The following is a 137,282-nucleotide window of genomic DNA, read 5'->3' as shown; positions in this document are numbered from 1 at the left end:
TCGCAGAAGTGTTTGCGAAAATCGCAGAAGTTTTTGCGAAAATCGCAGAAGTTTTTGCGAAAATCGCAAAATTTTTGCGAAAATCGCAGAAGTTATTGCGAAAATCGCAGAAGTTTTTGCGAAAATCGTAGAAGGTTTTGCGAAAATCGCAGAAGTGTTTGCGAAAATCGCAGAAGTGTTTTGCGAAAAACGCAGAAGTGTTTGCGAAAATCGCAGAAGTTTTTGCGAAAAACGCAGAAGTGTTTGCGGAAATCGCAGAAGTGTTTGAGAAAATCGCAGAAGTGTTTGCGAAAATCGCAAAACTTTTTGCGAAAATCGCAGAAGTTTTTGCGAAAATCGCAGAAGTTTTTGCGAAAATCGCAGAAGTTTTTGCGAAAAACGCAGAAGTGTTTGCGAAAATCGCAGAAGTTTTTGCGAAAATCGTAGAAGGTTTTGCGAAAATCGCAGAGGTTTTTGCGAAAATCGCAGAAGTGTTTGCGAAAATCGCAGAAGTGTTTGCGAAAATCGCAGAAGCTTTTGCGAAAATCGCAGAAGTATTTGCGAAAATCGCAGAAGTGTTTGCGAAAATCGAAGAAGTGTTTACGAAAATCGCAGAAGTTATTGCGAAAATCGCAGAAGTTTTTGCGAAAATCGTAGAAGATTTTGCGAAAATCGCAGAAGTGTTTGCGAAAATCGCAGAAGTGTTTGCGAAAATCGAAGAAGTGTTTACGAAAATCGCAGAAGTTATTGCGAAAATCGCAGAAGTGTTTGCGAAAATCGTAGAAGATTTTGCGAAAATCGCAGAAGATTTTGCGAAACTCGCAGAAGTGTTTGCGAAAATCGCAGAAGTTTTTTGCGAAAATCGCAGAAGTTTTTGCGAAAGTCACAGAAGTTTTTACGAAAATCACAGAAGTTTTTTGCGAAAATCGCAGAAGTTTTTTCGAAAATCGCAGAAGTTTTTGCGAAAATCGCAGAAGTTAATGCGAAAATCGCAGAAATTTTTGCGAAAATTGCAGAAGTGTTTGCGACAATCGCAGAAGTTTTTGCGAAAATTGCAAAAGTTTTTGCGAAAATTGTAAATATTTTTGCGAAAATTGTAAATATTTTTGCGAAAATCACTTTAGTTTCGGCGAAAATCGCAGAAGTTTTTGCGAAAATCGCAAAAGTTTTTGCAAAAATCGCAATTTTTTTTGCGGAAATCGCAGAAGTTTTTGAAAATCGCAAAACTTTTTGCCATAATCTCAGAAGTTTTTACGACAATCGCAGGAGTTTTTGCGAAAATCGCAGAAGTTTTTGCGAAAATGGCGAAAATTGTTGCGTAAATAGCAGAAGTGTTTGCGAAAGTCGCAGAATTTTTTGCATAAATCGCAGAAGTTTTTGCGAAAATCGTAAAACTTGTGCAAAAATTGATGCGAAAATCGCAAAACTTTTTGAAGAAATCGCAAAAGATTTTGAAAAAATCACAGAAGTTTTTGCGAAACTCGCAAAACTTTTTGAAAAAATCGCAAAACTTTTTGCAAAAATCGTAAATATTTTCGCAAAAATCTCAGAAGTTTTTGAGAAAATTGCAAAATATTTTGCGAAAATCGAAGAAGTTTTTGCGAAACTTGCGTAAAATGTGGCGAAAATCGCAGAAGTTTTTGCGAAAATCGCAAATTATTTTGCGAAAATCGCATAGGCTATTGCCAAAAACGCAGAAGTTTTTTTCGAAAATTGCGAACATAGTTGCGAAAATTGCAATTGTTTTTTGCAAAAATCGCAAAAGATTTTGCGAAAATTGTTGTGAAAATCGAAGAAGTTTTTGCAAAAATCGCAAAAGTTTTTGCAAAAATCGCACAATGTTTTGCGAAAATTGCAAAAGTTCTTGCGAAAATCCCAAAGATTTTTGCAAAAATCGCGAAAACTTTTTGTGAAAATCGCGAAAACTTTTTGTGAAAATCGCAACAACTTTTTGCGAAAATCGCAGAAGTTTTTGCGAAAATCGCAGAAGTTTTTGCGAAAATCGCAAAACTCTTGCGAAAATCGCAGAAGTTTTTGTGAAAATCGTAAAACTTTTTGCGAAAATCGCAGAAGCTTTTGCGAAAATCGCACAAGTTTTTGCGAAAATCGCAGAGGTTTTTTGCGAAAATCGCACAAGTTTTTGCGAAAATCGCCAAAAATTTTGCGACAATCGCAGAAGTTTTTGCGAAAATCGCAGAGGTTTTTTGCGAAAATCGCAGAAGTGTTTGCGAAAATCGCAGAAGTTTTTGCGAAAATCGCAGAAGTTTTTGCGAAAATCGCAAAAGTTTTTGGCGAAAATCGCAGAACTTTTGCGAAAGTCGCAGAAGTGTTTGCGAAAATCGCAGAAGTGTTTGCGAAAATCGCAGAAGTTTTTGCGAAAATCGTAGAAGTTTTTGCGAGAATGGCAGAAGTTTTTTGCGAAAATCGCAGAAGTTTTTTGCGAAAATCTTAGAGGTTTTTGCGAAAATCGCAGAAGTTTTTGCGACAATCGCAAAATTATTTGCGAAAATCGCAAAATTTTTCGAAAATCGCAAAAGTTAGTGTGAAAATCGCAGAAGTTTTTGCGAAAACGCAGAATTTTTTCATCGCAAAATTATTTAAAAAATCGCAGAAAGTTTTGCGAAAGTCACAGAAGTTTTTGCGAAAATCGCAGAAGTTTTTGCGAAAATCGCACAAAGTTTTTGTGAAAATCGCAGAAGTTTTTGCGACAATCGCAGAAGTTAATGCGAAAACCGCAGAAGTTTTTGCGAAAATCGCAGATATTTTTGCGAAAATCGCAGAAGTTTTTGCGAAAATCGCAGAAGTTGTTGCGAAAATCGCCGAAGTTTCGACGAAAATCACAGAAGTTTTTGCGAAAATCGCAGCAGTTATTGCGACAATCGCAAAAGTTATTGCGACAATCACAGAAGTTTTTGCGAAAATCGCAGATGTTTTTGCGACAATCGCAGAAGTTTTTGCGAAAATCGCAGAAGTTTTTGCGAAAATCGCAGAGGTTTTTGCGACCATTGCAAAATTTTTTGGGAAACTCGCAGAAGTTTTTGCGAAAATCACAGAAGTTTTTTTAAAAATCTCAGAAGGTTTTGAGAAAATCGCAGAAATTTTTACGAAAGTCGCTGAAGTTTTTGCGAAAATCGCAGAAGTTTTTGTTAAAATCTCAGAAGTTTTTGCGAAAATCGCAGAAGCTTTTGCAAAAATCACAGAAGTTTTTGCGAAAATCACAGAAGTGTTTGCGAAAATCGCAGATTGTTTTGCGAAATTGCAAAAGTTTTTGCGAAAATCGTAAAATTTTTTGCGAAAATTGCAAAACTTTTTGCGAAAATCCCATAACTTAATGCAAAAATCGCAGAAGTTTTTGCGAAAATCCCAGAAGTTTTTGTGAATATCGCAGTAGGTTTTGCGAAAATCGCAGAAGTTTTTGCGAAAATCGCAGAGGTTTTTGCGAAAATCGCAGACGTTTTTGCGAAAATGGCAAAAGTTTTTGCGCAAATTGCAGAAGTTTTTGCGAAAATCGCAACACTGTTTGCAACAATCGCAGAAGTGTTTGCGAAAATCGCAGAGATTTGTGTGAAAATCGCAGAACTTTTTGCGAATATCGCAAAAGTTTTTGCGAAAATCGCAACAATTTTTTGCGAAAATCGCAGAAGTTTTTGCGAAAATCGCAGAAGTGTTTGCGAAAATCGCAGAGATTTGTGTGAAAATCGCAGAAATTTATTCGAAAATCGCAGAAGATTTTGAGATAATCGCAGATGTTTTTGCGACAATCGCATAAGTTTTTGCGAAAATCGCAAAAGTTTTTGCGAAAATCGCAAAACTTTTTGCGAAAATTGCAACAACTTTTTGCAAAAGTCGCAAAACTTTTTGCGAAAATCGCAGAAGTTGTTGCGAAAATCGCAGAAGTTTTTGCGAAAATCACAGAAGTTTTTGTGAATATTGCAGAAGTTTTTTCGACAATCGGAGTAATTTTTGCGACAATCGCAAAAGTTTTTAAGCGAAAATCACAGAAGTTGTTGCAAACATCGTAGAAGTGTATTGCGAAAATAGGAGAAGTTTTTGCAAAATTCGCAAAAAAATTTTGCGAAAATCGCAAAACTAATTGCAAAAATCGCAAAACTTATTGCAAAAATCGCAGAAGTTTATGCGATAATCGCAACACTTTTTGCGAAAATCGCAGAGGTTTTTGCGAAAATTGCAGAAGTTTTTAGCGAAAATCGCAGAAGTTATTGCAAAAATCGCAAAAGATTTTGCGCAAATCGCAGAAGTTTTTGCGAAAATCGCAAAAGTTTTTGCGAAAATCGCAGAAGTTTTTCCAAAAATCGCAATTTTTGTAAAAATCGCAAAACCAGAGCATATTTGCGAGCCAAATTGGACCCTGTTAAGTACAACCTCTCAGATTTCCGAAAATGTACTGGGGATCAAATTATGGTACAATGTCCACTAAATACCAACAAAGAAAAAATACGTAAAGACACTGAAACAGATCTCGGAGCGGAGTATTCAATATCTAATCCTTTGATTGGAATGAAAGTAATGGGCCTGACTGAAAATTACTCTGATGAAGAAATTATCAACTTTTAAAAAAAGCAGAATTCTATGATACCATGGGTACAAATCAAAATTGCTGGCAGGTACGAAAATAAAAATTTGAAGTATGAAAAGTTTCATGTTTTTATTAATGTAGATGAAAAATCATTCACTATATACCCCTATATAAATACCCTAAAAACTATACGTATTGGGTTTGCTGATTGTCGTCTGGTCCGTTCTATAAGAATATTACGGTGATTCAAATGCTCACAATATGGACATACCAAAACATTTAGCAAAAATGAAGAAACATGTTCAAAATGTGGTGAAAACCACCTAACCGCAATGTGCAAATCATTATGCTTCAGGTTATAAATTGTGAAAATGAAATTCTAAAAAATAATGCCAAGCTGGATACAAACCATGCAGCCAATAGTAAATGGTGTCCAATATATAAAAAAGAATTAGAAAAAATGTCCAAATTTGTACAATAGCAATCAAAGAATAACACCCCAAAAAATGGGGAACTAATTTACTTAAACGTCGCAGGTTTTTCTACACATTATATCCTACTAAGAAAAACTGTGGAAACTATTAAACCCTTATTAGTTTTCATTTCTGAAACTCACATCACAGAAAGTGAAGCATTTGAACAATATTATATTCCTGGGTATAGATGTTCCTTTTGTTTATCTCATTCAAGACATACAGGAGCTGTGGCGCTGTATATCAGAGATTCTATTATTTTTAAACAAATTCTAAGCGAATCAATTGATGGAAATTGGTTTTTGGGTGTCAGTATTTTGCGAGGCATGTCTCCAGCTTTATATGGTGTTATATATCATTCACCAATTTCTAATGAAACTAAATTTATTGAGCAAATAGAAATATGGATGGATAGCTTCATTGATTGGACTAAACAATGTATAATTGTAGGAGATTTTAACATAAATTGGCTGGATCAAGAAAAATCCAGAAATTTAAAAAATTTAATGTGTTCAGTAAATATGCATCAAAAAGTAAAAGAGCCAACTCGAATCACCAATCGCTCGAGAACTTTAGTTGATCACCTTTATAGTAACATTGATTCAATTGTCGTACAAACTGAACCATCTTTAAAAATCTCCGATCATGAAACAATTAGCACAAAAATAAATGAAAATTATAAAAAATATTGACAAAAAGTCAATTATTAGCTGGAAGAACTAATAACCGCAAAGGATTTGTTATTTAGTTTCAACAGCACTAGAACAATCGAATTATGTAGGGATGGAAGAAAGTGCTTGTGGATTACAAAACATAATGGAATTAGCGATTGATAAACTAACCGAAGAAACAATGTGTAATGTGATCGAACGTACGCGGGGCCGTCGTGCACCGTTTTTGCGGGGAGTCAGTCTTTACTGACATGAGCTGAGGTGGAACGAACTATTCGAAGCGGACTGATTTGATCGTCCAGGCGATCATGGAAACCCGAAAGGAGTTTCCCTTACTGGAAATGTTGGAGTTTAGAAGCCTTACCTTGGGACATAAGTAAACTCTTGAAATAAGTTGGTACACGAAGTTTTTAGGAAGCGTAACGTCCTATCTTGGCAGTCCGAACGAATCTGACTTGCCACGGTCGGAATTGGTTTTATTTATACTCAATAAGTTTCGTACATTTGGTTTTGGAATGTGTTTTTGTCCTAATTAAAGGTTATTGATATGAGGTGCAATTTATACATTATATTGGAGTGAGGTGTCTATGTTTTTACGAAGGTTCTGGAAAGTATAAACTGTTCTAGCTAAAGAACGGGTGCGTTCGTCGATCTTTGCCTACACTGCGCTTTTAGCAATAAGTTGCTATGCGTTCTCTGATTGTCCACTTTACCGCAGTAACGCTTGAATTGCTTATGTTGCCCGTTTCGGTTGTTTTTGATAAGTGTGTCACGTCTGTTATTTGTTTGAATGGACGGCCTGAACTCTTCCGGTTGCGGTGCTATGGTATGATCTGATTTGCTGAATGTGTTAAAATGAATGTGTTACAATGGTGTGGTTTGGCTTTCTAAAATGTGTTACAATGTGTCTATAGCTGATAGTGTGTATTATAATAAGTTCTGTATAGCAGATATGCTACAAATAATTAAGTCTACGAAAACAAATAGATGGTATTCGCCTGAACTTAAATCTCAAAAACAAAAACGAGAAAGGTTGTACAAAAAATTCATTACTACTAATTGTGAAATATGGTGGCATCGTTATGCATGTATAAGAAATGAATATGTCAAAAAACTAAATACAACTAGTCAGAATTATAATTATGAGAAAATCAACAAAAACAAGGGTTGTGGAAATTCTTAAAATCTTTGATAGAGCCTGAGAAAAAATCCACATCAGTAGCAAAGTTTGACGGTCTAATTGAAATAAATGAGTCTGCTATAGCAACAAAATTTAACGAATATTTCATTACCAGCATAAAAACAATTAATGAAAACATACAAATGGTTCCTAAGCCAAATCAACTAATACAGACTGAAGATTCGAGACATTTGTTCGACTTCAAAACAATATCTCTGAATGATTTAAAAACAATTTGTTTCAATCTAAAAAATACAGCGGCTATAGGGAAAATAAATTCAAGAGTGATTAAAGATAGTTTTGATACCAATGGAGGACAGCTTTTATCTATAATTAACGAATCTTTGGTAGCTGGTATTGTGGTGATTTCCGAAATATTTTTTTTATTAATAACAACTTTTTATTCCGTCCAATCGAATAGTCGCGTCCATCCTTGCTAAGATCCATCACAAGACTAACGATTCCTCTCCTCGAAAAGCCTCCTATTTTGACATTTCCATACGAACGGATGTATCGCCTCTCGCTATATCACTCTCTCTGCGATTAGCCTGATTTTTATTTTGAATGCGCCGATACTTTTCGTTCGAATGCGCCGATACTATTCTATCTTAACTGTTTTCATGTTTCTACTTAATAAACTTATATTTGTATGTTCTTATCTGATTATCTGATCATTATTAAATGATTGTTACTTGCCTTATTCGAATCAATGATATATATATTTATTTTCCTGGCTGCTCTCGATCCCTACAGGTATATTTCCAAAAGTGTGGAAGATGTCCACAATAATTCCTATCCCAAAAGTTCCTGGTATTATTAAGGCAGAAGAATTTTGACCGATTAATGTCTTGCATATATTTGAAAAAATATTAGAATTGGTAGTAAAAGAGCAGCTAATGAATCATCTTACCACTCATGGCTTATTGATACCAGAACAATCTGGATACAGAGAATGTCCTTCTCTGTGAAACTGCACTTAATCTTGTGTTGTCTAAATGGAGAGATTTTATAGAACAAAAATTTGAGGTGCTTGCAGTGTTTTTGGATCTCAAACGCGCGTTTGAAACTATAGCGAGACCTTTATTATTGGACACCCTGCAATCTTTTGGTATTCAAGGAGTTCCTCTAAAATGGTTTACAGATTATCTCGAAGGAAGAACGCAAATTACCTCTTTTTTAAATAGTTCTTCAGATCCACTAGAAAACATCCTGGGAGTTCCACAAGGAAGTGTTTTAGGGCCAATCTTGTTCATCATGTATATTAACGACATAAAGAAAATATTGCATTTTTGTGAGGTAAACCTGTTTGCCGATGATACAGTATTATTCATCGCAAAGCCTAATTTAAAACAAGCAGAGACTCTATTAAATCTAGAGCTAAATGTTTTAGATGGCTGGCTAAAATATAAAAAACAAGTTCTGGCTCTAAACATTAATAAAACAAAATACATGATCATATCAAACAAAAATAATCAAGAACAGCTGTGTATTTCAATAAATCAAGAACAAATAGATAATACTTCTGAACTAAAATATTTAGGGATAATAATTGACAATAAACTCACGTTTGGGCCCCACATAGATAATGTCATAGCGAAAGTAGCAAAAAAAAAGTGGGGTCATTAGCAGGCTTAGCAAAGATTTAAACTTTTTTGGTACACTGCAACTTTACAAGTCGCTTATTTCACCACATTTAGATTTTTGTGCTTCTATTATTTTTCTTGGCAATAAAACATAGATACAAAGATTACAACGTATCCAAAACAAAATTATGAGAGTGATTTTGGGTCTTGGTTCAAGAAATTTTTCTAACGATATGCTTGACATCCTGCAATGGATGTCAGTAAGACAAAGAATAATATATCAAACAATGATTTTCATACACAAAATATGGAATGGAATGGAATGGAATGGAATGTTACCAAGATATCTCGGGGAACAAATAGTTCTAGGGACGGATGTTCATCGTTACCCTATTCGTAGATCAAATGAACCGAGAACACCAATCTACATTTCATTAAGAGCTCAGAATTCCTTATACTATAAGGGAATTCGAATGTATAATTCGATGCCAAGAGAAGTTGTTAACGCCACAAGTCTGAGTAATTTCAACAAGGAATGTGCACTGTATGTGAAGCAGATTATTTAGTAACGTGGTCGTGAAGTGTTTTAGTATAGTAGTATACTGTAATGTAGAATGTATACTTCTAGAAGTGCTTGCTTGGATTCCGTGCGTGGCTGTCAAAGCGATAAGACGTGTTGATAGCGCTCAAAGTGTTTTTTTTTTTTTCAATAAGTGATGTCGGTATCTCGGAAAACATTCCGAGTAGATTTCTCACAGGTCCCGTCTAGACCAACACCAAGTGAAGCCATAAACTTCATTTGGTCTCGTTTAGGCACGGCCACGGAGAAAATTGTGCGAGTGCAGTGCAAAGGCGCTTTAGCCGCTGTCTTTATACAGATGGAGGATGAAGCTTCGGCATTGCGTATAGTGGAAGAAAACGATGGTAAGCACAGCGTCCAGTGCAAAGGAAAGGATTTTGTAATCCCTTTCAGTATGGACGACCAGTCAATTATCGTGAGAATTCACGATCTGTCCGCAGATGTGCCTGATAAGGCCATTCCCAATTTCTCGGTAAGTACGGGGAAGTGCGTGAGATTCGTGAAGGAACCTGGAGTCACATATACCCGTGCAAAGGCCTTCCCGATGGCAACCGATATGTGACGATGGTTTTAGAGAAACCTATACCATCGCACATAACTATACACGGAGAATATACGTACGTTACGTATCGAGGCCAAATCAGAACATGCCGAAGCTGCGGAAAGGCACAGCATCATGGGAAGACATGTTCTGATAACAGAAAAGAATTTAAGAAAACGGTAAGTAACGTTCAAGATCGACTTACAAATCACACCAGCGTGGCAGTGCAAAATAAGCCCGAAACTTCTGCGGCTCTTATAAAAAATCCGACAACCGTACCAACACCCACGACACCGGTGTCACTATCATCAACGTCGCTGTTGGCGCCAACGTTGTCACTCAGACCAACGTCGCCGTTAGTGTTATTACAAACACTGCCTAATACGACAGGGCCCATAGCAGCGCTAGCCAAACCTGTCGCTTCGACATCTGTTGTGGAATTTAAGGCTCCACACACACCGTCACCAAATCTCTTCCTCACCAATACCGCACTAACTAGTGCGGCTATTGTAAGTAAAAGAAGAACAGACGATGCATCCGACAGCGATGCTTCGACCTCTTCGCTAACAAGTGTACACAAACGCAAGCCTGGACGACCACCAAAACAAACAAAAACAGATGCGCGATTAGCGTATGAATTACCACGAAATAATAGTGAGTAATCAACTAAATGATAAAAATACTCCAGTGGAACTGCAGAAGTGTCCTGCATAAAAAAGATATGTTGAATGCAATGCTATCTGAGCAGGACATTGACGCTTTCGTTTTGTGTGAAACCTGGTTAGCCAAAACTGAGAACTTTTTTCTTTCTGGATTTAATATAACCAGATCAGGGCGAGATGATGGTATGGTCGGAGGCGTACTGGTGGGTGTTAAAAAAAACCATTCCTTTTATAAACTCTCAATTCCTGCAATGAATTTGATCGAAGCGACTGCGATTCAAGCCAAAATAAAAGGTGAAGATATTTGTTTGGTATCGATTTACATAAAACCATTAACCAAAGCAATTGAAAACAATTATATTAGAAATGAATTAGAACATCTTGCTACAATTTTACCAGCCCCTTTTGCAATTTTGGGTGACTTTAACGCACACGGTCTAGAGTGGGGCGGATTGCGCCCGTGGTGAAATAATCCGAAACTTCTGTGATGATTTTCAACTATCTATTTTGAATACTGGTGAAGCAACTCGAATCCCCAAACCCCCGCAAGGCCAAGCGGCTTAGATCTTTCCATAGTTTCCGCAACACTCGCTTTAGATTGCACCTGGGAGGTCATTCAAGACCCTCAAGGCTCCGATCACCTACCAACTTTGACAAAAATGTTTAGAGGTAATAGTACGGAAAATAATTTAGATTTGAAACACGACCTTACACGCAACATAGACTGGCACAAATATGGGGAGCTTATTAAAAAATCATTTGCCTCACACAATACAAATAACCCAATGGAAAAATATGAAAAAATTGCAGCTTCCATCCTCCAGTGCGCTTTAGAATCCCAAACAAAACCTAACACTAGCAAACATAAAAAAAAGCAAACCTCCTACGATATGGTGGGATACCGAGTGCAGCGAGATGCACAAGAAAAAATCCTTAGCTTTTAAAGAATATAGTCGGGTAGGTTCCACGTCACTGTACGAAAGATACCAAACTTTAGAAAAAGCTTGCAAAAACCTACTGAAAGCTAAGAAAAGAGGGTATTGGAGGAGATTTATTTACAGTCTCACCTCATCGACATCCATGCGTGAATTATGGACCACAGCCAAACGAATGAGAAACAGCACAATAACCAACGAGAGTGAAAAGTTTGACGGGTCTTGGCTAGGCCCATTCGCCCAAAAAATTTGTCCAGATTTTGCTCCACCCTCAGAGATTTCTCAAACCTCTCCTGGCTCACATCCTGAACTTGATACTTTATTCACAATGAATGAATTTAAATTAGCATTGAACAAAATACACAACACCTCACCTGGGTTGGATCACATAAAGGGAAAACTGCTTAAAAATTTACCAGACTTTGCCAAAGAACAGTTACTCGCACTATTTAACAAATTTTTAGAAAATAATATTGTTCCCCCTTGCTGGCGAGAAATAAAAGTAATAGCCATTCCAAAACAAAACAGCACGTCAACAGACTCACAAACTTACCGGCCCATCGCTATGTTATCCTGCTTAAGGAAAATGTTCGAAATAATGATATTGCCTAGGTTAGACAGCTGGCTGGAAAACAACCAGTTGCTATCCAAAACACAATATGGCTTCCGTAAAGGGAAGGGCTGCAATGACTGTCTTACATTACTTACAACAGACATTCAGTTAGCCTTCGGTCGTAAACATGATATGACATCCATATTCCTTGATGTTAAAGGAGCTTTTGACTCCGTATGTATAGAAATATTGTGTCAAGAATTAGAAAAAGCCGGTATTCCTCCCAAACTCAATAATATATTGTACACATTACTGTCTAAAAAAATAATGCACTTCAACAACAATTTTCTAAATTTTAACAGTACAAATTACTACGGGCTACCTCAAGGCTCTTGTCTTAGTCCTTTGCTTTATAACTTTTACGTGAGAGATATCGACTCGTGCCTTGTAAACGGTTGTACTCTTCGACAGTTGGCAGATGATGCTGTAGTGTCTTTCGCTAGCCCCGACAGTGCCAAAATGGAAGCTTCATTGCAAAAAACCATAAATAACTTAACAACCTGGTCAACAAACTTGGGGATTGAGTTTTCCACTGAAAAAACAAAACTTGTAGTCTTTTCAAGAAAACATCACCCTCCTGCTCCTAGGATATCATTAAAGGACAAGAGAATAGAAAATGTTAACACATTTAAATATCTTGGAGTTTGGTTCGATCGCAAATGCCTTTGGAGAAGACACATACAATACTTAGTAACAAAGTGTAGCAAAAGGATAAACTTCCTCAGAACGATTACGGGTACGTGGTGGGGAGCGCATCCCAGAGATTTACTGCAGCTTTACAAATCAACAATCCTATCTTCCCTCGAGTATGGCTGCATATGTTTTCACTGGGCAGCTAGTACACATGTTCAGCGGCTCAGACGAATTCAACACCGATGCTTGCGTATCTCGCTGGGATGCATGCTTTCTACACACACTATGTCCCTCGAGGTAATGGCTGGGATCATGCCACTGGACTTACGATTTGAACAGCTATCACTAAAAATCCTGATTAAGAACTCCGCCTGCACCTCAAATAGCCTGGTTATAAAAAACTTCATAGAACTGCAAGATTTGAACCATAATTCAAAAATACTACAAATATGGCACGATTACTTGACTTTGGGCATAAAACCGCTGCTAACTAACACCCCACCTCCGATCAGTCATCAGACAAATTTGCCAGACGAATTCCTATCAATTGACATCTCAATGACATATTCAAAGAATATATTCACCAAGGACACTCTACCGGAAATAGCTCCAAAACTATTCGGAGAGCGTTTTGGGAATGAAAACTTGAATAATGCATACTTCACGGATGGCTCCAAGATAAATGGCAAAACAGGCTGTGGAGTATTTTCACGTCATCGAAATATCTCCTTACAGCTAGAAGCACCATGCACTGTATTTGTTGCGGAACTTGCTGCTATCTCCTGTGCGCTAGAAGACATCGCTTCTAGACAAACAGATAGATACGCAATTTTCACAGATAGCCTCAGTGCCATCGAAACCATTAGGTCTCAATCAATTGAGGACTCAAACTATTTTCATCGGAAAATAAAAATATGTTTGCGTTCTCTCTCTGATAGAGGCTTCAAGATACACATAGCCTGGATTCCTGCTCACAGTGCAATAGCTGGCAACGAACAAGCTGATAGACTGGCGAAAGCGGGATCGAACTCGATCGAAATACTCAGTCGGCCTATATATCCGCAAGAAGTGCTTATGGTACCAAGGCATTACTGTATAGAAAAGTGACAACAATACTGGAGTGAAGATGATCTTGGTCGCCATTGTCATTCCATATTACCGAATGTTAGTATACACCCATGGTTTAGAGGCTTGAAGGTTGGACGTTCTTTTATCAGGGCTATGTCAAGACTGATTTCAAATCAGTATGGGTTAAACGCTTATCTCCAGCGCATAGGCTTGTCAAAGACAAAAGAGTGTCCGTGTGGTATAGGACACCATGACATTGACCACTTACTGTGGTCGTGTCAAACGTACGAAAGATGTAGGTATCAACTCCTTGCATCAGTGAAAACTATAAAAAAGACACCACTCATCCCAGTTCGAGACCTATTAGCTATGTTTGATATAGATTATCTTAAAATTATCCACACGTTTATGCAAAATAATAATCTATATATATATATAAAAATCTCGTGTCACGGTGTTTGTCGCGAGCAACCTCCGAAACGGCTGGATCATTTTCAACGAAACTTTGCACACACCTTATGGTGGTATGAGAATAGGTTTTAAGATATGAAAATCGTTCAAATATTACACTAAAATTAATTTAATAATGATTTTCTAACTCCCATCCAAAGAGCAGGATTGTTGTTGTGTTGTATGCAGCACTTTGACACTTGGTGTAAGGTGGCTGGCGGTTTACACTCGATGATCGGATCCTGAGGGGATACGGGCACGATACAAATATCCCGAGTAAAAAAGCAATAATGGAATATTTTAGTTTTTTCGGAACAACTTAGTTTGCCGGGTCAGCTAGTATTTCCATATAATCATTACATTTCACACACTTCCACACAATCAATACAGCTTACAATAGACAGGTTTTTTTCAAGTTTAACAACATACACTTCCTCGAAAGGGGTTAATACGGCCAGGCCGTAATAAAAAAAAAAAACAACCAACAAACAAACAAGTGCTTGCTTGTTTGTATTATGTAAAAGTATTTAATCATAACCGCATTTATCTACTTGATGATGATGGTGTATTTTTTAATTTGTTTTTGTTTAACAGCTTTTATGAAAAAAAATAAGATAATTTAAAATAAAATTTAAAAAATAATAAGAATCTTCAAAGATTCGAGACACGCGCGCGTATAGTGGACTTTGGGGTTTAGACCCACTGATTGTAAGATGATAGGACTTAGCGGCACCCTATCGGATTCATTAGTGGGTCGAAAACACTCAATCATCAACTCGAGTGTTATGTAGAAATTTTACTTTCATTTTTATAAAATAGGAACACAGCCTGCCCAAAATAGGAACAAACTGCCGAAAATAAAGCAAAATTAATGTTTGCATTTTCACGAATATTTATGAAAAAGGGCTTTGAACCAGCAAATACAAAATAGTGTAACATACTATGATAGTTTATCAACCAGAATAACATCACTTTCATGAAAAATAATAAAAAAATGTTTATTTGTGAGCAGTATTTGTGAAACTGCTGCACTAGCGTGCCGAAAGCTGGTACAGTTACCTTACTGGGGACTCTGTTATTAATATCGGGAAGGGCTGGAGCAAGGTTATTAGACTCTAGACTCTGCCCAGTTTGGACACTGTTGCTGCTGGACGGCATGAACTCTCGTCCACTGAAGCTAGGACAGCAATACCAAACCTGTAGAACAATTGAAACTGATGAGACAATCCGACGATATCCAGGGCATGTAAGCAAAATTGACTTAGCATTAACCAATCCAACATAGAAGTCATATTCTATAAATGATATAACTAGTTAGCATGAAGAATAATTGTAGCAGTAATTTCGTCTTCTGTAAACTTATTTATGTTGCTCGTGCCAAGCAACAGCTGGTCGGCATCTATTTTGACAGAAAAGTTGTAAACAAGGTATCCATAATGGTGACCCTCTCAAACGCTCTGTCGTAATCTGTATAGAGTCTAATAACCTTGGGCTGGAGGGAGGTATAGAAAATTGTATGCAATTTGACATAACAATACACAATGATGGCGCCCGGCAAACGCGCTAATAAGGCTGCGCTCTGGCACCAATCGAACACGACATCTGACTCGAACAAGCCCATATAATCATATGGAGGTGCACTGTCAGACACAAACAAACAAACAAGACAAACATGTATAACAATAGGTATAAGTATGGGTGAGGGTTGTAATAATAGATATAGGTATTGGTTAGGTTAGAGTTACGGTTAGGAATGTAAGTGTATGTGTAAGTGATTAAGGTGAATAAAGCAGTCGTTAATAAGCAGTCAACTCGAGGGGATCATTTGTTACACATGTATGGGATTAGACATTTTTCATGTTCGATGTCGTGTTCGATTGGTGCTTAATTCACCTCCTCAATAAATACACCTTGATCGTAACTCGGGGGACGCCTGTACACAGTAAATGTTCATTTTTGACAGTTAAATATTGTGGGTTCCAGCCGAAACTCGTAACCAAAGTGGGTATAGGGACTAGGTAGGTTTATAGGTTTGGCGGGAAGGCCATATTGGACGATCGAATGACAGGAGGGGATTCGATTGTGATACGTAGTTTTTCACCCACACTACGACACATCAACCAAAACAGCCATTGAAATTTACACGCATACATCAACAAATGATCGAATCCCCTCCTGTTATTTCGTTTTCATTTTTCTACAGCAGGTCTGTGAAATAGTTCGGGATAAGCCCATCTGTATAATAAACCCACTTTGCTCGTAACGTTGGATTTGGCTCAGTATTCCTTTAACCTTGTTCAGAACACTATAAAGCGTATGCCAATCTTGGCATAGGGTAACTGTACCAGTTTTCGGCAGTGTACCTATTTTCGGTAGGGTAGCTAAAAACGTGAAATTCTGCACAAATGTGGTAAAAAATTTCACAAAACACAATTTTGTAGTGAAAGTGTAATTATTTGATATTCACATACGAAGTTTCACACCATTTCATTACGTATTTTTCAAAATATCAAATAAATTGTGCTTTTTTTCGGCAGCTTTGCTGTCAGCCATTGGTTCGGCAGGTTTTGTGATTAAGAGAATCAGAACTGTAAAACAATGAAAAAGTGATGTATATTAAAGATTTTATGATTATTTAATTTATTCTAACTTGTTCGGAATTTTAAAATCACGATAAACAGGTTATTTTTCACTTTAAATGCTGCCGAAAATAGGTACACAGTAAATGTTCATTTTTGACAGCTCAATGTTGTGGGCTCCAGCCGAAACTCGGAACAATAACACACCTTGGATTTGGCTGAATATTTCTTTAAAAATTGATCAGAACACTACTATGCGTATATCGACATATAATATGACCTTTCTTGTACCAAATATCACCAATTTTACGACAAACAATGCACTAACTTAAGAGAAAAATAAATATTTGTAAGCCAATTCGCACCGTACGCTATGACCATCAAACTGTCAATGGCTGCTCTGTTTAAACGTCGCATCAAAATGGCTGTCAAAACGGGCCAAAATAAGCAACATAAAATTATTATTTAAAGTGCTTTTTAACATCAGTATTAGGAAAGTAAGAGTGTAAAATTGCTTTAAACATTTTTTTGTACATATTTACATAGAAAATAACATTTTCTGACCCGTATTCGCGCTGCCGAAAATAGGAACACAACCTGCCGAAAATAGGAACAAACTGCCGAAAATAGGAACAAAAGCAATGTTTGCATTTTTACGAATATTTATGAAAAAGGGCTTTGAACCGGCAAATAAAAAATAGTGTAACATATTATGATAGTTTATCAACCAGAATAACATCACTTTCATGAAAAATAAAAAAAATGTTTATTTGTGAGCAGTTTTTGTGAAACTGCTGCACTAGCGTGCCGAAAACTGGTACAGTTACCCTATATACCCTTCTAACTTTCCGAGCAAAATCTATACAGGCGGTCCCCGAGATACACGGTACCTCTTATATGCGGATTCGAAGATACGCGGTTTTCTAAATTTGACAATTATTTGAGCAAATTGTACTGTTTTGACACATCAATTGTAAATTGCCAAATAATTTCCGTTTTGATCGAATGTTAAAAACTATGTCAAAAGGTTTAAAACTCTTATATTAGTCAGAATCGTATCAAATAATTCATAAAGTGACTATATCCGCCCGCTTCTTGCAAAATTACAGGATATTTTTTGATATAACTTTTTGTCGTTCTTGTGTATATTTTTGGTACGGCCACGAGAAAAGCTCTTTTTAGCAGTTGACAAGCAATTTTGACAAAGTTGAAATTGTTTTCAACATTTTTTCACCTCCGTGGCCACGCGCTATATGCCTATAGCATGAGTCGTTTGCCGTCTGCCAAACGAAGTCTTCATATATTCCATTTAGGTTGAGAGCATGAGTCGTTTAGAGCCCTTTTAGTGGTCGTTTGGGTAATCACCCACAAAGTACGACATTGGAAAGATTTTTCGTTGAACAGCCCCAAATCAGCTATGGAATTCGAGCTGGCTCCCAAATAGCCAAATAATATTTTTCGCTTGTAAGTTTAAATTTATAGGCAAAATGCAGTTTATCCTGCTTTTATGTTTGAACTATTTGTGCCTTTATTACACATATTAAATGATACAAAACACAATATATTGATGTCTGGGGCCGCGCGCACGAGCCGCACCGTGAGCCCTACCGGGAGCCCTGCTCGACCGGTAGCCTGTTACACACTCCTCCGTTAGGTGCGCTCTGCACACACTTAGCGCGCATCGCTAAGTGCGGCGTATTAGTGTGCGTGAGCGCAGTGTCGATTCCTGGATGTCGACCAGCAGCAGCGCAACTGCTACGGCGAATCCAGGGCTCGGCACGTCTATCCACAACATCTCCCCCTTTTAATAACCGAAGGGTCGAACCGACGCGGGTGATATTCCACAACGGAATACCAGCGTGGTGACACCCTTCGACCGATGGTACGTAGTGGGGCCCGTGATGCTGCTGCGCTCATGTTCCCGGGCGGCGGCGATGATGCCGCGTTCGCGTTCCTCGGGTTGCGGCTGTTGTTTCTGGAGCGGCGGCGATGAAGCCGCGTTCGCTGTCCTCGGGTCGCGTCTGCGATGATGACCTGTTGTCCCGGGGCGGCGGCGATGATGCCGCGTTCGCTTTCCTCGGGAGCGTCTGCTATGGTGCACCGTTGTCCCGGGGCGGCGGCGATGATGCCGCGTTCGCGTCCTCGGGTTGTAGCGTCGCTGCTACGCCTGCCGGGAGGTGAGGGTGGTGCCGCGATGAAACCTTGCACCGGCAGGGCCATGACCGGCGACAGCAATGGCCGGCCACAGCGATGGCGTCTCTGGCTGGACGTGCTGGGTTTGCTGCAGGTGAGGCGGAATGTGTCGTCGCCTATGATGCGAGGCTGCTGCGTTGCAGCCGAGGCGACTTACGTGTCGCCGTTGGTGATGCGGGGCTCGAGCCGCGGCGGGAATGCGACCTCGCCGATGACGTGCTGCCGTGCTGCAGTCAAGGCAACCTGCGGGTTGCCGATGATGAGGCGGACTCGAGCCTTGGCGGGATTGCGACCTCGCCGATGATGTGCTGAGGTGCGGCAGCCGAAGCAACTTGCGCGTTGCTGTTGGTGATGCGGGGCTCGAGCTGCGGCGGGATTGCTGCTTCACCGATGACGTGCTGCAGGGCTCGAGCCGCGGCGGGAATGCGACCTCGCCGATGACGTGCTGCGGTGCTGCAGCCGAAGCAACTTGCGCGTTGCTGTTGGTGTTGCTGGGCTCGAGCTGCGGCGGGATAGCTGCTTCGCCGATGACGTGCTGCAGGGCTCGAGCCGGGGCGGAATGTGCCGTCGCCCTTGATATGCGGCTGCAGTGGGTGGTGTGTAGCCGGCTGCCCATTGCAGCGGTCGCCAGTGATGGGACAGCAGCCGGGGCCACGGTGTCTGCGGTGGCGGCGGCCCGATGTTCCGCGGTATCCAAAGGCACAGGGAACCGTGCCATCGCGATGGCCGCTGCACTGACGCTGCAGAAAGGCCAGACGAAACGCGATGGCTGCCGCGGGTTCTGTAGGATCCTCCTTGCGCAAGAGGATCCCATCCTCGTCGCCACTTTTATGTTTGAACTATTTGTGCCTTTATTACACATATTAAATGATACAAAACACAATATATTGATGTCTGGGGCCGCGCGCACGAGCCGCACCGTGAGCCCTACCGGGAGCCCTGCTCGACCGGTAGCCTGTTACACACTCCTGCGTTAGGTGCGCTCTGCACACACTTAGCGCGCATCGCTAAGTGCGGCGTATTAGTGTGCGTGAGCGCAGTGTCGATTCCTGGATGTCGACCAGCAGCAGCGCAACTGCTACGGCGAATCCAGGGCTCGGCACGTCTATCCACAACACCTGCAATGGGCAATTTTTGAAGCAAATTGTACTGGTTTGACATTTAATCTGAAAATTTAGACCAATTTAGAAAACCTCTTGTATCTCCTAAGGCGAAGGCGATCAGCAGTGCATTTAGCAGTAATAAAATGCCTTTGAAATATGTCAATGAAAAAGTTCTCTTTTAATTTGAAATTTGAAATTGCAACTGTCAAAAGAAAACCTTACAAGCGTCTTCACTGTTGTAGTGTTCCCAGATATGAGCAAGAAATTCAATAGCAAGATTTACGTGTTATGTTCTCTTGTGTTAAGCTCTGAGCTATTCCACTTTATTAAAGATGGTCTGCATTATTCGATTGTTAAAGACCACCCCGTTGAAAGGTGTTAATATATAAAACCCATTTCGATAACTCTAAAAAAAGGAGAAATGAGATACATCTTTCTCTCATCCTGATAATGAAGGGTGAACATAGTGTAATTATTATGTTTTTAAAAAGGTATTATTTTAATTTAGCTTCACATAAATTTTGTTTGTATTAATTATAGCAAGAAAATATTGATTTAAAAAGAAATAAACACAGAACAAAGAAAATAAAAATTAGGATTTGAACACACGCTTTCTCGGTTCGGAACCAAAAGCGTTGTCACTGCTCTATTTGGCAGTTATATTAGTGAGGGTGCAAAACCAGTATATATACAAGCTAAGATGGCGGCAAGCTATCTGTTCTCGTTGAATCAAAAAGTTGAAAAATTTCGAAGAGAACCCGTTACAGGCGTGAAAGTTTCGGTTGAAATCTTTATTCGCCTTCTAAGGCGACTAAGGCATTAAATGCCTTCTGAATGCCTTCAAAGCCGTTTAATGCTGGTAGGGTGTAATTTTAAATTAAATGTTGAGCGTTTTTTCGCTCATCGATAAGCAGTGGTGGATTTTTAGACAGTGATAATAATTATAGTGATTGTTTGATTAATTGACTTCGAAACATTACACAAATTACACGAATACATTGATATGTAACCGCAGATATCCAGATTCTTTTCTTAATTTTGATCTTTTTCTCGATAGCACAACAATTGGTGCTAGCACAATAATTGGTACACCTACCCTATGTCTATTTGAACGGTAATGTACGGGTAGCGCCAATCGGCTTGACGGCTAGCCACGACCGAAACACAACTGTCAAACACATCGCTTTCGCGCAAAACGTTACTGATATTGTTAGAAAACAATATTACGTTATAGTACTTCATCACACACATTTTCAAATAAAAATAAAATTAAATAAAACTTTTTTACACATTCCCTATTTAGCGTTTTGTTCAATTTTCTTTATTTTTACTTTTCCAAATCGGTCTGCTCTCAAAATGGGCGCCAAACAGAATGGTCGTTCACGCCACGGAATTCTGACAGCTCTTGATGACAGCTCGTACTCTGCGTACGAGCCACGCGAACTGCACAGTGGGCTGCTACAGTACTCCCCTTCCAGACTAGGATACGTACTGTTGAAGATGGGTAGGAAACACCACTCTTCGGCCTGAACGAGTGGTTCTAGTCGGTGGTAACTCAGAAGAACTGGTAGGTGGAGCAGGAACACTTGCAGAAGATTCTTGTAGGATGTGGGCTGGTTTGAGGCGGTCTATTGATATAGATACTGTACGACCTTTCACGTTGACCTTGAAGATTTTTTCTGTTCGATCCATAACCTCATAAGGCCCTTCGTACGGTGGTGAAAGTGTTGGTCGTATGGAATCATTGCGAATAAAGACGAATTTACATGATTTTAGTTCGGTGGGAATAAAAATATTCCGAGAACCATGCCATGAGGTTTGTCTGGGGCGTAATGATCGCATGGCATTTCGTAAATTAGCTACAAACTCAGCTTCATTTGTTGTTTCGCCAATATCGTTGAAAAATTCGGAGGGAATACGAAGTGTGGTACCATAAACCATCTCAGCTGGTGATGCTTTAATATCTTCTTTGTATGTTGTTCTTAAGCCAAGTAGTATCACTGCGAGATTTTCACACCAGTGTTCATTATCGTGGCAGAGAAGAGCTGCTTTAAATGTTCTATGGAATCTTTCGATGATTCCATTGCTTTGAGGATGGTATGCAGTTGTACGCAGGTGAGTTGAACCTAACAGGCGGTTTAATTCCAAGAAGAGTGATGACTCAAATTGTCTACCTTGATCAGAAGTAATATATTTCGGTACACCAAAACGCGCAATCCATCCCGAAACTAGAGCATCAGCTATTGTAGAAGCAGTCATGTCCGGAATAGGTAAAGCCTCTGGCCATCGAGTAAATCTATCGATTATAGTCAAGCAGTACCTATTTCCTCTGCTGATTGGAAAAGGACCAACTATGTCGATGTTAATATGGGAAAATCGATCGTCTGGAGAAGGGTATTGGGATAATGGTGATTGAGTATGCCTTGATATTTTTGAACGTTGGCATTGTATACAACTTCTCGCAAAGGCAATGCTATCTTTTCGAATATTTGGCCAAACGAATCTTTCGGTCATCAATTTGGCTGTGCTTCGTGTCCCAGGATGCGATAAATTATGTACCGCTCGCAGCGCAATATTTCGAAATGATGGTGTGACATACGGCCGAATACGATTAGTAGAGCAATCACAATATAATTGTGTGTTACTGCCTGGAATCTCAATTAATTTTAATTGCAGCGACGATTCAGTTGTACCTTGCAATATCTTGCGGAGTTCCTCGTCATTTTTTTGATCATTTGCCAGCGCAACAAAATCCATCGAAGGCAATGTGTGTATAGCTGATATGCGAGACAGCAGATCGGCGACGATATTTTCTGTACCATTTATGTGGCGTATGTCAGTAGTTATTTGGCCTATGAAATCTAGTTGACGGGCTTGCCGATCAGAAGCTTTGTCGAGTTTTTGGCGAAATGCATATATAATGGGTTTATGATCAGTGTAAATATGACAGCTGCGCCCTTCCAGCATATACTTAAAGTGACGCACTGCCAAATATATTGCTGATAATTCTCGATCGTAAGTACTATACCGCAGCTGCGCTTTATCAAATTTTTGGAAAAGAATCCCAGGGGTTGAACGTTTCCCTCCACAATTTGATGTAATACAGCACCAGCGGCAATGTCTGAGGCATCAACCCAAAGAGAAAGCTCAGCAGATTTAGCAGGATGAGATAATAAGGTGGCTTGTGCGAGTTGTTGTTTACATTGATCGAAAGCTGCAAGAGTGTTGTCAGTCCAGGACAAAGGAGAGCAGTCGTTTCGTTTATTTCCCGGGATCATGTTCAATAATGGAATTTGAGCTTCAATGGCATGAGGAATGAACCTTCGATAAAAATTGATTATTGCCAGGAATCGTTTAAGTTCCTTTACTGTCGACGGAAGGTTAAAGTTTTGGATGGCTAGTACACGATCAGGTAATGGGCGAATTCCTTCAGCAGATACAGCGTGACCCAAAAAATTGAGCTTATCGCGACCAAATTCACATTTAGCTACATTAATGGTCAGATTGTGATCATTTAGTCTCTCAAACAACTGTCTCAGATGTTGTTTATGTTCATCGAGAGAATTGGACGCTACAAAAAGGTCGTCGACATAAGGGAACACAAACTCTAAGCCACGCACAACTTCATGTATCAATCGCTGAAAGGTTTGAGCCGCGTTGCGCAAACCGAACGTCATGAATAAAAATTCGTACATTCCGAACGGCGTCGTAATAGCTGTTTTCGGAATATCATCCGGATGTATAGGAACTTGATGAAATGCTTTTTGTAGATCAATTTTAGAAAATATGCATTTACCTTGTAACATTGATGTAAAATCCTGGAGATACGGCAACGGATATCGGTCCGGAACAGTTTGAGCATTAAGAGCACGATAGTCTCCACATGGTCGCCATGTTCCATCTGCTTTCTTGACCATGTGGAGAGGGCTAGCCCAATTGCTGCTTGATGGACGACATATTCCCAATTTCATCAAAAGTTCGAATTCGTTACGGGCTGCTTCGAATTTTTCTGGTGAAAGTCTTCGAGGTCTAGCATATACAGGCTGGCCAGTCGTTTCAATTCTATGCATAACAGAAGACTTAGTTGTTGTACCCATAGGGGCGAGGTGTGTTATTTGTGGAAATTCAGTTAGTAAATCTACAAATGGCGACGCCGCGGAAAAAGTTTTCACCGAAATGTCAATATCTCTGGTAAGAAAACCACGTGACTCTAAATTGGTAGTGTTGTCTATGAGGCGGCCACGTTTTAAGTCAATAAGAAGATCAAACTTCCGTAAAAAATCTGCTCCGATGATACCCGTTGAGACATCAGCAATGAGAAACGACCACACAAATTCACGACGGAGGCCGAGGTTTACTTTCAGTAACACTTCACCGTATACTTCAATAGCAGTTCCATTAGCGGCGAACAATTGGATAGACGAAGGCTTTACTCTGGCTGATTTTAATCCTTTTGGAACGACGGAAACATCCGCTCCAGTATCGATAAGAAATTGCATATTAGTAGAACAATCTGCAATTTTCAGTCGACAGATTGTGGCTGCCGAGGAAAGTTCGCCATTTTCCTCCACAGCATCAGCAGAGTGGCGTCATTGCTGGCTGGAAGAAGGCCAATTACCTACAGAGCAAGGTGCGCGACATACTCTAGCATTACTTCCGTAAGTACGATGATACCAGCATGGCCCATTTGATGTGTCTCTAGCGCGATCAGCATCCGTACTACGTGCGCGAGAACGGGATCGACCTTGGGGGTTATTAGGATGGATCTTGTCAAATCGTTTCGATAATGCGTCGATTGCCAATTTAAGATCCTGAATCTGTTGATCACTCGATGTTACATTGAGAGCAGTTGTAGTTGTTTCCTGACCGATAGAGCTAATATTTCGTAAGCTCATAGATTCGACAATAGCATCAGCTATAGTCGTCTTGTCAGCGGCATCACCACGCGAAGCAATTACTGCTGCTTGGGCATGAGCAGGAAGTCGAGCTGCCCATAAGTCTAGCAGCAAGGTGTCCCCTAGAGAATCGCCGGCAACTCGCTTCATCTCGTTAAAAAGATGGCTAGGCTTTAAATCTCCAAGGGGCATTTCAGACAACACACGATGCAAACGCCGCTGCTGGCTGTCAGCGAAATGTTCCGTCAACTTTGATTTGATATATGGGTATTTTCCACTAGTTGGAGTATTCTCGACAATTGTGCGAAGTTCACCAAGTTTCTGCGGGGGAACCTGGGCCATGACGATATTGTACCGTTGAGAGTCATGTTGGGCGGTGATTCCAGATGCAGCAAACCAAAACTCGAGGGACATAAAATATGCGTCAATGTTGGTGTCGGCCATAACTGGTGGGTTAAGACGCGGGGTAGCAATTGCTGCAACAGCCGCGGATGATGATGATGATGATGCTACACTTTCACCAGCATAAACATGCTGAGCACACGGTACAGTTGCGTTCTCGTTCTCCATTGTTTGAATTCGTTCGTAATTGTGAAAAATATTGACGGATCACGTCGGGGTCACCACTTTAGCGTTTTGTTCAATTTTCTTTATTTTTACTTTTCCAAATCGGTCTGCTCTCAAAATGGGCGCCAAACAGAATGGTCGTTCACGCCACGGAATTCTGACAGCTCTTGATGACAGCTCGTACTCTGCGTACGAGCCACGCGAACTGCACAGTGGGCTGCTACACCTATATATTTGCCTATATAACTCACAACAAAGAGACTGCACTCAACACTTCAGCAAAAAGGATAGCAATAGGACAAGTACTCACCATTTATTTATCTATCTATTATAATTATTACATCTATTGCATTTATTATATTTATTACATTTATTCTATTTATTCTTTCTATTCTATTTATTATATTTATTACATTGTCTGTATAACGAAACGTTATCTCATGTTTTTTTTCCTATTTATTCAATTATTTAAAACTATTTATTCAATTATTTATCTGTACCTTATTTATTTATTTATTTATTTAATTATTTAATTATTTATTCATTGGTTTCTGGTATTACATATATATATATACATAAAACATCACCTAACTGAACACTCCAATTTCAAACATCACACCACAAAAATAACAAAAAAAAACCCGACTTCACACGCATCAGGGCCTCCTAAGGTTGGGTACTCCGTTTGTTCTGGCAAACACGAGAAATCCAAAGACATCCTTTTCTATCACTAGAGGATAGAAACAAGATGCCAAAAGGACCAACTGAAAGGGCCTTGTAACAAAACCAGCACACTCACAGAAAACCCTTTTCAAACTTCACAAAACAAGCCACCTCAAAAAAAAAAACCCTAACACAAGAACAAGAACCTGTACAAAAAAAAAAAATAATAATAATAATAATAAATAAAAAAAAAAACCTCATCCTCTCTCAAGAAAAAAAAAATACATATAAATACATATACATACAAACACCACAAAGAAAAAAAAAATTGAAACCCACTAAACCACAAGCAAACTTAAAGAATGGAACAACACTATCTTTTGAATACAAACTGAAAAGAACACACAAACTATCAAAAAGAAAAAAAAAACGATAGGTGATTTCACGAAAACCAACACACTGTGCATCAATCAGAAAGATCTCAACCACAACATATAAACATCAAAGAAACAGCAATATAAACATCAAAGGAGAATGGATGATTTCCCCTCCAAAAACTGGTAGTTAAACCTCTGATTATACCTTCAAAAAACGGATCGTATAGGAGGCCTCAACCTACCAACTCTATTAAGAAGAAGAAGAAGAAGTTACTTGGGCATTGAACCGACGTCAATTGACAACAATTCCATTTGCTAAATTCGCCACTCGTTACTTCTGTGATTCCTTTTTTCTTTCGCTCGCGTTCATTAAGGCTTCTATTGGTTTTCAAGTGAGAGTGCTCAACACAATGTTTGCCCGGTGCTCCTCATCCCTCGTGCGACCTTCGGCGCAGGTAAGCGGGCGTAGCGTTTACGAAAGGGGCGAAGGTGAATTTTGCATAACATTGCGCGATCAACATGTTCCGCGTCACCACACTTCCCCTCGCCCATCGACCGATGATAACGAGAGATAACGCACGGCTGTGCGGCTGCCGTCCTCCGGAACAAGACGGAGACGGACCGACTGGAAGTTTCCAACCTTTGTACTCTCTCTCTCAATTGAAGTTAATTATATAATTTGCACTATTCTGCGCGCATTGGCCAAAATCGTAAACGGTATCAATTGTTTTCGGCAGGGTTTTCGGCGCTTCCAGAGCACGCTGGTGCTGGCAGAACACAACAATGAGACGCTGAACCCGATCACGGCCAACGCGGTCACGGCGGCAAAGAAACTGGGCGGTGATGTGACCGTCCTCGTCGCTGGCACCAAGGTCGGCCCGGTTTCGGAAGCTGCCGCCAAGCTGGACGGCGTCAAGAAGGTGCTGGTGGCCGAGGGCGACGCGTACAAGGGTCTGCTGGCGGAGTCGCTCACCCCGCTCATCCTGGCCACGCAGGAGCAGCTCAAGTTTACGCACATCGTCGCCGGGGCAACGGCTTTCGGTAAGGCGGTGCTGCCCCGCATCGCCGCCAAGCTGGACGTGTCGCCCGTGTCGGACATTATCGGCGTCCAGTCGGCCGATACGTTCGTGCGCACTATCTACGCCGGCAACGCGATCCAGACGGTCAAGTCGAAGGATCCGGTGAAGGTGATCACGGTGCGCGGCACCAACTTTGAGCCGACCGGTGCTGCCGGCAGTGCGGCCGCCATCGAGAAAGCGCCCGAGGGCGATTTTGCGAGCAAAACGACCGAGTTCGTTAGCCAGGAGCTGACCAAGTCGGACCGACCGTCGCTCACGGCGGCGAAGATCATCGTGTCCGGCGGGCGGGGCATGAAGTCGGGCGACAACTTCAAAATGCTGTACGATCTGGCAGACAAGTGGGGTGCCGCGGTTGGCGCGTCCCGTGCCGCCGTCGACGCTGGCTACGTACCGAACGATCTGCAGATCGGCCAGACGGGCAAGATTGTGGCGCCCGAGGTGTACGTGGCCATCGGCATCTCCGGTGCGATCCAGCATCTGGCCGGCATGAAGGACTCGAAGACGATCGTGGCCATCAACAAGGATCCGGAAGCGCCAATCTTCCAGGTGGCTGACTACGGGCTCGTTGCCGACCTGTTCAAGGTGGTGCCAGAGATTAACGAAAAGTGCTAACGCACACACTAACCACACAAACACACGAATGCCTTGTTGAGGAAGACAAGGCAACATTCTCGTTGCGTTTTCAAACACCTCTCGAAGGGGGCTGTCGCTCTCGAATTGCTGACCCCCTGTACTAAGCAACAGTGTCCTGTTGAGTGGATTTTGTAAAGTGTGTTGTATTAGTTATAGGCGCAAAAATTTAGCTACAGTATATCAACATATGAAGGCTTAGAGGCAGAACTATCCGTTTTCATTGGTCGTGCACGGCGCGTGCAGCAAGTAATGGGGTTTCCGGGTTTTTACTTCTTCGGTGCAATAATTCCTTCCAGTTGGGCCTGCGGAGAAGAGATTGTGTTGTAAGAAACAAAACAAAAAAAGACAGGACAACCGATCGTCAATAAATGTATCCGTTTTCATAAAACAAACACGCAGTGAGGCAAATGTGTCGAGTCGCATACCTTAAGCTGTGCGTTGGTTTTCTTAAGGAAGGCAATCTCCTCCGAATGTTTCTTCTCCTCGGACGCACGCAGCTCCGCGTTCCTTCGCTCGGCCTGGTCCGCCTTGATCTTCATGTCGCTGATCGAGTTGAGCAGCATCTCCTTCTCGTGCTCCACCTGCTGTATCTGCTCCTGCAGCTTTTCCTTGCCCTCCTGGGCCTGCAGCGCCTTCCGAATGCCGAACGAAACCGAGCTACAGTATAGCGTCTCGTACGCCTCAAGCGACATTGCAATCTCGTCCCGCACGCGCAACAGCAGCAGGCCCCGCTCGGTACAGTTGATCGTGACCTGGCGGATCAGCTCGTCGAAGCACTGGGTGTAGAGCTCGCGCCTCACCGGACAGATGCCCGTCTCGCGGGCCTGCGTCTGCTGCAGGCGTGTGTCCAGCATCTCCTGCAGGTTGATCACGTCCTGGCGAGTTGCGGGCGTGCTCGACACGGTTTGCGTCCACAGCTGTCCATCCTCTTCCCACGTTTTCGGCGGCAGGATGCAGTTCAGAATCTCCTCCGTCTCCCGCGGACTGTCGACGACGACGGCACCACCTGACCCGGGACGGCCGGTCTGTTCCTTCGATGGGGCCACATCGCCCGCCGGTTCGCGCTTTTCCACATGTTTCACCACGAGTACCGGGTTGTTGTAGCGCACCAGTGTGGTTTGCAGCTCCAAATTGCGATCAGCCATGGTTGTGTTGGTAGTGGGGAGCGACAATTGAGACGGGTCCAGTCGATGTCCACCGTAAGGCACACACGCGTTGCGAAAGTTTTTTCACACAAATTAAGGGCAACTTTCGGATTCCTATGCCAGTGAAGGATTGTGCAGCGACCAAACAGTCCCATTCACAAACCATGGCAACCAGGCATGCAGTGGAAAACGGCGAGAAGCAGCAGGTTGCTAGGATTGCAACCAAAATCAACAACTTCAACAAGTAGTAGCAGATTCATGCTTGAACGTACACGCACACGGATGTTTCATTAAAATGCACCATTCGGACAGAACAGCACGTTTTAATGTCCGTTGCTTTAATGGTCATTGATGTGTTTCGAGAGCACATTTTCTAAAAATCATCCCCTATAAACGGCATTCTTTATTTTCATCCCCAATTTTGAACGACTTTTTTAACTTCGAATGTCGATACCATTCGTCCCGCCGTTTGTATTTTCGAACATGCTCAACAAACGTCAACCGTCCAGTAAACAATAACAAACCCGATGCAATAGAACAGCTGCACAGCTGCAGTTTACCGGCCGGCAACGAAGCTACCTCCCGACCATGGATGAAGATGACGAACTATTGGCCGCGCTGGACATACCGCCGCCCGCGAAACAAACGACCGTAAGCGAAACAAAAGCTCCCTCCAACACAACAACAGCGACGACAGCAGAAACACCGACCACCGCCCCAGCCGTGGTGGCGGCCAAGGTAAACAAAAGCCACTGCATCCTGGTAAACCCGAAGCAGCGCGGCAATCCGCTGCTGAAAGCCATCCAGACCATACCCTGGGAGTACGATGACGTCGTGCCGGACTACGTGGTCGGGGCGAGCGCCTGCATTCTCTTCCTGTCGCTGCGCTACCACAACCTCAACCCGGACTACATCCACGCCCGGCTGAAGCAGCTGGGCAAGATGTACGAGCTGCGCGTGCTGCTGGTACAGATCGACATTTCCGAGCCGCAGAATGCGCTCAAGCACCTGACGCGCATCTGTCTGCTGGCCGATCTGACGCTGATGCTGGCCTGGAACGCGGACGAGGCGGGCCGCATCGTGGAGAAGTACAAGCTGTTCGAGAACCGACCGCCGGACTGGATCATGGAGCGGGCGGAGAAGTATCCGCACGAGAAGCTGGTCCGCGCGCTCACCAGCATCAAGCCCGTCAACCAGACGGACGCGATGATACTGCTGCAGAACTTTGGCACGCTCGGCAAGCTGATCAACAGTAGCGAGGAGCGGCTCAGCATGTGCTCCGGGCTTGGGCCGAGAAAGGTGAAGAAGCTGCACAAAACGTTTAGTGAAAGCTTTCGTAAGTAGGGCCTGGGATGGAATGCCGGAACATGCTTCGGGCTATGGCAAAAGAGAAGAAAAGAATATGCTAAGAGTGAATAAATTTATGTGATTTAATATGAGCTGGAAAATCAGAAACTGTGCAAGTAATAAAAACCATTATTTAATTGTATTTTGGAGCTTAATTTATTTTTAAGATGAATTTAATAACTACAATGGGCAGTAGGACCTTCGTTTTTCCTGCTTTTTTTTCTTTTAATCCTCTGCTTCTTCCTTTTCCTCGACTTCCGGTTCATCGGCTTTTGGATCCTCCTCTGTCTTCTCCTCGGTCTTCTCCTGCTCGCCGTCCTTTTCACCTTCTTGGGTCGCCGGTGGCGGAACAACAGCTTCCTCGGCCGCTACCCGTTTCTTACCACGGCGTGGCCTTTCCGCAACATCCATCGGTTCTGCCAAATCGCCTATTTCGTTGCGTATCGGGGTCGGTGCAAAGTCCTTCTTAGCAGCCGCTTCCGCCTGGCGTTGCTTTTCCGCCTCCTCGGCCTCCGCATCAACGATCTTGATCTGTTCTTCCATCTTTTCCTGCTGCTGCTCCTGGCGCTGCTTCTCGAAAAGAGTTTTCATTTTTTCCTGCAGAATCAAAAGCAGATAGTAAGTAAAAAAAAAAAAACTAGAAGCCATAAGCTACAGCAACCCATACGCACCATTTCCTCGCGGATGACGTTCACCTGCTGCATGTACATCTGGTAGACAAATTGTGCCATCTGCGTCATGTCCTTCACCGTCCTGGTGGACAGTCCTTCTTCACCCGCACCACTTCCACCACCCTGCAGTTGACGTTCGCCTCCCCCGTACTTTTCCTCCGGATGAAGCTGCAGCTCGAGCGGACGGTTCATCAGCAGCCGGAAGGCTGGTCGCAACTCAACGCAATTCTTAAACAGCGCCACCCGGCCGAAAATGTACAGCCCCAGGCGGGCACGACTCATGGCCACCACCAGACGCCGCACGTCCCGAATGTGACCGATGGTTTTCGTGCGCACCAGCGACAGCAGTATGTAATCGTTCTGCTGGCCCTGGTACTTGTCCACCGTGGTCACTTTGTGCGGTTTGCCAAACATCGGGTTGTTGGCGCAGCGCGACTCAATCACGTCCCGTATCAAATGCTTCTGCCCGTTGTACGTGGTAAGGATGGAAATCTTCTCCGCCGGATAGCCGAGCAGCCGCATGTACATGAACACGGCCACCACGTACTCGGCTTCGGCCAGATTCTGGTAGAAGTACGGATTCGGTTCCGATTCGCCCACGCCGTTAAAGTCCTCCACGTTGATCAGCTGGTACTCGTGCGCAAAGCCGGCGTTCGCGCGACAGTACTCCGGCCACTTGTGCACGTGCTCCAGATCGCCCAGCCGGCTGTAGCGCCACTTGTACAGCTCGCAGATGCTGGACCGGGCACGTCCCTGTCCGTCCAGATCGATCGTCGGTACGCCCAGCCGCACCAGCCGCGTGAACAGCGACTGCTCCATGTTGGAGTACTTCTGGAACGCCATGTTCTTGATGACGGGCGGCAGCTGGTGGTGATCTCCGATCATGATCCAGCGCTTAAGCCGATTGTACCCGTCCATCGGGTTCTGCAGCAGCAGCGGGATGAACGTTTCGATCTCCAGTATCTGGGCGGCCTCCTCCATCAGGATGTTGTCGTACTTGAAGCCCATCGTGACCAGCTCCTTGCGCTTGAGCGCCGCGTGCGTACACGTCATCGCGATGATCTTGGCCTCCTTCACCAGCAGATACTTGGACCGATCCAGCCCACTGCGCAGCAGCTCGAACGCGCGGAACTCCTCCAGCTCAGCGAACATGTGCGACACGTACCGGAAGCAGCTGCGCGCAATGTCCATGTTCTCCGCGTACGTCGCCCCACCGAACAGCGGCTGCGGTGCGTCCCTAAAGAAGCGCGCGAAGGGAAACTGTGCCTCGAACTGTTCCCGCGCTGGATCATCACTGCTCGCTATCTGCCCCTCGCCGTCCCGCTCGAACTCGCTCTGGAACTTCTCCCAGCGGGCCACCACATGGTACAGGTAGAAATGGCCCGCCGTCTCGCACGTGTACGCCACGTCGCCACTAACGCCGAGCGATTCCTGCAACCGCTGCACCTGCCCGAGCAGGTCGATGCGCTTCGACAGCACGTAGTTCACCCGCCCATACCGGCTGTAGTCCTTCTCCGTCTCGAGCGACTCCTCGCCGTGGCCGAGACGCAGCAGATGGCGCTCGTCAATGTCCAGGGCCATGATTTTCTCGAACAGCTGGTTCAGCGCCTGATTCGAGTGGGTCACTATCAGCGTGCGCTGCTGCGGGTGGTTGTGGTACAGGTTGGAGATGATCTGCACCGCGACGTCCGTTTTGCCCGTGCCGGGCGGACCGACCACCAGCGTCAAGCCCGGCTGCATTCCCGCCCGGATCGCTTCGATCTGCGTCGGCGTGAAGCGGATCACGTTCTTCTTCGGCTCGTTGTACTTGTATGGACCGCGGCACGGTATGCGGTACGGTTCGACCAGGATGCGCTTCGGCAGCTCCTCCCGCTGTTCCGCGCACTCTTCCTCCGAGTCCGCCCCGTCGCCCTTCGGCACATTTTCGAACGTTAGCCGGAACGGTGGCAAAAGATTCAACCCGTTCGGACGCTCCGCTGCACTCACAATCTCGTACCCCGGGAAGCTGTTGCTCACGTGCTCAAAGTCCAAAAACGTGTCGTTGAAATCGAGCACGCGCGCCTGGTCCGGCATGCGGCTGTAGTGGGCCGCCCCGGGGTCACCGTACCCGAGCAGTATATCGTGCAGCCACGGCGGCACCACACATTCCGTGTTCATCAGATGGCGGATCGTTTCCAGCACTGCCTTGAAGTTGTTTTCCTTCGGCTTGCGGCGCATGATGATGTTGAAGCCCTCGTACACGTCCTCCCTGCCGTCGTCGTCGTCCCCGGGCGTCGCGTGTAGCGTCGCGTCCATGTCCAGCCGGTACTGGTTCGAGTCGAGCCAGACGCGGAACGTTCGCTGCTCGCCGGTCAGCTGCGGCCGCTGCTCGATGCCCTCCTCGATGACGCGCCCGTTCGCGTCCAGCATGCCCTCGATTTCGCAGCCCCGCACGTGCACCAGCCCGACCTGCGGCACAAAATGCTCGCGGTAGTCGTACTTGGTGCCGATCGGTTGCGTTGGGCGCACGGTCACGAGAAAGCACACGTCGTGTTTGCGCAGATTTTCCCACTCTTCCTGCACCTCCTTGCGCACGTTCAGCGTGACGCTGACGTCGGCCCGTACGCGCGATGGCTTCTTTTCGCCGATGTGTGGCTTGGACACTTCGACCACAGCAAACGACTGGATTGGCAGTGCCATACGGGCCCAGCCACCAAACACAACGTCCCCTTCCTCCGACTTCCAGGGCAACATTCGGCTGACGGCATCCTCGATGTCCTGACGAATTTCATCTATGGGGAAAGAGGAAGAAGAAAAACGCCGTGTTAAAAAATAGAAACAATTCTCCTCAGTCACACACAGCGCTTCTACCCACATGTAGACTCCAGCCGGAAGAGATTAAAGTTCCGCAACAGATAATCGTGCAGCGTCAGGAACTGCAGATTCAGCTTCGGCAATGCCAAGCATCCCTCCCCGGAGTAAAACTCCGTCGGCACGACATTCTCGTTCCAGATGATGTCCTCGGTCGGGTAGAGTGGCATCTCGTTCAGCGATTCTAGCTGTGACACGCGTCGCTCGTGCCGCGATATCAGCAGCTCCCGCAGGAACGTCTCGTCCGCCCGGTGCCACTCGAACGGTGGCTCCAGCTTTTCCGGGACCAGATTCAGATAGCAGGCAATTTCCCGCAGGCTGTCGCAGTCCAGCGCCCCGAAGTGCTTCTCGAGCGACTCGCGCGTATCCACATTCGCCACGTTGGACAGCGCGAACAGACGCAGGTTGGGGAATTTTGCAAACGCCGCCTTCTGCAGAGATTTAATCTTTGCATAGTGCAACTGCGTCATGTCGTGGTCGGTCAGGGGATCGCCGGTTTCGTCGTTTATCTCAAAGCGAGCGTAGAACTTGAGCATATCCAGCAGCTGGAAGGGAAGGAGAGAGAGACGTTGAGATTAGATTTTACATCGTAGCTCACACGAGCTGATACACCAGTGACGGCCGTCAGTGACGTCAAAAAGCAAATTCACAGGAATAGAAATTGTTGCTAAAAACAAAATAAAAATAACGGATTCTACTCGCAAAAAGCTACTGAGTTGGGGGTATTTTATATTCTTTCTCAGAAAACAGTGCTATTTCCGTAGGGCAATGCCGACCAAAGCAACTCACTCATTTCTCATCTTTATTTTTGTTCCCTTCAAAAACGCTGTTTCATTATCAGCAGTCGTTAATTTAAACCCTCATTAACATATGATCAAACAACCAGCGTATCAGTGACGTCACAACAGACGAAGAAGAAGTAAACAACGCTAGGAGCCATTTAATGTGAATGTTTTGAAAATATTAACACATAACGTATAATTTTGAACGGGCTGGGTGGCGTCGTTTGTACATCCTAATCATTGTAATGGTATTCACATTGGTACCACACCGATTACTGATTAGAAGTTCATCCAGCAGTCGGACCATTTTTGCTGAAAAGCATTGTGAAATATTCTACTTTTTTGACATTTTGGATGACCCAAGAACATGATTGCTGAAACTTACAAGTCTTATTTTTCAAACAGACTAGACAATAGACAGATTTCCTGCTTCAAAGTGGCTGATAATTCAAAGCCACTCTGCAGTGATCCTCCGAATCCATAATTAATTCCCGTAAGAAATGCACTTGAAACAGTTATCTAAACGGCATGCACCGTTCAAGATGTTGCATAACGTAAAATATCCGGCCATTCTCCCTACCATAAAAGCAATGTGATTCACAAACCCAATATAAGTGTATCTATTTTAAGTGCGGCATCATTCCACTCGTCCATCTTCGGTGACTTACAAAAAAAAACAGAACGCGTTTACAATCAAACGTCTCAAGAGGCCAGGGGCAGTAAATATTGATTACGAGTCGCATTGAACAGCATCCAATTTCACCGTTTCGTTCGAACGTCCATCAATTTAAAGGCTCATACCACATACCGTAGAGAGAGAGAGGGCGAGAGAGATACAGAGAGAAAGATTCCACCAAATGCCATACCAAATTCCATCTTCAGAACGCAATTAATTGTATGTCTGTAGAACCATTCCTTTGCTGCTGCGGTTGCTGCTTTGTATCCCCGTGCCTCTCGATTAGGCTGCAGACGACTTCCTTTGCGAGGGATAAGATTGCTTTCCTTCTCAAGAGTTATTGGCCATTGAAACCCGAAGTACACACAAAACAAACTCAAAGCAACGGAAAACTCTGTGCAAGTGAATTGTAAACTTTTAATTCATGCAAAACAGATTAATGTTCCCAACGCTCGGGAAGTTTCACAATGTGCTCCGGCTCCGGTAATCCCTAGCAAGTGCACTAACGGCCCGCGTCCCGCTTTTCGCATCCAATTCCAAATCTTTGCTCAAAGACCAACCAACAAGCACGACTCTCTCTGTGTACGCCACAATATCCATTAGGGTAAGCAATCACATAAGGATTTGTGATCTTATTCACCGCCGACGTTTGCAGGGCATCTAGACATGTCGGAAACTGCCGCAAATGGCAAAGCTCACTTCCGCTTGAAGTAGCTCGAAAGTTGCCCTCACGCGGTCTTGACCGTGATACGACCCCACAAGTGCTCTTTAACCAACTCGGAACACACAGACCTTGAGCAAAAAAAAAAACAACCAACTACTATCACCAGACATTGGCGGTGGCTTACATCTGTTCGTAAAACGGATAACAAGACAGAGAGAGAGAGAGAGGAAAGCGCTAAATCGTTTTTGTTCGGACTTTGTCTAGCCTAGATTTGGGAAGGTTGAAGCACATTGGAGTGTGGCTTTCAAACTTTTCTTCAAACTTTTTTTCAAAAATGACCCGCATTCATGAACTGCACCAAAAAGGATGGTTGATTCGCGATGCAGCAGTTTGACACTATTATTAAATCTTTTTCCCCAAAACGTATGCCAAGCGCTGCTTTGGACTGAACGATGGTACAAGCTGGCTATAGGATGACTATACATTCAAATAGTAGCTACTTGCTGCTTTAACACTTCCACCCCGAAAAAGGTAAAATGAACAACCATTTTACAACATAAATAAGGTCCAACCCATGAGATTAGAGCAAAGAATAAATCAACAGATTCTCATCAATCACCCGGCCGCTGACAGAAGAAAGGTTCACCGTACTACACCAGGGCAATGAGTGGGGGAGGATGGTGTGGGAGAATTCACATCGGTCTTTTGCTTGCCACTCGACGCACAACTCGGGACGGAGGATACAGCAGGGACGTCGCACGCACGGCAAGTGTATCCACAGTTGGTCGCAGCTGTGTGGGTAGAAACGTGCTAAAAGCATTCCAATCAAACAGATTTGTATTTTTATCTTGAAGTGGAACACAATCATCCGACCGTGAGGCGACCGTAGCGTAAGTTATGAATATCCAACAATTATCGTTTCGAAAAACAAATTAAACTTAATTGACTGATCGCCACAATGTGGTACTATTTACCGCACAAGAAGGTAAAAATAAACAAACACAGCCACAACGAAGCAACGCCACGTTTGCGATGATGAATGAGTGTGGTTGGAAAATTTGAATACTTTGTTGCATAATATATATACGAGCGAAAGCATAAAACTGCAATATAAATGTGCATCGGTTGATGTTGGAAGCAGGCAGTGTGCGAGGAGTGTTTGAAATCTTGTAACAGATTACATTTTTTACGGCCAAAACTCCAAACATAAACCAATGACAAACAAACACGATGCTATTAGGTTCGCTGTTGCTAATAGCATAAACGGTTCCAATATCGCTCACTGCACATGCAAGGGTTGAATTCGGTAGCCGATACATGCGCATGCCGTTGCCCAAAAATGCTGTTCGAAAGACATTCATCTTTTGAATTGCATCCCGTCAACTCCGGTAGTCACATGCTCCCAGAGACAACGATTTCAACTCTCACAGCAGGGAGAGAGTGGCCCCCGCTGCCACCAGGGAAGGAGGGACAGGAATGCGATAAACTATGCACTGGTGCAGCTGTTGCAGGGATGAATACGATCCTGCACACCATCAAGCACACTACACCAGAATGACGACGCACGCAACCGCCCCCAATATCTGCTCCGGCCGTTCGCCATGGCCTGTCTGTCACTATCAGCTGGTACGGCGCTGCCGGCTCAGCACGCGGGAGCAGACGCAAAGCATGGACCACGACGCAAGGGACACGCACAGCACGCGCAAAACCCATGTTGCCGTTCGCTACAGCGCGCGGCATCGCACGAACGAAGCGTGAATCCGAACGCAACCGAACCCGAAGCTCTCGGGGCCATTCCCGAGCGGAACCGGAGAGGATGGGGAAAAGCACGCGGTTCTTCCACTCGGTTCTCGGTTTTAGCTGTGGCTCGCGTAGTTTTGCTCTAGCCGTCGGACCGTATGGAAGTGAGCGGACGCGCTCCTGCTCAGTGTATGTGTGTACGCAAAACACGGAGATCAACACACGCAGCGTAGTGCACATTAGTATAGCGACTAATGCACGTTAGTATACCTACGTACGATTTTTCCCTTGATGGTGATTTGTGTGTGAAAACTAACACGGAAGAGTAAAATGTGGTGCACTTACTTATACGCAAGCAGTGTGTAGCGGTACAACGGAGCGCAAAACCACGACGGTGAAGCCTACCGCCGACTCGTTGTCATGGTGATGGTGGCAAAAATGGTTCCTTGCACACACTTTCGCTGGTCAATAACGGTCGCCTCCGTAATCATTACGTACCGCCATTTGTTGTCCAAAGTGCGAAAACAACAACACCAACCGTGAGGGCACATCTAGTACCCCGTCTGTCCGCATGAAAACCAAAGTAACAGTGCGCGCGTGTAATCAACTTGAGATTCTTATCGGCACACAGCAAGAGTACGCAATACGCAAGTGGCGAAGAAAGCCAAACACTGGCTGGATGTTTTATCTTGAGTTCCCCTCCCGATAAACTCGACTATCTATATGTTTTGTGTTTGGTTTGTTTTTTTTTATTATTTCACTGTTTGGCCATGGAACGTTCATGCACAAAACCGCGCGTCAGCCCCGGCGTAAGCGATTGTTGATGCAACACTGCTACCACAACCGTTCTACACATCGCCCTCAGCTCACGTGCGTGCATGTGTGTTCTTGTGTATGGTGTGATGCACCCTTCTGCATTGTGCGTCAAAACGTTGGATGCACACAGAACGAACGGCAGCGCGTCTCCGTGCAAGCGGATTGCGTTAAACTGGATTATCTACGCGCTCATAATCCACCCCCTCCTCGAGACACCCCCACACCACGAAAAGGGGGAGGGGTATAGAGATCTCTCGTCGTTTCCCTCTCGTCGACGGTGAAGCTGTTTTTGTTTGCTGAGAGCAAACACAAGCACGAGATATGATGCCGGCTGCTTACTTATATTGCTCTTCGTCGTCTAGTTTGCACGTGCACGTGCTTTTCTAGACCGTAACAGATTAGTAGCCCTCCCCTGCCCAAAAATAGTCGAACAGAACAGGCGTGTAAGCTTCGTGGAAAAAGTTAGGACAAAAGTTTCATTAAATGTACCCCGCCCCCGCGCACATACCAAGTACCAAAGAACCGACGAAAGAGGTTAACGGAATAGAAGACCCCTAAGTACCATTTCCTTTGTCAACCGGGCATTTCATTATGAGGATTAGGAAAGTTTAATCGGTTCACACCTTGAGCCAGCCCAGCCCCCTCCTAAGTACACCGAGAACCACTTGACTTTTGGAGAGCCACCGGACAGACAGCCAGCGTTGTTGAGAGGGTTTCGCCACGCCAACGGGGACGATTAAATGTCAAGATTGTGCTGGTGCTGGTCTGCAAGAAGAACTTACCGAACCCGAGTACCCTTGGGCCGACGAAAGGCAATGGAATCGATTTATGTAACCGCTTTACTTGCAGCAGGGACGGGAAAACAAAGCGCCAGAAAATGACTTGAAAGCGGATAAACACGTGGACCGAGACGCACGTGTTTTAAATATGGAAAGGGTATTTGGCAGGATAAATATTTCATCACCGAACGCAGCTTCGTTAGATCCTGCTCAAGGTCCAAGTACACATTCTGACCGCTTTTATCCTCACCTGGTCAGGGTTGGAAAGCATTGGGATAAATTATTCTTTTTGCAGAGAGGTCCTCTGCGCCATATGTGCACGGACATTCCTGGGACACGCCGTTGCACATAAAGATCAAAGTGAATCCTCGAGAAGAGACAACAACACTCTCCGAAAGCGATCCAACATTCATCGTGTGTGTGTGTGTGTGTATGTTCCCATGGAAAACGGAACACCACGTGTGGTTGATATACACGTAACGAGCACCGTACGCTCTTTCATTTCCATCCTTTCCATCCGGCGCACCACGGGGACATCAAATTGATTGTGACATATTTTAAATTGGACCTATCCATAAACAATTTGCTAAGGCCGGCTGGAAGTGGAAACATTTTTTCCTTTTATTCATTTTTTTGTTGTTGCGTGGGGGTTTCAAACAATTTCCCACACATACACACAGTCAATGAATAAATGGCCAGTTCTCTGCACGTGACAGCGAACGATTGAAGTCTAACCGACAGTGTCGAAATCAATACACTGCTGTCGTCCAATGGGGTACACTATTTTGAAGCTGCGTAATGACTCTTCTCGTTCAAATTGGTGTGGTAGATACCGTCAAACTGATGCAAAGGATTCAGAATCATTCTGGCACGTTATGGAACTGTCCGAAACACACCAGTGATAAGCAAAACGATGAGAGCTTGTGTGTGTGTGTGTGCATGAGTCTGGAAGGGGATGAGACAGTATAAATGCAAACCTGACCTAGAGTGCAAAAACGGATTACAGATTGACGATTGGGATTAGATGTGAGTGACGGCGATGATAAAGCGAAAAGCTTTAACTGTTTACCCTCGTCTTGATCGGTCCTTTGTGGGGGAAGCTTCTCCCCCCCCCCCCCGCACTTCGGTGATATTGGTTGAACACTTTGAAACAGAAATATTCATTCAACATTCAACGTTGGGTAAATAAACTGTGTAACAATTACAACTACAGGCAAAAGTGAATGCAAACAAAGTATTAAAAAAGGCACGATAAATGTATTAACTCTCGCAAGCGAACACAAATCCCCGTCTGGTGCATCCCTGAACCGGTTACATTATTAGTATTCAATATAAAAAAGTGACAACAAATGCACACACACACACACGATGGCTAACCCGTCTGGCAATTAACATTCCCACCGTACCCCGGAGTATCGCTAACTTCTTCAACCGCTTTGTGTCTGGGACAGTTCCACCAGTGCAACCGTCGCTGTCTCGCGCTATTGCGAAAAACGTTCCTAACTGTATGCACAGTTGTTGATTTTGTTCCTACCGTGTATGTTATTGTTTATTTTGTACAAAATAAGGGATGGACACATCAGGCGAAAATTCAATTATTACGCGCGTACTAATCGTGCCACTTTTTTCCGCGTCCTTTTTGGCATGAAGTATGTGTAATACCCATTTGCGTATATATTTTTGCTCTCTCTCGTTCCCTCACATTCAGCACGCGCACATGCAGCCGGGTAAAATCATTGCCGTGTTTGCCGAAAGCACACACAGACAAGCAATTAAAATCAATAATGGATGAAAAACTCGCAAAAAAGCCGCTGTCCCCGTTCAACCTACTTCAATCGGGAAATCAAAGCCCGGAAACAATTTCAGCCGGTGTGTGCAATAACATCGTCTGGATGGTAGAACAAAATTGCACCGTCACTGGACACATCTGTGCCGCCACAGTCTCTGCACATTTTAATCAAATTTTCGAGAGGTTATTTCCCTATCAGCGTACGCCAGAGTTTGCCCCAGTCCTGCCTGACGCTACCGTCAAGACTCCTGTCAGGACCATCGGGGCACTGTGCCAAGTAGATTATCCCAACGGATTTTCACGGTCACATGATGTGACCTCGTGTCTATGTGTATGTGGGTGGGAACGTAGAGCTTCGTTCCCATTTTTACGATTGAAAATATCAATACAGAAAGACAAAAAAAATCCCAACAACTCTTCTGTTTGGGAAAAGTTTCTCTCCCACTACAAATCGATGACTAAGTTCACGGACACGCTCGGGCAGTGGGATTTTGGAACTATGTTTTACGCAATTCTTTCTTTCATACCATTCGTACAGAAAATTCTAAACATACCGTCTAGCACGGCACGGTAGACACAAAGCATAGCAATATCTGTCCTATCACTAGCATATTTTCATCAAACTTTGATCCGTTTTGCAATACACAATAGGCAAAAAATAGACGAAATACCTTTCGGCAGCGCTAAGGTAGTTCAGCTGGAAAATATTGCGAGCATAAAGCAACACGATCCTGCCGCATGAGCGAAGCGTTACGGCAAGCATACACCCAAAAGATTACGACTTGGCTTGGGTGGTTATAGTTTCGTTGCCCTTTTGGAAGGAACTGTTCTTGAGAGGACGGCCAGCCATTAATGGTTATAATGCCAGCAAAAGATCTTTGATCTTCACACCGAAACCCTTCATCGCTCGTTCGTAACGAGGGCACGGGGTTATGCGATTTTCGGACCCTAGCCCTAGCTCATAAAATCGACATTAAACGCCCAGTCTTATCGTATGCATGGGACAACGCGCAAACAGCGTACAGTTTTCCAACGTGTGCCCAAGAATTTTTAAATGTTTTTAGTTCCTGCTTTTCGCGCAGCGAACTGCTTTAGGTGGAGCTAAGCGAACGGCGCGAAGCGAATGAGAAGGAAAAAGTTTCCTCATCAATTCGTACGCCTGCCGTACGTAATCCGTTTACGTTTGCCAAACACTAAGCCCTTATCCCAAGGAGCACTCACCTCTAAAGTACTCGTCTTTGGCCCTTCATTCATTCCAAACCAACCCGCCCCTCTGCGGTGGTATCGATGTTGCTTTTAGTCCGAAAATTCGCACACGCGTCGCGCTTGCCCAGCCTTTTCTGCCGGCTTCTGGGGGAGTACACACCGTTCCTACGGACGACCACGGTAATCGGGCTGCTGCTACTACTGCTGCTAGGCTCGGTGATGCTCCATTACGCCCAGGCGCCCCTGCCAGACCAGGGCTCACTGTCTAACCCAATATGCGGTGTCATTTATCAGCGTGCGCTGGAAATGGAACCGCCTAACACTCACCGTGGTCAATCGAACGGCAGAAGGGAGAGATGTGGGCATTGGGAGGACGGTTTTTTGTTTGTGCCAGCTAAGCATTCACCAAACATACACACAAAAAACTGCTGCTTCTTTCTGCTCGGTGGGGACTGTTGGGTAATAAGGAAATGCGGCAGTGGCTGATAATGTTACATACAGTGGGAGGAAAATTGAAGGGTGCTGCGCCAAAGTTTGGTCGAATTTATAAAGACATCTACCAAGCGGAATAATTCCCACACAGTGGTTCCGGTGACCCGACGATTAAGCGAATGATTCATAGAGCAACAAGCGATCTCGAGAAGGACAAAATGGTGCACACTATCCAAACAAAACCATGCGTGTTGTTTAATCCTCAAAAAACCACGCTTGTGTTATTGGGCTTTGGAAGGTTAGTGAGATGGAACCGAAGCGTACCATAACCACACTCGGCAAGCAATTAATGATGCCAATATATAGAATGCATCAGAGCCTTCGACTCGCGCGTAGCTACACGCTTCGATGCGGATGGTTGTTGGTCCAAGTCAAAACCCGTTCCGTTCCAATCGATTTACGACTCCCTTCTCCTCCAGACTTGCTCGGTACATCTCCCGGTTTGTGGCTGTAAACCAAGCCAAAGCCGGGCATCCGTACGGGCGTGAAGATAAATCACTTACCTCGCGACCTTGAACGATCGGCATCATTACGACACGCACGATGACGAACGGGGAAAAAATAACAAACAGACCCACCCTATTTGTTTGCCGGCAGTCCCAGTTTTAAATGTGCGTTTCGTGCCCTTTCCTCCACAGACGGTTGCTCGCAGCCGCTCAAGGCCACGCATCACACCGAAATAAGTCATCAAGCACGGGGAGCGAAACAATCCGTTTTCACAACCATGCAGAAGCAACGCGGGCGCAAGGAAATGGCATGCTCTTGCCCCACATTGCCAACGAGTCTGGAAGGTGAAGGATAAATTAAATTCATTATTTCACCCAGTGGCATGATCATCGCGTTCCACGCACTTCCCGCCGGAACGATGATACGTGATCTGGGGGGAGAGATCTTTTCTTCCAGTTTATGCAAAAACTGCGCCCCGTAAGTGACGGTGATGGCGGCAATCATTTCTCAAATCCACGTGCAGTCGACGACCTCTCTCTTGTCTTTTCCATACTTCACCTCCCCCAGTGTGCCTCGGGTCACTGAGTGGCCATTTTTCAAAGGCACCCAAGTTGAGTACAACCGAAGCCGGAAGTCTGAACAACATGCGATCTGAACAAGACAAGAAGAACCCACCCCGAATATGAACATCGGTTTGGTGCTGGTAAGAAAATCCCACTGCAAACTATCCAGTGACGTCGGCAGTTAGACCCCGGCAAAATCCCCAGGGCAATGGGGTTTTCCCCTGGTTCAAGGAAAATAAAAGGTGCTCCAAAAGTCTAGATTTGTGTGTGAATGAGTCTGTGTATGCGCTCGTTTGTGTGTTTACCTTGCCAAATGGAGCACCGGCCGGAAGCGATTGACATTCTTGCACGATTCGTTCGTGCCCTGATGAAAGAATAACACCAACGACCTACCGTTCTCCGGACGGAGCAGCGCGCGACATTTATTGCTGTAACTTGGATTTGGCAATTAAATCTTCGCTTCACTTCACTCGCAACAAGGTCTACTGTTTGCAGTATCACTCCCCCCTCGGCTAACGCAAAAGGATAAGCACGTTAGCCAACGCTAATTAGTGTTTCCGCAAGGGAAGATGTTTGCAGAGCAGAGTCTGTACGCTCTGTAAGTCATTTTCAGTGCCTCGAAATTAGTATTCATGTTGCGGGTGTGCTCATTAAAGACGCGGTGTGCCAGTTTTGAATCGGATCATATCTGCAAATGGGATGGAATGGTTTGCTTTAAAGCACACGAAACATCAATAAACTACGAATGACAGATAAATGGTGAAGTTTCTCAGCCCTTTTGTGCTAGCTAGAAGTTAGCTAGAGTCAGGAACATATACTCTGTGGCAGGTGGAGATGGTTTATTTCGCCCACAGGAGGTCCATACGTCAAAATGCCAAACTTCCCAATGGTACTCACAGGGACAGCACAGCTCCACCAAACCCTTTCTACCTTATTGATTGCACTTTTCGCATTTGCCGGAAAATTGAAGCCGTCTGCTGCTTTCCTAGCAGCTTCTCACTCTCTCTCTCTCTGCACTACATTTTCCACGATTCCACGCTCCCAACTTAAGTTTGATTTCAATAACAGATCGCGAGAGAAAAGTACGGGTACAAAAGATTCGCAACAACAACAAAAAAAAAACAACTTCTTAGCAATCTTGGTAACAAGGAGAGGATAACTTTCTTGTTATATCACGACCAAAAAGTTATCTACTTTTCGAGTTTCGACGCCGGACTGTTCCGTTGCAGGTGCCGGACTGTAATACATTTTTCTTTGCTGCTCCACATCTTGTCGTTTGAAAGAGTTTGGTGTGATTTGTTCGGTCCCATAAAATAGCTACCACTATGTGGAAGGCTAAGAAATTACCCAAGAAGTGCCCCATCACCTTGGAAAAGCTTTCCAAAAACAATTATCCGTAGCATCAGAGCGCACACCTAAACCGAGCGCATGAACAGTGTGAAATGTTCATTCCTAATTTAATTAAATTCGCGAGGAATTATTTACGCTTTACTTCTTAATCACAATGCCCTATCTACAGACCGAGATTAGATAATTTAAACGACATAAACGCGGTCAGCAGGCGCGATTGCACACACTAGTACACTGCGGTGAGTGATACGACGTGTAATCGCGTGTAACGTTGCATGTGTCTACGGAATGGAAGACCACTTTGCAACGCAAAACGTTTGATAAGAAGATTTCATTGTTTACAATCGAACCACCGAGTTAAATATTCCAAACCGAGCACTGCGGCACAGACACTTTGCATTTCAAGCTAGCTTTAGGTCACATGTTTTCACCAACTCCACACTTTTATGCAATTATAATTCCCTTCCAAGAAATTACAAACTTTTCCAGCCGCCCACTTCTCGCATCGTCATTGAATGAAATGAAGCTAAAGTTTTACTGAAGCGACAGCACACGAAGACGACGACCGTCATATGCCTTTGTGTCTAGCTATATCCGCTTCAACTTTTCCAGCGCCACGTGTACAGCGAGGTGCGCGAGAGCGAAATCGTGAAGGTGTTTTGCAAGCTACGCTACCTGCCATTAATTAAATTCCTTTTTTCGCGAACGAACGGAAGGAACGGTGGTTCTACTACCCAACCCGGGCCTAACCTATCCAGACCACTCTCCCACCGGCATCGCCTTTTCTGTTGCTTCAACATTGTATCTCGCCAACCGAAGAAGCATTCGCTACTCTTCGTCGTCTGGTCTATGCGCACCGCCATCATCATCCCTTGCACCACTGGCTGAGTTAATGAATTAACAATATTTTTGTGATACTGCTATTTTGTCCCTCACCGCCCCGGCTCTTTATTGCCCCGGAATTCCGGAAGATCCCGCGGTGCAAGAGCAATCGCCGGAAGGGCACACTGATAAGTAAGATGGGTGCGATTTAACCGTCTCGACATTCGTTTGCGCTCCCAGGCCGAGGCATCAGTTCTTTGGAGTTGTTTTTTTTTTTTGCTGGTTCCGGCACGCTGCACATTACCCACACCCACTACCACTTAAACGGTTCCACCGAACTGCGAACCATGCCGTGGAAATGGTCGGATAATAGGGGGAAGTGGGCAAATGAGCGTAAAGAGAACAGCAAATAATGTTCTTTTTCCAGTTTTTCCGAGTTGGCTCGAGGTTTTTTGTGTGTGATTTTGTGCCGATTTTGTTAGCTTACTTTAAAAAAAATAAAAAAAGGCAAAAACTGTACCATGTATTGCACGGCCCTGTTGCATACTGCATCGGAGAGCAAACGGAAGTGAAAGAAACAATACGATCGTTTTTTGTGCTGTGATTGCAACACGCTTCTGGTGCTGAAGGTTTATATTTCTATGCCCTTTCTTCCACAGAGAGAAAGAGAGAGAGAGAGAGAGAGAGAGAGAGAGAGAGAGAGAGAGAGAGAGAAAAAGAGAAACGATGGTCTCTCTTCTTGGCTGCTCGCACTTCTAGTTGGCTCTACTTGTGTGGATCTGATTTCAGCACTGCACCCTCCCCTACCCAACTAGAGTCCGCCCATCGAGCGAACCGAGAAGTGCATTGTGGTGCAAGATTTCACACACACACACCGACCGACACACAAACGGAAGTGGACAGTGCAAAATGACACCCATGTGATTAAATAGAGCAAACCAAGAACGTGCTGAAAACGAGCCCCGGAAGTGACGTGGAAGGAAGTTAAATAAAAAAAAAGGAGCGTAAGCCCTTTTGCGTGTTCGTGTGTGTTAGTAGCAAACGGTAGCAATAGTAAACGAGGCCCCGGTGCACGGGGTCGGTTCGTGACGAGGAAGAGTGAAATTAGTGCAACGGCGTTGAATTAGTTGGTGAAAATTGGCGAAACAAATAAGTGGAGAAAGTACATAAAAGAGCGTGCTCGCGTGTGTTTGTATGTATGCAGCTTTGAGTTTGTTTGTGTGTGTGTTAATGTGTGCTATTCCCTTGCGGTAGAAAGGGACTCCTCGGAAAAGTCCATTGGCTTTCAAGCAGTGCGGTAGTGAGCGATGGAAAGGACAATGGCACTGGTGACGCTGGTCGTCCTGACCGTAGTGCTAGCGATTGGTGGTGGCACGGTGGCCGGCGAGTTGGTGACAACCCACGACCAGAAGGCTACCCAGTGCTGCCAGGAGTCGTACATGGTGGACGGCAAGCAGCAGCGGTGTGTACGCACCGACGGTAATTACACGACGGAAATGCACCTCAACTGTACCCACAGCTACATGATCTTCCGCGAGATCGAGCAGGAAGTGTACGTGGACGAGACGGGCAGCTTGGTCGATGGCGAGTTCCGGATCCAGCGCAACGAGTAAGTGCTGACGGTGACGGGACAAACGGCAGGCTTAGGTCCATATCTGTCCGTGGTCCCCGTGGTCCCAAGTGGTTGGTCCTTTCGATCCTTTCCCGCCTTACGGTTCTTCTGCTCTCGTTTCTCTTCGCAGCTACTGTGTGGCCCACACGCACGACGGCGAGAGCACGCAACCGGTGTTTATCGTGTGCTTCAACATGGCCAACATGGACACGATTGCGACGATGCTCATCAGCAAGGGCATCATGATGCTGATCTCCGTGTTCTTCCTGCTCGTCACGCTCTACATCTACTACATCATACCGGACCTGCGCGAAACGCAGGACAAGGTGACGTCGGCAGCCGTCGGCAGCCTGGCCGTATTCATGTTCCTGCTCAGCCTGGTCCAGCTGTGGGTGTCACTAACGCACACGCCCTTCTGCACCGTCATCGGTAGGTCAACGCGCTTCACGGTCACTCTGCCGAGGCGCAATGAGGTGGAAAATGAACCACCACCAAGCCAGACAGTTCCGCCCGGTCAATACGCCCGGCAAGCGCAAGTGAAACAAGCGAGCCTGCGGGCGAAAGTTTTGCGCCTCTTCCCTATGCGCTCCATCAAGCAATCGATTAGGTTCGGTTAATTGAAAGCCCATTGGTGCTTGCAAAGTGCATCGTTTCGTGGCAGTCAGGCAACGTTTCGAAACCGTTTCCGTTGGTTTTTGCAGTTTTGTTTTCCTTCTCGCTGTAGTGCGATTTTCTATTTTTATTGCACAAACGTACTTCATTTCTACGTACTATTACCGGATCGATCGATTAGCACAGAGCGGCGTGGAATGGAATATTCCTCATAAATATCCCGTGATGGATGAATCCTGGTTAGATGAAGTAGCCTAACGACTGGTGGAACTCGGTAGGAACAAAAAAGGCTAGGGCAAAACGAAACCCCAGTCCCAAGCTGTCAATAATGCATGATCCCGGTTGGCAGCTGTCGGTGAAAGATTCGAATCGAAAGACTAATCGATTCGATTTTGGTTCCATCGCCACAAATCCAAACGTTGAATGCGAATGAATTGTCTGGAAAAACTAATACCAGCGCTCTTTACAGGCCCCGAGGCATTCGATTATTGCCCAAGCAGAACGTACATTTTTGTGGGAAGAATGAGGTTTGGAATTCATTTAAAAGTTTCATGTCCTTCCTTTTTTACTGCAAGCCTTCGAGAAAAGATTTCAAGTGGAACGTTATTTTTCCAACAAAATTTGCTGTCGTAGTAGCATTTTTTTTGGTTCGACCATACGTTTCTCATAACCGGTATTCCCGCATACTTTGCAAAGGGTTTCGTAGGCCTGTGCTATGCCGGTATCACAAACAGATAAGGAGACATCTGTTTCTGTTTGCCAAGCATTTGCCGAGCAAACAGCGAGCGATACATCAATTCCGTCGTGACCGACCTCAAAGGTTAAAGTACGGCCATCGGAAGAGACGGCACATCGGCCACATCTGCAGTCGGGAGGTGCCTTTGTCGATGGGGTAAATTAGATTGCAAAATAGAACGTAGAGCAGAAAGTGAAGCGCCAAAGACGGCGTCACGGCATACAAAAAAAAATGCAGTACCGAATGTAATTAGCATGCTAACGAGAGCGCAAAAGAACGCAAGCAACCGGCACAAGGGCACAAATGCGAAGCCGTCTGCCGGAGCAGAAGGTGACGAAAGCTTCCCTCCAAACGAAAGTGAAATTTGTTGTACGGGAACAAGCAAAAAAAACAGGTCGCTCCGAAGCCAAAATCGGCAAAGAAAACGGAAAGTATAACTACATTCAAAGTGTCGTGGCGAGATTAAAAAACTTTCTCAATGCCAAACCAACGCTACCGTTACGGTCGACCACCACCAAGATCCTTCAGCTCCTTGCAAAGGTTAATGCTCTCTCCACCGATTAAACGAAAGGACGATGTACTGCGGTACTTTTCGTCGAATGCTTTGCGATACGGAGATGCTGATGGATTTAGGACAAGACTAAATCAATAATAAGTATGTGATGCTGATGTGACCCGATCTGTAACAAAACCAGCTAGAGTTGGGGTGGGGGGGGGGATGCTCAGGAAGTAAAAACCGTTTCCTTCTGCGAGTAGAATAAGGCTCAACTCGGGCGGAACATACATCTCGATCCTGGTTGCCTTCCCTTTTTGACAGTGCTATTTCGATTTGGAGAGTAACAAAAGCTAGATAGTGAAAAGTTGCATTTAGGTCACTGGATCGTAAAACTCGACAGCGGTCATGAATGCGGATGATGAGAACCCGGACATGTTTTTGTTCCTCCAAAATGGACCCCATGCCACAAAACCGTTCGTACCGATCTGGGATAATGAGATAAGAACGATACGTTGTTATTTGCTGGCAGCAACGTTCATTCGCTACCATAAATGTGCTAGGAGGACGCTGCTTTTGTTGGAGAACTTTAGGACAATTATGTCCTCCGATGCCCCTGTACCTTCCACACGGTGCTCCTTCTCCTTATCTTCTTATCGTGCAAAACAAATGCGTTTCATGTTCCGGTATGCTCTCGTCGTTCCAGCGTTCTTGATGTACTTCTTCCTCATCAGCTACTTCGCATGGTTGAACATGGTGATGGCGAACGTATGGAAATTGACAGTGTAAGTATGACGGCCACCAAGGGTTCGCCACTACTTCCGCTCAAAAGCTTAATGGTGCGGCGAACGCTCTGCTCTCATTGATTAATCGGTTTTGTGCCATCCTGTCATCCCACGGTCCCGTGCGTGGGATTTCCAGTGCACGCCGGTGGAAGATCCGAGAGCGATCCTGGTATATCCTGAACCACATCTACGCCATCACCGTCGCAGTGACGTTAACGACCATGGTTTACATTTATCACAGCCGGTATCCGACGCTGGGTGAAATCTCCTGCTGGTTCCGAAGTGAGTTTTTGTCCTTCTAATAGAATTGAGTGTCGTTCGTTGCCTCCATTCAGAAGCTCTTCATATTGACTCACTCTCTGTCTTTTTCCTTTCCCTGTTTCCCTTCCAGCCGAGCGGGAACAGTCGTACTTCGTCTACCTCCCGCTGAGCGTGATGCTGAGCATAAACATTTTCCTGTTCGTCTGGACGAGCCTGCATCTGCATGCGAGCGGGGACGACCTTAGCCCGGATCGAAAAAAGTCACTCCGGTACAAGTGCATGCTCTATCTGAAGCTGTTCCTGCTGTCCGGGCTGATCTGGGTGTTCGAGATCCTGTCGTTCCACATGAGCGAAGGTCTGGTGCCCCAGTCCTGGTTTTGGATCATCGTCGACGCGGTCAACTGTCTGCACGGGGTGCTCATCTTCTTCGTGCTGATCGTCTGGCGGCAGCGCATCAAGCGCGAGCTGGCCAACCGCTGGGTGTTCTGCTTCCGGGCGCCAGCACGCTGGGCCGAGCTGAAGGACGACGAGCAGGAACACTTGCACGAAGAGGGTAAGTGGTTTGCGATCGATTGATTGCGGGAGGGGAAGAGTAGAAAGCGAAGTCACCTTCCCATAGCAGATAGCATCCACAACTCCCTTAACTGTATTTTATTATCATTTTCCACCATGCCAACATCACCTGCCACACACAGGTCGCGATACGGGGAAGTATGATCTTATCATCAAGTAAACACACACCGGAACCTTACGAAACACCAAACCCAACCCAGCGAGGATGGCTCATCGGAACGGCCACCTCATCTGATGACGGCAGGAGAATGTGTGGCACCTCACCACCGTCGATGGCCTCATTTGTGACGAGCTGTACAAGCAGCGTTAGATAGAAACGTTCCTGTGGGAACGCACATAGTCCATTAGGACCATTTTATACCCAAGCGGTTTCCCAACAACACCCGATCGAACAGGTGTGAGCATTATTTTTATAACATTCGATTTTGGTGGCAATCACAGCTATAGCAACAACAGCAACAGCAACAAAAGCTAGTTACACACAAACTTGTTAAGGCGTTAGGGTTACGTTAGCATTATGGGGAGGGTAATGTGTTGCAGAAGTTGATGAAGAATTTACACTATACATAGAGGCGCGCGTACAATGTTTAAACAGATCTAGCGTTGCGTCGATAAAGTTGCGTTATCTAATATGCTACACCCGCCTGCCTTTGCAACCCGCTGCTGCACCGTGTGCGGTGGCGTGATTGAGGTGATGCCTAAGTCTGTTAATGGAATTTACATACAAAGAACTACTACTATCGGTTAGGTGATGCGAAATGTTTGAACTACAATAAACTTTGAAGCAGCATAGCTTTACACTCGAGTTCCTGCACGTTTCACGATTTATATCACAAAATTAATTTCTACAGAACGACGACCCAAACTGCTCGTGAGACCTACACTGCTCACCTGAGGTTGGGTAAATAATTCCCGAATTAAGTGCTTGGAAATTCTCGCTCCGGATGGCTGCGGGATATTACTTCCGTTGAAAATGCAAACGATGGTATGAGGACATTTCGAACGTACGATTCCAGGACGAAAAAGCCATTAAAAGGTTTGCCATGCAGCAAACAGTACTCTTTGGCATCGGGGAAGATTACACCATCATTGCAATTAAAATGTTCGAAGCGATCTATACCGATGTCCCGTTTGTGCAATATGTAAACTCTACTAATTCTGATTTAAGCGTTTCACAGTAATAATTGCTCTTGGGCAGATTAAAACGGATCTCAAAACATCCTCACCCTGGCTGCGTACAGTTTTGTTTTTGTTTGTTTTTGGTTTTAACTACTAACTACCGGTATCAAATAGCATAAAGTTATGTTTATGGGTATTTCCTAGGTGTTTGGGGTGTATGGGTACCGATGAGCCTAGAAACAATGTAATGCAAACAAATAAATGTCAACAGGGGATTATTACGAACAAGATACAATTAAAAAATACAGAGAATCCTACTCTGTGCTGTTTTATTGAAAGCACATTTCCATCGCACCAGGCCATTTCTAGAAAGAGAAAGGCATTTTCTATTGACGTAAATTCCATGAAAATCTATAATTACTTCGGACTACTCATGAGCCCCACTCAAGGACGTTGATTCGCATTTCGGTTCGCTTGACACGAATACATTATTTCAAGAGCAGTTCGTATGATGTTATAATTATATCAATTATATCAATTGAACAAATAATCAACTAATGAACACTCCATGTACAATGAGGAACAAGTATCTAAATCGATTGTTGTTTTATGTTTACATGGTTGTTCTAGATTAACTGATCAGTGACTGGCTTAATTAACTCTGATTTCAAATTAGTTTGATGAAAAAGCATATGAAAAGATAGTTATCAATATTAATTCGACCGTCTGCTTCATAGGGTAACGACTAACGTAGTAATTATGGCGTAAAATTAGCTTAAAATTATTATCCATGCCAGGTGATAAAACAGGTGGAAATATAAGTTAAATGTATGGTTGAAAAATATAGTTTGCTTAAAATATCTTTACAAAATAGATTAAATCTTAAAGTTAATTGATAATTTTAATTACGGTTAAGCTAATCGTATACAGTATTTCCTCGAGTTATTCAAATACAGCCAGAATTCAATTGTTGAACGCTTTTTAGTTGAACGCTCAATAGTTTTTTTTTTTGGCTTAACAACCGTTGTCGGTCAAGACCTGCCTGTACCACTTATGGGGTCTGTTTTTAGTGACTTATTGACTCAGTGACTACCCCCCATAGCAGGATAGTCAGTCCTATGCATAGGCGCAAGGTCACAGGAGTGACAAAATACTGAAAAAAAATTCAAATCGTGTAACTTTTTTGAGCTTCTGTCAAAATTTCGTAACCTGGAGCAGCCTGGAAATAAAGTTGAGAAAAGTTGACAAAAAGTGACAAAATTTGACGTTTGCGAAAAGGCGTAAATAAACAACTAATTGGCCCAGTTACGACCCATTGCTTTGATAATAATGCTAAATCACAGGTTTCTATTCGATTTATGTACCTATTTAGTACTTCCCCAACAAAATATCGATGATATTCACATGTTTGAGCTTTTTGTCGTTCTTGTGTAAATTTTTGATGCAGTTACGAGTAACTGAGCTTGAACCCATGACGGACGTGTTGTTAAGTCGTACGAGTTGACGACTGTACCACGAGACCGGTTAATAGCTCGATAGTTTGCTGACAGTTAAATTAAAAAGCATGCGTTTGTATGAAAAAACCATTTTTTTTAAATGACAAGGTTCTTAAAAGGTTGGTCACCGCTTCACGGTGCGACGCTATTTGGAGGAATTTCTGGTTGCACGATGACGCACATTTTCGCTTAAGTCTGATATCACGTTGTTGATAAATGGCTATTTTTATAAAATTTAGTACTTTTATGCACTTACACTTATTTAATACATAGTGTATGCTAAACAACGTATATATTAAAAAAATTCGTATCTCGAGTGTCACACGTAACGCGGGAAAAACTGTAAATCCAAATAATTCAGAACCAGCCCGACCCAAAATGCCATAAACCGTTCATGAAGCTCAACCGCAATTTTAAATTGCTATAATTGTACCGAACCGCACCAGCCCTCATAAACACAACCAAACGTCATTGTGTTTATGCTACGCCGAGTAGAAAACTTGGACCATCGGGACGCTACCTGCGCAACACACTTACAGGGATCTTCAGCAGCTTTAAAATATCACCGTTCTTCGGGTTCTTCTATGTGTAACAAGCAAACAAGCATTATAACAATTTATTTGAATACACTTCCAATGTAACCACACACAAAACTATATTATGCCAATTGTAGGTTTAATTTGTATTAACTTTAGTGGCACCAGTTGCAATACCTCGCAGGTTAACACCCATTTCAGCACGTCCGAGTACCCCTGCCATCCGCGGACCAGCTCGTGCGTGTTTGCTGGTTTGTGCGTTGTTTGCTCGTTTGCCGGCATTGAGTGTGATTTTAGCCGTCCGTCGCTGCCCACATCCGGCCGTAGTCCGGCACAGTTTGCAGAACAAAACAAGTGAGTCAGCAACAGCAGCAGTTATTTAGAGCTTCTCAGTCACTTGCGTGCCCAGATTCCCGTGACCGGCGCTACTAAAACGCGTTAATATACATTCCATTTTTGGATTCATGTGTTAAAGAATTTGCCGAAAAAAGAGGAACCGCCGTTCACCGCAAACACAAGTCATGTGTGTGTGGGTCCCAGCAGAAGCTGGCTGGGCTGGTGTGCCACGAAGCCGCTTAGTTTACCGGCCGTACAAATAAGCGAGAAACAGACGTAAAAGCGAGTTTACGCAGCAGCACAAAAGAGAAAGAGCGTAATGACGACGACGACGCCGACTACGATGCTATCATAATGGGTTTTTGGTTGGGCTAGTCAGGTCCAGTTTTTTTTTCCTTTTTACGCTCCATAGTGTTGGCATTCATGCATACCCGCTGTGTGTATGTGTGCATCTGTGTGTGTGAGTGTGTGTTGTATGGTGTGGCATCTGGTTTTTGGAAAGGAAATTCATAATGAGGCACTGGCAGTGACTGCGCGTCCAGGTGAAACGCTCACGCTGGTTTCCTTCTTCGTGTATATGTGTTTATGTCTGTGTATGTGTGTGTGGGTAGGTCTAGTGTTGCGATCGGGAAAGCAAAGAAGGAAGTTTACCGGGATAAAAAAAGGTTTAGTGCAATCCCCTAACCCGAGGTGTATGTGTGTGTGTGGTGAATGTCACAAGAAAAATCAATTATGCTGAAGGAAAATGGGTTAAAGCGAAACGCCGGGCCTGTGGCTGGTGGTGGTAAACAACGTGCGAGCAAACCCATCAACCATCAGCGATCCGCGAAAGCTTCCGTCGTCCAACATCGAGGAAGAGGGAAAAGGAATAAAACAAAAACCAACCACAACGCCGGGCGTGTAGGTGTGCCCAGCCGTTTGGCCCAATGCATGGAACGGAAACGGAAAGTTATGTGTATTTGTTGCTACACGCGCGCACTGGTGGAATTGCACGGTTCGGTGCAAACAAACACACACACGCGCTCATGCCGAGCGCAATGCATCGCTGCTGTCCATGGTGACCGCGATCCGCGCAATTCAGTGTGTGTTTTTGCGCCCACAAGTCCGTGGCGAAGTTATGAATCGCCTGCTACGCACACCTGCTACACCTGGATCGTGGATTTAAGATTGCAAAGCAGCTTGAGCGAACGACCAGATGTTGGTATATATGTGTGTGTATGTGTGTATGTATGCGTTGTTTGTCATCGTCGATCGAAGAAACCTCCGCCTTCCCAACAGCAACCACAGCAGCAGCAGCTGCATGACGTCACAAGAGAAGGGGAAGATTAGTCACGGTCGTTTACTGTCGTGATTGCTCTTCCCAGAGGCCGCTCAATTACCAGTAACGATTGAGCGACTTGTGACAATTGCGACAAATCTAGGCAATACTATCGCTGTTGATCGATCTCGATCAAACTCTCCCGGCAATTGATTTGCGCCCACGGTTTTGTCAGTGGTAAACAATAAACTTCTTTAAGGCTTATGGCTTTGCCCAGTACCAACAATCGAAAGTGACTCATGACAAGAGATTGAACTTCAAAAAAAGCATTGCTTCCCTAGCCTCCGATAGCCCCCAATCTCTGGACTGGCGTGACATCACAACCACATGCGGTATGATGGTTCAAACAGCGCTTCACGCTGTGTGTTCCACTCGCTTCCGCTCAATGTTTGCGCTGTTTGTACGGGACTACATTACCATAACACATAACCGCATCCCAATGCGGGGCACGGCGTGCGCGTGTAACATAAACCCCTTGACGTTTATTAGATATACACAACTAAGAAGTTAAAAAAAACTCTACTTTAGGACCTAAGGGAAAGGAAACGTACGTGTGTGCAGCCGACCGGTGTGTGCGCTACAGCTCAGCGCCAAAACCCCCAAAGCATAATTTTGCAAATATGCGATATGTTGTGTGTGTGTGTGTTTGTGCACACAAAACCCATAAATTCAAACATATACCATTCTCGGCTCATACGAACTATCGAGCCCCACAGCACCATATGATGAAGGCAGTGAAAAAAGAACTTCCGGTTACGGCGTTTGACTGGTTTCACTTCCCTGCTTGACAGAACGCTCTTACTCTGTTGCCGGTTCGGTGGGAGTCTGTATCGAACAGCGTTAAAAGAACACGCTTGACGAGAGATGCACTTTTCAAGCTTTCAATGTGCACGGTGGTTCCTCCTACTGAGGAAAAAAACTCACAACATTTATGGATTTTCTTTCTTTCCTTAAACCGTAGAAAGGAAGAAGAAACGGCGGCTTATACCCGGCTTCTTTTATGTTGAATGGCTCTGGTTGGGGCGCGGTTGTGGGTTTGGCTGATCGTCTCTATTGAAGCGTCGCCGCGAAATGGCTTCTTCCGAGGAACCAACTGCTCGATCCAATAGGCGCCTCAAGTCTTGGCGTGTAAGGTTATACTTTATTCTTATTTTTAGATTCGACTTTTTGAAGGTTGCGCTGACGGTACTTTTTAACATCTGACAAACTTTTACAAATGTACAAAGAGGAGGCATAAACAAGAGAGAATGGGCGCTGCCCGACGGCAACAAGATGATTATCACCATTGGTACAGGTGTGAATGAATTGCGCACTCAACATAATTTTAGATGTACACGTTGCCATGGCCATATGTAAACCCCACAGGACACAATAAGGGCAGCAACAATGGCTGTAAGGAACAAAGAATATTGTTTGCGACAATATTAAACTTTCGGGAAATTCCTTTTGCCAACCTACAATCGGCAAGGAATATATATATTTTTTTCTTGATTCCGCATTCTTTCATCGTTGATATTGGTACACCAATTAGATTTCTTTTGCAAACCGTTTTTAAGCAGTAATCTATGTTGAAACGAACGAAAGTAAACCTTGCGACACGTACACCCACCCAGCATTAAATTGGCCTCAATTTTAAGTGCCTGTGTACCCACACCCTCTTAGGTGGAATAGAAATTGGGACCTAATTATTTAGCATTTTTTCGCCTACAAACGACGTCCTCGCATTGGGGTTTGTAAAAACATCTGGTTTATGTTTTTCTTCTCCCTCCTTTGTGGCTGTTTCCACACATTAGCATCTTTTGGCATTTGAAATTCACAAAACCCGGGCCGGTAGCCAAACGCACACATACTAATATCACACACTCTAGCACACAACAAGCAAACCCCGGCGGTCGAAAAAAAAAATGGAAAGCCACATCAAGGCAAACCGCCCAAAGGACAAAACGAATGTATTTAAATGGTTGCACGCAAACAGTCGTCATATGTTGGGTGAAAATAGACCCCAACCGGGCGGGGGTACTACATACAATCGTTATTTGCAGGGAAAAAATCGCCTGCCGAAAACCGCAAACTTCCTTTGCCGAAAAGAGAAAGGAGGGACAGTTTGTTTGCACTTTTGGCTGTTGTAAAAAGAGAAAAAGCAAAGCAACAAGTCAAACGAAGAGGAAAAAAGGAGAAAATAATTGACAAAAATGTTGGCTACCCTTCTCCAAAAAAAGAAAAAAAAAGCATCAAAAAGCCACCATCGGCGTTCGGTGAGCGTATGTGTACCAGTCGGGTGTGAATCCTGTCGAACTATTAGGTGAATCGGCTTCTGTAAAGTGATGTGGACTGCAAAGAAGATCGTAAACGAATTTTCTCTTATTTGCCTACGTGAGTGGGGTTGTTGTTATACCATCCTTCTGGAAAGCAACCGACCGTGGTACGTTTCGCAACTGTCACTAGTTCATCTCCACACAAACAACAGAAGGACAAAACTCCCGCAGAGAGACAATTTGGCATAAGATGTCCATATTTTTGCAACAAATTTGTCGCTTGCTTTTATAATACGTTTTAAATTTCAAATTTTGGAATCATAATTTGGCTTCATTTGAATCGCATTTACCCTCATAACCATATTTTATGTTTTGTTTTACATATAATCCTGGATGGCGTCCTTACAGGGTCTCATTCCGTCCACGTGGCACACTGCTTAATTTTATTCCCCAGCCGCTTGAAAACAATAGTAAAACTCTCATTTCTATTTCAAACAACAAACGCAGCTGCGAATAGAAAAAAATTGTACGAAAACTACTTTTGCGCAGCTGAGCGTAGACTTTAATCCACCTGTTCGTGCACTGCACCTTGCACAGCAATGGCACGGCACCGGGATGCGAATGTAATATAATCTGGCGGGATTTCCAAGTTCGTGACATAACCCTTAGCGAGATAAGGCAGCTTTCTCGGGCGCAATTTCCCGTGCCCCAGCAGCCGGCGGCCGGCGACAAACAACCAAGCTACCAATTTCCCGCCGTGCTGCTTCTCTTGCGTGCGGCGTTGAAATATGCGGAATGCAAATAAAAGTGCAAACAGCCCCAACAGCGAAGGGTAGCCCCGGACGAACCCATAATACCACCCTTGCCTCTAGTGCACGTGCAGCATAACTCCTCCGCGGGCGTTGGAATAAAATGGTCCAAGGAGAGAGTATGTATGTGTGTGTGTGTAAAACAAACGGGCGTCGGGCGTCGTAAAGCATAATAAATTGTACCGATGGCAGCTATTATGGTACGCCCCGCGTGTGTGTGCCCCGTCGTCGCCGTAACGTAACGACGAATGGTTGGGTGCTCCTGCTGCTGGGTCACCGTATTTTTGGTGTTTAAATGTGTTCTATTTTTTGCCATTTAAATGAAATATTTAACGGTATGTTACAATTTTAGCACTGCCAAAACGATCGACTGTGTGCTGCAGCACTCTAACAGGGCTGGGAAAAAAGTATGCTACCAACAGACGACCGGTACATTATGGCGCGGAAGAGTCGCTTCCACATTAACGACAAGTCGCCGCGTATCGATAGGGACAAAGTATGTTACTAACCTTCTCTCAGTCTCTCTATCACTCTCTCTCTACGCGTCCGGAAGAGACCGGAAAACACACAAAATCTAATTTCCACCATCCTTCCCGGTACGGATGGAGTGGATCCTTTGGAGAGGTAAATGTGAAATGTGAAGAAGACACCACCGCAAACAAAAACACGCGAGCGCACAGCCACAGTGGGTTTTCTTTTACAACAGGATCAAAGCAAAAAGCGCACCGTTTGTGGGGTCGGTGTCGCATTTTCGTGTCTGTGTGTGTGTGTGTCTGGGTCCTGTTAGTTTCTTTTTTTTTTTTTGGTGAGGCCGTTTTTGTCGTTCTGGTTCTTTGGTTCCTGCTAAGATTCTCTTCATACGCGCGCAAGATGACACGTGACATAGTTAAGGCGATTTTCGTAGGAGCTGCCAATGGAGAGTCGCGCGTTCATTCAACAAACCTATACAACACATGTCTTCGCGTCTGTTTTTCTTGCTTCAAAAACCAACCCAAACGGTCGGATTTTTTGGGGAGGGATCATCATATTCATAAAACCTAAACACGTTCCAATATCAGCATGAAATGGGCAACAAGATAAACAAATCAAAAGCGTTTGTTAACGTACCAAAAAAAAACAACCTTAAACCAACAAACTGTTCGTTTACACTTACGAAAACCGTGTCAAGTTAGACAAGCAAGCGAAAATGAAGCGATATACAAAGGCATCGTTTTAATAAAGCGATCCAAAAAGGTTCATATTGCTACAGGGCATTGGTGACTGCCGTTGCTCTCCTCTAAAGCACAACGCTCTCCTCTATCGCTCACGGTGCCACTTTACTGCCCTGGTATGCAAATGACTCAATCTTCTTTGCCCTTACTTCCGTGTCATTACGTTTTATGTAGCTATAATGTAGGTGTGCAGTTGATCTGGTAAATTTTGCACTTTATAGAAATCGAATAAAGCTATGGTATGTGGCACACTAGTAGTCACTCTTGGCTGGTGCTACATCTAGAAAATTCTCTATTTCGTTCGCTAGAAAGATGCAAACATATCCTGCAGCATGATGAACATAAACCATCAAATCCTCTGACAACGGTAATCATCCATCGGCCAGCCACAGAAGCCACCATGTATGAATGGTTGCTAATAATCACGGCACACTATCGCCGGAACAAAACGTTCCTAAACCACACATGGACACACACACAGACACCCGGGGATAATTAATCTTCATCAGGGGTACAAGGATCAGCTGAACCGGCACAGCACTACACAGCGTTCACCGGTTGGTTTAGTTGAGTATACCGGTAAGGACGGCAAAGAAAGAACGTGACCTGCCAACAGCGTCTTGCAGACCCTAAATGAGTCCTTCCTTTTATCGCGGCATAGAATTGCGGGAAAGCTGCTCGGGAAATCTCTTCCACACACAGACACACACACACAAACTTTGCGCTGACAGCAAGCCATCAAAAACATCGAACCTTTTGGTCGTCGTCGCCGTCATACTCTGGCACATTAAGAAGTTGCAAGATTATTGCTCGCTCCAGCCGCTGGTAAAAGAACAAGTAGGACCACATCCTCCCCACTATGTCCCCTGTAACCGTCAAAACCGGGTCAATGCAAGGGCGAAAAAGAAGCAGCAGCAGTAGAAAAAAAACGATTCTGGAATTTATGACCCACCAGAACGACGGCGACGTACGTTGCTCTGGTTTGCAGAATCAGATCGCCAGAGGGATCCCACGTTTGGGTGGCTAGCCCCTCAAGGTTTTTGATGTATGTATGTGTGCTTATGTATACACCGATGATGAGCAGCACATATTAAGTATTGCGAGATGAATATTAATGTTTTACTGCTGCTGCTGCTATTCAGTCGATGGTGGTGGTTTTGGTTGCCCTTTTAGCATTCATAGCCGCGCGCGCTTCAGCTTCATTTCATTCCGCACACATAGAATCAAAACAGCATTCCCGGGACCCCGTTTTGGGGACACTCTAATGGACCTGATTTGATACGACCGGTCGCCTGCGTACCTTCATCCATTTATGGTTGGAGACAATTATTGATTGATTTTTCTTAAAATATTTGTAGACAATGGCGCCCCGGCCAGTATGCCAAAATATACACTGCGTTACCCTCAAGTCAGTGCGCACTGGAGTACTTGAGTATATATATAAAGCACACGGGAGAGAGTATATGAAGGGGGCATTAAGGAAAAGTGTCCCATCCTTTGAGATAGCACGGAGAGTGTTCAATCGAAACAGAACCGTTATTGTTTTTATTATCTATACCGGCTCGTTCAGTTCAGTCCAACAGCCCATCAGCAGCCCGGTGGTACCACTTGTATTCTGTCTCTCGAACCTTATCGGGAAAGCACACCGTTCGGGTTTGTGGGACCCGCACTTAAAGCCCGCACGCTCCCGCAGACCTGCTGGGAATGTTCGATTAACGTTCTTCCATATCCTGTCCCCGCTCAAAACTGGCGTCCAAAGTTGGGACCCACACAAACAATTCCTTGTTGCCGATGTTGATGAGGTGTCTCCGTGTTGCAAAAACTCGGTAGACATTTTCTGTCCTTATACTATACTAACTCGGCCAAACGGGACCTGATGCTGGTCGCCGTCAACGCCGGCTGCGTTCTTATCATCACGTACGCATCGTTCGCATCGTCGTCCCGCACAGACCAATCAGTCCCCTGTAGAACTGGAAGGAGGGACGCGCACCAAGGCAAAGACTCATATCGAGAGAGTATCGTGTCCCCCAGTAGTTTGGAATTGGTAAGATAAAAGGAATGCGAAAATATCTTTAAGATGCTGTCGTCGTTGCTGCTGCAGCTGTTGAGGGGTGAGGGGGGATCGATGTGGCCGACCACATATACATAAAAAGTGTAAAATTAACAACCGGCCCCACCTCACACCGCATCGCACACAGAGAGGGATGAATGGAATCTTTAACACGCAGAGTTTTTGCTTGGCCAGAACAGTAATTTAAGTGGCTGGAAGTGGGACACTGATTCCAAAACTGATATAAATAACGGATCTTGGCTCAAATAATTCGAAAGTATATATTAGCGCAGTGTGGCACACTGAATTCTCGTTCATTTCGCCATTGCACGTGGTGCGGATTTTAAGCACGTATTTAATAAATCAATGGCGCTTTTCTGCTAACAAATCTATCAAACAAGATGGGAAGCATCGTCGAATTACAGCCATCCCTGGAACTGGGGGGGATGAAAACTGAAACGCATAATTAATAGTACACCACCACCAATCATGCTGTTCCGGGCAGATGATGATGCGAGCCGAGTGGCATTTGTGGCTGACTAAACGAGACACAGTGGAGAGCATAAATAAGTAATTCCTGCCCGTCAGATGCTAAGCTTCGCTGCTCCCTTTCCGCCATGCGAACGCACGCTTCAGGAAGCAGGAGGAAGCTTCCTTCAACTAGAGATGCCATCTACGCTAATGACAAACATCAAATCAAACACACGCTCAGAAACAGGACACACAAATGGCCATCCAGTCAAAGGGTTCTTCCACAATCCGTGCACAGAAGGGTGCTGCTCATCTATATACAACAAGGGCCCGGCTACCCAAGCTAAAGACCAACCGGTGGCTTCCAATCCGCCTCCTAACCTACCCATTGCTCCTTGGGTCGTCAATCACAACCCGTTGTGGTCGATTGGCTGAGTTTGCTTTAGCTATCTGGTCGGAAGTTTGGCTAAGAGAACTAACATTAACATAAGCTTATGTTCTCTTTACCATCCAGGCTAGGGGATGTGTTGAATTTGTCCTACAACTATTGAATTAGATTTTAAATTGCGAAAAAACACACAGTTTTCGCAATATAACGTTTTGCTGAGAAAGTACTAATGTATATTATTTTAAAACCACCTCAAAATGTCCTCCAATCACGTGGTATCGTCGTCATGGCTGCTTTTTCTGCACATCGGCCATCAAATTATAATGAGGGGAGATAATCCAGCTCCCTCCTTCCCCAGTACGATTTGTTCAATAATTAATCCTTCCATCGCTGAGCAACGTGAAGTTTCTCTCGCATATATTCTACACATACTCCGCTCATTAGCAAAACAACCTTTGTGCTTTGGTGCAACAATTTATGGTACGCAAAAATGGAGAGATTTCGTCGTCATTCTCACCTAACGTCCGCTAAAGCAATGTGAGAGTTGTTCCTCGAGGTGTTTTACCCATTAAACCGCATCTTATTTTGATGGCGATGATAATGTGAATCACTTACTCTATAATGATCTCAATTTGTTTCTCCTTCGGTGTGAGCGCCAGATACGGTAGCACACCGATAGCTACGACCCCAGCCCTTCGGCCCACGAACTTCACATGTCCCGCAACCCGAATATCGCGCGGTAGAATGGGTCGAAAGCGTCGTTCTCGCCGACGTTGTGTCGTAAAGGGTTCTGTGTGAAGTGTGGTTTTGATTCAGTGCAGCAAACCAGTGGCGCGCGGCATCGTCGTTGCCTTTTTGCAGTTTCACTGCCACGCTCTGTCTCACTGTCAGCATAAATAAATGAGAAATTTCAACGGTGAAACGGCAAAATAGAGCAGTCTCCTTTAAAAAAAAACAAAAAGGGGTGACGAGGGACCTTTCAGTGTATATGCTGGGAATGTTTGTGCTCTTGGGTATTTGGATTTAATGAGGTGTCTGTTTATGTTCACTGAAAAGATCCATACATAAACACACACGTGCGATTCACTCGCGCGTGTGTGTGTTTGTGCATTTAAAAGGTTACTGTTAGAATTAAAAGTGCACTAGCCACACGCAAGGGTCCCTCACGGGTGGTCTCCTTTCTGCTGTGGATCTGAATGCAAATTACAGAACAGCTCTCTTTTGAACATTTTACATTCATAATTTTGAAAACACCACGCCTTTTATTTATTTTTGTTCCCTCCCTGTTGCAGATCATCCTACGGCGATAGAACGATGACGATGCACTGCAGCTAAGAGTCAACTGGAACTACGGTTATGTCTTTGAATGTCCCTGCCCCGTCCAAACCATCTTTCACACAGCAGCGGAGGAGGGGAGCGCGGAACCGTTCATCATTCTCGTGACAAAACGAGAAAATACACAACAGCGAATCTCAACACCCGCTCAACATCAGCTAATCTCGCCAACTTTCCCCCACGATCCACCACCCAGTGCATTTAGTGTATTGCACGTTGTTGTGTTTCACTGCGCTGCGTGAGCGCGACCTATAGATACGCAAGATGCCAGCAACAGCAGCCACCATCCCAGTGACGGCCGTCATCGCCATTGCCGTTACATTCCTTGCCGTACTGGTTGGCCGGACCGATGCGACTACAACTTCGCCGGTGCGAGTAAACAAATGCTGCGAGAAGTTTGAGGTTGTGTACGACGGAAAGTGTACGGTCGCTTCCACCGTAAATGCTAGTAAGTAATAAGCCGAAAGTGTGTATCCCTTTCGTATCCACAAAACTCCTCCCCCGTCCCGGTTGGATTAAACCGCTGCTAATCGAATCAACGTTATGGAAAAGGGTTCAAGAACGAACACCGGCAATCCAAAAAGGTCGAGAGCTGCAATTGCGCAAGCTAATTAGTTTTTAAACCCGTTCTATACACGATTACAAACTGGTTGGGTAAACGGTACACACTTCGAAATGACATCGTTGGTTTCGATATATGAAAAAAGGACCCACGATACTTGGAATGATCAAATTGCGGTTATGATGAGAACGTCTTAAGAAGGGTAAAGCAATTCAAACGAGCTTAATGATTTATGTAAGAATTTAGAACATTCTTGCTGTTTTCACAGTCGTAGCAAAAGTCCCATCTTTTATGCAAATCAAATTTCTATAAAAATCAAAACTGACGGTACTTCACCGACGCGACGGCATCAATCATTATCGAATCTAACGCATTTCACTTTCTGCTCAAACAATAAATTCAATATTGCTCCACCACCAACCGTACTCGCTCGGTAAACGATTTGCCTTGCCCTCCAGAAATCATCCAAGAATAGGCCATTATCCTTGCCTTTCTTCACACGATCGGATTTCCTCTCCGCCATGGAACAATGCGGTAGGGCAAATAAACGAATCTACCTTTACCATGTCGGCGAGGGATGGCCAAGTAGATGAAAGAACTCTCGATTTTATTCAGTCTAGCCTAGGATAAATAGATATCTGCTTTAAGGGAGCTACTGTTGTCGCACGCCCACTTCACAGTGGATTGCTGTTGCTGTGTGGAACTGGATTCCATAATTCAAGAGCGAGTGAAATGTAGAGAACTTTCTTTTCTTTGCCTTCTTGTGTGCGTGTTCCGTTCCTCCCTCCATATTCTTATCGGAGTGTGGCAAATAAATCCATGTTGCGATATCGATTCAACTGTTGATTCTGCAATCAACATTCTCGATAGCTCAATTTATAAATATTGCTTTTTTGCCGAATTTTAATGATACTGCAAACAAAACGAATCGATGATTACGTGCTAAAGTATGTTAAGTGTAGTATGTGATTTCATTTACCGCATTTATATACTCATTGAAAAGGTTTTTTATGGTTGCCATTCGCTTGCAATGTGCCCTATTTTTGCTGAAACCATCAATAGAAACATAATCAAAAAAGCTTAAGAGCGCCCTTCCGATTTCTATAAAATTGAGCGGCAAAACGTCGTAGAAAGCTTTTAAAGCGTTCCACCAGCAAAAGGCGGAACTTAATCGAAATTCCATTACGTCCTCCTAACAACATGTGCCTGATTGCTTTCCGTTCTGTTAAATCGTTTCGTTTTCGAAAGTGTGTTTCCTATTTTCGTCCATGCACGCGCTGTCGTGCTGTTTCGTGTTGGAAAAGCTTGGTTCTTTCAGGAGACATTGCCCGAAACACAGGGCTAGCCAGAGAAAATTGGCGAACCACTTACAACAGAGAGAGCTCATTGTGGGGGCATAGGATTGGAAAAGTGATATCCAGGACGTGAGGATTGACAGTCTTAAAATAAAATAACAAAAAGGATAACATTCAATTGTGCACAGCGCTCAAGTGCAGCGCTGGCGGTACCACACCTGGCCTCACCGATCCCTCTTGCCGTACGTGACAGAAGGAACGTTGCAATAGAAGGGAGACACACACATTCCACCCATCCCCGAATGACCCTCCATATATGGCTCATTTTTCATCAAAAAATTCCCTCTTTTCCTAGCCGTATGGAAGCCGGAGTTCATTGGTCGAAAAGGCGAACGGAACGTGCAGGTCGACAACTATCGTTTCATCATTGGCCTGCCGGACTGTGGCACGAAACAAAAGTTCAACATCTACGAATATCACGACGTAAGCATCGAATGTTCCTGTTTTGCCCGAATCGGTATCCTTGTCTTGATTCCTTCCTTTTTTTTAACCTCGTTCCATTTTTCACCGGCATTTTAGAGCTACGACAAATTGATTCTCTTTCCGGACGGTCAGCTACGGCATCTGATCCTGCGCCATCACAGCTCGATGCAGGGCAGCGTCGGAAGCTATCTCGACGAGGATTACATCGATGCCGGTGACAGTAATGTGCCGCTGCTGCAGTACGACTACGAGCAGGGGCTGTACTGTATGGATCGCGCTATCGGAATCGCCGGCGAGGCCGGCGGCGAACTGATGGAGGGCTTGATAGCGAAGGTATGTTCACCGAAGGAGGAAACGCATTGGACCGACAGTGATGTGATGCTGCGGAAGATTATCAACCCGATCTGCCACGGGATCGCAATGATCATACTGCTCGTCGTGGCGATCATCTACTTCGTGCTGCCGACGCTGCGCGATCTCGTCGGCAATATGGTGACAACGATCACGATGTCCTTGATCGTGAGCCAGGCGGCCGATCTGGTGCGCATCTTCACCGAGTTCAGCAATCACGTGAGCTTCCTGATTGCGGACCTGTTCTTCTACGTCAGCCTGCTTGGCGCCTTCTTTTGGCTGAATGCGATGGGCTACTACATCTGGAAGATGTTTCGCACGCGCAACGTTTTTCTGCGGGTCAGCGACGGCCGGAAGTACTGCTGGTACTCGGGGTACGCCTGGGGCTGTACCGGCACGATGGCGGCCATTGCCGTGTTTGCTCACTACTTTCTCGACCTGCCCGGAAGCAATCGCAGCGTGGCTGGTGCGGACACCCACCAAAGCGCACGGGAAAGCTTTTTCGAGGGACAAGACAACATCAGCTGGCTGGGCATTGCCGTGTTCTTTACCCCGATCGCGTTCATCATCATCGTGAACATATTCTTCTTCGTCACAACGCTGCGCTTTATCAATCGGATGCACACGTACGGACGGATTCATCATAAGCTACGGTGCAGCTTCGTGATGTTCACGCTCATCTTCGCCACCATGAGCGTCTCCTGGTTGTTTCTCATACTTTCCTGGCTACACTTTGACGGGCTGCTGTACATGCACATAATCGCGAATGCGTTACAGGCGCCCTGCATCCTCTACATTTGCGTGCTGCGTCAAAAGCATGTCACATTCCTAGTGAAATCGTGCTTCCGCGACCAAGCACCTCAGACGACCGAGTGGGGCGACGAGATGACATACATGAACGGTGGTGATTACTAGCGTGGTGTGTGTCTTGGGGCGCATGATAAATGTAAATGCGTACATCGATACTAAGCGACCTTTCCATTAGCCGCGGTGTAACAGTTCGATTTCAATCACTCACTCCATCAATCGTTGATGTGAAGATAATTCTCAGTAAAATTGGAGTAGAATCCCCGTTTTGATATTTCATATGCACAAAAAAGACTATGAGTCTCAGTGAGGACAGCAAGAGGTGTACAAGTAGCGTAATAAGTCCATTATGACCGCACCATCTGCACCGACGGAACCGTCCACTGGCAAATTTTGATTTGGTACTAGTAGTGTAAAGTTGTAGGCGAGGTATATTATGTTTTTTTTACTATGCCAGACGAACAAGAAACATGCATCTCAGGCCGATTATATATGCTTCCAGGCTTCCAAATTGCAGTATCATAGTCATAGTTTTTACACGCATACGTTGCAACCGCTACCTAGCTTAGTCATAAAGTGTAACAAGATTAGAACAACGTCTCCTTGTGAATCGTAGACCGCAAGCATGTTTTGCTAGTATGTATAATTTTATCAATTACTCTTTTACTCTCTCTTAGCAATTAGCGTAACAGTAAGTAAGATAAAAAAGTAGAGCATATTTGTATAAAAAGTGGACGTATCGTAAGATAGTTTGATAAACATATTGGTGCAGTTGTACTTCTCGATACAACCAAACAGTGGCTTACCGCTATTTTGGCGTAAAAAATACTTATAAGCTTACACAAGAATCAATAACGCAAAATGATCCAATGCGTTTGTTCAGAAAATACAACAAAAAAAATATATATATATTAAATAAAAATAAAAAAAGAAAATATTCGAAAATAAACTTATTGTTGTATAACAAACGAAAACCTACATACGTGTTTAAATCTTTTAAAAAATCTGTTTACGCTGGGATCAAACACAAAATCATTTTTTTAACAATTCATAGGAAAAATTGTCCTACCTAACCCAATCCAGTTTATGAGCGGTTCAACAAAATATGCTGCATTGCATAAACTGCCTCCAAGAACGACGGCCAACATTGTTAACATAAACAATATTGTTTATCTTTTGGTATATTTTTTGCAAAAAAAAAAAAACACGCCAAACCGATCCCGAGGCATGTACATTTTTTACACCAACAAATCAAGGGGTTTGTTGTTTTGCTTTTTTTCTCCCATACATTAAAAATAACCAAAGGCGCAGAATCTCAAGAAAGGTCTATGATTCTTGCATACGAAAGTCCGGTTAGCTCAACATTCGATAAACAAATCATGCAATGTTATTGCTTATTTTCCAAACAAAACGAACCCTTCTTCGTCTCCAATGTTCTCTTCAGTTGCAAAGTACAATCAAGAAAAGTGACTCACCTGAGCAAACAGATTGCCTTCCTCACGGCGGACCAACGAGGACAGCGAACACCGCACGACGACGTGACAGTCGTCCATGACGGTGTTGAAAAATCGTCTCGTCGGCAGCAGCGCTTCCAGGTCGATCAAAAACTCTACAAACCTTTCACAGTAACGCACCGTTTCGTCACACACTGGCCCAGCTTCCGGAATGGTATCGAGAATGCGTATAAACTTGATCATGAGGTTTTGCAAAAAGTGCCGCTCCCAGCTGAGCTTCTCTTTCTGCTCCGAATCTTCGCGTTTCTGTAGCTTCTTCCAGAACTTGCGCCACTGCGGTATCTGGGTCAGTTCCTGTTCGCGCCTTTTCGGCTGCAGACAGGACCACATGGCGAGCGAAACGAGCCGCTTTGCCTGGTCGCGGCAGATTTCCACCTCCATGCTGTTGAAGCAATGGTTCAAAAACACAAGCAATGCCGTCTGCTCACGCATAACCGCCGGCGTCACGGGGCGGTCTTCGATGCACGCCTCCAGCACGCGCTGGAAGAATTTCGCAAACAGCTCACTGCTCGTTTCAAACACTTTCCACACTTCCACCTTTTCGCGAAACTTTTCATTCACCATCGCCACTATCGACATCAGATGAGCACGAGTCGCACGCTCACCGTCAAAGTTGGGCCACAGGTAGTTCTCCAGATACTGGCTAAACTCGAGCATCATGATCCGGCGCAGCGAATGACGCGAATCGCATATTTCCTTCCGGTAGATGTCTTCGATGATTTGCGAATTAAATGCTTCGTGAGCGTTTGCTGTATCAGGCGCCCAGAACCGATTGGCAAGCTAGAAACACATAAAAACAACGTGTCACAAAAATTGCAATACCAAAAACCGACCAAGATGTTGTTTACTTACGAAGGTTATTTCGTCCGCGTTTATTTGCGAAATGGTAATCGCACCCTTGAGAACAGGTTTTTCCTGAGTTTGATTGTCATCTTGCGGTGCCATCGTGACCAGTATGCGATGTAAAACTGTAGCAAAACCACACTAATTAATGTACCGGCCGGCTGAAATAGAAACGAAACACTGCACGCCGCGTCCTAAAACACTGTATCAAAACAAACTGCGCTCAGGACGGCTGTTCGCTGTTTGACAGCGGGTTAAAAAGTGTTCGCATTTTCCGCAAGGTGACGCTACTAAAAAGCAATTAAATACTTTCTCTGAAAGTAACGTGGATGACGTTGCTTCACAAGTTCAAATTTGAATACCGTTTTGATTTTACAATTCAACAATTATTTCCTTTGCGCAACAGAAAAATATTTTCCTCTATACGATGATCTTTTCTATTTATTGTATACGAAATAATACGTTAAATCTACACGGTTCAATAGCTTGGTAACACATTTTCATGCAATAAGTACGACCATAAAACATAGTTGAAGCATTTTGCTAAATTTAACCGGGGGTACGATGCGCGGCGAAACAATTTTGTTGCAGAAATAAATAAAAATCTTCCAATACTAAATTATTAATATTAACATACTTATGGTACAGATAGTTTCCCTCTTTACAGTACGTACGGCGTTGTACCAGTCTGCAGGCTAGGTATAGTCGTCGTTGAATAACGAGCCCACTCGTCTTAAGCGGTATAATCACAATATAAGTACATTTTTCCACGATACTCCATTTCCTGTCTTGGATAGGCAATCTAGGTCTTGACATACAATCGTACAGGATGGAATGTTGCCACTTAGAACATGCAGGGTGAACTGTGGAGGTCGTTAACTGCTACACTGCTGGCCACATATCCGATCGACCGACCGACGTGTCTTAGCTGTATGAATGCGAAAGAAAGGTGCGGTTATAGAATGACGAATTCTATTGCCTCATCCTCATCCTCTTCATCGTCCTCATCGTTGCCACCGGCTGCCTGTTGAGGTATCGCCGTCGGTGGTGATCGGTAAGCCGTCGGATGTGGGTATTGGTGTTGTTGCCCGGGCAAGTCGGCCCGTTGCTCGCTGCTCTTCCCACGGCAGAACACAAACATCGGATAGCTAACAGAACCGGTGGACGATCCGGACGATGGGTTTGCGTATCCGGCGTCTTGGTTGCCCGGCTGAACCGGTATTAAGAACTGAAGAAATGTTAATACGAGTCGATGTTAGAAACAATTCAATCATGTAAAAAGTTCTGTAAATTTTAAAAATGTTTAACGCACCGGTTTGACACTATCGATAAATTTGTAGAAATCCTTCTTGGTTTCGCAGTAAAACCCAATGCAACAGCTGGGATCCATTTTGCTGAGCTTCATCTTACGGGGCGATTTGCAGTGAAACGAAGCGACTGGAAAGTTGTCCTGGTTCACATCAACCATATCCTGGCAGTAGTGCGGATCGAGATGTATGAGTTTGTCCTCTGCAAAAGAAATACGCATATAAACCGAAATGCACATGTGTGCTCAACGGATAGAGTGGCCTTACCCTGATAGCCGACAAAGTAAAGTGAGTGCTTCGGCCTTCCGCCTATGATGCCGATGCAATAGTCCAAACTGAGCATCGCCTTAAGGCATTCGTTATAGATGGGATTCAGCTTGTCCGTCCCGAGACGCAGCGGTACTAGCAAGATCAGCGACTTCCAATGAGCAGATTGGACGTCCTCATCGCCTTCTGCGCATGAAGTTGCTCCTGTTTGTTCGGTGTGGGCTGTACTGGTGGAGCTGTTCGTGCCTCCGGGCGCACCTTTCCTCTGCCATGGTGCTCCTGCCGGTGTTGCCGGTACAGTGCACTCGTCAAGAATGTCTTGTATGTAAACTGGAACAGAAATTAAACACATCAACACAACCGAATACAGCACGCCGCCCGTTCCGCACCTACCAGCACAATCCTGGGCAACGTACACGTTGATCCCGTCCAGATCGGTTATTTCCTGTGCTGCCAGGCGTACCGCTTGCCGTAACAGGTGTGCCACTGCTCCAGGTCCGTACCAATCGCCGGGCTTTTTACCTGACTCCTTCCCCAGCGCCACCAACGTATGGATGGAGAACGGGCTCGTCTTTGAGGAGGTGTCACCGAACCAGCGGATCACTTTCCGATGTATGCTCTCCTCGTACGCGGTAAACATCGACACGTCCCAGCGCCAGCTGCGACCAAGAAAGTGTGCAACCAGGCCCTGGGCTAGCAGCATCTGTCCACTGCGTATCATGCAGCCCCAGCCGCAGTCGGAGGTGTAGTTCGAATCGTCCATCGTTTGAAACTCGCGCCGGTACGTCATCCAGATGCGCGAGATAAAGTCGCGCCGGAACGCATCGATTCCTTCCTCCTCGACGATCGCTTCCGGACTGCTGTCCTCGATTGCATCCGTACCCGTTTCCTCCGGCGGTGAGTTGGACGGTTCGGCGAAGTAAACGTTCTGCAGCACCATCAGCTGACCGTCGGGCCCCGATGTGCCGAGCTCTACCGAACTTTCCATCGACGTTACGGGAGTTACCTTCTGGTGGTAGCATCGGCCAAGCAGCCACAGCGGTTGCTCCTTGGAGAAGTTTGTCTTCATTTTATAGCTCCAGCCGAACTTCATGTTGTTCCACATCGTCAGCAGCTTCGACTCGACCTTACCCTTGAACTCCTCGCCCGGACCACCGGTGGCGGTGGAGTGGTTTGCCGCGGGTCCCCCTCGCATGGGACTGCACGAGGCGGACACCGATTCGTGGCGGTGTGCATGGGGTGGTAGCGATATCTTCCTACCAGGCGTTTTCGTCCCATCGCTGCCGCGATCCGCGCGTTCCTGCGGGCGATGGTCGCAGGAACGTGAGTCACCTTCGGAAACGCTGCGGAAGTGCTGCGGTGTTATGGACAGCTTGTTGAATCCGGTCCTGCTTAACAGCACGTCGTAATTCATCGCTTTTCTCGCTCGACCAGTCTCTATCGCGGGTACGTTGGGTGAGGATGGCAAATTCTGGCTGCTACTTCCGCAGACGCTTTAGCACACGCACACAAGGCACTTGGGGCAGTGTGCGAGAAGAAATCACCGTGGCGGGCGGGTTTTCACGCAACCTTGCTCCCCGTTGTCTCACAATTGCTGCTGCGCGAGAGTAAGATAGCGAACTCGTCAGCACGTTCCTTCCGCAGTTCGACACAATTGCTTTCTAATCAGGTGGCGGAATGCAAACAAATGACCATGAAATTACCATTGGCAAACTCCCCAACGTTGAACTGCTCCTGAAGCACCCACACGCCGCGCCCACCACTTCACAAAACGGGGAAATCAGATAGATTTGCGCCAAATGCCACTGTTCGGCCGATGGAACCGTTTTTCCTACATTTGCTGCACACTGTACGCACGAGCAACTACGCGTTACGCATACCCTTTTCGATTGCCTGGTTTGCTAGTGAACGATAAATAAAACAGAAAAGTACAAGAACGGAAAACAGTCTGTTGTTTTCACTTCTTTATTTGCACTGTTGACACTTACCACCAATTCACGCTGAACGTCATAGCAACACAGGGTGGTTCTGTAAATTTTTGATATTGTATCCAATAGGATTTGGCTTAGGTTGAATTATATTTTTCAAATCAGATGTTTTTTTTTTAATAATAAGCCGCAATTACAACAATTAATACCATTTTTCTTTTTTGATTCTAACTTTGACTCTAATATTTAAAAAAAATCAGTAAAAATTACCATATTGAACACACCTGCAAGCACGAGCTGTTTGCTTTTTTTATTAAAACAAACATTAGTCTATATTATCCCAAAACTAAGCGTTCCGATCGGTTTGTCCAGTCATTAGCTAGATTCATCCAACAAAACGCGCTCTATAAGTTTTACCACATCCGGTTTGCAACACACGTTTACCATTTTCCGCAATCTAGCTATTCGCTCCAGTTCATCAACAGTTAGTTCGTCGCTGATTTTATCCTTATAAGAAGGATCGTTTCGAGCGCGATTGCGGTTAATAAGGTTGTTGAAATCACATCGATCCAGCAGCTCAACCGGTTTGATAAATGGCTTGCATTCGTCAACCAATTGGCCAAAGGTTTCGATAGGTAGGTACTCGCAAGGATAACGCTTCAAATTTGGAGACTGGTGTTTGTTTTTTCTTCTTTGGTTTAGCAGATAGTTTAAGATTTGATACGATTCACTCACGCTTTCCTCTGTTGTTGGTAAATCCTAAAGGTAAGAGAGTAAAATAAGTCTCCTGTTGTGTTTCATAACTACACCTGCAATAACTGCACCTCATTGGGATTGATGAGACGGCTGGTCACCTTTTCCGGGACATCACTGCACAAATCCTGAAGCAACAGTTTCGTTATGCATTCCGAGATTAGAGAATCCACATCTGTCTCCTGCAAGTGGTAGGGAATTCAAATTAAACTGAATACTACGTACGTTTTCCCCCGACCCGACCCTTACCAAACCCAGCCAGGTGTTGAAGTTGAGGGCAGGTTCGAGCGTTTCCACATAGTTCCACCATTTCGGCGGCACAATCAGTGCCATTCCTGGCTCCAGCACCACATGGTACACCTTGTCCTCCACCGCAGTAAACGGGCCGTAAGAGGCCGGACTGTAGAAGTTTTCCTCACAGTACACGCTGGACTCCTCGAAGGGCACGCGCACCGGCGTTAACTTTGCGTCCGGTGGCAGCAGAATCCAGGACTTGCGGCCAAACACCTGCACCACTACGTTGCAGCCGTACGTATCGTAGTGGCAGGGCGTGTGGGCTTGTGCCGATCCAATCCAGAATGTAACATCCTGCTCAACCTCTGGAAAACCAAAACACGCAAAATTGATTCCTCTGCGGCACGGTTCTGGCAGCAGTGCGATGTTGCGATAGCTGAACGAATTCCAGCGCGTATCAGTGCGTGTGCAAATGTCGCGCATCTTCATCTTCACCTTCGTTCGCTCCCACTCCCACTGTGGGTGGTTACCGCCTTTCACTGGACATCCCTCGAACGGGACGGAATCTGGATGCGCCAGGTCGAATGCTTCACACCACTCGGCGAAGGATTGCCGAAAGCAGGCCCAATCGGGATCTATATTGCGCACCACATACGGGTGGCGTACATTCAGAATGATGTGTTTTAACTTTGCAGGATCCATACTGTGGTTGCTGTCGGTTCTGCACTCTTTGGGGACGAACAAATTAGGGAACGCACGAGCCGGAGTATGGACACATTGTTTACGTCGTGAAAATTGAGATAAACAAACATTCAGCTGTCGGCAAACGAAAGAAGAAGAAAAAGTGCATGACAGAACGAACCGTTTGCTGTCAGAAGGTTGGAGACCAAAATTTTCACTTTGACGACGCACTGCCGAAGAATTGTAGTAGCCTACTAGTGAAAAAATATGGAAAATATTGTCAAAACGTTCATAAACCGGACTAAAAACAAGGAAAAGCCCCCATCCAAAATGAAACACAAGTTTCGCGTTCGACAGTACTCTACCGTACAAACGGTAGTCGAGGTGGAATCAAATCTCGAAACCACCGGCATAACAACGGAGAGCGGCGTCGAGCCAGCCGAACAGCCATCAGCGACCGAGCCGCAGCCCAGCGTTGAAAGCACCGCGACGACACTGGCGGTTATCACCAACGCTCTCACCAGCCACTTGGAAAATGAACGTAAAAAATCGGCAGCAGAAGCCGAACGCTGCTTCCAGCAGTATCGGGACCAGCTGGACAAACTGGAGGAAGAAGTGTCTGCAAATCCAGCGAGCAAACAGTACCGTGAAGTGGAGCTTGCTATCCAGGCGCGTCGGAAAGAGATGGCCGAAATGATGCAGGCCACATTACAAACGCAGGAAAGATTGGTCAGCATGCAGCGGGAGTTTCTACGGGAGCTCGACGAATTGTAATAGGTGGTGGAACTGTTCGCCACAGTTGAACGAATAAAACGAAAACTATTTACCACTTGGAAAGTACACAATATTGCTTAAGTTGCGACAAATAAACCCAGTATTGACTATTTAGAATATGAGCTACTTTGCGTTTTAAATGACCCTCCTCGGCCCAGTTTTCTGACTACCCGGTTCAAATGTCTCCAGCCCTGCCGCAGGGTGTCTCCACAACGGTTGATCATTCTCACGTGCCGCTCGATGAAAAGACAAATCCCTGCAAGTTGCGCAAACCGGATCGCTCTTTAACAATAAAATCTTCAAACCGCCATGGTGAAAAACTTACCGCCCAACAGGTGGCCACAGGCCAGTACCAGAAATGCGCCCTGCAGCATGCGCAAATTCATTGGCTGCAGTTTATCGTTCGAGTCCGTCTTGCGCTTACCGCTTCCGGTACCGTCCGTGTCACATTCGGAGTTGGTAGATTTTACAGTGCGCACCGTCTCTTCCGCGTGCGATACGCCGCCTTTCTGGCGCCCGAACATCTGCTCATACTCGGCGATGGTGATTTTCTCCACGATTCCTGCCTCAAACAAGCGCATGATGCTGGAATATGTAAAGGTAGTTTAAAAAATTAAGACCTTTTTTAAGGGCCACCACCGGACACGTACACCTCGTTCAAACTGTCCAGAAAGGGGCATCCAATCTGGACGGCCACGGCCGAATACCGGGTGTACAGCTTCTCGCTCAGCTGAAACCGATTGGCCCCGTACCGTTTGGTGTTGAAGTAGAGCGTTTCGCGTCCACCGAACACGGCATACTTTGGATCGGCCTGCAGCGCCCGAATACCTTCCTCGACGGATTTGACCAGGAAGGAATCGTTGACCGATCGCTGCCGTGTTAGCCGATACAGCCGCTGCAGCACGCCGGTCGAGTTAACGAGCGCGGCATGGAATGCGCTCTGCCGCTCGACCAGCAGCTGATATCCTTCCCGATTCATGCGATTCTCCAGCCGGCCGAGCGTGTTTATTGGACTTTCGCGTGCCGGGCGAGCCAACTGGGAGGTCAACTGGGCAGAGTACACATCGCCAAGCACGTAGGTAGCGCACAGCCAAAGCAAGATGGAGAAAAACCGTGCCAGATGACCATCGAATGGGATATTTGCCGCTAAAGCAAGGTAAAGATTACAAGAATTGAGTTCCTCCGCCCAAACTGGCTCGTGGATGGCAGCAGTTCCTTACATTGTCTTAGATACACGTTGATCGTGTACCAAATGCATCGATCCAAACTGGGGTAGTCCTGCCCGCGAGATTGATGATGATGATGATGGTTGTTGATCAAGCTGGCCCGCTCCGCTCTGAAGCGTGTGTAGCTCATCTCTTCGATGTAGCGCAAATTGTAGAACGCTGGTTTGCGCTGGCGGCTTCTCGTAGGCCGCCAGCGAGCGTTCCGGTCGCGCACACGATGCGCAGACCTCCATCGGTAGGGCGTGGAAATGATTATGTACAGGATGGGGCCGGAAATCAGAATCGTTATGATGACCGGTGGCCAAACCGTAATCTGAAACGGGCGCACCAGGGCTAACGCTTCGTTCAGCTTGCGCGGTGCGTGTGTCACAAAGGCGGCCGAGTCGGCCAGCGTGAAGAAGGAAAATTCGACCGCTTTCATCCGTTCCCAGGTCACTGCCACGTCGCCAAGGTACAGCTCCACCTCGCGGCGCTGCAGCATGCCTAGCGCTCCCGAAAAGCTAGCGTTGTCCTCGGAACCGAGCGCTATGCCCTGAATCTTTTGCGGCGGCTCCACGTACTGGAAGGTAAAGTTCATCCGCTCGGCAATCAGCTGCATCAGATTGTGGTCCCGGCCACCTTTCACCGTGAAATAGGTATCGTCACTTTCCACCGTCACGTTCTTGTCCAGCTCCAGCTCGAAGCCCCCGGCTGCATCGCTGCTGGAGCTGTTCTGGTTGTCGCCCACGCTGGCACTGCCATTTCCGTAGACAATGAAATGCCACGGAGGTTTCTAAAAGCGTGTAATGAAATGAGATTCAGCACAACCTTACCCAGCTACCAGACCAAGATAGATACGCACATGTATCACCGGGATGGTAAATATGCGGCCTTGAAAGTTTTTGTACACTTCCGTCGGTGATGGAAGCAGCGGAACCCGCTTGAACGTCATATCATTGCCATCGAACCAGTTAACGCTCAGCATGTCCCCGCGATTATTCGGTTTGGCCTGGTTGTAGAATATCCGAAAGATGTTGCGGCGTGGATTGGTGATAATGGCCACCCGGAACGGTTCCATCAGCAGGTTAGGATTCAAGGTGGCTGGAAGCTGGGCGGCACCCCAATAAAAGATGAACAGGCTGAGTCGGTGGGCCAACCGCCTGTCGGTAATGTCCTGCAGCATGTCCTCCGGGTGGCAGAAGATGAGCGAAGTGATTTCGAGCGATTTTTTAAGATTTTCCTCAATCAAGCTGAAGTACGCTTCCAGATCGTAGTAGACACAGGTCGGGATGTTATGGTGGTGGATCATCACCGTCAGTTTATCCAGACGGTCGATTTTCGTCTCATTTTGCACCAGAATTACGAGCGATTTCGGTGCCAGCAGGTTCACCATTTCGGATATGCCTCTAATCATGCCGGACTGGTTAGACCGTTCGTACAAAGCGATGAGATTTCTTTGCGTTGGAAATGCTGTGAAGAATGCGATTACGAAATTTAAAAAGTAATGCTTTGGATGCCAGGTGAGTGCCGTATAACGATGCTTACCACCCCATACTAAAGCGACCCTCAGTAGCACCAGAGCTAGGGTATACTTGCTATTCTCGCCGACACCCATGTTGAAACGACTCTGCAAGCATGCCACTAGCCTGCATGAACTTTTATAATGCACATTAGCAGATGTGCGATGAAGGAATTCGTTTAAGAAGCATGAATTATTAACCACCGACGTGCCAAGAAAATAGCTTACAATATCCACATGTCCATCAATCAGTCGAGCGCGTGTGGTTTGCAATTATTATCACGCTTATGAAACGAATCATTTTCTATTCGTCCTACTTTTCTGTTCAGTCGCAAAGCTACGAAGAAAGGCGTTTTATGGAGCAAGGTATGTTGAACAGACATTCCTACGTGAAAGTTCCGATCCTGAACAATTCTTATTGGAATTACAAATTACGTAAAAGGGAGATAAAATCGGTAAGTAAAACAACATATTAGCTAAACAATTTTCTCATATCTTCTTCAGTAAAGATTTTTTTTAGTTAAACTAATCCGAACTCAGTTTTACACCGTACAGTAGGTATGATTGTAGTGTGTACAGCTTTATTTAATTATCTACAGTGCACGCGTGTGTATTCATAGTACTACGATTGAATATAGTCCGATGAAAGGGAATCGTAGTCATCTTTAAGTTGTTACGACGCCTTCCGGTCAGGACCGATACAAGTGTAAAACAAGCAGAAAGTTCCACCATACTTATTTGTTAAACTCACGTCCTACAACACATTATCTATATGATATACATATATCGCACACACACACAATCACACACACACGCACTCGCAAAAATATCCGGTTTTATAAAACAAACGGAAAAACAAACACATGAAAATTACGTGTTTTTCTTTGTTCGTTGAAAAATACGTGTTTTTCTTTGTTCATTAAAGTTCCCATGATCACAAAGAAAATGGAAAATACGCGTTTTTCTTTGTTCGTTAAAGATCCCCCCCCCTCCCCCCTCTCTAACAACTAGAATTGAAAACCTTGTGAACTTTACATAAATAAGGGAAAGCAGGTGCGTTATTCTCCAACTAAAAAAAACATCAATGTTGTACAAGAGTTGCTGGGATGCGGGGGTACAAAAAAAACATAAGGAATCATAATCGGTGAGGAGATCGAGAGCAGTATCCACCCTGGGTACACACGTACTCCATTACTTATGCGTACTCGATCGAGCGTAGCTCTTTGCTATTGCACGATTAGGTTAAGCGCCTATCAACCTTAATTAACCTGAATAACCTTAAGAGGCTATGTGTTGCACGTTTCGCGCACGGAGAAGGGATTTATCGCTTCACTATGTACGCTTTGGCATCCATCGGACAGAGGCTAATGTCATCCGATGGCACCAATTCCAGCGGCTTCAGCAGCGTCAACCGTGCCGAGTAAATATCATGTTCATCATCCAGATTAAGTAGTTTCTTAATGTTTAGCTGTTGAGAGAAAGAGAGAGAGAGAGAGAAGGAGAGAACAAAATTAAATACAATAAATTAAGGTATTGCGGCAGCAAGTGAAACGTGACTCTGTACCATTCCTTCCATGTTTGCTTCCGAGCCACAGTCTTCGAAATTGGTCCGATGTACAATCAATCCGACGGGCGATGCACCGGACGTCCGGCCAAAGTGTACGTGCGACAGCTGTCGGATGGCAACCACCTCCAACCCTTGTTCCAGTGGTTCGTGACGCGATCCAAAACCTTCCATTTGTACTCCCGTCCAATCGTTTTCGTTGTAGATTAGCTTGTCCAGTGGATGCAACAGGCTTTGCAGTTGTGCGTGGGCAGGAAGCGTCAGGAAACCGGTCGGATAGTCCGGGTCCGGTTTGGTGCAGGATTCGCGCGACTCTAGCACCAACCGAAACAGATGCAGCACTGGCAGGTTGTCCTGCACGCCCTGGCCCAGCCCACGATCATCATCACGCGTCAACCGACGATCTTGCATGATTTCCATCTCGCCCGAGCTCAGGGACGAACCGCCGAGCGGCTGACCGCCAAGCAGCGTGAGACGATAATTGTCATCTTCGATGAACATCGTGGACGGCACGGGGTAGTAGTTCGCCTGTATCGGTAGCTTCTGGAAGCGCTTGCGCTTAATGATTTGCATACCGTTCAGATCGGTGTAGAACGTGGCGCCGCTGTTAATGTTGGTTTGCAACCGCATCACTATTTCCGTATTATCCCGCTGTCCTATGTCGACCAGGTTTCGGATCTCAACGGTATCGTCGCGAAGAATCGTTTGATGCACGGCAAACGGCAAACCGGTGGTAATGCTCGTCTCGAGCGGTCCTTTCATGACCAGCACGATCGGCTGGTCGTACGTCATCAGCGTCGCATTACCGGCTGGGTGGAACAGGTACGCACCGCTCTTGCCCGAGCTGAGCTGCATACCGTAGCGATAGAACTCTAAATGTACCGGCACCGTCGCCTGATTGTTTTCGATCGTGAGCGATTTTAGCAAACCCTTCGAGGTAAAGGCGGCACTCGTTGAACCGCCCTCTTCAAAGCGCAGCGACATTTCTGTGGGAGATGCGTGATCGATATCTTCCGGGTAACCTGCCGCCAGATTGACAGTGAACGGGGATTTCGAGAGAATGATCACCTTCGTATACGTAACTCCGCTGGTAATAAATAAGAAAATAAAGACACGGATCAGCACAGCACGATCCACTACTACCTCACTAAGGGGTACTTACAGCGATTCTTCCGCACTGTTCTTGGAGTTGATCGTGTACACACTCAATCCCAAGGGTGGAACATTGGCTCGGAAGAGCAGCCTATACTTGGTGTTGGACGGCTGTGGTTGACTGATACTATCCGGGCGCGTATGCCACGACCAGACGGGTGCAATCTGGCTCGGCACCGTGCCGCCATTCCCGTCCAAAACTGTCACAAACGGGCTGGCTACGTAGAACTCCACCACCTCCGACCGCGTGTACGGCAGGGAGTTGTGCAACACCACCTGCTTGCTCGGCAGCTCCTCCCCAAGTATGATGGTGGGTCGCACATTGTCCGATCCGTTCACCGTACGGGAGTCATCGATCGACAGGTACATAAAGGCCGGATCCGGCTGATAGACGGAGGGCCTCGTTAGCAGCCGATACACGGACTGCTGCATAACAAACTTGCAGTCCTCGATCGCCCGGGACATGCGCTTCGCGTAGTCCTCCATCACGTGATCCTTCGCGGTGCCGGTTATTCCATCGTGATGCTGAAACAGCGACAGCTGTCGCCGTGCATACTCCAACCGTTCCGCAAGCGGCTTCCAATCGCTGTCCGGCTCCCAGACGTTCCAAGCGTGCAGCATCTCCGCGGACCGGATGTAGTGCAGCAAAATGCGATCCTGGCGCTTGTGATACGGGCGCGACGTAAAGTAACCGCTCCAGTAATCCTGATTCACGTCGGCGTACGTGAAGAAATCGCCCGTTAGCGAGGGGAATTGCTCCATTCCGCTCGCTCCGCTGGTAGATCGCACGGCATCGAAATAGTCCTGCAGTGTGGCAAACTTGGCCTCCACGTTCAGCGACGGTTCGTTGTTGATGTAGTCAAACAGCCGCTCGAAGTTCACGCGCTGCGCCTCCCATTCGCTGCTGGTGGTGTACCGGAAGTCATCGCCGAGCGGTATCAGCACGTTTCTCGTGCGATACAGTACCGACTTTTTACGCCACTGGTCGACTATCATTTCCGCCCGTTCGGCCACATTTTGATCGGTGATCGGCTTCGGCGGAACGTTCCACGGGCAACTAAGACCCATGCTTGGGAGCCGCTTGAAATCAAACTGGCAGCATATCTTCGGATCGGGACCGCACGTGTGCGGCACATCGTACGAATAGAACGGCATCATGTGCGTAAACAGATCGGTGTCGCCCCGCGTATCCCACAGCTGGCGCCAACGGAACTCGAGCTGCTTTTTGAGCGCTAAATTCTTCTTCACAATGTAGTGCGTGCGCTGGATGAGCAGATTCTCAAACCCGGACTGCTTCAGTATGTACGGCATGGTGGCGGACTGGCCGAATGGATCGATCGACCAGCTCGACACCGGCGTCACGTTCAGGCGCGTTTGCAGCCACGTCTGACCCTCGGTAAGCTGCAGCAGCATCGAGTACCAGTGGGAATTTGCCTCGTCCGGCATTACCCAGCCGCCGGTTACGAACTCCAGCTGGCGCTTCTTCACCAACCGCTTCACGATGTCCTTCTGCTCCGCTGCCAGCTTATCGTACCACTGCGCGAAGTAGCTTATTTCGGCCCAAATGAACCGCAGACCCGCATTCTCGTCCAGGTGCCGTAGCATGTTCGCGAAAATGTTTTTCGTCGAGCGCTCGTAATACTCGTCGAACGTTTGTATCCAGCCGGGATCATTGTGGCTATGCGGCACGACAAACACGTGCAGTTTGTGGTGGCTATTCCACTCGCTCGGGTGATACTTTATCGGCCATCCCTGCTTCCAAGCACCACCGTCAATGTTCTCGAACGACACCTGCTCGTACAGGTTCAGCATTTGCACGTCCGGCTGGGGAATGATGTCCGTACGCAGTGCGCACGATCCGGCACCACCACCGTTAGCGTTGATGACCGATTCCTTCATCATCTCCCGATCTCCGAGCAGTGGTGCTTTATCGAGGATTTTGCTGTCCGCATACGCATCGTCTCCGCCGTCCACTGCGCCACGGATCGTGTCAATTTGCTTCCTAATGTCGCCGAACTCTTGACGGTGTTTGCTCAACCCATTTTCTAACTGCTTTATTTTATTTTCCAGATACGTTATATCCTGCACACGCTGAAAGTAGAGGCAGAGTAGAGGGGAGTCGGTGTAGGAACATTTATACACATCTTTCACGAAGCTTATACTTACAGCCCGCTCGGGAACGGAATAATTAAGCACTACATAAAGGATCAGAAATACGAACAGCGTTACCCCGCATAAAATAAAAGCGAATTTCCGTCGTATCCGAACCATGCTGGCACGTCATCAACACTACCCCGTTGCCAGTCAGTCCACCGGTATCGGGTTCCTACGGAAATCAACAAGAACGACTAAGTAAAATTAGAAATGCGTCTTATCAGTGGACAGGTTGGAGCGTCAGGCGGCCGCGCACTCAGGAAGGAGCCCAATTTTCTAAACCCGTTTTTAAACAAACTGTTGGCGTGCTAGTGATAATGCTGGTGCCAGCACCGATAACAAAATGCATGTCGTTTCAATTGTTTGCAATGTTCTGCCCATCGCTATATTTGGCTGAACCGGCGACTTGTTTGTATCGCATTTGCACTGCCGTCTATATTCCCGTGCGTACAAGAGCAATCGTATTACCACAATACTTTAAATTATGATCACTAAATGTAAAAATACAACGGAGACGGAATGTAACACACCTTATATTCTGAAGAAAACAATTCGGCGAATTTGCAGGAATCTTTTTCTTCTTCTATTTGACGAGATGGGACGTATCCTCCTGTTGTTCATACGCTTGTTTGAAACAGCATATTCAGAGGCTGGCTCTCTCTTTTATGTTTTTATTTTTTGTTGTTTGTGGGTTGATAATTCTAATGACAGTCAGTGTGGCCAGATTATTTTGGCAGATTTCGGTAGGAGCACCAACACTTTATCTGTAGTTTTCGGTAGTTTTAAACTCGAAACTCAGTTAAAAAGAAGTGTTAAGGAGGGGGGAGTGTGGTAATGCGCCAAATGAAAGTTCCATCTCACGAGAATAAGATTTGGTTCAGCGGTTGGTGAAGGTCTTTCTGAAGTGTCGATCCGAAAATTGTACTAGGCATTCTAAGTCAAAGAAGGACTAAAATGTACGTTTTCTTCTCAGTGGTGACAAGTTCTTTTTCTCGGGGCTCCACGTGACCGCTTAAGACCGCTGAAATGCTCCATCGGATACGATTTTATCGTACGAGCTTTGTCATTTGATTTTCACTTTATTATTTAGATTGATTTAATTATTTGACTGAGTTTTATAGTTCAATGAGATTTTCCCTTCAAACTAGGCATGGGCAAAACGATTCTTTTCACCGAACGCGAACGAACTAGTTCGCTCACCAAAAAAAAACCGAACGCGAACGACGATTCTTTCGTTCTTTGTTTCATGAGGTTTTTATTCACAAAGAACGCTCGTTATCTTTTTCATTTACCCACCATAGACGCATACTGTAGCCAAAGAAGTACTCATTCTGCGGTTGAAACCAATCATTTAAAAACATTAAACACTCGGCTGTCTGGTCAACACAATGCATCGCAAAACCGACCAAAAACTAGCATGTAAAAAACTAATACGAGCAAAAATGTCTCCTGCATATATTGTACCCCATGCCTTATACACACTTAAGGATTCTATTAAAAAAAACTACTTAAATATGGATCAACATTTTTGTGTTTTGGTACTATATGCTTTTATTCGACAAAATAACTTTAGTAAACTAACACATTAAAAATTGTACACATATAAAAAGACGATACGCGGTAGAAAACACGTCCTGCTACGACGGCACCCGAAATGGAAGAGAGCCGATCTCTCTCGCTTTGCCGCCGCGCGAAGTACCGACGAACCCTTCGGCTACGTCGGATGCTGTCGGTTACCAGACAACACCGAGTACCTGTGGCTGCGTACTGCGCCCAGCGTAAGACCGCGCTTGCACAACATCTCTCCCTGTTAATTGAGCTGATAGGCTCCAAGCCGACGGGGGAGTCTTCTAACGCGAGAAGACCTACGTGGCACGCCTATCTGCTGCTGGTTCGTACCTTCTATAGGATGTTCGGTCTCCAGGGCCTGCTGCGGTTGTGGTGGTGTGGAGGCCGCAGTGTGTTGGGATGTCTCAAATGCAGACTGATCAGTAGAATGGGTTGCCGGTACATGATGTCCACTCTCGGGCTGACTGGATGCCTTCCATTCCGCCAACAGCACGTCAAGGGGTAGCTGAACTGCTGGTGATGAACCGTTACCAACTCGTCACCTCAGCTGATTTACGTGACGCCTTAACAACCGTCCATCTTCGGCAACGATCTCGAACATTACACGCCCGCAGCTGCGGACAATCTCCCCTGGGATCCACTTCCACGAGTTGTTGCTAAAATACTTTGCCCAAACTGTGTCGCTGCGATGAAATCTGCGAACTGATGAAATTGATGATGATGGGGATGATTCTTCACACGATGAAGGAGGTCGCAATAGCTCCAATGCAGTTCTTATCGGGCGACCGAACATTTCCTCCGCTGGACTTTTCTGCTGTTCGAGTTGAGCATTTGGTGTAGAACGATACGTCATCAGGAAAAGCTCCAAGTCCTCATCTAGCTTACTCTCCTCCGTTCTGATCTTCCTCAAAGAACGTTTAAGAGTATCGACGAATCGCTCCGCCTGTCCGTTCGACTGTGGGTGAAAGGGAGCCGTAGTAATATGCTCAATCCCGTTATGCTGACAAAACTCCTTGAACGGACCGCTAACGAACTGTGTGCCATTGTCGCTGACTAAGGTTGCAGGCATACCGAAACGAGCAAACAAGTTCCTTAGAATGGCAATCGTGGCTGTTGTGGTGGTGCTCGTAGTTTTGACGATCTCCGGCCATTTGGAATACGCGTCGACTACAACCAGGAAATAAACGCCCTCCCAAGGGCCTGCGTAATCGATGTGAACTCGGTTCCAAACTGCCGAAGGTTTTGGCCACGCCATTGATGTTGCCCTTGGTGGTGATTTTGCCGCTGCTGCACATGCCTCGCAGGAGGCCACATAGCGTGCTATGTCGTCATCCAACTTAGGCCAATATACGTAGCTACGTGCAACCGCTTTCATCCTCTGCATTCCCGGATGTCCTCGGTGTAGTTGATTTAAACAGCGATTGCGCAGCTTCTCCGGGATGACTACTCTCTCTCCAAAAAGAATGCAGCCATCCACGTTGGTCAGCGATTCCCTTCTATCGTAGAGCCGTGCAAGATCTGTTCCGTAAGCTACGTCGCGAGGCCAACCATCTCGCACGTACTTGTAAACCTTCTGGAGCGACGGATCTTGCTGAGTGTAGAGCTCAATGTCTCTGAAACGAATAGGGAATGTTAGTAAGGCATTTACGACAACTGACCTGAGATCCTGCTCTAATTCGATGCTTGCTACGATGTATTCCGACTCTGGTTTTGCATGGTTTTGTATGAGGCGAGAAAGAACGTCGGCGTTGCCAAAAGAACCAGTGGGGATGTATTCGATGGTCATGTCGTAAAGCTGAAGTGTTAATGCGAATCTCTGCAATCGATTAGCTGTATACGTTGGAATCCCCTTTTTGCTTCCAAAAATTCGCACTAATGGCCGGTGGTCGGTTTGCAACGTAAAATGTCGACCGTATAGCATCCGATGGAATTTCGTTACAGCAAATATGATGGCGAGACCTTCTCGATCGATTTGGCTGTAACCCTCTTCAGCCTTACTCAGCGCTCTAGATGCGTGTTGCACCACCTTAAGAGATCCATCAGCAAATTTGTGACTAAGCGTTGCCCCAAGTCCAATAGATGAAGCATCGGCCGAAACCACAATGTCAAGCTTCGGGTCATAATGTGTGAGCAGGAGGTCTGAAGAAAGAACGGTTTTGAAACGCTCGAACACTTTTTGGCATTCCGGTGTCCATTCAAATGTGTTACCATTTTGCAGCAATTTGTCCATTGGGTAACGCAGATCTCTAATACTTGGGATGAACTTTGCATAGTAGTTCACCGCACCGATGAACGATCGTACTCCTGAGATATCTTTCGGTGGAGGCAGTTTTTTAATGGCTTCGATCTTCAACGGGTCAGGTCTGAGGCCTTGGCTGTCTATAATATGCCCTAAATAGCGGATTTGTGGCTTATTGAACGCACACTTTTCTGATCGTATTGTAAAGCCGTAGTCTTGTATGCGTTTAATTGTTTCCTCCAGGGCGATGTCGTGCTCTTCTTGCGTTTTACCACCGATAATCACGTCATCCATATAGGCTGATACTCCGTTTATGCCGGCGAGCATCTTGTCCATGATCTGCTGGAATGCTCCCGGTGCTACTTTGATGCCTGGGGGGAGTCTATTGTAGTGGTAAAGGCCTCGGTGAGTGTTAATCGTGAGCAATGGCCGACATCCTGTCTCTATTTCCACCTGGAGAAACGCATCTGAAAGATCGAGTTGTGTAAATATTTTGCATCTAGCCAGTTTAGAAAAAATATCCTGTGGTAACGGAAGTGGATACTCATGCGGGTGTAAAGCTGCATTCAGGCCGGTCGAATAATCGCCGCATAGTCGTATCTGTCCGTTAGCCTTCCTGACCACAACGACTGGTGCTGCCCAATCCGAGTAATCGACAGGTGATATAATGCCCAAGCCTTCCAACCGATCGAGCTCCTTGTTGACAATCTCTTCCATTGCATACGCAACGGGGCGCTTGGGACGAAACACTGGACGGGTATCTTTTCGTAGCTGCAGATGTACGCTGGCTTTGGTACAAATCCCCGTGCCATGGAATACCGACGGAAATTTGTCCTCCCAGGACCGTGGATCTGCTTCTTTAATGTTGTTGCAAAAATTATCCATCGGGATCGTTCCTAGGGCGAAAAGATTAACCATGTCCGCTCCCAACAACGCCAACTCCATTTTGGACACTCTTATGTTTTATGTTTGAACTATTTACACCTTTATTACACATATTAAATGATACAAAACACAATACAATGATGTATGGGGCCGCGCGCACAAGCCGCACCGTGAGCCCTACCGGGAGCCCTGCTCGACCGGTAGCCTGTTACACACTCCTCCGTTAGGTGCGCTCTGCACACACTTAGCGCGCATCGCTAAGTGCGGCGTATTAGTGTGCGTGAGCGCAGTGTCGATTCCTGGATGTCGACCAGCAGCAGCGCAACTGCTACGGCGAATCCAGGGCTCGGCACGTCTATCCACAACATCTCCCCCTTTTAATAACCGAAGGGTCGAACCGACGCGGGTGATATTCCACAACGGAATACCAGCGTGGTGACACCCTTCGACCGATGGTACGTAGTGGGGCCCGTGATGCTGCTGCGCTCATGTTCCCGGGCGGCGGCGATGATGCCGCGTTCGCGTTCCTCGGGTTGCGGCTGTTGTTTCTGGAGCGGCGGCGATGAAGCCGCGTTCGCTGTCCTCGGGTCGCGTCTGCGATGATGACCTGTTGTCCCGGGGCGGCGGCGATGATGCCGCGTTCGCTTTCCTCGGGAGCGTCTGCTATGGTGCACCGTTGTCCCGGGGCGGCGGCGATGATGCCGCGTTCGCGTCCTCGGGTTGTAGCGTCGCTGCTACGCCTGCCGGGAGGTGAGGGTGGTGCCGCGATGAAACCTTGCACCGGCAGGGCCATGACCGGCGACAGCAATGGCCGGCCACAGCGATGGCGTCTCTGGCTGGACGTGCTGGGTTTGCTGCAGGTGAGGCGGAATGTGTCGTCGCCTATGATGCGAGGCTGCTGCGTTGCAGCCGAGGCGACTTACGTGTCGCCGTTGGTGATGCGGGGCTCGAGCCGCGGCGGGAATGCGACCTCGCCGATGACGTGCTGCCGTGCTGCAGTCAAGGCAACCTGCGGGTTGCCGATGATGAGGCGGACTCGAGCCTTGGCGGGATTGCGACCTCGCCGATGATGTGCTGAGGTGCGGCAGCCGAAGCAACTTGCGCGTTGCTGTTGGTGATGCGGGGCTCGAGCTGCGGCGGGATTGCTGCTTCACCGATGACGTGCTGCAGGGCTCGAGCCGCGGCGGGAATGCGACCTCGCCGATGACGTGCTGCGGTGCTGCAGCCGAAGCAACTTGCGCGTTGCTGTTGGTGTTGCTGGGCTCGAGCTGCGGCGGGATAGCTGCTTCGCCGATGACGTGCTGCAGGGCTCGAGCCGGGGCGGAATGTGCCGTCGCCCTTGATATGCGGCTGCAGTGGGTGGTGTGTAGCCGGCTGCCCATTGCAGTGGTCGCCAGTGATGGGACAGCAGCCGGGGCCACGGTGTCTGCGGTGGCGGCGGCCCGATGTTCCGCGGTATCCAAAGGCACAGGGAACCGTGCCATCACGATGGCCGCTGCACTGACGCTGCAGAAAGGCCAGACGAAACGCGATGGCTGCCGCGGGTTCTGTAGGATCCTCCTTGCGCAAGAGGATCCCATCCTCGTCGCCACTTTTATGTTTGAACTATTACACATTTATTAACCGAATTAAATAATACAAAACACAATACAATGATGTATGGGGCCGCGCGCACAAGCCGCACCGTGAGCCCTACCGGGAGCCCTGCTCGACCGGTAGCCTGTTACACACTGCTCCGTTAGGTGCGCTCTGCACACACTTAGCGCGCATCGCTAAGTGCGGCGTATTAGTGTGCGTGAGCGCAGTGTCGATTCCTGGATGTCGACCAGCAGCAGCGCAACTGCTACGGCGAATCCAGGGCTCGGCACGTCTATCCACAACATTATGGTAGCTCGCTTTGTACGGTTTTCAATGGACACGTTCGCTATGAACTCACCTTCCAGTCTGAGGACGTCACCGGATGCTGCTTTGGCTCTTACCGTTACTGGTGTCAGATATGGTTTACCCAACTGCTTCCACATGCGCTGGCTGATAACCGAGATATCCGAGCCGGTATCCAATTGTAACCTTGCTGATTTATTCCCGATCTGGATGGTCACAAATTTTCTGTGCTGCTGGACACTGCAAACGTTGACTCGTACCACTCTGGTTGCTACGGATGGTCGCTGGTAAAATTTCTTATGCCTCGTGCGGCGGTGTGAGGAAGCGCAATGTCCCTCTCGATGACCGATGCGACCGCAATCACGACACTTGTGCGCCTTGTACGTGCATTCCCTGGACCAATGCAATGCACCACAAAGCCAACACGGATTACGGGGTTTGGAACCAGTGCTTCTGTCAAACGGTTTGGAGTTTCGCTCGTCGTTCCTCTGGTACGGCTGCTTATCTCCACCCGCATGGACCGCGTGCACACGTTCGCTCGTATCGGTCGCGATCATAGCACTATCCGCTTTAACTCGTGCTAGCCGGTGGCAATCTTCTGCTAGCTGCGCAAGGGTTGCATCTGTGCGCTCTTCCATGCTAGCAAGCAGCCTGACACGAATATCACGATCACATTCATCCTTCAATCCGCATACCAGGACGAGACATTTGAATTGCTCTTCTGTCATAGATGCAAATTCAAAATCGACGCATGCGCGGTTTACTCGGCCGGTAAATGACAAAAGATCCTCGGAGCGCGATTTGGTGATGCTCAAACATTTATACCGCTTGCTTAGGGTCGACTCCATTTTGCCAAAAAGCACCGTGAGCTTTTCCACCATTTCTGAAAATGAAAGGTCACGGGGGGCACGCGGTAAAATGAAATTGGTGAAACGAGCATACTCGCCTGCTCCTAACTTTCGTCCAAGGAGTCGAACTTTTGCTGCGTCGTCCAAACGGGATGCATCTTGCGCGAACAGGTCATCGTATCGCGCGTACCATGACTCAAATGTGATGTTGGCTTCCGCATCATGATGAAACTCGGTAATATTGCCAGCAAGAGCTTCGAGGATGAGCTCCGGATTGCTGGGTTTCGCGGTAGGTTGAAGCTCACTATAATGGGTCACTGGTGTAGGTTGCTGCTGTTCCCGTTGCTGCATAAGCTGAGAAAATAGTTGCTGCTGCTGTGTCATTTGCTGCTGCTGTTGGGCCATTTGCTGCTGTAACAGGTGCAGCATTTGCTGTATCATTGTGATGTCCGATGTTGTTTGCAACGATGGCGCATTCTGCGATGGTGGTGGATGCTGTATGAATGCTGCGTTCAGGACACCATTCTGCGACAGCCGTCTCTGCTCCTCGGTGATCGGCGTCTCTTCGGGGCTTAACATTCTACGGCGTTTTCGCGGAATTGTTGCACTTAAAAAAAAGTTGACTGGGTTCACTTAACTCGTCGCCACTTTTGTGTTTTGGTACTATATGCTTTTATTCGACAAAATAACTTTAGTAAACTAACACATTAAAAATTGTACACATATAAAAAGACGATACGCGGTAGAAAACACGTCCTGCTACGACGGCACCCGAAATGGAAGAGAGCCGATCTCTCTCGCTTTGCCGCCGCGCGAAGTACCGACGAACCCTTCGGCTACGTCGGATGCTGTCGGTTACCAGACAACACCGAGTACCTGTGGCTGCGTACTGCGCCCAGCGTAAGACCGCGCTTGCACAACAAACATGATGAGCGCAATCAATTCAGTTCAGTTCATTCGCGAACAATGACTAATCCGTTTGAACGGGCTCGATCTATTGAATTGTATAGGTATAATGTCCATACCAACAGAACACAGATCGAACACAAATGAGCCAGTTCGAACGCGTTCGATGAATTCAGTTGTGTAGGTACGATTTATACACCAACAGAACACAGATCGAACACTAACGGATCAGATCGAACGCGTTCGATGAATTCAGTTGTGTAGGTACGATTTACACACCAACAGAACACAGATCGAACACTAACGGATCAGATCGAACGCGTTCGATGAATTCAGTTGTGTAGGTACGATGTACATACCAACAGAACACAGATCGAACACTAACGGATCAGATCGAACGCGTTCGATGAATTCAGTAGTGTAGGTACGATTTACACACCAACAGAACACAGATCGAACACCAGTTCGAACGCGTTCGATGAATTCAGTCGTATAGATACGATTTCCACACCAACAGCACACGTATCGAACACTGCTGGACAAATTCGACGGCGTTCGAGGAATTGAGTTGTATGGGTACGATTTCAACACCAACAGGGTACATTTTGATCTCTGACGACCCGTTCGCACGGTGCGAGAAAGAGCGAGAAAGCAATATGATTTTGCACGTTTTATTACCACATTTATGTGTGCCGTCGAACACTGAACGGAACGTTCGAACGCGTTCGGTGTAGTCAGTTTCTTCCAAAAGTCCTGGTCGTTCTTTTTGTTAAGAACCTCGTTCGTTCGTGCACTTTACCGAACTGTTCGAACGGTGCGATTCTCGTTCATTTTACACATGCTTAGGGTAACTGTACCAGTTTTCGGCAGTGTACCTATTTTCGGCAGGGTAGCTAAAAACGTGAAATTCTGCACAAATGTGGTAAAAAATTTCACAAAACACAATTTTGTAGTGAAAGTGTAATTATTTGATATTCACATACGAAGTTTCACACCATTTCATTACGTATTTTTCAAAATATCAAATAAATTGTGCTTTTTTTCGGCAGCTTTGCTGTCAGCCATCCCTACCCGCAAATTTCCGTTAAATGCCTTCTAATCGCCTTGTAATCGCCGGCGAATTGAAGGCGATCAGCAGTGCATTTAGCAGTAATTAAATGCCTTTGAAATATGTCAATGAAAAATTTCGCTTTTAATTTGAAATTTGAAATTGCAACTGTCAAAAGAAAACCTTACAAGCGTCTTCAGCACTGCACTGTTGTAGTGTTCCCAGATATGAGCGTGAGATTCGATAGCACGATTTACGTGTTATGTTCTCTTGCGTTAAGCTCTGAGCTATTTCACTTTATTAAAGATGGTCTACATTATTCGGTTGTTAAAGACCAACTCATTGAAAGGTGATAATATATCAAACTCATTTCGATAACTAAAATAAAAGGAAAAATGAGATACATATTTCTCCCATCCTGATAATGAACGGTGAACATAGTGTAATTATTTTTTTTTTAAAGGTATTATTTTAATTTCGCTTCACATAAATTTTGTTTAAAGTAATTATAGTAAGAAAAAATTAATTTAAAAAGAAATAAACGCAGAAAAAAGATCATAAAAATCTGGATTTGAACACACGCTTTCTCGATTCGGAACCAAAAGCGTTATTACTGCTCTATTTGGCAGTTACATTGGTACAGGTGCAAATTCAGTACATAAACAAGCTAAGATGGCGGCAAGCTATCTGTTCTCCTTGAATCAAAAAGTTGAAAGATTTCGAAGAGAACCCGTTACAGCCGTGAAAGTTTCGGTTGAAATCTTTATTCGCCTTCTAAGGCGACTAAGGCCTTAAATGCCTTCTGAATGCCTTCAAAGCCGTTTAATGCTGGTAGGGATTGGTTCGGCAGGTTTTGTGATTAAGAGAATCAGAACAGTAAAACAATGAAAAAGTGGTGTATATTAAAGATTTTATGATTATTTAATTTATTCTAACTTTTCGGAATTTTAAAATCACGATAAACAGGTTATTTTTCACTCTAAATGCTGCCGAAAATAGGTACACAGTAAATGTTCATTTTTGACAGCTCAATGTTGTGGGCTCCTGCCGAAACTCGGAACAATAACACACCTTGGATTTGGCTGAATATTTCTTTAAAAATTGATCAGAACACTAAAATGCGTATATCGACATATAATATGACCTTTCTTGTACCAAATATCACCAATTTTACGACAAACAATGCACTAACTTAAGAGAAAAATAAATATTTGTAAGCCAATTCGCACCGTACGCTATGACCATCAAACTGTCAATGGCTGCTCTGTTTAAACGTCGCATCAAAATGGCTGTCAAAACGGGCCAAAATAAGCAACATAAAATTATTATTTAAAGTGCTTTTTAACATCAGTATTAGGAAAGTAAGAGTGTAAAATTGCTTAAAACATTTTTTTGTACATATTTACATAGAAAATAACATTTTCTGACCCGTATTCGCGCTGCCGAAAATAGGAACACAACCTGCCGAAAATAGGAACAAACTGCCGAAAATAGGAACAAAAGCAATGTTTGCATTTTTACGAATATTTATGAAAAAGGGCTTTGAACCGGCAAATAAAAAATAGTGTAACATATTATGATAGTTTATCAACCAGAATAACATCACTTTCATGAAAAATAATAAAAAAATGTTTATTTGTGAGCAGTTTTTGTGAAACTGCTGCACTAGCGTGCCGAAAACTGGTACAGTTACCCTACTTCAAACCCTAGATATGTAGATCGGTATTTCTGGTCACTCTGCCCACAGCGCAAGGCGAGCTTTCTGACGGCCACCGTCCCAAAATCGTCGCAAAACGTCAAAAAAACCGTCACAAATACTTAAAACCGATGTCACCAGCGAGGGAAAATTGCACCTATTTGGAGGGTTTGGCGACGTCGTTTTTAAGTACTTGTGACGGTTTTTTACCTTTCGAGCAAGGGCTTTTGCGGGTGGCCGCCAAAAATGTCGCCTTGCCAAAATCTATAGTTGATTGTTTAAATAATTTCCCAAGTGCCACAAATCCACTAAACGACCACTAAACGGCTTCTAAACGACTCAAGTTCTCTACCTAAACGGAATATAGAAAGACTTCGTTTAGCAGACGCCAAACGACTCATTCATTCTAAAAATAGCAAAAAAGCTGGTGGCGCTATCTGTTGGTGGGATACCCCAACCAGTTGAGCTTCATCGCTTGGAGGAGAGCTTTCTCATTTCCTCTGTACTGTTGTATGGTTTCGCATTGAAGTTATGCATCGCTAGAACTAGAACGGCGATACGATTGTTTAAATACTAAACTCCAACGGAAACCACCAGCACTGAAGCAAGTGAGATTTGAGCAATGGTCATTGGTGTTGATACCCACGTATCTAACCACACGACCATTTATATAGATTTTTGCTCAGAAAGTTAGAAGGCTATATAGGTCATAATAAAATGCAACTTGTCGAAACACATTGCAAGAAAAGGATAGCAATATAATGATGAGTTGTAACACGCCATCTATTGATCAAACCAATGAAGCTGTGGAGCTTTCATTTTTTTTCTATGGATATTCAATTTTCCAGTCGTTTAAGCTTAATCTGTGGCGCTTGGGTTATAGCTATAAGCCTAGATTTACTGTCGTTCAACCCTGTAAAAAAATTACTATCTGTAATATAATTATCATAAGGAGTTTATCACTAGAAGCTCTGTAATGTTATATTATTCTACAGAAAACTGGATTTGATATCTTTGGTATGCGGTTCATATGATCACAATTCGATTTTTTCATTGTTTGAGTGGCTAATAAAGCTTCATTATACCTAATTATAATATTTAATAATTATCTTTCCACAAGAAACCCTTAGGTAATAATAAACTGTTGTGGATAGACGTGCCGAGCCCTGGATTCGCCGTAGCAGTTGCGCTGCTGCTGGTCGACATCCAGGAATCGACACTGCGCTCACGCACACTAATACGCCGCACTTAGCGATGCGCGCTAAGTGTGTGCAGAGCGCACCTAACGCAGGAGTGTGTAACAGGCTACCGGTCGAGCAAGGCTCCCGGTAGGGCTCACGGTGCGGCTTGTGCGCGCGGCCCCATACATCATTGTATTGTGTTTTGTATCATTTAATATGTGTAATAAAGGTGTAAATAGTTCAAACATAAAAGTGGCGACGAGGATGGGATCCTCTTGCGCAAGGAGGATCCTACAGAACCCGCGGCAGCCATCGCGTTTCGTCTGGCCTTTCTGCAGCGTCAGTGCAGCGGCCATCGCGATGGCACGGTTCCCTGTGCCTTTGGATACCGCGGAACATCGGGCCGCCGCCACCGCAGACACCGTGGCCCCGGCTGCTGTCCCATCACTGGCGACCACTGCAATGGGCAGCCGGCTACACACCACCCACTGCAGCCGCATATCAAGGGCGACGGCACATTCCGCCCCGGCTCGAGCCCTGCAGCACGTCATCGGCGAAGCAGCTATCCCGCCGCAGCTCGAGCCCAGCAACACCAACAGCAACGCGCAAGTTGCTTCGGCTGCAGCACCGCAGCACGTCATCGGCGAGGTCGCATTCCCGCCGCGGCTCGAGCCCTGCAGCACGTCATCGGTGAAGCAGCAATCCCGCCGCAGCTCGAGCCCCGCATCACCAACAGCAACGCGCAAGTTGCTTCGGCTGCCGCACCTCAGCACATCATCGGCGAGGTCGCAATCCCGCCAAGGCTCGAGTCCGCCTCATCATCGGCAACCCGCAGGTTGCCTTGACTGCAGCACGGCAGCACGTCATCGGCGAGGTCGCATTTCCCGCCGCGGCTCGAGCCCCGCATCACCAACGGCGACACGTAAGTCGCCTCGGCTGCAACGCAGCAGCCTCGCATCATAGGCGACGACACATTCCGCCTCACCTGCAGCAAACCCAGCACGTCCAGCCAGAGACGCCATCGCTGTGGCCGGCCATTGCTGTCGCCGGTCATGGCCCTGCCGGTGCAAGGTTTCATCGCGGCACCACCCTCACCTCCCGGCAGGCGTAGCAGCGACGCTACAATCCGAGGACGCGAACGCGGCATCATCGCCGCCGCCCGGGACAACGGTGCACCATAGCAGACGCTCCCGAGGAAAGCGAACGCGGCATCATCGCCGCCGCCCCGGGACAACAGGTCATCATCGCAGACGCGACCCGAGGACAGCGAACGCGGCTTCATCGCCGCCGCTCCAGAAACAACAGCCGCAACCCGAGGAACGCGAACGCGGCATCATCGCCGCCGCCCGGGAACATGAGCGCAGCAGCATCACGGGCCCCACTACGTACCATCGGTCGAAGGGTGTCACCACGCTGGTATTCCGTTGTGGAATATCACCCGCGTCGGTTCGACCCTTCGGTTATTAAAAGGGGGAGATGTTGTGGATAGACGTGCCGAGCCCTGGATTCGCCGTAGCAGTTGCGCTGCTGCTGGTCGACATCCAGGAATCGACACTGCGCTCACGCACACTAATACGCCGCACTTAGCGATGCGCGCTAAGTGTGTGCAGAGCGCACCTAACGCAGGAGTGTGTAACAGGCTACCGGTCGAGCAAGGCTCCCGGTAGGGCTCACGGTGCGGCTTGTGCGCGCGGTCCCATACATCATTGTATTGTGTTTTGTATCATTTAATATGTGTAATAAAGGTGTAAATAGTTCAAACATAAAATAAACATGTCTAAATAAGTACACATAACTAATGGGACAAAATTGTCCCATCTGGCGGTTCTAGTGAGGTTCAAAAGCCCGGCGGTTGTAGTGTTGAGCTATATGCTACATTTGATTGCTCATGTAGCTCTTTAGTATTCAAAACAGCATCTTTACTCAGGACTGCGCGTTGTGAGATGCTCCTTTTCTAACTTCCCGTCTCCCACACTTACAACGATTAATGTAATGTTCTGTATCAGATCTTAATAATATCTTAATTAATACGAAATCGACCATTTTGTTCAATATAAAACGTTAATTATTTATTCAATTTTATCGAAATCAAATGGACATAAATTACATAAAACGATATGCATAGATAATTGATAAGCTTATTGCACCGACAAACGTATTTCACTCTATAAAGGTTCTCAAGACAAACTAATCAGATATTTTACCATGTTTGACAGGTAGAGCACTTCCTGGGCCGTAAGCCACTTCTTTCTGCTGATTTTTACTTACATCAGGATACATTACGAATTCATCATGATTCGTCATTCGCTACGAATGTACGCCACGATTTTTGTACAGTATTAAACAATAAAACTAAAATAAAATAGAATCGGAAAAGGAGGATCTTTGCATTGCTTTGCTTTGCAGGAATTAAGCTAACCAATCATCCTCATCTTAGTATTTGCGCAATATATGTTCTCAAAACAGAAAAATTTATTAGAGACGGAAAAATTACAGAATTTTGCGGTTTATTTGGCATTTTATTTGTTTATTTTTATTTATTTTTTACTGCATCATCTTCTTCATATTTGGCAAATTCGCGACATGATAAGTGGAAAACATAGTTTTTTAATGATTCAATAAATTATGAGTAAACAGTAGCAGCGCATTTCTAAAAAATGTCCCACTCGAAATGTCGTTCAAGATCCGATAGTTGGGGAATCTCAATGACAACTTTAAACCGTCAAAATCAAATCGTTGTATCTGCGAATCGTCATAACTCGAGGGGGTCGTAACTCGGGGACGCCTATATTTTATTACAAATCTCACGAAAGCTCGGCTCGCTAATAATGCTTTTTTAAAAATCATATTTATCAATATCGAGGATTATATGACAATATTGTAAGAATAATAACTCTTCGTTTATTTGGTTCATATTTCACGCTTTACAAAGTTTTTGCTAAAACATTAAAACTCTCACTTAAGCAACTTCAATTAAAATAATACCACAACACCATTGTACTTTGCAAGGCACGTGTCGAATAAAAACAAAAGCTTCCAAAATCATTCAATCAATGCTACGGTACGGTAATGCTAGCAACGACACTCGCACCGGAAAATATGATAATATTCTTCATCCCCCCAGCCTCATATTGACTGCAGTACCGGGGTGTAGGGGTAATAGAAATTGACAATTAAAAACTCTCACGCCACAACGCACCCGCACAATATCGCTCTTAGTGGGTGGCAGCGGGTTAGGATGGACGGAAAACGCACGGATGAAAATACAGCTCATTAAAAACAAACCAACGTAAGTTCAACGAGAGAAAAACAACGCAAACAACGCCCAACACAAACCAACCCCCTCCGCACTGCGCGCACGTGTGTTGCCGATTTTCATTGCCGATCGAGTATCGCTGCGCGTCGTGGCATGGTGGGGATGAAAACAAAACAACACTAGCACTTGGGAAGTGTTTGAAACGAAGACGAAGATCAAAAAGCGAAAAACCATTTTCCGGGTGAGTGAGATGGGAAAGGAAAATCTGCTCGCATTTGATTCTGCATCGCGATCGTTATGATCGCGGTCGTCACTTTCACAGCCCTAGGAATAGGGGTATGGCCTGCTTTTTTGGGAATTGTTTGGTGAGGGGATAAGGAGGTTGGGAGTAGATCTGATGCTTGTTTTGGAGAGCAGACATTTTACAGCTAATGCAGCTGCTTGGATTGATATCACGATTGGAGATTAAAAAACTTCGAGTAGTATTAACGCGGGATGTTCAACGTTCTTTGTTCTTTACTGGGCATGATCCAAAATGTTGGGTTCAAAATTACAAAATTGTTTCCTTCTTCCCAGTCCAACTTTTTTATATGTATTTTTAAGAGATGTTGTTAACGGCACGGGTAAAGCCGTTACTGCTGTTAGTTGGGGAAAGGGGAGAAAACAAACAAAACAGCACAGTGCAAAATATTAGGCAAACAGTAATTGCCCAAGAACGATGGAATGTATAATTAAGGAACGACTGAAGGTGCTGAAAACGACACGATTGCTCAAAATAATACACTAGACGATGGCAAACCTGTCCGTCCGGCGCGTGAACCATGCGCCGGAAATGCGGGATCTGAACGACGTCCGTGCCATTGAACCTGATACTCGGGCGGCATTGTACACGGCACGCAAGGGACAGTAACCGGAAGTTCGCACGCTGTTGGATGTTTTGGTACGTCTAATGGCGAGGGTTAGAACGTTCGGTTAACGAGCCCCTCTGCTAGATCGCTGTCTAACAAGAGTTCTATGCCGACACACGTTGAGGTAGTGTAAAAGTGTGAAGCCACTGCAACTCGTTCGTCCCCCGCCAACACAAGAACAGCTGGGGTGAAGACAATCGCCATAAGCCATGCCGTGTGAAGGGAGAAGAATGTTTGTTTGCCATTTTCATATCGTACCCCCTGATAGTTGCGATAGTCTCGGGTGCAGCAAAGCGTGACCACATAAAGGGCAACCGTCCTTCCCGTGGTTTTAAGGCACACGTACACGCATAGGGTGCCGGTGTACCGCGTTTACCACATACTCACGCAAAGCCAGGATTTGTCCGGCTTGAACCCGGTGTTCTAAGCCGGATTGTAGGTGAGTGTGTAGCATAATCGCACCAGCAACGAAACGGAAGTCAGCCATGAACTAGCGCGCGCTCAACGTGCAAGAGCCCCTAGACCCGAGCAGGCCCATAACGCCAGATGATGGCGATGCGCTTGGCTCGTTCCGGTGGATTCGACCGTAGCCTTCGTAGATCTGCGTATCTGTCTCACTCTTTCCAGAGAAAACAGCTGAAAAATAGAGTGAAGGAATGGAATAATATCAGGTTGTTTTGTGGGCTGTTTAAAATGCAGACTGAATGAATTGGGGAACACAAATCGTTCTTCAATGATTAGTCAGCAACAGTCAGTCTGGCTGTCAGGGATGGCAAATTACATTAAAAGAAGTTGTTTTTTTTTTAATACTTTGAATGAAACATCAGATTGATGTGGATTAGCATGTTGCTCGCGGCGAATAACAATAATTACATCCGAAAGTGACTTGGAAATATAGCTATAACATTCCATAACTACATATCATTCATATACATTACACTGAAACGTAATAAGATAAATGTATGTATCGAAATGGTAATATTAATACATTCAACATTTATGTTAATACTTTTGTCTGGTTGTTACGTCTTATTATATTTAATTCTGCTATTTTTTTAATTACTAGCATATATAACAAAACATAAAATATTTATATTTATGAAGAATGAAGAATTGTTATATTTCGGTACCATCACTTACTGGTGCTACATCAGGCATTTAATTATTATATTTAGAATCATTACGAAATATTTAGTCTTATGTATGAACGATGCGAATTGCAATCCATATCCGTCCGGCTGGGAAGAAACGATGCGAATATCTAGTTGAGAAAATTAATCGAGCCTGTTCCAACAAACACATCTTAAATTTATTTCGATTTCAGATTTTTATACGTTTGCCTTGAAACATGTACAGAATTACCTTTAGCCGAAAAATTGCGGAATAATTCGAAATTATTGTTTATCAAGCATAATGTTTCCCTGCGTGAGATGCGAAATGCTTTTATTTGGAAAGGTTGGTTTGACAAGCCTATTGTATGGCGTGAAAATTCAGAGGGGGAATGCTCCAAATTATCTTAACCGCAAGAGATAAGCGCAGCGTGAGAGAGCGGTTTACAGGGGTACTGTGTAGTATAAGAAAATTGCCTAATTATTAGAGTCAGTCTAACCACGTCCATTACCAACTACGTTTAAGGTACCAAAAAACCATATCATTGAAACATCTGCATTATTTTTTTTTAATTTAAAGAAAACGCCTTTAGTGCATTTAAAAAATTCTCGACAGCGGACCTAATAAACAACCCTGCGATGGTCTCTCCCTCTCTCGCATTCTCTCTTGTTAACTTCCCTACTGAGCTTACCGGGGTTGGAGCCCACAATTTCACTGGAAGGGGTAAACCCGAGCTGGCGCTGGCGTGTCTGGCGCGAGAGGCTCGAGCTGTAAAGGTGGGCACCCGATGCTTTCAATGCAGCGCTAAAGCTCAGCCCAGACGGACGCGTTTCGGGGTCCGTATGCGTGTATATATTTCCTACGTTTTCTCCCCTGTTTTGTTTGTGTGTTTGTTTCGCAATTGTGTTGCCTGTGCCTGTGTGTTTGAATCCTGCTCCAGCGAGACATAGAAAGGTGCGGATAGAGAAGAGAAGGAGCTGATGCTCTAAAGCCCCTGATCGCGTTTGAGTGAAAAAGATCGGTGGTTCGGTGTGGACGGGTTTCAGATGGGGCCCGAGAGCCACCACACACTATTATAGTTCTACCGGAAACGGTGAAGCGCACCAGCAGCAGAAGAACATGGCGTCCAGCATCAACGATCGGCAACTGGTGTGACCGTGTGTAGCGATTCGGCCCTTGGTGTGTGAGTTCTCTTATTATTTTACGGTGGCTATGCCGTGTCGCGGGCTGTGATTACACGCTGACGCAAGGTGACACGTTTGTTTGCCGTGCGGGACGTGCGTTTTTGTTTTGTTTCATTTGTGTACGCGATCAAGCACCTCAGCTCAAGCGTGACGGAGAAATTGTGCCTGTTCGGTGTGATGGAGGAATGGTGTCTCGTTTTGTATGCATGTAGTGTGTTTTTTTCGTACCAGAGGAGATGATGTCAAAGTGAAATCAACCGAAAAGCTTCCCCTTTTTTATTTAGCAGTTGTACGTGTTCCTATTTAATCTGTGTGTGTGTCACACAAAAATAAGTCTGCAATGTGAAGTGTGTTCCGAAATTGGTATATTGTGAAAAAACACAGTAAAATAAACGTAGAGTAGCATGTGCTGATAGCTTTAGTACTCAGTTGATCCGGTAATAAATTATCGCAAAACGATCAACGCGTGTTTTCCCCCATGATGACAACAAGCAGCGCTGCAAATCGTTTCTAACGAGAACACATCCATCACACCGATCTCTGCAGTGTGTGTTAGTTCAGCACCGTCGTCTATAATCAGCGCCGGGTAAGTGTGGAAACAAGCAAGTAATTGGCATTATGCCTTCTCACCACTTTAACACAGCATCCAACAATACAAACACACTCAAACGAGGGTAAAATACCTCATCGGCCAAGCCCAAAGAGCAGGCTTTGTGTAGCAAAAGGAAGCTGTGTGGAGCCTTGAGAGAGCGGGAGAGCGTGAGATAAAAAGCTTTGGCTCTTGTACTCCATCATCCCGGTGTGTAACCTTTAATGAGCACCCTGCTTCTTCCCCTGGGTTCCTGGTAAACGACCGACCCAACTGGAAGCTGGACAATCCTCGCGCCCTATCCTCGCCGCGAGACGGAGAGATTCCGGTTTCTTTCCCTTTTGCTTTCATCCGTCAGAGATGGGCCGTGATGTGATGAAGCTTCTGCACGATTGCCGCAAGAGGACGCTGTGGTGCTTAGTTTTGGGCGATCGCGATCGACAGCAACGCGGCCGTGATGAATGTGGATGGAAATGAGTGTTTGTAAATAATTAATTTGTCATGTCTCACACACGACCACTCTGCCGGGGGGCTGACAGCAGGGGCTCGGACCGGGATGGTGCACGTGTCCGGTGGTGGGTGAAGGTGAATAGAGAAATCACTTTTCACTTTCATTCACTGCTTGACCACTGCTTGTTGTTTCGCGAGTTATGTCGAAACGGGAATGTCAAAATAGCTAGTGGACAGGGAGGCACAAGGTAGAAGAAGGGGCTTGGTTGCTTCCGTTTTTTGGTTACCGATCGGGTGGTGTAGTGCTGCAGCGATCACTCTGCACAGCTTCCCCATTTTTTTTTTTCGGTCGCAGCATTTCCGTCCGGTGTTGGTATTTCCGCAGGTTTGTTTTTGGAGCTTTTAAATTCCGATCATTAATTTTTCACACGAAACATTCCTTCCTCTGTCAATGGGTGTGTTATTTTTGTAAGGGCTTTCCTTTTCTTCGGTTTCCCTTTAGCTTTTACCATTTTTTACATTCCTTACATTCATCGCCATCTTGCCTTCGAGTGACAATTAATTGTTGGTAAAGTCACTCGCCTCTGCGACCCTCTTCAATTGCAATTGGAGAAGAAAAATGCTTCTTTCAATGACGAGGACACAATCGATACATTAAAGGCTGGGTTTGTTTACCGATACACAACTCATCCCAAACCGTCACCCTGCTCCCTTCCAAAATACATTCACTTGCCTTGCCATCGGTTCGATCTCACACTCTCGCGGTCCTCCACCGGGCACAATGTCATCTCCGGGTGTGCAGCAGCAGGCCTGTTGGGCTTGTGTTTCTCCCCGCGTTTTACTCAGTGCAGTGGCCTTTAATGTTTTATCTCCCACCATCCCTCCCCCTTCAGTCCGTGTGATCGAGCGCTTTTCATGTCGCACCGTTGTTTTGTCTCTCGCAGTCCCCTTCCATCCACACCCGCCCTTCACTCGTCGCCACGTCCAAAGGTTACGACATCTCATCGTCATCATCGTCAACCGCCAAACATTGCCTGCTGCGGCTGCTGCTGCTCTGTTTCACTCCGGGGCGGGTTTTCCCTCGTCGCGTTTATTACGCCAGCACGGCCGGTGCGCATAACCACCATCAAACACACACATTCACACATACACCGCTCAATTGAAAGGGTCGTCGCGATCGCATGCGGATCATTTCATGTGCGCTAGCGAGCATCGCTATCTCGCGTAGCCCAACTTGTCGTCAGGTATGGTGCGCGCTTTGGGGTGGCATCGATGGTAGCAGGGTTTGGTAGCGGTCTACCCATCCTATAACGCCCCTCCGGGGACGGTTTGTTACTCGGTGTCATGCTGGGGTTACATTGCTTTGCGCGACCAGAGCATCATCGCTATGGGGAGACTTTTGGGGGAGTGAAAATTGCCGAATTGAATCATTAAAATTCATAGAAAATTGCTTGACGTAGAGGCACAAGGTGTGTATACTATTTTGGGATAGTTTGTTCGCTGGTGATTTTTTTGTTGTTTTTATGAATTTCGCAGCATTTTGGAATCGTCCGGTTTCACAGACGTAGAGAAAAGTGAAGGCTAAGAAATAACAGTTTATCTTTTGACTGCCATAAGCTTTTCGGTCCGTGTTCCATATGATGCAAAAAAAATAAACAGTGTCCATATAGATTTTTTGTAAAATAGGTACCGTATTGAAATTACTACTACGGACATTCATCACCTTTTCTTTGAATTTTTTTTCATGTTCAATAATTTCTCTAGCCATGCCATTTTTTTATTTACCATGTTTGCCATGATGTACTAGAATAGATTAATAATAACATGCCCGTCATGGGTTCAAGTCCCGAATAGACCGTGCCCCCATACGTAGGACTGACTATCCTGCTATGATAACAATAAGTCACTGAAAGCAAAGCCCACTTCACTAGTGGGTACATGGCAGGCCTAAACCGACAGCGGTTGTTGTGCCAAAGAAGAAGACTAGAAAAGATTCAAAATTTGTCTGGCCTCTAGTAGGTAAATACATATTTTCTGTAGACAAGCTCACCAACGAGGGCATTCTTAGCAGTTTTGCTTCCAACCGTGTCCGTGCCAGTGTCAGTGTCCTTCTTCGATAACTCTAATTAATCCTGCCCAGGTGCATTGCAGTACATCAGAATTCACTGTAGTTATCTTCATCTTTAATATAGTTAACTTCAAAACAACTGTTTTCATTTTGTCCGGAATTCGGAGCAATATTTTTTTTAATTTCATTTTAATTTCCAGACAATCGAAGTAAATTGTAATTAATACAGGCACAAAAAGACAGTTACAGTAACACTAAAATTATGATATTTGAAGAGATCGCAGATAGATGCAAATAATTCCTTGATGATCACGGGGAAGATTTTCGACTCGCGCAGCTGTACTTCAGTTAATTGGATTTACAAGAAAACAACACACACACACACACACACAAAAACTCAATCCTCGTTGTCAGTAAGACCCAGAGGAGGATTAACACTACGCAAACTAATCGCCCGCGTGGGGCCCGAATAAAGAAACCCTCCCGCTTACAAGTAAATTTGCATCTCAACTCTTCTCTAGTTTAGAACTCCTCATACAACTTTTCGCTCGACACTTCAGAAAGACCTACATTTGTGTAGAGCCTGCACTAGAGCTTAGAGCCTGCACTAGAGTAAATCCACCACTCGTAAGACCTAACAGTTATCGCTCTAGGTGTACATCGGCACTCAGAATTAGGAATTCGGCTTAGTAAACACCAGGTTTACGGGCGTCTCGCATATACCTATCTCTACGGACACCTGTCAATTTGACGGGTGGATAAAATTACGTATTTAAATTGGTTAAAATCATGAAAAAACCTGAACCGTTAAACATGTGTTGGTTTCCATACAAAACAATCTGTACAATGCTAATTTATTGTAATAGTCGTTGTTTCACCGAAGACATTAACCTATATCTTTTCAATGCCACATTTTGATCGATGTCCGCGGGAGTTTCGAAAAACACAAGGAATAAGACATTTTCTTTTGTTGGAAAATGTTACAACTTAACTAAATCCACTAAATGTAATTAACCCACTCGTCAATTTGACGGGTTCTATAGAGATAGGTATACCACATATGTATCTGAAAATCTATGAAAGTTATGAAAATAATACTTATGCTACAAACTCATAGTATGTTATGATAAATTTATGAAAATTAAAAATCGAGATTAAACAATAGGTATTTTTAATATTTAAACTCAAAGTTTAAATTCCATTGAATTGACGGGTTCTGTAAATCTAGTGTTAAGGAAGATTCGGAGCTTAAATGAAGTTAAAAACTTAAAAGGTTTAGCATGTGTGTGAGTGTCGTAATATTGCGAGATTATTGCCGTAATTTTGAGGATGGCTGCTATTATGCAAAAACAACTATTAAAAAAGTACTGTTTAGAAAATATTCTAATTCTCTCATAGCTCTTCAAAGTGAAACTTCGCTCAAGATTGTATTGTTTTTTTCTTCTGTAAAATTTTACTTTCTGTCCTATCCTTTTTTTCTTTTAAACTTCATTGTCTATGCAATCTACACAGTACACCATTTCTGCAGTGCTAATTAATTGTACCCAATTAAATTACTTACAAAAATACGATGTTATAATCCTACATAACTGTTTATTGGAATGAAAGTATCAATAAGAATAAAACAATATACAGTATGGTCGGGCTATTCTAGTCTATACTAATGAAGAAGAAGATGATTTTTATAGCAGACAAAAAGACAAAATAAATTAAAAAGCTAAAACACAATGTAAGATCGAATTATTACTTTATTTAGTAGATGATTATAACTGAACAAACCATTATGAATTTTTAAATGTGCACCAATATTCATTAAAATCTTTGTCTGATCAATAGAAAATAACATGAATTTTAACTGTTGCGATCCTCATCTCACAATAGTGTACAATCCATTCGGAAAAATAATAAAAAAGCCTTTAAAGTAATTTCAAGCAGCTCTACTTCCACTCACTAGTACTTCATTAGGCTGTACTACCCCCTTCTGTTTCAGCCCGTTCCACATCAACACTTGAATCTGATCAATCTGCCCTGCTGCACTCACTACATATGCTGCAGCAGCCACCACTGCATGCTCCACGTCCCATGACGTTGCGATTGCATTGCAAAATTGCCTCCGGCTCGACCATATCGGTCCCACATTCGGGTTGGTCATGGGCAGGACATGGGGGAATGGTTGCGCCGGGGTGCAACGACGACAGCAATGTTTCGGCAGGTACGGCAGGCCACTGATCGCTATGGAACGCTTTTCATCGCAGCGCCAGCACCACCGATGATCAACCCGGCCGATACGCGATTCCGCAGCTGCACGCGATCCATCGAGAGTGTGGCATTTGTTCGTGTGTAGCTGTGCTGTGTGTGTGTGTGCCTTAAAGCCGGTCGATCCGGTGGTTCGGTCGGTGCTGGCCATTGAATAGGCTCGTGCAGCTACTCAACGACCCTCGTTTTCCGCACCGCCAAGAAAACCATTTTTGGACAATTTTTCCCACACACACAGACACGCACACACATATATTGGCAAAGACCAGCGGTACAAGCCCCGCCGGCGCTGGGTGGCGGTCCAAGGATAATTGTGAAATAATTGTGAGACTGAATTGTTTACATTTTTTCTTGTTCGACTCACACAACTTTGCTCTCTCACAGTGGCGGCGTGTCGTTCTCTACTTCTATCGCTCTTTTTCTCTCTAGCGCGCGTGCGGTTTCGTTCAGCATGATGGTTCTCCCCATGTTTGGATTTGATGCCCTTTCGGCAGCTCGTTTATGACCTTTCTGCTGCGGATTCAGCTACCTTTCCTGCACCGTACCGTCGCCGTCTGACGTTCCACAAACGGTTCCACCTGCCGCGGGAGATGAGCTTTTCCATTTCGACCGCTGCACGTGGTTGCCTAGCGAACTAGACACACGGGGGGCCGAGAGGGACGGTGGATCGGTGGAACCATTTTGTTCGTTTCACATAAACCTCCCCGAGCCGTGTGACGTCAAGGACGAATCAGTTTCAATATTGGGCTGCCCCGTTTTCCCATACCATTCTGTCATTATGAATTATTCGCATCGATGCGAATTTATGCATGGCGGTTTTTTGGGAAAAGTTGTATCCAAACACTGTTGCTGTGCACGGGCACAGCACACTCGTTTTAAAGCATCCTATAAGTTCGTGATAGAGATGATCTCCGCCACGAATCTTTACCATATCAATTACCATAGTAAGCAAACTGATCACGCCTTATCCGTTACTGATTCGACGAAGCGTGATGGTGTTGCACTGAAGGAAAATGGAAGCTTACAGCGAATGGGGGGTAGTAATTGTTCCCTTGGTAAACAAAAACCAGTAAAATTTCGTTACCTTATCGCAGTGGATGTTGTTTCTGGTTTTCGCTTTCGAACGGTCGACGGTAGGAAAGAGAAACGAACCCAACCGCAACCATGATAGGTAATGATTAAAGTTTCTCTTTCGAAAAAGAAAAAAAAAAGTGCGTTGGGTTGGGTTTCGGTTTGAAGGGCGTATTTGTTTTTGTATTTTTTTTCATTTTCAATGTTTTGCAGACGTAGTATGAGCTTTAGGAAAGCTTAAAACAACTGAAATTGTGGAAATGTTTTATTATGCTCATAGCAAAGTTGTTGCAAAATCGTAACATTTTTATGTGAAATTGACTTTACTACATTCCCGTCGTGGAACCAATCCTCATATGGATCGTCCGCCCGAAGCAAATTGAAGATGGAAAAGAAATTACTACTGTTTTTACCCTTCAGTGCAAATGAAAGCTACATGTTTTCGGAAATTATCTTTAAAAATAAGTTTATTAATGTTTTTTGAGAAATTTAACTTGCATTCGTGTAAAAATGCAATCGCATCATCATTACAAAATGTTTTAATTTAACAGCTCGCATCAGCTAATTGTTTACGTCACTGTTTAGTTATTTAGAAAGGTGTCTCAATTTCGCTCTGCTACACTTTCCATTTTAGTCATTCACGCGTGTTGGTAACAATTTCGTTGCGATCGATTTTTCATCAAACCAACCCACACCGGGTCGATTATACATTCCTACCCCGTGCCCCTCGTTCGCGTAATACATAGATTGAAGGAAAATTACAAAACGGTTTCGTGTTTCATGCATGGCACAAACAAAAACACCCAAAATAAGTATTCAGTTTGTGACGAAAACCTTATTCACTCTCCACTGGTCAAACGTTGTGAAAACAGTGTCTTTCTAAAGGCGGTAAACCCAACGGCAAGGAATGAAAAACTGAACTACAACAAAAAAAAGGGTAACAACATTCCAAGCATGGGTGGGAAACCCTCTTGGTTTTTTTCACGATAAACCATGGTGTGTCGTTGTGCCAATCCGAAATTGATCGTAACATGAGATGGCAACGACTAATGCTAATTGTGCACGATTGTGAGGAAATTTGCACTAGTTCATTATGCCGGCGCTGTAATAATCTTGGTCAATTATACTTAGCTGTTCGATGGACGTTAGTGAGTTGCATAGATATCGATATTTGCATTTTTATATAAAATGGCAACCTCGGGCGACACAAGAAGCATGTATGGGCAGTTTTATTTTGTCCCAAAATCATTTTTTACATGGTACGCTATTGTAATTATTTGAGGTAAGGTTAACTGCTAGTATTTACATAATTTGCTTTTTTATAGCATTCCTACATAAACAAAAATACATATGGTCTATGAAAAAGCATAGAGATTAATATTTAAATGAAAGTAATTACTTTCAAAATATAGTGCACTTCATCAACTTTTTTATTCAAACAAACTTGATTCTTCTTGTTTCTTGGGGTAACGATCTACTCGGGCATTCCGGTTCTTCTACTTGGCGCTTTCGCGGACATACAGCCCTACAGAGGCTTTCCAGACTTATTGCGTACCACGTATCTAGATAATCAGTCCTTGCTACGGAGAGATGGTCCATATGATGCTTGAACTCATGACGGGGATGTTGTAAAATCGTACGTGTTGACGATTGTACCACGGGACCACAGCATGTACATGATTACTGGGCTTTTCTCAAAATCTCTTCTTGGGCGAAATGAATTTCAACATTCTAGTACAACTATTAGACTTTAAATGAATCAATTTGGATTTCTAACCGTATTTTAATTTAATATATTTAGCAAATGTGAATAAAAATAAATTTATTGCGAAATAACAAACACATATTATTAGGTTTAAGTTCAACCGTGCGTTTTTATAAAGCTTTGTTTTAAGAATATCAATGAATTGACATTGGAATGTGTACTCAGTGCATTCAACAGGAAATAGCATTTTATTCTTCAAGTTTCTACGTTCTTTAGAAACATTTTTTTTGTAATCAAAGCTATTCTCCAAACAGCTTTGAACCGTTGCTTTTTGGTTTAATTCGTGAGTGTCAAAATGGTGATCTCTTCATCGTGCGCTTCCTTTCCCTTTGGTGCCGTATAATGCCCACCGCTTCATCGCCGATCGATAATGATGATGATCTGCACTTCAGCAAGCCCTCCGCAACTGCTGACTTATGACAGCGCTCGCTTTGTGCACACACAAACACATATACATAATCACGCGCCAGATGATGGCCTTGTTTTTGTTCGGTTTCATTCCTTTCATACATGACTTGATGAGCGTTTCCTTGCCGCGGTGGCATTATAATTATCCATCGCGCTAAGATGACCTCCTGCTCCACCTTCTTCCTTGCTTCGTTCGTTCCGTAGCACCCGTGTGATGGTAAATGTTTTGGGCCACCCAACCTGAATCTCACCCCCAAAACGCTGACACAGAAATACTCCCCACCCGAGTGATGTGCGATCTGCTGCGATCGTGCGCATCTTCATGTGTGAACAAACAAAATGCCTCCAAGAGATGGCTATTAGGACCAAGGATTACTGCACGATCGAAGAAAGGGAGTGGTAGAGAGACAGAGAGGGTGAAAGTGGAAAGGTGATGGCAAGGAAGATTAAATCCGGTAAAACGTGAATAAACAACACACACACACGTCAAGTGCAAATTACGCTTATTGCAGCATCTTCAGCTGCTACTCGCGTCGAGTGAAAGCCATCGGACACGAGTGGTCTCACAAATGGGTCGCTGATGTGTGCATTCAACACGCGAATACTTCTGTCTCATCGATGGTAAGCTATTTTGCTGGAGTCGGTAATGATTATTTCTTATTTATGATGTTTTTTTTGCTTTTTTTCTTTTATTGTGAAATCTAATTAGTGCTACATTTAAAAACTTAATTAAAAGCAAACAAGCGGAACTCACATAACGATGAGATGCAAGATGGCCTAAGGGTTCGCACACGAACGATCTGCTGTTGAGTACGATACTCATCTTGCCGAGATGTTTTATTCTCGTTCCCTCGAGAAGTCAGCACGAAACATCCTCATTCGTAGCTGTCCGTGGCATTTTTTGTAAGCATTTGTAGGCATTTAATTTTTACTCGAAGCCACAACACATCTTGATCGCTGAACGATGTGTCCGAGAGTGTCCTTCGGGCGAATTTTCCCATCGCACAGTCAGCCATTGGACGGGGTAGCTGGGCAAAGCGTAGCGAAACACCGCACCGGTACACGGACTCGAAGAGACACATCCAAAACCGCAACTATTTACAAAGCGGTGCGGCTCGAGCATCGCTTTAATTCGACGTTCTCTTGCCCATCTCCGGTCCGATTGTTTGCAGTGGGGTTGCATTTTCCAGAACGAACACAAGTCAGCCAACAGTTTCCCACTCGATGGAAAAGGGGTAGGAAAGATAATTTTGCGCACATCGCAGACACGAGGCAGCGCACGCATTCGTCGCGGTGTGACATTGAGAGTATGCAAATGTTTCACTCCCGGTGGGCTGGTACTATGGTAATGTGTTATGGTCGCTCTGCTCCACAGCTAAAGTGGCACGCAATTTGCCATGGTTCCGGGTGTATTGGAGCATTATTCGCTTCGGTGTAGACAAAGGAGGCGCGAAAACAGGGTCGCTGGGAAGCGAGCAGCAACAACCGGCAGGATCAACGGACGATCACGACGGGATACATGGATTTTGCAACAGATTGATGAATTACATTGGCAGTTGTTTAGCTTTACATCAGCTATGCGAACCAAGTTGAGCAGTAGGGTTTGATTAGAATCAGATCTGACGTCAATGATTATTGCGTATTGCAATGATTTCCCGGGCCATTGTGATTAAAAAAATATCATTCAATCAAACCATTTGATTTCCGGGACAGCGTAGCATCCCGTATGGTACGATGAGTTGGCTAGTAGCTTCCTGGATGGTATTAGCAACGATAATTAATCCAGCGATCGTAGTTAAACCTTTTTTTAGAAACAGTTGTGTTGTTACGCTAGTAACATTATAACAAAAACAGAGAAGATGCTCTAATGTTCTCACTGCTATCAACAGTTTATTAGGGGAAGGTAGATAAATACGGGCACTACGGGAAAGATGGACACTGCTCGTACATAATGAATATACGTAAATATTAAATGAAAACGGCATTAAATTAATAAAACATTTGTTTCTAGTGGTTTATGCATCATGGTATTAGTGGTTAATTAACAGATGTCATCAAATAACTTAAAATGAAGGCAAATGGATGTCATGAACCTACCGGCCACACCTGCGTAGACCGAAAAATCAGTGAAACAAGCTATGAACTATATGTTAAGCAAAGATTACAGCTCCAGTGAAATAGATCATGAAATTTGTTTTTTTTTGCTATACTTCATTAAATATGTATCATAATATCATAATCGTACGCAAAAAAAAATCAATTTCCCAACTATTCAGACTTTAAAAAACATTGAAATAATAAATTAAATGCATTAGAAATAGTGGAGGAATTGAATATCCTTTCTTTTGGTGTACGATATGCCACATTCTGATCAACATTGCTATCAGTAATTTCTGAAAATGAAATCCTGCATTTTCCTTCCTTAAACTCGGAGTACTTATTACCTGCTACTTATTACTTACACTATGGTTACTTAGTACTTACACTAGAGGTTTCAATAAGGCTTTAGTTTTTGTATTGTACGATGTATTCGAAACGACGCTCACTAAATTTATGGAAGAGCGAGGAGCATGGAGCAATGGGGTACAGTAGGTGACCGCTAACTGAGAGGTAAACAAGCTCCAGTTAACGAACAATGTTCGCTAACTGGAGTGACGTTTCTATGGATTGATTGTTTTGATTGGCGTTGGCTGGAATAAACATACCAAACTTTTTTTTCATTTATGTTGATATAAAGTATAGTAATTCGTGTAATAACATAAATTAATAGCAAACGTAGGCAAAAGACCCTAAATTTGTTTGAAAAATGCACATTTGCGACAAATTTCTCTTCATGAAATTCCGGATGTTTCATGTTTTGAAGTTTAAATGTTCGTTAACTGAGAGTAACTCCAGTTAGCGAACCTCCAGTTAAAAAGCACTCCAGTTAAAACACATCCAGTTAGCGGTCACCTACTGTATTTATGATTCAGGAAACGGAAAGTAATAGATAGTGTACCTATTTCTTACAGGTTTTTTAATTTCTTTATTTTATTTGATCGTACTTTAATAAAGTTAATACGCTACTCAAAACAGAATATTTTGTCTGTAAACATGACTTTCGTTGGTCTATTAACACTGTACTTTATTTGGAAAAAAATATTGTTCCTTGTGTGCTCATAAATGTTCAACATTAAAACATTACATTCAGAGGTTTACTAAAACGAATAATAATTTCAGTAAAAACAATATTTTGACAAAAATGTGTGACTGTGATTGTGACAAACATAACAACACTAAAACGCAAAAAATGCAGACAGTAGTTTTACGTGCGATAAAGGTGTATTTTAAAACGTTTTCATGTGATCGTTTTGTTTAGGTCATTCCTGTCACACTTTTTACATGTATATAAAATAAATATTGAAAGGTCTTCAAAGATGCATGAACCTTTATATTTTAGTATCTAAATCACTGACGTCTGATTCAAGATTCAATTAGTCATTCGAAAGAAATGATTTGGGTTTTCCTCATACTAATTAAACTTACAGTTAAATTGTTTATGCGTAGTTATACTTATAACGCGCTGATTGTTCATAAATATTCACCTTTATTGACCATTATTCTTATATAACCATTTATTTTGTTGTCTGTTCTTGCAGAATATTCGTAAACAACATTCTGATTTCTCTTGCACGCACAAATCAATCTCCCACGGCGATACAGTCTGGCCCGTCTGGATTAACATCAATTAAGTGCACACTAACCGGGGGACAGGCTTATCAAGATCGCGAGCATTTTTCCGATTTTATTAGCCTAACCATTATGTGGAGTAGTGCGGGGGTTTCCTCTCATTGCTTTTCAATTAGCTGTGAAAATCAGTCGACACTTTCTGCCGTCCACCAAACTGCACAATACGCCGAGGCAATAAACAATACATTGCCCTGCAACAAAGGCGGCTGAGGGGCAGCTACTAATGCTGATGGAAAAAATAGTTTTTTTTGCCATACAAAACCACCACCCACACCGGGACAGGAAGGCAAACGCTGCTGGGCTCGCTGGGAAACAAGTCGAAAGCAGCCCCTCTAGCGTTAGGTATCGGTACCACGTTGTGGTAACTAGTCTCGTCAAATCCCCCGCATATCTCCAAAGTGTACTCTCGATGCATTTCAAACCCTGCCGCTTTAGCACGGTTGAGATAGAATGCGAAAAGTGTACGCTCGCGAAACGAAACAAAAGTATATTGAAGGAATGCAAACAATAATAAAAGCAAAGCTAAACAAACCGCATTACAACAAGGGGGAAGGCGGGGGTGGGGGGGTCTTGAGTGAGGGTGATGGGAAGGGGTGATTACCCTGAGGCTTTTCTGGCTTTTGCAGCTGCTGCTTATTACGCAAATTTTATGCACTCACCACTAAACAGCCCCCGGGAACGATCATACGCCAGTTCGCCCTTGCCCATAGCCTCACTTTATGTTGGACCGGGCGGTCCACTGAACTGTTCAGTTAAGTGTGAGCGCTTTTTTGTTGCTATTGCTGGTGCTTTAGTTTACTTTAACCCGCATATTAAAACTCCCGGTGGGTAGGAAAAAGATAGAACGAACGAAGAATGGTGTGCCATTTGGGGTAGCCAAAGCATTTCGACCCCAGTTCGTGCGTTAGAACAATTTCCCTTACTGGTGCTATCTTAAAACAGTTGAACAAAAGAACAGAAGCTTTTAAAATAGCTTTCGGCTTCGGCCAGCAGAGAGTTGGCCCAAGCAGAAGGCTGAGCAGAGGGAAGAGCGGAGGCAATTTTCTCCTGTGGCAGGTTTCGGCCCAGCGCATAACCTCCATTTGACCCTCGTGCTGCGGAGAACAGTGAGGTAAGAAAAATCTTGCCTTCTTCCTTCAAAGCCACACCCTTCCCGCTGTTTGCGTTCCGTTTGCGGAAGAAAGTTTGCGGTTTTTACGGTTGTACGTATACGCATGGGTAACATTTACTCGACCTCACTCCGAACTGCTCCGGGTTTACTGCACACAAACAACGGGCGCCCCTGTGGAGGGAAAAGCTCCCGTAAGGTCATAGCCACTCGGCGAAGGGTTTCGTGGCAAGGTAAAGAAAACGCAGAAAAAATAGCTCAAGTTGCAGCTGGTAGGGACTTCTTGATGGGACGGGGTAGTTGGGGGATCTCGACGGCAAAACAGCTGATCTCGAGCGAGCTGGCGTTTCGTAACGCGGACCGGTTCGGCGTGCGGCCACATGTTGGATAATATTCTGGAGACGCGTGTGACGCCAATGGGAATGGTTGTGTTTTGGGCGATGCATTAATGCATTAAGTCGCTGTCGCTCTTTACTTCGCCGTTTGGGAAAGCCAGTAAGTGTATTCAAGAGTTGAGCGCATTGATTGTAAAGGTACGCGTTATTAAAATTATTCAATAATGTGTGAGATGGTTATGTGATTAAAATTAATTTTGATGTATGTTGATTCTCCATTCAAATGATATCATTAGCGCTACACTCCCGGTGCAGAGCTCAGAGGAAATAACATTATTTAGTAACAAACTGAATGATAGAAGTATTTGATAGTTTGATAGTTTATGGGGAATTCGTTATTTAATTAAATCATTTGGCTATAATTATACACAAAGAAAATGCTAATTAATGAATCTAAGCATGGGGATAATAATCCCGACAGAGATCAACCCTCCAGAGTCACTATTTCATGCAAGTTTTAAATTCAAAGGCTCTCTTATCTTTGCAAAGAATTCGTCTTTCAGACGTAGTCTCAGTCGTCCATGGAAGCAATGTTCAGCTCTTAGTACCAAGGCATACAAAATGGGATATTAGAATAGAAATCACATAGGATAGAAGTTCAATGTTATCAAGCTCCCCTGAAAATCTTTGGTCTTGCCCTGGAAATCCCTCGCTATCATGTCCGCCTTCGATTTCTTGAGCTCGAGTCCTTCGAAGTACGTCAGTATTACACCCCAATTCTCAAATCTGCCTCTATTCTACTTCATGAAGTAGATGTCCCTCCCCTCCTTTCTGCTATCAACTTCCATGTCCGTTTCCGTCTATTAAGACATCGTCCTCCGCTAGTCCTTCCTAGACGAAGTACACAATTCGGCACAAGTGATCCGTTAGTGATATGCATATCCCGATATGCGGATCATGAATTTATTTGATTTTTGGCATTTCTCACTCCAGACAACCGTTAGTTCAAGCTGATTTTCTCTTTCCGGTTTTCTTTTTTCTAATTTGTTTAATTTTATTATAGTTTTAGTTAGTTTGTAAGAAATTTTATTAAAAGCTCTCGCACTTCGATACAGATTAGCAGGTATCGAGCTAGTCCTTGCTTTGGGGGTTGCTTTGTAGTAAATAGTCCAATAAGTCTATGATTTTATAGTCCGGTACAACCGCGTTCAACTGACGTAACACAGCAGATTTGTTTTAAATTATTCATTATAGTTTGGGAAAGGTTAAACTTTCAATTTGGTAAAAGATTTTAAACGAAAAAATGTGACAACCTCAATACATTATAATCGCATTCCATCCATACTCTTTAATAATTCTATGGAATAATGAATACTGCTGGTGTGAAGTGGGAAAGTGTTTTTCTGTTGGCTTTTACTCTGACGCTTTTCTACGTTCCCTAAAACCGAGATTTAATTCCAAACCAAACAAATCTAATCACAACATCGAACCAAAGAAGCTGGAACGAAACCAGGTGGTCGCTTTAATTTGATTTTATATTATGCAACACAAAAAACTGGTTCCAGTAAATGAGGCCATTTCTTCCAACAAATCTCCGGTGTATATTAATTTCCCTTAGGATAAAAAACAAAAACAAAAATCCACCACTATTTAGGAATCGCTCTATATTTCACTTCCCCGAACAAATAACACTAAATTTTAATGCTCCTAAAATCTCTCCTTAATCCTCATCGATCGCTTGGTCCGAAAGCGCCTGGCAAGCGGCAAAGTTGAATAAAGTATACCCGGCCTTCTCCCAAAAGGGTTTCTCCTGCTTATTTACGTCTTTCCCTTGTTTTTGTTTCCCTCCATCACATGCCAGCACACACACCATAAGGTTCATTAGGTCAGACTACAGCCACTGCGCCGACCTGTAGGACAGCAGTAGGAAGGGCCCGAACAGGCTCTCGGTCAGAGGAACCGATCGATTACCCGGTTCATTTGCGCCTAGCGAAAGAGGAGAATGATTAATCGACCGTTAATGCTACTGCCGGGGCCTCGGGCGGATCGATCTCGATCGCTGCACCGGATTACTCTCTTTCTGCTGCCCTCGAACCGCACCGTGCCCCAAGCTTGATCCAGCCCCGAATATAGCCCCTGAAAAGGTTGACATAATCGGGGTGCGAAAGGGTTCGGTAAGAAGAAGAAGGAAAGAGGGAAAAAAGGTTGCCCAACCGGAACCGACCGATGCTGTTTTCCGTCCGATCGAAGGCGTACCTAATGCGATCGGCGAGCTATTGTGCTTCGGGGGTAAAAGCAACCACCACCCTTTGCCTTCTAAAAGTAGGGTAATAGGGAGGAGAGGTTTGATTTTTGGAATTTTGTTGTGGAGGTTGAAAACACAACAGACTTTTTATTATTTTTTCTATTGTTTCTTGCTTGATCATCTTGATGTTCCTTTTGTTGGTGTTTTTTTTTTCTCATCTTCACACAAATCCTCATTTTACGCTTTCCCAATACCCTTGAAGCACCAAAATCGGCACAAGCCGATCACATGAGATCATCATCATGGCAGCTCTTGGACGTTTAGAGTGGAAGAAGTGGAACTCAACCCCCTGCCTTGAGACATTGCAGCATCCACCGACAAAAAGCTACCGTTGTTCCCAGAACCAGGCTACTTACCGTAACCTCGGCCTGTGGCCAAGCAATGCGCAATCATTGCGCACACTGTCCAACAACCTGTCCCGGCCTCGCACGTCCAAGGTGTATTGCGTTAATCTTGTGCATAACTCTCTATGCGTCTTCAGGTAGCACATTAGACACCGGTGATGGCTCTCGATCTTCACGCCTCTATCACACCCCTCGCACTCCTGTCCTCTTCCTCGCCCTTCAAAACGGGATCCCCTTTCGCCTGTAGTGCGCTGCTGGGGCGATGCGCAATTCTCACGCGATTACGCGATCCACATGATGGGGCATGTCTGCCCGCGTGGAGGATGGGAGAGGGCACTAACAGTGGACACTTCTCATCACATCCTCCTCGATTGTGAATCCCTCCCCTCGGGATTGTGGGGTGCCGCTTCTTCATTGCACATCGATGAAGCCGTGTAGAAGCCTGTGAAGATCCCAGAATTCAACCCCTCAACAACACTGCCTTGGGGCAGAGAGAGAGGGAGAGAGAGAGAGTGGGAGGCTGTGCGGGCCTAATCATATCGAGGGTGCCTGAGCCTGGGTGCCTCCCTTCTTTTGTTGCATTTCTTCGATTTTTTTTGTTGGTGTCTGTCTTTCGGAGCAAAAACAGCAAACACCCCCCTAGGTGAAATAAGCCAACCTTTTCCCTTCCCACCCCCTTTAGGAGGAGTGTGATGTAAGTGCGCAAAAAGGTGAGATAATTAGAGAGCATCGAGCTCGTGTCGAGACAGTGTCGGCTCACTAGCAAGGCTCAAGTCGGTGCCACTACTAACACACCCATCCAAACCCGCTCCCAGTGTGGGCAATGTTATTAGTTCAAAACCACAAATCTTCACGTCGAACAAAGTGGAGTTGGGTAGACGAGCTGCAAGGTTGGAGTGTGAAATTAATCGGAGGTTAGCAACCGTCATTTTCCCAGCGATGGTGCAACCGGTTTTAGGCTCCAATTTTTAGGCTATCCACCAACGCTTCCTGCTACGCTTGATCGGTCACTGATCGCCCGTTTCGTCGTTTCTTTTCTTTCCCGCTAGGTGTTCGCCCGTCTTCGTTTCGGCTGTGCAGATTGGACGGCCCTACAATCGCGGTCCGGATCAATCCCGCGGTCCCAAAATGGTCGACTACTGTAACACACGATCGGCGACCAGTGCAGCTACCTCCATTGCGACTCCCGCCACCTTTCGGCCAGGCAAATCGCGGCATGGGGCACGTGAAAAATCCCTTCCGTTGCACAAATCGCTGGGCGAAGGAGCGATGGACGCTGGGCAGCAGGCACGGGTGCGTACGGTGCGCCTGGTACGGCCCCACCATGGCTACAGCCACCGGAACCTACCGATCACAGGCAGCAACTTTGGCTTTTCCATACGAGGCGGGTTAGAGTACGGCACCGGGTTCTTCGTGTCCGCTATAGAGCGTGATTCTGAAGCTGATCGGCAGGGATTAAAGGTAAGGAAACACTGTCGGCGGGAGAGAGAGAGAGAAAGTGTAATAAGTGCAAGTTCGATAAATAAAAACCATAACACGACGCTTCTTAGGTAGGAGATCAGATCATACGCGTCAATGGGTATCAGGTGGAGGATGCAGTACATCGCGAGCTGGCCCAATTCATTGCCAATCAGGAGCGACTGATCATGAAGGTGCGCGGGCTCGGCATTCTACCGATCAAAGAGTAAGTGCAATCGTTACAATCTGTCTTACATAAACGTTCCGCCGGAAAAGCTGCTAATCACATCGCTTTAACTTGTAGACGTACAGCCGACCCGCTAACCTGGCACGTGGTGTCGTTTGGAATGTCGCGCGACAAGCAGGATGCGCTGCTGCTCGAAGAACCGTGCGGTGGGCGCGATGTGAAGGTGATCCTCTCGGTGGCACCCCGCACCAAGCTGGGCTGCGGCATTTGCAAGGGTCCCGACTGGAAGCCGGGCATATTTGTCCAGTTCACCAAGGAGGGAGGCGTGGCGCGGGAGGCCGGCTTACGGCCCGGCGATCAGATTCTGTCCTGCAATGGGCACAGCTTTGCCGAGGCCACGTTCGGCGAGGCAGTGGCCGTGATGAAGTCATCGCACGTGCTCGAGCTGGTGGTGCGCCCCAGTGCCGGGTTGGATCTGTTCCCGGGCGAATCGAGCGGCTACAACAGCTCGGCGAGCAGTGTCAACGGTGACCAGAGTCCGTGCTGGGGTGACCAGACGTCCAAGCGGCTAAGCATCGTGCGGGAGGAGTCGATCACGCACGATCGCCGTCGGCTGGCAGCGGCACCGGTCGCAACAGTACCGGAAATGCCACCAGCCAGCGATAGCACATCGGGCGTCCCTCCTCCTCCGCCGCCTCAGCCCCAACAACAACCCCATCATCAGGATGAACAACAGGTTCAGCAGCAGCAGCAGCAACAACAACTGACCCCGAGGGGCACACTGACTGGAGGGGCGATACGCAGGAAGAACACCACCATCATCGAGTTCTCCGAGCGGGGCGCAATCGTGAACCCTGAAGCGAAACAGAGTGAAACGAAAACGATCATTGTCGAGGTGCACCGGAGCGCATCGGCCGGCTCGATGGTGGACGACGAGACGGGCCATGGGGCTGCAGCAGCGGGTACGATCATTCCACCCCCTCCGCCCCTGTTCGCCGACACCGTCACGACATCCAGTGGCCAGTCGGTGACGAATGCAGCAGCGGCATCGTCCAGCACGACGCTAGCGCAAGAACAAGCGTCCGCCGCTGCGGCTCATCACAGCCTGAGCAACGCAATATCGGACGAGCTGCGGCGCCGGGCACAGAAGAAAGCGACACCGGCGGGCGGCGGAATGACGGACCCGGCCACCGGGCCGGCCGCCGCCCTCACCGAGCTCGAGAATCGGCTGAAGGAAAAGAACGTCCGTTTGCGCCCGGTAACGATGGCCATTTCGGACGAACGGCACACCGCCCTGATGGACGAGTTCCGGGCGGTGCACAAACGTATGTTCAAGAATGGATTCGACAACGCGGAACTAAAGGTGTGTATGTGTGTGTGCAATGGCTGCCTCTTTCTGTACTTTATTTAATGCAATTTATTTTCTTTCCAATTTTCCCTGCTTTAGAAACAGCCCCCCAAAACGAATGATGCTGACCACGGTCAGCCGATCCAGGACGCGGTCAACGGTGCAAATGGGGCAAGAAAATCGCCCAAAGGCACGATGGGACGAGTGGCGGCGTCCGAAATGGCGAAGGCAAGCGGCGACAGTGCCGAGCTGGAATCGATCGAATCGTTCAAGCTGAACAATCCTCAACAACCACCGGTACGGCCCCCTTCGTACTACTTCTGCCCGCAGGCAACCGGGCCGCCAACGATGAAGAAATCCCAAAAACCGATCGCCGTCACGATCAGCGAGTATGCGACGAGTGCGGGACGGACGGAAGAGCCCAAAAAGTCGACCCGGTTCGATTTTGGACAGCTGCGATCCGTGACGGAAGCGATCGGGGGTGGTGGTCCTGCCGGTGGTCTTAAGGAGGGCCCGTTAAGTAGACAGCGCCAAGCTCCAGCAACGTAGCGTATTGGCATGCCTAATAGATAGGATAGGGCGAAAATAAAACTGCAATGTTTAACGACCAAATATGCGATCGATGCGAACGGTGGTGCGAACCCACCTTCCTCCCCCATTCAAGACAAGCACACTGCACTTGACTGGGTTCCGTAGATGGTTTAAGAGGTGTATTATTTTTGTTCTTTGTTTGTGGTGATACAATATGTAAGATACATATACATATTGTAACGTATTTGTCATAAGTAAGTGTAATCGATCGATTATAAAATGTGATTGTGGATATAAAAAATTGATGGACTTATGATTTGTTTTAGTGTGCAAACCTAGCTGCTAACATTTTTCTAACATTTTGCTTTATTCGATCACTTTTCACTGTGCAATACCTTGTACAGGCGACAACCTCCCCACGCCATCACACACACGTTTATCACCGCCAGCAGGCCAGAAAAAATGTACTCCCGTGCTTGGTGCTTCTGGTTCGAATGATGGTACGAGTCACCATCTCCGTCCTCCTCATCATAGTCCGATTCCTGTTCGCTGTGAGCAAATTTATCATGCGCTATGCCCGCTTCCTGCAGCTTATGCACAATTTCGCTGGCACCATCGATAGCGATGAATTCATTCCGCAGCAACAACTCCTTCAGATTGGGAGCGGCCGCCAGCAGCGAGTCAATGTTTAAGCTATTCAGGAAATTGTCCTGCAGGTTCAACACCTTCAGCGCAGGCGCATACATGCCCGTAAACTCCAGTATATTAGCAAAATCATTCCGGCACAAAACGAGCCACTCGAGCGTGGCGGGCAGATCGGCATACGGAAACTCCTCTAGCTGATTGGCACCCAGATGAAGGCCGACAAGTTTGGGGAAACCTTTCAACACCGAACCGTCCACCACAACGATGCGGTTGTGGGCAAGCAGTAGCGTTTCGAGATGCACCAGCGCACGCAAACTATCGATCGCTGTCATCCGATTGTACTGCAGGTCCAGATAGCGTAGCGCATACTCGGAACCGTTCACTTCCGGTGCGGACACGGTTGCAATCATATTGCTACTAAAGTCCGCATACTCGAGGTCGGGCGGTAGGTCTACTGTCTTGATGATGACATTTGCGATTTGAACTGCTCGTGGGCGCTTTAGGATCTCGTGAAGCACGGCATCGTACGCAACGATATTGTCGCGCAGAAGAATTTTATCCCTCGGATAGGCGAGCCTCACTTTGCGTACCGTTCCGGGCGCAACCAGTGTCGAATGGTTGTGGTTTGGTTTGTAGAGAAAGTTGGGTACGGTGCAGGCAAATATTTCCGACCCGGGATCACACTGATGTGCCCACAGTGTGTTCGTGAAGTTGCCGGAGCCAGCCGGAAGATGCTGTAGAAACAACAGGAAGCTGCAACAAAAATTAATATTTATCCATTTCAAATACTCGCAAGATATATAAAACTTTTAAAGGTACTTACACCAAAACACACTCGCAAGTGGCGACAGTAATTGTCATCATGTTTGGAAAGCAGACCCACTCACGCTTCACAGCTCACTGGTAACTATTGGTCGGGCTTTGCAAAATGTGCCGACCATCTCTAAGAAAAAAAGCCTTAACTCTCCAACCGTCCTAGAAGGCAGAACAGCAGCTTATCATTAACTGTTGCGTGCCTTGCTCACACATCTTTTATTTGTTCTGACGTACATATCCAGTGAAATGTGCTATCAGTATTCGTGCTAGGGGCTTGCTTCTCTATGAACTTGAACATAATTCTTATACGGAGAAGAAATAGCGCACAAATCGCTTGCCTTTTGATGTAAATCAGTGATGTCAAACTCATTTGACTAAGCAGACCAAAATGATGCCAAACACATTTAAAAATTAGGAACGAAGTATGGAAAGAATTAATTTGATTGAGCTTGTGTAACTCTAGTTCATTAAAATTTACATTTACATAAATTTCTATCGATGCTGTGGAACTTCATCATTGTGTCATAGAAAACACTTCAAAACCGTTCTCTGAGTACGGTATACTCTGAAACTCTGAGTATATTTGTTAATCCCTTTTGGATATATTTGATATGCTTATTTCTTATGGAGAAATAATTGTTTGGGATGTGCACTGATTTCTCGTTCAAAACACTTTGGTAAAATTTTGAATGTTTATTTATTGACTTATTTATGTATTTATTTATTTAATTATTTGTTTGTTTATTTATTTATTTATTTATACATATATAACTACTTATGTATGTATTTATTTATTTAATAATTTATCTTTTTATTTATTTAACAATTAAATAATTAATTAATTTATTTATTTATTTATCATTTTAATAATTTATTTATATATTTATCATTTTAATAATTTATTTATTTATTTATTTGTTAATTTAATAATGTATTTATTCATTTACTTATTTATTTATTTATTTATTTATTTATTTATTTATTTGTTTGTTTATTTATTTATTTTTATTTTTATTCATTCATATATTTATTTATTTCTTGTTATATCTGGTGTATCCTAACGTATGTTTGACATCTCTGCTGTAGATGATGGTGAACTGCAGCGATCTTACCCTTGACAATGAAGGTTTTTGTGCTGGATAAGAAAGCCTTCGAGAAAGGGTTGAGGGGTCGGTTAGAAGAAAAAAATTCCCTTGCACAGGGTCCTCGGCATACTTCGTTATCAATGTGGCGCATCAATCGTAAACATAAGTACACAAATACACACATGCACGCTCATACCCAATATCATACTCAGAACAACGGAAATGAGCTGCCACAGAAATAGGATGTGACGTACGCGTATCCAGTCGTTTCTTGGTGCTGATGAGAAGGAAATAGTCATCCAGTATTGTTCCACACTTTGCTACGACACAACGCATCGATGCAGACCATGGATCGCATTTCGAGGTAATTTGGCCAAAGCCTTCATAGTTGTTGTTAACGGACTTATTTCCTTTTGTTCATCCAAACGCATTCCAGCAGCATACTACTAATGCTGGTCGTTTACGCTGTGGCGAACGAGGCAGCATTAAGCCGACGCTGTCTTGCCGGCTCAGAACTGTTCGTCTGCATCCTTCCAACCTTCGACTACACACCTGGCAAAGACATTCCCGTATTTGAGCTTCCTGTCGACGTAAAGGCGATTCGATTTATCGAGCCGTTCAGTGATGTTCACGGCAGCGATAACGAAATTCAAATGTACGATCGCGTCCTACATGAACAACTAAACTCACCTGAAGCCATCGAGTTGAGATCTAGTTTCACGAGAGCAGTAGACATTGCACCGAACCTAGCGTATGCTGATTTTTCTTCCAACGCCATTGCCGAAGTGTTGGTGTCACCGAATCAATCTTACGCCTTACGGTACCTGGACCTAAATTACAACTACCACCTCATCCATCCACAAGCGCTCGAGAACATTAGTCGATTAGTGAATCTGGAAACGTTACACCTGTCGAGCTGCGTAGTTGAAACCATTCCGCAGAACATGTTCGAGAATTTGAACCGTCTTTCCCATCTAACACTTGCCAGTAATAATCTAAAGCAGATCAACTTAGAGCAGCTCCCCATGAGTCTTACCCTGCTAAGACTCGATGCGAACGGGCTTAAGGAGTTTTCTACCTTCGAAATGGCTCGTTTACCACTGCTGGAGGACCTTAACCTTGAGCACAATGAGCTAAAAGAACTGAACGTTAATGCGCTCGCTCAAACCGCACCAAAGCTGCGACTCTTTTCGATCGGTCGAAATCCGCTGAGGCAGCCCGTACTGAACGCCATCCTGGATGAACTGAACCGGCGAAATATTGCGTACTACAATATGGAGGTATCGAGCGACATGCAGTGTGGCGAGCATGAGGTGCACTATCGAGGAGTGTGCATGGCAAGCGACTTTTTCCTAATGAAGTGGACGGATTGGTTAGAGTTGATAATGCTGTTCGTTGGATTGGTGGCGCTGCTGGGTGGATTTGCGTATGGTAGTACAGTACTGTGGAAGCGTTATCATATGGCTATTTTTTCTGTGCAAACTAACAGAAGTATACCATAGTGGTCTAATGTGATTTGAACCAATTCTTAGTCTTATTGTGAGGTTTGTAATAAAAACTTTGATTATGCTTGACACAACTTGCTTAAAATAGTATTGAATATTTCAACAAAATTGTTCAAAAATGTTGCACAAAATGTGTGATGATTACTTGACTATATCATCTTTTTACTTTAGCAATGATGTCACTTATCTATTCAGTAATTCTCATCAACATCATCAACTCATTCTTACTAAATATGCCAGACCTGATACGCCATTCTGGTCATGTCATCACCTGTAGTCTTTTTAAATTTCCTTAATACTTCATTTTTTTATATAAATCGGATATAAATCAATATCAAGAAAGGAAGGTAGGGATATAAATCAATTAAATTTCATTTCTTCATACATTCATCATTTATTCAACTTATCCGCCTATCAAGTTTTGCAATACACTTTCCAAATCTATTCATACACCCTATTCAAAAAGGTCGTCGCTAAAAAGCCTCTATATGAGCCTACATCTACAATCGCCCTAAAAGTCACATCTATTCTCTCTTTTTCTACAAAACAGGCTTAACGGAAAGCAAACAGCATAATGCATAAATTTACGCTAGGACTTCCAGAGTTACATTAGTTGAAGTTTAATCTTTAAGGTTTGTTAAGGAATGCTTCGAAGGAATTCGCTTGATTGATTGATATCTCCAGTACTGTGATTTCTCATATTTCAAACACCGCAACAGACAACAAACAAAACGTACTCTTCCTTTTTACTGCTCGTCACGAATGTATGAAAATCGCATGAGATTTTTAAAGTTAGTCACTCTTTATGGTTATAATTTTATTCGATTATTCTTGAATCAGTTTTGCTTAATGAACGCATTCACTATACATACAAATATATATTATGAAACCTCAATTCTAAACACTGGTTTCAGTTTGCACTTGATTTTATCAGCACACCCATATACACGTAAGGTTCACCCTTGTCACCCTTTTGCACTATCACAATAGACTACACATACACACACACAGACACATAGCCCCTTGGTGAGGCCTCCCTCAGTAGCGCATCTGGTACCAGATCCAGCGCACGCTAAACCCAAACATACACACCACCAGCACAGCCATCACTAGCAGAAAGATGCCCTTCCAAAACGATCGCGCACCGAGCAGGGTTTCGGTAAAGCACAGACTGTCCACGCTGTATTCGTCCGAATCGCAGCCCTCCTGATACATCCGCTCCATCCCAACGGAGTAGGTCACATTGTGCCGCTTCAGATCCGCGATGATGCGTTCCGCTTCCTCCTTGGGGAACGAGTTGTACGCGATCGGTAGCACCTGGAGCGCCGGAAAGGCCGCAAACAGTGCGGCAAGATCTAGCGTATAGAGCGAATTTGCCTCCAGGTCGAGTTCGCGCAGCGCACCCATCGAGACACCGGTCAGGCTGAGTTCGCGCAAATCGTTCCGTAGCAGCCACAGCACGGACAGGCCCTTCGGCAGTGGGCGCAAATCGATCGTACTAAAGCTGTTATCCCCAAGGTACAGATACGTAAGGTTTACCATGCGCGTAAACACGGACGTGTTGAGCGTAGTTATACTATTTGCTTCTAAATTGAGCGTTTGTAGCTGCACCAGCACAGACAGATTGGCAATGTTCCTCAAGCTGTTGTGTGATAGATCGAGGTAGCGCACTGTGTACGTCTTGTCCGGTTCGATTTCGATCGTCGAGATCATGTTGTCGGTAAGATAACCGACCTGGAGACTGGGTGGCATGACCAGCTGTCGCAACCGGGTATCGCAAATCTGCAAGATGGGCGGATTGTGTAGCACTGTTGTGTGCAGCGTCGTATCGTACCGAGTCAGTTGCTGCTGGCGGTTGTAGTAGTACTTCTCGAACAAGAGCCGTACCGTGCGCACGGTGGAAGGATACTGAACAGACGGCAACTTGTCGGGATGTTTCACTAGAGCCTTTGAATCGTACGGCAGATTCCAAATGCTGCACACGGTAGGTTCGGTACCCGGTTCACACTGGTAAACGTAGCCTGAAGCTACTGAACAGAGTGCTAGCAACGCTAACAGTCGAACGTATCTGTGAAAAAGAAATAATAGAAAACATACATTTAACGATACTTTTCACCACCACTCTTTATACTCGAGATCCTTATTAACCTTCTCATTTTGAATGAATTACTACGCGATCAACAACCACACACTGTATTCCAAAATCAAAGCCAACTGCGTCGTTGGCGGTTCCAATGCTCACTGATAACAGGCCACGAGACGGCAAGTACGCGATCATACCCACAACCGCAGAATGATGGAATACATGGAATGATTAGTAGATGTGAGGTCTACCATCGGCATGCAACGCGTGGTTGTAGTTGTAATTAAACACACACATGTTGTGAATGTAATATATGTGCCATTCATGTAGTTCCGATTTTAGATGAAATTCGCACTAAAAGCTACCTCTTCCGCGATGGAGTACGACCTTGAGATGGTTAATCGTAAGCCAATTGTTACTTAAACCGGCCCTTGATAAGAGAGTTGTAACGTAGCAAAATCATGTGTTGTTACTTCACGCTCCCGCGGGACGGAGAATATTGAAGGCAAGCTGCTCTATCGCTGGTGGACTTGTGGACATACGAACATGGCAATACAATTTTGGAAACAGCCCCTGTGTATGGCGGCCTTTTATCTATCTTTATTTGGGGTTGATGTTCTGTAACGTATCGTTTGGTAGGTTTTGAATGTATTTTTACACCGATTGAACGACTATTAATCAAGGATACTGATTTTATTCAGCGATTACTAATTGTACATGTTACAACAAGGTGATCATTACACTTTGACGAAATATTTCTTTTTTTATGTTTTATTCATCAGAACAAGCTCTTTTATTCATTAGAATGATTTCGTATCGGGTTTTATTACTCTGATATTCTGCTCAAACGGGAGTTAGTCCATCGCCTAGCCAAAGGCCAATGAATGACTGAATACTTTGCTTAATCGTAACCAGCTCTGTCGAGTCCTCCTCCGCGATGGAGTAGACCTCAGAGTACAGGAACTCGTTCGGTACCACATACGCATAGCTAAACGGATTGATATAGCTCGTGATCGACACCAGCCGGTTTGGATCAAACTCCCCATTCGTGAACAGCACATTCGTGGAGCGCGGATCCTGTCCACCGTAGTGCAGATTGGTCAGCCGCACACCCTCGTAGATGACGGCATCGGTGACCCACTCACCGAACAGGGCTCGGCAGGCGGAGAGGAAGAAGTGCATCGTCACCCGATCACCGAACGGCTGCTCGTCCAAGTCCGTCGTCCGGAACCAACCGAACTCAGTGCATGCTTGGTACTGTGTCTGGCGCAATCCCAGCAGGGCATTTTCCGGTGCACCTGGCTGCAGCACCTGTGCCGCCTCCATGTTTGTATCGAAGTCGAACGGATTGCAGGGAAGGTTTGCATAGTACACGTTCAGCCAACCGGCAAGATCGTGCAGGGCCGTTTCCTCCGTACTGTTCATCATGGCTTCACACACATCCCTGATCTTGGCAGTGCTTTGCTCTCCCAGCATCGCCTCCTGAATGGCCAGCTTCAAGTGGTAGAACAGTGTCTCCACATCGAGCAGCTTACCCGGCTCGATGGGCTCGCAGGTGTTCAGCAGGCTCGTAACCGTTTGATCCAGTCCCGCATCGATCAGATACTGGGCGGTGTGGAAGGCAACCCAGATCATGCTGTAGCACTCATTGCCACCAAAACGGCGAATCATTTCACCAATATCACCAGCATGCTCCTGGAAATCGAAACTGGCCAGAACGGTCGCTCCTGCGCCCCAGGCACCGTCGATGATGCTGGGGAATCGTTGGCGGGCCCACGTTGCCAATGCTCCAGCGTATCCCATGCCCATCAGGACGACTTTCGCGTTCGGATCACCCACTACGGTGTTGCGCAGGTAATCGATCCACTCAATCAGATCCATTAGTGCTTGCTCGGACTTGAGGAAGCGCAGATTCTCCGCCGAGTAGTCCCTAAAGACGAATCATTTATTACATGCAACATCCTCCGAACCCTAAGCTACAAACGGACTAGATCTACTTACGGCACCGGCGTACTCGCTCCATAGTATCGATGTTCGTTCGTGAACAGCCAGGCTCCATCGCGGGCGGCCGTATCATACAGCAACCCATGTTCGATGTAGTACGTCGTCATGGCAAAGTTGCCACCGACGAAGATGAAGATGGGTCCACCAGGCCGGTAGAACTCATTGTTTGAAAAGTAGCTAAACTCAAACGTATCCCTGTTCTGTGGATTGAAGTGATCGATCTTGGTACGGAACCGTCCTCCGGTAGTGTTTTCGTTACGCGGCACAAAACCTTCTGGGATTGCTGGCCTAGCCAAGTGTCGCTGAAGTGTACCTAGCAGCCTAGTACTCCGCTCTTGGGTCGGTACCGCTGCCACTAGCGCTACGAGTAGCAACGCAAAAGGAATCACTTTCAACAGCCTCATGTTGGAGGTTATACGGCTCGGTGGCGTACGCACGGTTGCTTATAAAGTGTTGTCCAGAGCGGTCTTTTTTTCTTGTGCTTGGCGGCAGATAGGATTGTGGACATGGATTGCGGGCTGTATTGTCGGTATCGTTATCGGGTTATTGGAGATGACCGCTGGTACGAAACAACCCATAACCGTACCGATTTTGGGAAATTCATGTTTAGGAATTTGATGCTCTAGATTTATTGTTCTGTTCCGTTGAGGGAAAAGGTTGTGTTTGGTAGTTCAAACCAAGCAACATTTTATTGTTGTGAAATGAATGTGTCTACAAAACTGTAAAAGCTACAAAATAGTGCTGCAATATTTTTTTTTATTGAAATCATTTTTTTTAGTTTCGTAAAAAAACATTTTTTTCAATAATAAAAACGTATGCGGTTTCAAAATCATGTGAACAATAGATGTGTGTACAAACGCAAGTTTGAATGTTTTAAACCAACGTTACACGAAGAATAAACTCAAAAAGTTTACACTTGATTTGTTTGGCAGAGGGTAAACTTCCCGTAAAAAGATTATAAGATTGTATGTCTGAAATCCAGTTTACGCTTCGTGTGACGTCCCATTTATACATCGCTAAACTGCAATAATGTTTAAAGCGCCTAAAGGTATGCAATGCTCAACACACCTGGTAAAGGTGTCTACGGTTCGTTAGAGACCATTAGAGATGTGAAGGAGACGATCATTACATCAGTTCTCGTTTCACGCTAATTGCATCCCTTCAACAGATTTGTTACGTATATAATATCGATCTTATCGTAATGATTTCTAATCTTAGCTTCATAGACAGTCTGCATGACGTCAAACTGTACAAACAGCCGCCGATGTCCCTTTTTGGAACGTATAGATTTGGCATTCGTTAGATAATTGCAATACATAACAACTGAACTCATTGTCTACGCTAACCTTCTTCTTGCCTCATAACTTCTCAAAACCAAATGTTCCAACCCTGCACGTTATCACAAAAAAAACAATTGCACACTGAATGCCTATTCGCGTGCTGGTGTTACAATCGTAAACTCAATACAACCTCCGATAATCGATATCGGTTAATCGTGTTAGGTGGGCAAATTTGATAATACCAGTTATCTCGGCCAAATTATTTATCCCCAAACTCGATTGACCACGGACGGAAGTAATGGGTTTAACATTGAATTGGTTACGGGAACCTTCACGAACTCCATGCGGACTCGTGTGTTTGTTACATATCCTGCTCTAATAACAACCGATGCGCACATTTAAAAATGAATCGGTTGATGCATCTGGCAGGGCGTTTCATGCCCTGATACGTCCCACAGTCCCTACATAAGCGCTGCAAAAGAGAGTTGAAACAGAGATATGCCCGAGGGATTATCTGTAGCGTGCGATAGGACCAGATTCGATAATCTGCGAGGTTTAAGCCAGAAGGGTATAAAAGCTACCCCCAGGGCACTGTGGCCCGATCGGTGTAGAGTCCATGGTGGTCTATGGTGCTGACTGCAAGTATTTCGTTAGGTTGTGTTAAGTGTGTCCGGGTGTGTATACTACAATGACACGATTTCTTGCGATCCTGGTGGCCTTTGCCATTGGGTGTAGTGACGTGGCGCACGGTATGTTGCGTGAGTCATGGTTCGAGACACGTGTCGATCATTTCAACCCGCGCAATCAGGATAAGTTCGCCATGCGCTACTACATCAACGATGAGCACGCGTACGCCCGTGGACCAATTTTCATTGTGGTGGGTGCCGCCGAGCCGATCCAGACGCGATGGATCACCGAAGGACTGTTTTACGATATTGCGTATCTCGAGGGCGCTTATCTGTTTGCGAACGAGCTGAGATACTTCGGGTATAGCCGACCGGTAGAGTAAGTATGCAAAGTCACCCGTACCAGTACGAATCTCTCAAGGCCTGATTTGTGTTGTTGCTGCACTTGTACAGAAATGCAGAGACGGAGAATCTGGATTTCCTCAATGCCGACCAGGCGCTGGCTGATTTGGCCGAATGGATCACTTACTTAAAGGAAACATACACCTACAACCCGAACGCAAAAGTCATCCTGATGGGTACGGCCTACGGTGGTGCCCTAGCCACCTGGTTCCGCCAGAAGTATCCCCACCTTGTGGACGGTGTCTGGGTATCGAGTGGTGCCATCGAGGCTGACTTTGCGTTCGCCGGCTACAACGAAGCACTCGGGGAAAGCATCCGCCAGTACGGTAGCGACGCGTGCTACAGCACCATCTGGAGCGGATTCCGCGTGGCGCAGAACATGGCACACCTCGGGCTGGCCGAGCTGCTCTCGACCGAGTTCCATCTGTGCGAACCGCTCGACACCGACAACGATCTCGATGTGCGCGCATTCCTGCTCGGTCTGCGGGACGACATCGAGTTCGAGATGCTGCATCTGCGCAACATCAACTCGATCCGCGAAATGTGCGCCGAGATGGAGCAGCAGCGGGACAGTAGCCTGAACGCACTGATTGACTGGTTTGCCCGCGAACATCAGTACGAGCAGTGTGTACACCTGAACTTTGACAGCTACATGGAGCGGTACCTCGAGACGGACTTTAACGCTGCCAACTTGCAAGCCGGTCATCGCCAACGGCTCTATCTCCAGTGCACGGAGGAGGGCTTTTTCCCCACGACATCCGAGTCGGAGGAGCAACCGTTCGGTAACATGGTCGGGCCGGACTTTTTCGTGAAGGTGTGCCAACGCGCGTTCGGCGAATGGCTTACCGAGGACGTGATCTTCAAGCAGCTGAAATCGACCAACACACGCTTCGGTGGGCTGCAGCCAGCGATCGAGCGGGCCCATTTCACCAACGGTGGCATCGATCCGTACCGCGTTAGCAGTCCGCTCGAGGATCTCAATCCCAAAGCGCCGGCCACACTCATCCCGGACACGTTCGTGTCACCCGATCTGGACTCGATCGACTACGAGAACGATTCGGAGGAGTTGATTGCGGCCAAGGAGCGCACGCGAACGCTCATCGACACGTGGATCTTTGAGGATTTTGAACCGATTCACGCTTAGGTGGAAATCTTTTTTTGTACATTGACTATGTTTAAATAAATCACAATACCTTCCCCTACCCGTAGTAATGCGTCGTTGTATATTATTATAAGAACAACTGCCAAACACGCCTTATCGTTATCGCTTTATCGTGGATTGAACGGGAATAGATAGCTTTCTAGCAGCTCCTTCAGACGAAGCTTCACCTCAACAAGCTCGGTGGAATCGTTTTCCTCCGAGATGGCGCCCAGGTCAGCGCCAGCCAGCTCGCCCGGAATCACATCAGCCAGAGCATATGCATTCAGATCGGATACTACGCTCAAATAGCGCCACGGATCAAACGCACCGTTGGTAAAGTGGATCTGCATCACGTTTGGCCTATCGCCGCCGAACCGTTCGTTCATGCGCGTAGTCGACTGGAACATCAGCTCGAGCGATATCCAGTCACCGAAGACGCGCCGGCACATCTCGAGGTATAGTTCCATCGTCACCCGCTCACCGAATGGTTGCAAGTCAGAATCGGTCGTAATGAACCACCCGTACTCGGTGCACTGTTGGTACAGGAACTGCCGTTCGCCAGCCATACTGATCTCTGCCGATGCGGACGTTTCTTTGAGCGATTCAATGAACTGATCGAAACTCACTATGATGCACCCGGCATCAGAAACGAACTGTTGATTGAACCAGTTCGCGAACGCATCCAGCGAGGTCGTAAAGTCGTTGTTTGTAATATCATCACAAACTGTCTTAAACTCATCGACGCTGTTGAAGGGAAGGGAATAATTATGGGAAAACAATCAGTTAGCCTGTGATAAAAGTGTTCATTCCCATGGCCCACACTCACTTTCCATTACGTAGTGTGTACAGCTCGATCGATGTCATCAGCACGCTGAAGAAGTAAGCCACGGCCATATGATCCTCCGAATCGATCGGACTACACAGATTAAACTTCTCGTACAGTACCTCCCCGAACCCGGCATCGATCAAGTTCTGCGCTACGTGGAATGCAATGAAGATGCGATTGTAGCACTCATTACTACCCACGGTGATTGCCGTTTCGGCCCAGCCCGAAGAGAACTCCTGGAAATCAAACACCGCCTGTATATACCCACTTGAAGACCAAGTAGCGTCGACCAGATGCGGGTACCTAACCCGGAACCAGGTGGCCAATCCCCCACCCAGCCCGGTACCTGTTACGAGTGGATGGGCGAATGGATTATTGTTCACGGTACGACGCAGATATACTACAAAGTCGGCCACATCAGCCAAGATCTGATCGGTGTTGAGTAATCGCAAGCTCTCCACCGTAAGATCGCTGGAAATCGTATGAACAACGGAATTAGTTGCTTTGGTAAAAAAAAACTATTACATCGGATCTCACTTACCCCACTGGTTGACTTTTGCCATAGAATCGCGTTTCGAGCGCAAAGACTGCGCCGCCCAAATCACGCGCCATTTCGTTAATCAGAGTACCGTCGTCGATCATGGAAGGATCGAGCGGTGCATCGCCGGTAAGAAAGATCAGCACCGGTCCTCCCTCGACAAAGTGATCCATCAACGTCAAATAGCGGTTGCTCCATGTTGTCAGGTCCTGATTGTTGAAGTGGTCTACCTCGGTAGTGAAAAACTCCTCCGTGATATTCGCATTCCTTTGCGATGGCTTCAAGCTGATCGTTGCACTGCGCAACCTGTTCAGGAACGATGGTGTCAGAGCTTTCGGAGGCGTTGAGAGTTTAGCTGCGAGTGCTGTGCCACATGCGGCAAGCAATAGTACCACTAGACACTTCATTTTGAAATCCACTATTCACTATCCCCGTCCACGCACTGTGATGGTGGACCTATGTATTCGTGGAGCAGGTTGGCAAGATTGGCTTTTATATAAGCAATACACCAGCCGATAGAGATATGGCAGCCTTTGGCCGTTCGCCGAACTGGTACTATAAAAATCATCTTCCTATCTTGCCCTGTCTAATGGCTCAAAACAGATAGACCGTTTGATGCCCTCTAATAATTGACCATTTCGCTCAAATTCTTCAGAAGCGTGCGTCTCACTAGTCATAAAAGTTCTCTTATGACACCGCCACCACATTGATTGGGCGGGTATTAAGATGTGTGCACTTATCTCATACTCGATAATACAACTAAAATATCTTGTGGCCTGAATGGCAACATCATTCCTCTTCCGGTTTGTTAAAAAGAATCATCGTTTTAGCTACGATAAGATAGAAGATCATTTATAGCATTGTGATAGAGCTTCCGATGCTATAATATATTATATTTCGGTTTTGTTCTACCACAAAAAAATTGGTTCTTATTGCTTCCTCGATAATTTAAATTTTCCGGGTTTAGCAGAGGACATCATGGGCACTCAAATGGATCATGCTGCAGCTAGAATTCCATTCCATTCCATTCCATTCTGTTGTGGGCAGCCGTGCCGACCCCTGGACTTGCCGTGGCAGTTGCGCTGCACCGGTCAACGTCCAGGAGGACGACAGTGTGTCACACACACTGTCGCACACACTAAGCAGCGCAAGGCTTAGTGTGTGCCGAGCGCACAGTTAGAGTGTGTTAGCGAGCCGATCGAGCAGGAGCTCTCGGCAGGGGCGCTCGGTGCGGCTGGTGCGCGGCCACCGTACTATTATATTTTAAAGTGTATTGGTTGTTTCGTTTATGTTTTATTTATTATGTACGTTATAAGTGTTTTAATAAAAGTAATAGTGCAAAACACAACAGTGGCGACGAGGATGGGATCCTCCTCGCGTAGGGGGGGATCCTACAACGAACCCGCGGAAGCCATCGCGATCGAGCCCATCTCGCTTTTGCTGCATCATTGCAGCGGCCATCGCGATGGCACGGTTCCCTGTGCCTTTGGGATACCGCGGAACATCGGGCCGCCGCCACCGCCGCCAACACCGAGGCCCCCGGCTGCCGTCCCATCATTGGCGACCATAGGGGCAGCCGAACACACACTCTCGGCGACAAGGAAGGTCGTCGGGCTGCAGCCCCAGCAACGCCAGCAGCACCACAGGCTAGGCAGCTTTCCGCCTTGCTGCTGGATCTTCGGATGGGCGTCGCATCCGCCCATGCTGCAGCCCCCAGATTCATCGGGCGAGGACGCATTCCGCCCA

General features: G+C 45.4%; 18 protein-coding genes across 27 annotated transcripts; 7 read left to right on the top strand and 11 right to left on the bottom strand.

Moving 5' to 3' along the window:
• Positions 1 to 26,374: 26,374 nt before the first annotated feature.
• On the top strand, positions 26,375 to 28,386 carry LOC121590289 (electron transfer flavoprotein subunit alpha, mitochondrial). The gene is made up of 2 exons (XM_041909803.1): positions 26,375 to 26,737; positions 27,020 to 28,386. The coding sequence occupies exons 1-2, from the start codon at positions 26,693 to 26,695 to the stop codon at positions 27,971 to 27,973; spliced, it is 999 nt and encodes a 332-aa protein (XP_041765737.1). The 5' UTR covers positions 26,375 to 26,692; the 3' UTR covers positions 27,974 to 28,386.
• LOC121590290 (putative inner dynein arm light chain, axonemal) lies at positions 28,155 to 29,348 on the bottom strand. The gene is made up of 2 exons (XM_041909804.1): positions 28,420 to 29,348; positions 28,155 to 28,296 (listed from the first exon to the last, which is right to left on the bottom strand). Exons 1-2 carry the CDS (start codon positions 29,137 to 29,139, stop codon positions 28,261 to 28,263), a joined length of 756 nt encoding a protein of 251 aa, XP_041765738.1. The 5' UTR covers positions 29,140 to 29,348; the 3' UTR covers positions 28,155 to 28,260.
• A 75-nt stretch (positions 29,349 to 29,423) lies between these two features.
• LOC121590291 (DNA excision repair protein ERCC-1) lies at positions 29,424 to 30,628 on the top strand. Its single transcript, XM_041909806.1, has one exon. The coding sequence runs from the start codon at positions 29,728 to 29,730 to the stop codon at positions 30,481 to 30,483; it is 756 nt and encodes a 251-aa protein (XP_041765740.1). The 5' UTR covers positions 29,424 to 29,727; the 3' UTR covers positions 30,484 to 30,628.
• LOC121590285 (RNA helicase aquarius) lies at positions 30,624 to 70,620 on the bottom strand. 2 transcript variants are annotated; one of them, XM_041909798.1, is made up of 5 exons: positions 70,394 to 70,620; positions 69,503 to 70,321; positions 34,012 to 34,552; positions 31,158 to 33,928; positions 30,624 to 31,083 (listed from the first exon to the last, which is right to left on the bottom strand). In XM_041909798.1, the coding sequence occupies exons 1-5, from the start codon at positions 70,484 to 70,486 to the stop codon at positions 30,712 to 30,714; spliced, it is 4,596 nt and encodes a 1,531-aa protein (XP_041765732.1). In that variant the 5' UTR covers positions 70,487 to 70,620; the 3' UTR covers positions 30,624 to 30,711. The 2 variants fall into 2 exon arrangements, with proteins under 2 accessions (XP_041765732.1, XP_041765733.1); XM_041909799.1 differs by lacking the exons at positions 69,503 to 70,321; positions 70,394 to 70,620 and adding an exon at positions 34,706 to 34,728.
• On the top strand, positions 37,995 to 51,997 carry LOC121590288 (probable G-protein coupled receptor Mth-like 11). Of its 2 annotated transcripts, none has more exons than XM_041909802.1 (7): positions 37,995 to 38,129; positions 46,923 to 47,742; positions 47,876 to 48,174; positions 50,293 to 50,371; positions 50,508 to 50,653; positions 50,763 to 51,185; positions 51,328 to 51,997. In XM_041909802.1, the coding sequence occupies exons 2-7, from the start codon at positions 47,441 to 47,443 to the stop codon at positions 51,363 to 51,365; spliced, it is 1,287 nt and encodes a 428-aa protein (XP_041765736.1). In that variant the 5' UTR covers positions 37,995 to 38,129; positions 46,923 to 47,440; the 3' UTR covers positions 51,366 to 51,997. The 2 variants fall into 2 exon arrangements, with proteins under 2 accessions (XP_041765736.1, XP_041765735.1); XM_041909801.1 differs by having other exon boundaries at positions 46,793 to 47,742.
• Positions 54,596 to 68,312, top strand: LOC121590286 (probable G-protein coupled receptor Mth-like 5). The gene is made up of 4 exons (XM_041909800.1): positions 54,596 to 54,710; positions 64,487 to 64,977; positions 66,742 to 66,869; positions 66,966 to 68,312. The coding sequence occupies exons 2-4, from the start codon at positions 64,794 to 64,796 to the stop codon at positions 68,133 to 68,135; spliced, it is 1,482 nt and encodes a 493-aa protein (XP_041765734.1). The 5' UTR covers positions 54,596 to 54,710; positions 64,487 to 64,793; the 3' UTR covers positions 68,136 to 68,312.
• Positions 70,621 to 70,794: 174 nt separating the features above from the next.
• On the bottom strand, positions 70,795 to 73,987 carry LOC121587852 (cysteine protease ATG4D). Of its 2 annotated transcripts, XM_041905070.1 has the most exons (5): positions 73,662 to 73,987; positions 72,352 to 73,555; positions 71,959 to 72,288; positions 71,697 to 71,893; positions 70,795 to 71,612 (listed from the first exon to the last, which is right to left on the bottom strand). In XM_041905070.1, the coding sequence occupies exons 2-5, from the start codon at positions 73,370 to 73,372 to the stop codon at positions 71,340 to 71,342; spliced, it is 1,821 nt and encodes a 606-aa protein (XP_041761004.1). In that variant the 5' UTR covers positions 73,373 to 73,555; positions 73,662 to 73,987; the 3' UTR covers positions 70,795 to 71,339. The 2 variants fall into 2 exon arrangements, with proteins under 2 accessions (XP_041761004.1, XP_041761003.1); XM_041905069.1 differs by having other exon boundaries at positions 72,352 to 73,987.
• Positions 73,988 to 74,177: 190 nt separating this feature from the next.
• LOC121587853 (HSPB1-associated protein 1 homolog) lies at positions 74,178 to 75,811 on the bottom strand. The gene is made up of 4 exons (XM_041905071.1): positions 75,736 to 75,811; positions 74,889 to 75,601; positions 74,711 to 74,821; positions 74,178 to 74,645 (listed from the first exon to the last, which is right to left on the bottom strand). The coding sequence occupies exons 2-4, from the start codon at positions 75,573 to 75,575 to the stop codon at positions 74,262 to 74,264; spliced, it is 1,182 nt and encodes a 393-aa protein (XP_041761005.1). The 5' UTR covers positions 75,576 to 75,601; positions 75,736 to 75,811; the 3' UTR covers positions 74,178 to 74,261.
• A 624-nt stretch (positions 75,812 to 76,435) lies between these two features.
• Positions 76,436 to 79,148, bottom strand: LOC121590888 (ionotropic receptor 40a). The gene is made up of 6 exons (XM_041911025.1): positions 79,079 to 79,148; positions 78,396 to 79,003; positions 77,549 to 78,326; positions 76,979 to 77,474; positions 76,654 to 76,913; positions 76,436 to 76,584 (listed from the first exon to the last, which is right to left on the bottom strand). Exons 1-6 carry the CDS (start codon positions 79,146 to 79,148, stop codon positions 76,436 to 76,438), a joined length of 2,361 nt encoding a protein of 786 aa, XP_041766959.1.
• A 468-nt stretch (positions 79,149 to 79,616) lies between these two features.
• On the bottom strand, positions 79,617 to 84,581 carry LOC121587851 (alpha-mannosidase 2). Of its 2 annotated transcripts, none has more exons than XM_041905068.1 (5): positions 84,453 to 84,581; positions 83,935 to 84,116; positions 81,779 to 83,859; positions 80,617 to 81,703; positions 79,617 to 80,520 (listed from the first exon to the last, which is right to left on the bottom strand). In XM_041905068.1, the coding sequence occupies exons 2-5, from the start codon at positions 84,037 to 84,039 to the stop codon at positions 80,374 to 80,376; spliced, it is 3,420 nt and encodes a 1,139-aa protein (XP_041761002.1). In that variant the 5' UTR covers positions 84,040 to 84,116; positions 84,453 to 84,581; the 3' UTR covers positions 79,617 to 80,373. The 2 variants fall into 2 exon arrangements, with proteins under 2 accessions (XP_041761002.1, XP_041761001.1); XM_041905067.1 differs by having other exon boundaries at positions 83,935 to 84,094.
• Positions 84,582 to 85,827: 1,246 nt separating this feature from the next.
• LOC121589717 (uncharacterized protein K02A2.6-like) lies at positions 85,828 to 91,956 on the bottom strand. Of its 2 annotated transcripts, XM_041908820.1 has the most exons (3): positions 90,497 to 91,956; positions 87,700 to 88,685; positions 85,828 to 87,630 (listed from the first exon to the last, which is right to left on the bottom strand). In XM_041908820.1, the coding sequence occupies exons 1-3, from the start codon at positions 91,921 to 91,923 to the stop codon at positions 86,030 to 86,032; spliced, it is 4,014 nt and encodes a 1,337-aa protein (XP_041764754.1). In that variant the 5' UTR covers positions 91,924 to 91,956; the 3' UTR covers positions 85,828 to 86,029. The 2 variants fall into 2 exon arrangements, with proteins under 2 accessions (XP_041764754.1, XP_041764753.1); XM_041908819.1 differs by having other exon boundaries at positions 85,828 to 88,685.
• A 10,277-nt stretch (positions 91,957 to 102,233) lies between these two features.
• Positions 102,234 to 122,902, top strand: LOC121589200. Of its 4 annotated transcripts, none has more exons than XM_041907922.1 (6): positions 102,234 to 102,403; positions 102,921 to 103,219; positions 120,111 to 120,522; positions 120,612 to 120,745; positions 120,824 to 122,069; positions 122,154 to 122,902. In XM_041907922.1, the coding sequence occupies exons 3-6, from the start codon at positions 120,190 to 120,192 to the stop codon at positions 122,601 to 122,603; spliced, it is 2,163 nt and encodes a 720-aa protein (XP_041763856.1). In that variant the 5' UTR covers positions 102,234 to 102,403; positions 102,921 to 103,219; positions 120,111 to 120,189; the 3' UTR covers positions 122,604 to 122,902. The 4 variants fall into 4 exon arrangements, with proteins under 4 accessions (XP_041763856.1, XP_041763854.1, XP_041763855.1 ...); XM_041907920.1 differs by having other exon boundaries at positions 102,918 to 103,219; XM_041907921.1 differs by having other exon boundaries at positions 102,234 to 102,632; positions 102,918 to 103,219.
• A 26-nt stretch (positions 122,903 to 122,928) lies between these two features.
• LOC121589201 (transforming growth factor beta activator LRRC32-like) lies at positions 122,929 to 124,623 on the bottom strand. Its single transcript, XM_041907924.1, has 2 exons — positions 124,054 to 124,623; positions 122,929 to 123,983 (listed from the first exon to the last, which is right to left on the bottom strand). The coding sequence occupies exons 1-2, from the start codon at positions 124,092 to 124,094 to the stop codon at positions 122,960 to 122,962; spliced, it is 1,065 nt and encodes a 354-aa protein (XP_041763858.1). The 5' UTR covers positions 124,095 to 124,623; the 3' UTR covers positions 122,929 to 122,959.
• Positions 124,624 to 125,091: 468 nt separating this feature from the next.
• On the top strand, positions 125,092 to 126,705 carry LOC121588519. 2 transcript variants are annotated; one of them, XM_041906561.1, is made up of 2 exons: positions 125,092 to 125,495; positions 125,568 to 126,705. In XM_041906561.1, exons 1-2 carry the CDS (start codon positions 125,470 to 125,472, stop codon positions 126,631 to 126,633), a joined length of 1,092 nt encoding a protein of 363 aa, XP_041762495.1. In that variant the 5' UTR covers positions 125,092 to 125,469; the 3' UTR covers positions 126,634 to 126,705. The 2 variants fall into 2 exon arrangements, with proteins under 2 accessions (XP_041762495.1, XP_041762496.1); XM_041906562.1 differs by having other exon boundaries at positions 125,093 to 125,495; positions 125,571 to 126,705.
• Positions 126,706 to 127,000: 295 nt separating this feature from the next.
• Positions 127,001 to 128,934, bottom strand: LOC121587991. The gene is made up of 2 exons (XM_041905421.1): positions 128,785 to 128,934; positions 127,001 to 128,704 (listed from the first exon to the last, which is right to left on the bottom strand). The coding sequence occupies exons 1-2, from the start codon at positions 128,790 to 128,792 to the stop codon at positions 127,675 to 127,677; spliced, it is 1,038 nt and encodes a 345-aa protein (XP_041761355.1). The 5' UTR covers positions 128,793 to 128,934; the 3' UTR covers positions 127,001 to 127,674.
• A 550-nt stretch (positions 128,935 to 129,484) lies between these two features.
• On the bottom strand, positions 129,485 to 131,157 carry LOC121587988 (putative serine protease K12H4.7). Its single transcript, XM_041905418.1, has 2 exons — positions 130,721 to 131,157; positions 129,485 to 130,649 (listed from the first exon to the last, which is right to left on the bottom strand). The coding sequence occupies exons 1-2, from the start codon at positions 131,125 to 131,127 to the stop codon at positions 129,563 to 129,565; spliced, it is 1,494 nt and encodes a 497-aa protein (XP_041761352.1). The 5' UTR covers positions 131,128 to 131,157; the 3' UTR covers positions 129,485 to 129,562.
• Positions 131,158 to 132,582: 1,425 nt separating this feature from the next.
• Positions 132,583 to 134,233, top strand: LOC121587990 (thymus-specific serine protease-like). Its single transcript, XM_041905420.1, has 2 exons — positions 132,583 to 133,008; positions 133,083 to 134,233. Exons 1-2 carry the CDS (start codon positions 132,692 to 132,694, stop codon positions 134,173 to 134,175), a joined length of 1,410 nt encoding a protein of 469 aa, XP_041761354.1. The 5' UTR covers positions 132,583 to 132,691; the 3' UTR covers positions 134,176 to 134,233.
• On the bottom strand, positions 134,232 to 136,021 carry LOC121587989 (putative serine protease K12H4.7). The gene is made up of 3 exons (XM_041905419.1): positions 135,540 to 136,021; positions 134,999 to 135,469; positions 134,232 to 134,916 (listed from the first exon to the last, which is right to left on the bottom strand). Exons 1-3 carry the CDS (start codon positions 135,941 to 135,943, stop codon positions 134,301 to 134,303), a joined length of 1,491 nt encoding a protein of 496 aa, XP_041761353.1. The 5' UTR covers positions 135,944 to 136,021; the 3' UTR covers positions 134,232 to 134,300.
• Positions 136,022 to 137,282: the final 1,261 nt, after the last annotated feature.

This window comes from Anopheles merus, chromosome 2R (assembly GCF_017562075.2).
Source record: "Anopheles merus strain MAF chromosome 2R, AmerM5.1, whole genome shotgun sequence".
NCBI lineage: Eukaryota > Metazoa > Arthropoda > Insecta > Diptera > Culicidae > Anopheles > Anopheles merus.
This window is presented reverse-complemented; position numbering and strand designations above follow the sequence as displayed.

What these genes read in the sequence shown, in the direction of transcription:
- LOC121587851 (XM_041905068.1), bottom strand. Translation starts at nt 84,039, where the DNA reads ATGGTTCGGATACGACGGAAATTCGCTTTTATTTTATGCGGGGTAACG. An exon ending in AACAGTGCGGAAGAATCGCT is followed by an intron (nt 81,704 to 81,778) that starts GTAAGTACCCCT and finishes ATTTATTACCAG; the next exon opens with CGGAGTTACGTATACGAAGG. An exon ending in AAGCAAACATGGAAGGAATG is followed by an intron (nt 80,521 to 80,616) that starts GTACAGAGTCAC and finishes TTCTCTCAACAG; the next exon opens with CTAAACATTAAGAAACTACT.
- LOC121589201 (XM_041907924.1), bottom strand. Translation starts at nt 124,094, where the DNA reads ATGATGACAATTACTGTCGCCACTTGCGAGTGTGTTTTGGT. An exon ending in ACTTGCGAGTGTGTTTTGGT is followed by an intron (nt 123,984 to 124,053) that starts GTAAGTACCTTT and finishes TTTTTGTTGCAG; the next exon opens with CTTCCTGTTGTTTCTACAGC.
- LOC121587852 (XM_041905069.1), bottom strand. Translation starts at nt 73,372, where the DNA reads ATGAATTACGACGTGCTGTTAAGCAGGACCGGATTCAACAAGCTGTCC. An exon ending in CGTTGCCCAGGATTGTGCTG is followed by an intron (nt 72,289 to 72,351) that starts GTAGGTGCGGAA and finishes TTTCTGTTCCAG; the next exon opens with TTTACATACAAGACATTCTT. An exon ending in TTATCGATAGTGTCAAACCG is followed by an intron (nt 71,613 to 71,696) that starts GTGCGTTAAACA and finishes ACATTTCTTCAG; the next exon opens with TTCTTAATACCGGTTCAGCC.
- LOC121587853 (XM_041905071.1), bottom strand. Translation starts at nt 75,575, where the DNA reads ATGGATCCTGCAAAGTTAAAACACATCATTCTGAATGTACGCCACCCG. An exon ending in TCAACACCTGGCTGGGTTTG is followed by an intron (nt 74,822 to 74,888) that starts GTAAGGGTCGGG and finishes TACCACTTGCAG; the next exon opens with GAGACAGATGTGGATTCTCT. An exon ending in GTCTCATCAATCCCAATGAG is followed by an intron (nt 74,646 to 74,710) that starts GTGCAGTTATTG and finishes TCTTACCTTTAG; the next exon opens with GATTTACCAACAACAGAGGA.
- LOC121590286 (XM_041909800.1), top strand. Translation starts at nt 64,794, where the DNA reads ATGCCAGCAACAGCAGCCACCATCCCAGTGACGGCCGTCATCGCCATT. An exon ending in CGCTTCCACCGTAAATGCTA is followed by an intron (nt 64,978 to 66,741) that starts GTAAGTAATAAG and finishes CTCTTTTCCTAG; the next exon opens with CCGTATGGAAGCCGGAGTTC. An exon ending in ACATCTACGAATATCACGAC is followed by an intron (nt 66,870 to 66,965) that starts GTAAGCATCGAA and finishes CCGGCATTTTAG; the next exon opens with AGCTACGACAAATTGATTCT.
- LOC121590888 (XM_041911025.1), bottom strand. Translation starts at nt 79,148, where the DNA reads ATGGGTGTCGGCGAGAATAGCAAGTATACCCTAGCTCTGGTGCTACTG. An exon ending in CAACGTGTATCTAAGACAAT is followed by an intron (nt 77,475 to 77,548) that starts GTAAGGAACTGC and finishes ACCTTGCTTTAG; the next exon opens with CGGCAAATATCCCATTCGAT. An exon ending in CTGGACAGTTTGAACGAGGT is followed by an intron (nt 76,914 to 76,978) that starts GTACGTGTCCGG and finishes TACATATTCCAG; the next exon opens with CATCATGCGCTTGTTTGAGG.
- LOC121589717 (XM_041908819.1), bottom strand. Translation starts at nt 91,923, where the DNA reads ATGTTAAGCCCCGAAGAGACGCCGATCACCGAGGAGCAGAGACGGCTG. An exon ending in ACAAAGCGAGCTACCATAAT is followed by an intron (nt 88,686 to 90,496) that starts GTTGTGGATAGA and finishes ATAAAACATAAG; the next exon opens with AGTGTCCAAAATGGAGTTGG.
- LOC121587990 (XM_041905420.1), top strand. Translation starts at nt 132,692, where the DNA reads ATGACACGATTTCTTGCGATCCTGGTGGCCTTTGCCATTGGGTGTAGT. An exon ending in GGGTATAGCCGACCGGTAGA is followed by an intron (nt 133,009 to 133,082) that starts GTAAGTATGCAA and finishes GCACTTGTACAG; the next exon opens with AAATGCAGAGACGGAGAATC.
- LOC121590290 (XM_041909804.1), bottom strand. Translation starts at nt 29,139, where the DNA reads ATGGCTGATCGCAATTTGGAGCTGCAAACCACACTGGTGCGCTACAAC. An exon ending in AAACCAACGCACAGCTTAAG is followed by an intron (nt 28,297 to 28,419) that starts GTATGCGACTCG and finishes TCTTCTCCGCAG; the next exon opens with GCCCAACTGGAAGGAATTAT.
- LOC121587988 (XM_041905418.1), bottom strand. Translation starts at nt 131,127, where the DNA reads ATGAGGCTGTTGAAAGTGATTCCTTTTGCGTTGCTACTCGTAGCGCTA. An exon ending in GGAGCGAGTACGCCGGTGCC is followed by an intron (nt 130,650 to 130,720) that starts GTAAGTAGATCT and finishes ATTCGTCTTTAG; the next exon opens with GGACTACTCGGCGGAGAATC.
- LOC121588519 (XM_041906561.1), top strand. Translation starts at nt 125,470, where the DNA reads ATGCAGACCATGGATCGCATTTCGAG. An exon ending in ACCATGGATCGCATTTCGAG is followed by an intron (nt 125,496 to 125,567) that starts GTAATTTGGCCA and finishes AACGCATTCCAG; the next exon opens with CAGCATACTACTAATGCTGG.
- LOC121587989 (XM_041905419.1), bottom strand. Translation starts at nt 135,943, where the DNA reads ATGAAGTGTCTAGTGGTACTATTGCTTGCCGCATGTGGCACAGCACTC. An exon ending in GGCAAAAGTCAACCAGTGGG is followed by an intron (nt 135,470 to 135,539) that starts GTAAGTGAGATC and finishes TACGATTTCCAG; the next exon opens with CGATCTTACGGTGGAGAGCT. An exon ending in TACACACTACGTAATGGAAA is followed by an intron (nt 134,917 to 134,998) that starts GTGAGTGTGGGC and finishes TCCCTTCAACAG; the next exon opens with CGTCGATGAGTTTAAGACAG.
- LOC121589200 (XM_041907922.1), top strand. Translation starts at nt 120,190, where the DNA reads ATGGTCGACTACTGTAACACACGATCGGCGACCAGTGCAGCTACCTCC. An exon ending in CTGATCGGCAGGGATTAAAG is followed by an intron (nt 120,523 to 120,611) that starts GTAAGGAAACAC and finishes GACGCTTCTTAG; the next exon opens with GTAGGAGATCAGATCATACG. An exon ending in GGCATTCTACCGATCAAAGA is followed by an intron (nt 120,746 to 120,823) that starts GTAAGTGCAATC and finishes TTTAACTTGTAG; the next exon opens with ACGTACAGCCGACCCGCTAA.
- LOC121590285 (XM_041909798.1), bottom strand. Translation starts at nt 70,486, where the DNA reads ATGGCACCGCAAGATGACAATCAAACTCAGGAAAAACCTGTTCTCAAG. An exon ending in ACGCGGACGAAATAACCTTC is followed by an intron (nt 70,322 to 70,393) that starts GTAAGTAAACAA and finishes ATGTGTTTCTAG; the next exon opens with CTTGCCAATCGGTTCTGGGC. An exon ending in AAGGCAATCTGTTTGCTCAG is followed by an intron (nt 34,553 to 69,502) that starts GTGAGTCACTTT and finishes CTTCCCTTCCAG; the next exon opens with CTGCTGGATATGCTCAAGTT.
- LOC121590291 (XM_041909806.1), top strand. Translation starts at nt 29,728, where the DNA reads ATGGATGAAGATGACGAACTATTGGCCGCGCTGGACATACCGCCGCCC.
- LOC121590288 (XM_041909802.1), top strand. Translation starts at nt 47,441, where the DNA reads ATGGAAAGGACAATGGCACTGGTGACGCTGGTCGTCCTGACCGTAGTG. An exon ending in AATCTCCTGCTGGTTCCGAA is followed by an intron (nt 50,654 to 50,762) that starts GTGAGTTTTTGT and finishes TTTCCCTTCCAG; the next exon opens with CCGAGCGGGAACAGTCGTAC. An exon ending in GGAACACTTGCACGAAGAGG is followed by an intron (nt 51,186 to 51,327) that starts GTAAGTGGTTTG and finishes TGCCACACACAG; the next exon opens with GTCGCGATACGGGGAAGTAT.
- LOC121590289 (XM_041909803.1), top strand. Translation starts at nt 26,693, where the DNA reads ATGTTTGCCCGGTGCTCCTCATCCCTCGTGCGACCTTCGGCGCAG. An exon ending in TCGTGCGACCTTCGGCGCAG is followed by an intron (nt 26,738 to 27,019) that starts GTAAGCGGGCGT and finishes TGTTTTCGGCAG; the next exon opens with GGTTTTCGGCGCTTCCAGAG.